Source organism: Henckelia pumila, chromosome 2 (genome assembly GCF_033568475.1).
Source record: "Henckelia pumila isolate YLH828 chromosome 2, ASM3356847v2, whole genome shotgun sequence".
In the NCBI taxonomy this organism is placed as follows: domain Eukaryota; kingdom Viridiplantae; phylum Streptophyta; class Magnoliopsida; order Lamiales; family Gesneriaceae; genus Henckelia; species Henckelia pumila.
In genome coordinates, this window is record NC_133121.1 from 163,565,443 (window position 1) to 163,707,960 (window position 142,518).

At 36.1% G+C, this 142,518-nt stretch overlaps 7 protein-coding genes and 1 non-coding gene across 10 annotated transcripts in view; 2 read left to right on the forward strand and 6 right to left on the reverse strand.

Moving 5' to 3' along the window:
• Window positions 1-695, reverse strand: part of LOC140881602 (uncharacterized membrane protein At4g09580-like) — a 2,815-nt gene extending 2,120 nt beyond the window's left edge. The window contains exon 1 of the mRNA XM_073287036.1: window positions 203-695. Within this exon, the coding sequence (XP_073143137.1) occupies window positions 203-459 (257 nt within the window). The 5' untranslated portion in view covers window positions 460-695. The remainder of the gene's footprint in view (window positions 1-202) is intronic.
• An 18,566-nt stretch (window positions 696-19,261) lies between these two features.
• On the reverse strand, window positions 19,262-20,088 carry LOC140878833 (probable LRR receptor-like serine/threonine-protein kinase At3g47570). The gene is made up of 2 exons (XM_073282461.1): window positions 19,725-20,088; window positions 19,262-19,623 (listed from the first exon to the last, which is right to left on the reverse strand). Exons 1-2 carry the CDS (start codon window positions 20,086-20,088, stop codon window positions 19,262-19,264), a joined length of 726 nt encoding a protein of 241 aa, XP_073138562.1.
• Window positions 20,089-28,302: 8,214 nt separating this feature from the next.
• LOC140878834 (uncharacterized) lies at window positions 28,303-28,839 on the reverse strand. Its single transcript, XM_073282462.1, has one exon. It carries the CDS (start codon window positions 28,837-28,839, stop codon window positions 28,303-28,305), a length of 537 nt encoding a protein of 178 aa, XP_073138563.1.
• Window positions 28,840-44,750: 15,911 nt separating this feature from the next.
• Window positions 44,751-53,031, reverse strand: LOC140878835 (uncharacterized). The gene is made up of 5 exons (XM_073282464.1): window positions 52,788-53,031; window positions 52,433-52,700; window positions 51,913-52,013; window positions 45,383-46,114; window positions 44,751-45,013 (listed from the first exon to the last, which is right to left on the reverse strand). The coding sequence occupies exons 1-5, from the start codon at window positions 53,029-53,031 to the stop codon at window positions 44,751-44,753; spliced, it is 1,608 nt and encodes a 535-aa protein (XP_073138565.1).
• Window positions 53,032-54,959: 1,928 nt separating this feature from the next.
• Window positions 54,960-55,065, reverse strand: LOC140885714 (small nucleolar RNA R71). The gene has a single exon (XR_012151132.1). It is a non-coding gene; the product is annotated as a small nucleolar RNA R71 (small nucleolar RNA).
• Window positions 55,066-55,654: 589 nt separating this feature from the next.
• On the forward strand, window positions 55,655-59,460 carry LOC140878836 (uncharacterized). The gene is made up of 9 exons (XM_073282465.1): window positions 55,655-55,954; window positions 56,072-56,253; window positions 56,308-56,558; window positions 56,667-56,833; window positions 57,181-57,221; window positions 57,370-57,811; window positions 57,949-58,768; window positions 58,824-59,009; window positions 59,072-59,460. Exons 1-9 carry the CDS (start codon window positions 55,655-55,657, stop codon window positions 59,458-59,460), a joined length of 2,778 nt encoding a protein of 925 aa, XP_073138566.1.
• Window positions 59,461-67,646: 8,186 nt separating this feature from the next.
• On the reverse strand, window positions 67,647-94,254 carry LOC140882629 (uncharacterized). Of its 3 annotated transcripts, XM_073288743.1 has the most exons (5): window positions 93,301-94,254; window positions 92,894-93,178; window positions 90,818-92,809; window positions 90,354-90,716; window positions 89,902-90,249 (listed from the first exon to the last, which is right to left on the reverse strand). In XM_073288743.1, the coding sequence occupies exons 1-4, from the start codon at window positions 94,241-94,243 to the stop codon at window positions 90,364-90,366; spliced, it is 3,573 nt and encodes a 1,190-aa protein (XP_073144844.1). In that variant the 5' UTR covers window positions 94,244-94,254; the 3' UTR covers window positions 89,902-90,249; window positions 90,354-90,363. The 3 variants fall into 3 exon arrangements, with proteins under 3 accessions (XP_073144845.1, XP_073144844.1, XP_073144843.1); XM_073288744.1 differs by lacking the exons at window positions 89,902-90,249; window positions 90,354-90,716 and adding an exon at window positions 67,647-68,220; XM_073288742.1 differs by having other exon boundaries at window positions 89,902-90,716.
• An 8,733-nt stretch (window positions 94,255-102,987) lies between these two features.
• Window positions 102,988-105,664, forward strand: LOC140878837 (uncharacterized). The gene is made up of 8 exons (XM_073282466.1): window positions 102,988-102,995; window positions 103,229-103,328; window positions 103,465-103,518; window positions 103,680-103,822; window positions 104,031-104,235; window positions 104,686-104,783; window positions 105,032-105,299; window positions 105,548-105,664. The coding sequence occupies exons 3-8, from the start codon at window positions 103,474-103,476 to the stop codon at window positions 105,662-105,664; spliced, it is 876 nt and encodes a 291-aa protein (XP_073138567.1). The 5' UTR covers window positions 102,988-102,995; window positions 103,229-103,328; window positions 103,465-103,473.
• The last annotated feature ends 36,854 nt before the right edge of the window (window positions 105,665-142,518 follow it).

The following is a 142,518-nucleotide window of genomic DNA, read 5'->3' on the forward strand; positions in this document are numbered from 1 at the left end:
CATGAAGCTATTTGAGCGAACTTCCAACTCAATAGTTCAGTGGCAAAAACGAGCATCTATCTCAATCACGTAAAACAATTAAATTTGTTTGGAGTACCATACAAATCATACTCGTACAGTGGTACGAGCTGGGTTAAAAACTAACGAAGAAAAATCAAATGAAAAATATGGAAATCTAATTAGAAAAAAAAAAGAACTTTACTTGAGCAAACGAAGATCAGCAAGGGTGCGAGGCAGCTTGAGCATCTCGTACTCCGCCGCAGGCATGGTAAGGTATATGCACATCAACCCGATTGAAAACAGCAAAAACATCCCCAAAGCCACCGCCGATTCCCATCGCGAAAGTGGGAATTTGTCTGCCTTGAAATTCTTCCCCGTCGGGGACTCTGGATTCTTCCCCTCATCCACATCCAATATGCGCACCCCGGTGTCCACCACCAGGCCCCTCTGCGCCGCCATTGAAAGCAAGATTATTGCAAGAAATGCTCGCGATGACCAAGCCTATATTTCAGCACTCATCCCGATAAACAAGAACAATAATTGTACGTCTCCGATACAAATGGTATTGGATTAACCGCGCCGGGGACGCAGATTAAGCATATTTGGGACCTAGATGACGTGAAATTCAGGAAGATGAATCGAAAATTAGGGATTAATTTTAGGGATTTGTGTGTGTGGCAACAGTATAATAGTCAACGTTGGGGATACAACAAAAGAGAGGCAATGTTCGTACACAAAACACGCGTTTTACAAGAAAATTAATTAATTCGCTTTTTTTTTTTTCCTTTTCTTTTTCCTTTTTTCAAATTATACTATTGAATTGTTTATACGTTTTACTTAAAATTATTGAACTATTCTAAATATAATTTTGAATTTTTTTTTCAAATAAAGTGCAAACACAATTTTATAATTTCAAAACGAATATGTAACCCAACATATAATAAAATGTATAAATATAGCATTTTCCTTGTATGATTATATTTTACATTAAAAATAGGGTAAATTATATTTAAAAATAATACCTAAAGACAACTTTCATTTATGGATAAGTCCCATGTAAGAAAGGTTTAGAATGCACACTCTAAATAACTTTGATTTTAGTTTTCACTTTTTAATTGACATAAAAAGACACCAATATCCTACTTTTTGCGCATGTTGTGCACATGATTTCTCTCTCTTCATGCATAAACCTTTCTTTTCCAAATTTCTTAAATAAAACTCAATAACAAAAAAAATTAGTTTTTTGGAATATCAATTAAATCTCATCATCGATTTTTTCTTATATTTTTTCGATTAATCCAAATTCAAATATCATCTTTTTATTTCATTATTGTCAAATAAATTCATTAAACATTGAGTTACGAATTTCTTTTTTGACAAAAAAATCGCATACGAGTATTTCGGGAGCCAAATCAAGTACTATTTGAATAATATTAGGTATTATTTGTACCGATTCAAGTCATCTTCTTATTTCATGAATTTCAAATAAATTAATTCAATATCGAGTCCCAAATTTATTTTTTGACATAAAATAATCGAATGAGTATTTCAGGAGCCAAATCAAATACTATTTGAATAATATTTTGTACTCTTTGTACCAATTCAAGTATCATATTTTTATTTCATGAATGTCAAATAAATTCAATTAGTATTGAGTCTCGAATTTAATTTTTGACAAAAAAATAATTGAATGTGAGTATTTTGGTGGCCAAATAAAGTACTATTTAAATAATATTAGGTAACTCTTTGTACCAATTCATGTATCAACTTCTTATGTCATGAATGCAAAATAAATTATTCAACATTGAGTCCCGAATTTATTATTTGACAAAAAAATAATCGAATATGAGTATTTTGGAAGTCAATCAAGTACTATTCGAATAATATTAGGTACTATTTGTATCAATTCAAGTATCCTCTTCTTATTTCATGAATTCCAAATAAATTCATTCAATATTGAGTCTCAAATTTATTTTTTAACAAAAAAACTACTCGAATGTGAGTATTTTAGATGTCAAATCAAGTAATATTTAAAAGTATCAAATATTTTTTGTATCAATTTAGATATTCTCTTATTATTTCAAAAATTCCAAATAAAGATTAAGTCTCGAGTTTATTTTTTGACAAAATAAATTGAATATGAGTATTTCGGATGCCAAATTAAGTACTATTTGAAATATTAGGTACTATTGTGTCAAATAAAGTCATTAAAGATACTTAAGTACTATTTGAAAAAAAATAATCAAATGTGAGTATTTACGGGACCCAATCAAGTACTATTTGAGAAATATCATGTATTATTTGAACCAATTAAGGTATTCTTCATGAAGGTCAAATAAAGTCATTCAAGTTTAAATTTCAAGTTTATTTTTTCGACAAAAAAGTAATCGAATATGAGTGCTTACAAGGCCAACGTGTGTACTGTTTGAAAAATATTAGATACTCTTTGTGTCAAATAAAATCATTAATGTTGTGAAAAAGTAAAAATTTACGGTAAAAAGTAAAAACTCCAAAACTCAAAATATATCAAACTCTACACTTCGCAAATTTTTCTCTCTCAATTCAATTGTGTTTTTTTCTACATAAATAGAGAGACCTATTTATAGATCTCATTTGAAGATTAGTCCAAATATTAATACATCATCATCTATATCATCACACACTAATTTTTCACATTTTACAACTTAATATTCAACATTCAACATTCAACTTTAAATAATAATAATAATAATATCATATTTTCAATGCTCCCCCTTGTGAAGATGATCGTGATATGATGACTGTCTTTATTACGTGTTTTATACTTTCTCGTTAAAAACCTTACTAGAAAAAACTCAGTGGGATAAATACCATAACAAGGAAAAAAGAGTGCAGCCACGTAAACTCCCCCCTCATGTTAACACGAGTGATTCTTCACATATTCCGTAGATTGTGCATCCCAATGTTATATATATGCTTTCTAAATATTGTCATAGGAAGTGCTTTTGTGAAGAGATCTGATGAGTTCTCACTTGATTGAATGTAACAGATATTAATATCTTTATTTTTCTCAAGTTCTTGAGTGTAAGCAAAGAACTTTGTGGGGATATGTTTGGTTCTGTCACTTTTTATGTATCATTCTTTAATTTGAACAATACATGCAGCATTATCTTCATACAAAGTCACAGGCTTCTTGTCTACTGATAATCCACAAGAAGTTTGGATATGTTGTATCATTGATTTTAGCCAAACACATTCATGACTTGCTTCATGTAGCGCAATAATCTCGGCGTGATTTGATGAAGTTATTACGAGTGTTTGTTTCTATGAACGCCAAGAAATTGCAGTGCCTCCATGAGTAAGTACATATCCGATTTGGGAACGTGTCTTAAGTGTATCAGATAAATATCCAGCATCAGCATAACCAATGATACTTTGATTGGTGTTGAGTACAAAAGTCCCAAATCTGTCGTTCCTCGTAGATAACGAAATATATGTTTAATTTCGTTTCAGTGCCTCTTTGTTGGATATGAGTTGAATCTTGCCAATAAATTTACAGCAAAAGATATATCAGGTCTAGTACAATTTGCAAGATACATAAGGGGACCAATGACACTTAGATATGGTACTTCTGGACCAAGAATAACTTCATCATCTTCACATGGACGGAATGGTTCCTTTTCTATATTTAATGATCTAACAACCATTGAACTACTTAATGGATTTGATTTATCCATATTAAAACGTTTAAGGACATTTTCTGTATAATTTTCCTGGTAAACAAAAATTCCACATTTTTTTTGTTTGATTTGCAAACCCAGACAGTACTTGGTTTTTTCAATATCCTTCATTTCGAATTCTTCCTTCAAGTATATCGTAACTTCTTGAATTTCCTTATTCGTTCCAATGATGTTTAAATCATCAACATATACAGCAATAATTACACATCCGGATGTTATTTTTTTGATGAAAACACAAGAGCATATTGAATCATTTACATATCTTTTTTTCATCAAGTGCTCACTTAGCCGATTATACCATATTCGGCCGGATTGCTTCAACCCATATAATGATTTTGCAATTTCACAGAATAAATTTCTCTGGGTTTTGAACTTTGTGCTTCAGGCATCTTAAATCTTTCAAAAAATTTCATGTATATATCACTATCAAGTGATCCGTATAAGTAAGCAGTAACAACATCCATAAGACACATTTCAAAATTTTCAGACACTGCCAAACTAATCAAATATCAAAACGTAATTGCATCCATAAGAGGAGAATACGTTTCTTCATAATCAATTCCAGGCCTTTGAGAAAAACCTTGTGCAACAAGTCTAGCTTTGTATATTACTATTTCATTTTTTTCATTTCGCTTTCGAATAAAAACTCATTTGTATCCAATAGGTTTTACACCTTCAGGTGTGAGGACTATAGGTCCAAAAACATTACGTTTATTTAGCGAATCCAATTCAACTTGGATGAAATCTTTCCATTTTGCCCAATCATGCCGAGTTTTACATTCACCAAAAGATTTTGGTTCATGATCCTCATTCTGATTTATGATGTCACATGCCACATTATAAGAAAATATCTCATCAATATCCTCTATATCTTTTCGGTTTCATATTTTTCCAGTATTAATATAATTGATAGAGATTTCACGATTCTCGTCAGTTTGTGGTTCTGACAGAACATTTTCATCATCAGGTGTTTCTCCTGGAACACCATTTTCTATTTTGTGATCATCGTGTTTCTCTATGACTTTTTTTTTTCGAGGATTTTATCCTTGGAACCGACTGGTCTTTCATGCTTCATGCGTTTTATGACATCATGAGTGTCTTCAATTTGTTTCTTTGTCATTTTAATTCGAGCAAGGGCATTTACATCAGGTATATATGATATTGTTATCCCTTTTGTGTCTGCAAATGCATCTGGCATTTGATTTGCTATTCTTTGCAAATGCACAATTTGTTGTACATTTTTTTCACATTGTTTGGTTCTTGGATCCAAATGTAACAATGATGGTACATACCATGTGATTTTTTTTTCGATGTGTTTCTTTTCTCCCCCTAACATTGGGAAGATTTTTTCATTAAAATGACAATCAGCAAAACGTGCTGTAAACACATCGCCTGTTTGAGGCTCAAGATATCGAATGATTGACGGGCTATCATAATCGATATAAATACCGATTTTTTTTTGAGGACCCATTTTTTATCTTTGAGGTGGTGCAATAGGCACATACACCATAAATCCAAAACTTCTCAGATAAGAAATATCTGGTTCTTTACCAAATGCAAGCTGCAATGGAGAGAATTTATGATATGCACTTGGTCTGATGCGAATTAATGCTGCAGCATGTAAAATTGCATGTCCCCATATAGAAATAGGGAGTTTTGTTCTCATAATCATTGGTCTAGCAATAATTTGTAGACATTTAATCAATGATTCAGATAATCCATTCTGTGTATGAACATGAGCAACAGGATGTTCAACAGTAATTCTCATTGACATACAATAGTCATTAAAATTCTGGGAAGTAACTTCTCCAGAATTATCAAGTCTTATTTTCTTGTATGTATAATCGGAAAATTGATTTTGCAATTTTATTATTTGAGTCATTAATCTTGCAAATACCAAATTCCGAGTTGACAATAAGCATACATGTGACCATCTACTAGAGGCATCGATCAATACCATAAAATATCGAAATGGTCTACATGGTGGAAGAATTGGCCCACAAATATCACCCTAAATACGTTCAAGAAATATGAGTGATTATGTTTGGATTTTAGCTGGTGATGGTCTTATAATAAGTTTTCCAAGAGAACATGCTTTACATTAAAACTTATTATTCTGAAAGATCTTCTGGTCTTTCAATGGATGACCATGTGTATTTTCTGTTGAAAAAATGTTGAATGAATTTTCGGAATAAAATGACATGAAATGGGCTTGAAATACTTGTCCAATAGGCTTGTCCCAATTGATGTAAAATTTGAATTTGGTGAAATAAATTGGAGGAAAATTTGTCCCACGTTGGAACAAATCCAATGTATTGTTCATCTTATATAATCCAACATTGGATTATGGGATTGGGCCCTTAGGGAACCATATATTTTGTAAAGGGGCAAGAAGCTAATCGATGCAAGAAACACGCGCGCGCGGCCGACCGGATCAGCTCGGCGCGGCGAGGCATGGCATGGCGAGGTGAGGTCTTATGATCAATTATTTTTTTTTGAATAAAATTTGGTTCAAAAATAATATTTTATTATTTTTGTTAGTCCGCCCGATCGGTAAGAAACTACCGACCGAGCGCATCCCTCGCCTTGCGAGACAGTGGCCTTGAGTTTTGTTGGCCGTCTGCTCGGTAAAAAACTACCAACCGAGCGCACCTTTATTTTTCCAAGGCAGAAATTTTGGCCAAAGAGGGGCGCCCGATCGGTTAAATTTGACCGATCGAGCGCGCCTTCTACAGTTCGAAAAGGTGCGTCTCTTTCTGGGCTTTTTCTGTCTAGGGTTGCATCCTTATGCCTTCAAACGTGTTGTTTCGTGTATAAGTCTATATATACGGTGGTTATAACACGGAAAATATATAGAAGAAATATCTGATAACGTGATATATCAGATTTCTCTGCAAATTCTTCTCTCTCTCTCACAAAAGTCAAGTTGACGCATATTTTCGTTCGACGAAGATTGAGATATTTGATGTGCTACTATATCTCGATTGTAAAGTCTTTGTATCTTAGAGACGATTGCCGCCAACGTTTAAGCACTGTTAACGGGAAAATTTCTCTTGCGAATAGAGAGTTTCTCTCGCCTCGACTTTGTTGATCTTTGTTGCTGTTGTTGTTGTTGTTGTTGCTGATGTACAAGTTTTTCAGAATTCGTAATACACCCATACAACAATCGCAAGACGAAATTTTGTATTTCTTGGATTTTGAAGATGTCTACCGTTTCATTCACTCCATTCGCTTCCGCCCCTGCACATGGAGAAAAGCCGCCAAAATTTTCTGGTGCCGACTTCAAACGTTGGCAGCAGAAAATGCTCTTCTACCTTACCACATTGAATCTGTCTAGATTTCTCAAGTAAGATCCCCCTGTCGTCGTTGATGGCGATTCTGACACCCAAAGAAGGACCGCGGTTGATGCATGGAACCACAATGATTTCTTGTTCAGAAACTAAATCTTAAATGGCCTTGATGACACTCTCTATAGTGTCTACTCCTCTGTCAAGACGGCCAAGGAACTCTGGGATTCCTTGGAGAAGAAATAAAAAACTAAAGATGTCGACATAAAGAAGTTCGTGGTTGGCAAATTTCTGGACTTCAAGATGATAGACTCAAAAACAGTGATGAGTCAAGTGCAAGAGATACAAATCATCTTGCATGACTTATTGGCCTAAGGAATGGAAATCAATGAACCATTCCAAGTCGCGTTTATCATTGAGAAGTTGCCTTCGATGTGGAAAGACTTCAAGAACTACCTTAAGCACAAACATAAGGAGTTGAAACTTGAAGATCTGATTGTGAGACTTTGCATCGAGGAGGACAACAGGAATACTGAGGCCAAGTCAAATAAAAAGATGATGGAAACCAAGGTCAAAGCAAATCTGGCGGAATCTAGTACGAGTCACAAGAGGAAGCGCCCCCATGAGGGAATTCAAAAGGGAAAAGCGAAGAAATTTCAAGGAAGTTGCTACAACTGTGGAAAATCGAATCATATGGCAAGCGAATGCCGTCTTCCAAAGAAAAACAACAAAAATCAAAAACCAAAGCAAGTCAACATGGTTGAATAAAGGTATGTACCTTTAGAAATTTTTGATATTGATTTAAGTTCCGTTATTTGTGAGACCAACATGGTGGATGATCCAAGAGGATGGTGGATCGATACCGGCTCTACGAGCCACATTTGTGCTGAAAAAGATATGTATTCCACATATGCCACCGTTGGTGATCAAAAGCTGTTAATGGGAAACTCCGCAACGTCTGAAGTTTTTGGAGTAGGAAATGTGCTGTTGAAAATGACCTCGGGCAAAGAGGTGACTCTCAAGAATGTGCTGCATGTGCCAGACATTCGGAAGAACTTAGTTTCTGGTTCTCTTTTGAGCAAGGCAGAATTTAGAATGGTTTTTGAATCTGATAAATTTGTATTAACCAAATCTGGTGTATTTGTTGGTAAAGGATACCAAGATAGTGGTCTCTTTAAATTGAATGTAATGAATGTTTCCCGCCTTGAGGCGAAGAATAAAATTATTGGTTCTGCTTACTTGACTGAAAGTTATTATATATGGCATGAACGATTAGGACATGTTAACTTCAACACGTTGCAAAGACTTTCAAATTTAAATATAATACCTATGTTTAAAAGAAATCCACAATATAAGTGTGAGATTTGTGTTGAAGCAAAAATGGTAAAAGCTTCATTTCATACTGTCACGAGAAATACTACGCCACTTGAATTAATACATACCGATGTATGTTATTTAAAAATGGTACAAACACGAGGTGGAAATAAGTACTTTATAACATTCATTGATGATTGCACCAGATTTTGTTATGTATTGAAAAGCAAAGATGAAGCAATCTAAGCTTTCAAGAAATATAAGACTGAGATTGAAAATCAACAAAGTTCAAAGATTAAAATGATTCAAAATGATCGAGGTGGAGAGTTTGTGACTCCTTTTGAAGAATTTTTCTCAACTTCGGGCATCATTCATCAAACAACAGCCCCTTACTCACCTCAATCCAATGGCGTTGCAGAACGCAAAAATCGAACATTAAAAGAAATGATGAACGCGTTGTTAATACATTCTGGCTTACCTCAAAATATGTGGGGTGAAGCGATTCTCTCAGCAACTCACATTCTAAACAAGATTCCAATAAAAAAAAAAGATGAAACACCGTATGAACAGTGGAAAGTTCGTAAATCTTCTTACCAATACCTCAAAGTGTGGGGGTGTTTGGCTAAAGTAGAAGTACCTAATCCGAAACAAATAAAAATTGGGCCTAAAACGGTTGACTGCATATTTATTGGTTATGCATACAATAGTAGTGCATATCGATTCTTAGTGCATAAGTCAACAATTTCTGATGTAAAGGAGGGCACAATCATGGAATCAAGGAATGCGGTGTTCTTTGAAAAGATCTTTCCATGTAAAGAAAGGAAATAAATAAGTTCGAACAAGCGATCTCATAAAAACACAACTGAAACTCCACAAAACAACGAGGAACCAAGACGCAACAAGCGTGTAAGAGTTGAAAAGTCGTTTGGTCCTGATTTTCTAACATACATGTTAGATAATGAACCAAAAACTCTTCAAGAGGCTTTATCAAATCCTGAGGCTCCTTTTTGGAAGGAAGCCATACAAAATGAAATAGATTCCATCATGCATAATCATACATGGGAGTTGGTTGATCTCCCTCCGGGATGTAAACCTTTGGGATCCAAGTGGATTCTTAAAAGGAAATACAAAGAAAATGGATCTATCGATAAATATAAAGCAAAGCTCGACTAGTGGTTCAAGGTTTTAGACAAAAGGAAGGATATGATTTCTTTGATACTTACTCTTCGGTTTCTAGAATAACCTCCATTCGTGTTCTCATAGCTATTGCAGCATTGCATGATCTTGAGATACATCAAATGGATGTTAAAACAACAAGAAGGGTTTGTTGTACCCGGAAAAGAACAAAAGGTGTGTAAACTTGTCAAGTCATTGTATGGACTTAAACAAGCACCTAAACAGTGGCATCAAAAGTTTGAAACTGCTATGTTGTCAAATGGTTTCACAATAAATGAATGTGATAAATGTGTCTACATTAAAGGTACTACAAATGCATATGTAATTGTTTGTCTTTATGTAGATGACATGTTAATCATGGGTAGCAACCATGAATTGATTGTGAAAACCAAGAAGATGTTGAGACAACATTTTGATATGAAGGATTTGGGATTGTGTGATATTATTCTAGGGATTAAAGTTTCTAGAACATCTGCTGGAATTATGTTATCCCAAACTCATTATGTAGAAAATGTTCTTTAACGATTTAATGCCACAAATCGTCCTACGGCTAGAACACCTATGGAATTGGGTACACATTTAGCCAAAAATAGAGGAGAACCTGTTTCACAAGTGGAATATGCAAGGGTGATAGGAAGTTTAATGTACTTAACTAACTGTACCCGTTCTGATCTTGCATATACTGTAAACAAACTGAGTCGGTTCACAAGTAATCCAAGGGAGGATCATTGGAAAGCATTAATGAGAGTGCTTGGATATTTGAAATACACTTCGAGTTATGGAATATTGTATACAAAATATCATGCGGTCCTAGAAGGATATTGTAATGCAAATTGGATTTCTGACATGAAAGACTCCAAGTCTACGAGTGGATATATGTTCACTATCGGTGGAGGAGCGGTGTCATGGAGATCCTCTAAACAAACTTGTATAGCTCGGTCAACTATGGAATCCGAGTTCATTGCTTTAGATAAAGATGGTGAAGAAGCCGAGTGACTTCGAAACTTTATAGAAGATATTTCATGTTGGAATAAACCGGTGTCTTCCATTACGATTCATTGTGAGAGTCAGTCAGCAATAGAAAGAGCACAAAGTAGTATGTACAATGGTAAATCTCGACATATTCATCGGAGACACAATACCATATGACAATTGATCTCGAATGGGGTTATTTCGGTTGACTATGTGAAGTCAAAGGAAAACCTTGCGGATCCGCTTACAAAAAGTATAAATAGAGATCAAATGTACAAACTACTTGGAGGAATGAGTTTAAAATCCACAAATTAAAATATTTATAGCGGTAACCCAACCTTGAGAATTGGAGATCCCAAAACCTTGGTTCAATGGGACAACTAAGTTATAAATATTAGTTTGAGTGCTTGGAATTGTTACTTGCTCATTCCTGAAATTTCCAAGTACAAATGACCTGCAAAATGTGGTGAGGTAAAGTTTTTTTTAATGATTTCTATACCTATGAGGTGGAGTAACGCAGGATACTCTTGATAGGAGATCACCTATATAAGTGCAAAGTATTGGCCGCTTTGATTGCTACACTTATGAATCTAAGATATGGTCCAGGACCGAAATGGACACAACGTGAGAACAAAATATGTTAGAGTATTGTTATGTAAGTACTATTGACTTGGTTTACACAAACGGTTGACTAGTTCAAGACATTGCGTCACTATGCAACTAGTAAATCCGATAGTATTTTACTAAGGTAGGTTCAAAGCCACAAACTACCTATCCTGATGTAACAATAACTCAAAACGACTTTCTAGTGAGAATGAAAATATACGTGAAATTCATTCATGTGGGGGATTGTTGGAAAAATGTTGAATGAATTGTTGGAATAAAATGACATGAAATGGGCTTGACATACTTGTCCAATAGGCTTGTCCCAATTGATGCAAAAATTTGAATTTGGTGAAATAAATTGGAGGAAAAGTTGTCCCACATTGGAACAACTCCAATGTATTGTTCACCTTTTATAATCCAACTTTGGATTATGGGATTGGGCCTTTAGGGCACCGAATGTTTTGTAAAGAGGCAAGACGCTAATCGATGCAACAAACACACGCGCGCGCGACAGGCCGGCGTGGCATGGCACGGCGAGGTCTTATGATCAATTATTCTTTTTTGGATAAAATTTGGTTCAAAAATAATATTTTATTATTTTTGTTAGTGCGCCCGATCGGTAAGAAACTACCGACCGAGCGCAGCCATCGCCTTGCGAGACAGTGGCCTTGAGTTTTGTTGGCCGCCCTCTCGGTAAAAAACTACCGATGCACCCTTATTTTTCCGAGGCAGAAAGTTTGGACAAAGAGGGGCGCCCGATCGGTTAAATTTGACCGATCGAGCGCGCTTTCTACAGTCCAAAAAAGTGCGTCTCTTTCTGGGCTTTTTCTGTCATGGGTTGCATCCTTAAGCCTTCAAACGTATTGTTTCGTGTATAAGTCTATATATACGGTGGTTATAACACGGAAAAGATATAGAAGAAACATCTGATAACGTTCAGATTTCTCTGCAAATTCTTCCATCTCTCACAAAAGTCAAGTTGACGCATATTTTCGTTCAACGAAGATCGAGATATTTGGTGTGCTACTATATCTCGATTATAAAGTCGTTGTATCTTAGAGACGATTGTCGCCAACGTTTAAGCACTGTTAACGGCCAATTTCGTCTTGCGGATAGAGAGTTTCTCTCGCCTCGACTTTGTTCATCTTTGTTGCTGCTGCTGTTGTTGTTGTTGTACAAGTTTTTCAGAATTCGGAATACACCCATATAACATTTTCAATAATTCTTTGCATCATTATTGAACCAGGATGTCCCAATCTATCATACCAATTGGTTAATATTGAAGAACTATTAACCACCATATTTGATTCGATTGGACTTATATGTGTATAATGCAATCCAGTAGGGAGCATTGCTAGTTTTTCAACTACATATTTCTTTCCTGATTTATATGTGGTAAAACACATATATTTCTGATTTCCATCACTTATCATCTCAGTATCATACCCATGAGAATATATGTCATTAAAACTCAACAAATATCTTTTTTATTGTGGTGAATATAAAGAATCATTTATCAAAAATTTTGTACCATTAGGTAACAAAAAATGTGCTTTACCACAACCTTCAATCAAGTCTATAGGATCTGATATTGTATTCACCATTGTTTTTGTTGGTTTTAATTCCAAGAAATATCTTTTATCTCGAAGAATAGTGTGCGTTGTACCACTATCGGGTATGCGAAATTCCATGGGTATATCTTTGCTCATAGCATTTTCCATATCTAGCTTTCAAAAAAATGCAATAAAGAAAAATCAAGGATAATATATATATAGATATATATGCAAAATATAACATGTTTCATAAGAATACATGAAAAATATAGCATGTTACATTCTAGTCCCACCAATATATTAATCAATGTTCTCGAAATCATTTGAAAAATCAGCAGCATTGAAATGAGTTGAACCACTTAAATTGTTGCTGTTTTTAACAAAATTGGTCTCTTTTCCTTTTTCCTTTATCAATTCTTTATAGAGCTTACATAGGTGCTCAGGGGTATATGACCAATGTCCTGGAGTGCCACATCTATAACAAGCACTCTCATATCTTTTTGAGTGATTTTTATTTTCACTCATATTTTCATGCTGCCTTTTTGGTGGGTGGTCCGTGACGTTCTTTTGAGATGAGTTATTGAAATAACTATCTCGATTATTTTCATATCCACGGCCGCGACCACGACCACGATCATTTTTACGTCCACGTTCATGCCCACGTCCTCGACCTCGACCAAAATCTAGTTTATGCCTTTGATTTTGGTTTTCATTTTCACTTACGACATTTGCTTCTGGAAATGCCGTAGATACAGTGGGTCGGGATTGATGATTTTTCATTAACAATTCATTGTTCTTTTCTAGTGATATTGAGAGCAACGAATTCAAACTTTGCCAAATTTGACATTGTGGTACTAGAAAAATAACAATGAATTTTATTAGTTAATTTTCATTAATATGACAATACAAAATAATGGATAAACGAAGATTACAAGTATGTTTAAAAATAGATAAAAGTATGCGGTGGATAATTGCCGATAAGTACAAGACTCGTGAGTATGATGATCATAATCGTTATGAAAAATAGCCTTAGAAATGCCATCATCTTCTTCTTCAAAAAAATCGAGGAGAAAATATTTTGAAAGAAAGAGTGAATTTGGTATGATTGAAAATGTGTTTGAGTGATCATATTTATAGGCAAAAAACTAGCCATTTTGTTACCGTTTGTGACCGTTGGAGGTAAGAAAATCGATTATGTGTTGAATAAAAATTTGTGATAATCATGTGATACATATAATGATAATAATAATTAAATAATTATGTATATCATATCACATTATTATAAGGTCGGTGTCATAGACATCCTTTTGTATAATATTGTGAAATTATACAAATATGGTTAGTATGCCCAATAAAAAAACATAAGCACTAATATATAGTATAATCATATCATGTTATTATAATGTCGGTGTCATAGATATCATTTTATATAATAAAATGAAATTATACGAATATGGTTAGTATATAAATACACAATAAAAATATATATCATATCACGTTATTACAAGGTCGATGTCATAGACATCCTTTTATATAATAATATGAATATATATTAATATATACACAGTAAAAATATATATCATATCACGTTATTATAAGGTTGGTGTCATAGACATCCTTTTATTTAATAACATGAAATTATATATTAATATATACACAGTAAAAATATATATCATATCACATTATTATAAGGTCGGTATCATAAACATCTTTTTATATAATAACATGAAATTATATATTAATATAGTTAGTATATATACAAGATAAATATATAAACAGTAAAATAAATATTCTTACTTGTTGAATATTTTTTTATTCTTCTTGTATTTTGGAACTTCGAAAATTATAGAAAATCTTCGAGCGATCGTGCTGATAACGTGTTGTGAAAAAGTAAAAATTTACGGTAAAAAGTACAAACTCCAAAACTCAAAATCTATCAAACTCTACACTTCACAAATTTTTTTCTCTCAATTCAATTGTGTTTTTCTACACAAATGGAGAGACCTATTTATAGATCTCATTTGGAGATTAGTCCAAATATTAATATATCATCATCTACATCATCACACACTAATTTTTCATATTTTATAACTCAATATTCAACATTCAACATTCAACTTTAAATAATAATAATTATATCATATTTTCTACAATTAAAGATTAAGTCTTAAGTATTATTTGACAAAAAAAAAAATCAAACGTGAGTATTTACGGGGCCCAACAAGTACTATTTGATAAATAATCAAATGTGAGTATTTACGGGACCCAATCAAGTACTATTTGAGAAATATAAGTTATTATTTGAACCAATTAAAGTATTTTTCATGAATGTCAAATAAAGTCATTCAATATTAAATTTCAAGTTTATTTTTTCGAAAAAAAAAAAATTGAATATGAATGCTTACAAGCCCAACGTGTGTATTGTTTGAAAAATATTAGATACTTTTTGTGTCAAATAAAGCCATTAAAGATTAAGTCTTAAGTATTATTTGGCAAAAAAATAATAATCAAATGTGAGTATTTACGGGACTGTACTATTTGATAAATATTATGTACTATTTTTACCAATTAATGTATTCTTCATGAATGTCAAATAAAATCATTCAAGATTAAGTTTCAAATTTATTTTTCGACATAAAGTAATCGAATATAAGTACTTACATGGCCAACATGCATCTATTTGAAAAATATTAGTTAATTTTTGTACTAATTCAGGTATGCTCTTCTTAAATCTTGAATCCCAAATAATTCGTTGACAATTAAGTCACAATAAGTATTATAAATGAATATTATTAAATATAATTGATTATTACCAATAAATATTATGAATGAATATTAATAAGTATAATATCAAATTAACTATCTCTTGTTGTTTCATTAATACCAGTAAGTGTTATGAATGAATACTATTAACTATAACGGATTACCCATTTGTATTATGAGTGAATAGTAACAAGTACAATATCAAATTAAGTATCCTCTTGTTATTTCATTAACACCAATAAATATTATGAATGTATACTATTAACTATAATGGATGATTGTCAATAAGTATTATGAATGAATACTAATAAGTGTAATATCAAATTATGTAACACCCCATTTTTATCTTAAATGAGTTTATTTGAGTTAATCGGAGATTACAGAGTTCACGAGCCGACTTGATTTTGATCAGGGTCCTTTTTGCAAAATTTGGATTTTTCAGGGACTAAAACGCAATTTTGGAGTTTAATATATTATCTACACATGAGACTAGTCTTCATTTCTCCTCATCTTCTCCATTGGGCGTGAACCACCATTGAAGACGCCTCCTTAGGCTTTCAAGCTTTCAAAATCCAGTCCGAGCTCGATCCGTCCGTTAGAAATTATTTCTGAAGGCAGATTATCGATCACTGCAGTGAGAGATCTGTTATATCATAAGTTTTTCTACGATCAGATACATTCTAGTTTTTGGATGTTGTTAGAATCATTCTAGATTCGAGTATATTGTTCTCGACAGAGTTCTGATCGTTAATTACCTATCGGTTTTGAAATAGAGAGACGTTCGGATTTGTTATGATTTTTGGAAGCCATTTTCGAAAATCATGGTTTTGAGATTTGTTGGGTTTGCCTTGTTATGGTTGTATTGGCTTTGATATGAGTTGATATCGCTATTGAACTGCTGTCTGCGTTGTCGGTTTGTTCAGTTATAGCCGTTATGCCGTCGGTTTGAGTTTTGGAGATTTGAACCGTTTTTTTTGAAGTTGTTGAACTTGTCTTGTAAGTCGATCATGGTAATTGATCTTTGATTTGTATCTGAACAGATTCGTTTGGAGTTTTTCAAACCCAGGGTTAACAGCATTTTGATCGTCAAGAGTTGGACGAAGATCGGTAAAGAGTTTTACCTTGAGCCTTGTTGTTGTTTAGTTTGGTTAGACTTTGATACAATCTTTTGTTGTAGCTTATCCGGAGTAGGATCTACGGCATTGAAAGGTAAAAGTAGTCATTGTAGCGGGATAGCATACTCGGGACTGTTGGTTCTCGAGTTTCCCTTTCAAATCACATATTGCATCAATACTTGTTCTAGCATGTGGAACTTGTATTTTGGTTGTTATTTGAGTTTTTTATGTGGCTTATGTTTATGTTTTGATATGCATTCATCTTGAGCCAATCTTGTTTCTAGCGGCAGAACCGCCCCTTTGTTTAGACGTTTGGAAACTATGATTGAGTGGCCTAGGTCGTAGTCGTTTCGCCTAGTGCTAGCATACTCATTATGGTTGCTCAAAGTCTAGTGGAGTGGGATACGTGGCACCACCTCGATTGGGAGAGTCGGTGAGTTGTTACGTGATCTCATCCTCGGGATCCCAAAAGCACAGCAGCAATCCCTTGTTTATCAGATTTGATAACCCATTTTAAAGACATGCATTCATTACGTTAACATTGATTACTTGTTACCCTGAAAGCATGTTTATAGAATTTATTACTTGCTATGTTGCTTTTACTGGGATTATCTTTCTCACCAGTTATCCGACTGTTGCTTTGTTTTGTATGTGTACTTGGCAACAGGTGGGGCAGGACCAAGTCAGCGTAGGCCTGACTAGCAGCAAGAGGGAGAGCTAGTAGTGAGACTCGGTTTAGAAAGTCGTGTCAGCATGTCTACCTAGTTGTAATGGAACATGTTTAGATATCGAACGTCGTTTTGTTGTTGTATTGATTATGCGAGCTGTGTTTAAAGATTGTCGTTACAATCCATTACGTTTGAGTGGTTGTGTAACCCTAAAACTTCATGTATTAGTTGGAGAACTTGTGATTGCAATGCATGATATTATTTTGTGGGTTTTGGACTCAAGTTTCTAGCATGAATTCTGCTGTTTTGGCTCTGTTTCTGTCGCTGCTCGATCGGCAATATGTTGCGGATCGAGCGAGGGCATTTTGATGCAGTTTCTGTTTTGGAATTTTTGTGGCTCGCTCAATCCGCAAGATCTTATGGATCGAGCGAGGGCTGGTTTTCTTGGGCAGAACCTTTGAGTTTTTGGCTCGCTCGATCGGTAAGATCTTACCGATCGAGCGAGGCACTATTTCAAAAAAAAAAAAAATCTTTATTGCTTTTAATCTTTGGTTATTGTATGCCTTATTGTTGTTTAATCCCGAGATTAGTTGTTTGGAACCGAGGTCTCACAAATTATGTATCGTCTTGTTGTGTCATTAATAACAATAAGTATTATGAATGAATACTATTAACTGTAATTGATGATTACCAATAAGTATTCTGAATGAATACTAATAAGTATAATATCAAATTAAGCATCGTTTTGTTGTGTCATATTCGATTATTTTAAGTCAAAAAATAAATTCGAAACTCAATATTGAATGAATTTGTTTGACATACAAACATAAGAAGATGATACTTGAATTGGTACAAAAAGTACCAAATATTATTCAAATAGTAGTTGATTTGGCTCTTGAAATAAATATATTCAATTATTTTTTTGTCAAACAATAAATTCGAGACTCAATATTGAATGTATTTATTTAGAAATAATGAAATAAAAAGAGAATACTTGAATTTGGATTATTCGAAAAACAATATAAGAAAAAATGGATGATGAGATTTAATTGATATTGCAAATTTTTTTGTTCTTCAATTTTTTTTTATTTAAGAAGTTTTGAAAAATATAAGGTTTATACATGAATAAAAAGAAGATCATGTGCACAATATGTACAAAAGTAAAAGTATTGATGTCATTTTATGTGCAAAAGTAAGGGTATTGATGTTATTTTATGCCATTAGGGAGTGAAAACTAAAATAAAAGTTATTTAGGGTGTGCATTCGTAGAATCTCTACATAGGGACTGATTTCTAAATTGAAGTAGTCTTTAGGTTTTTTTATTTTATAATTTATCCTTAAAAATATTACGCAATCGACCCATATAAAAAAACAATCTAGTCAATAAAATTTCTTGCTGGAAATTAATAAAATGTAATAACTATGGTCCATATAGGCACCTTTTAAAAAAAAGTGTATATATGCGTACAGACATGAACAAATTCAAAATAGTATGAAACATATATATTTAGAAATCATCAAGCACTATTGAGATCATCTCCAACCACAAATACCATTTTGGTGCAAGTTTTACACTAAAATAATGTAATTTCTGCATCAAATATAGCATCCATCTCTAACCCATTTATTTCAAGTCTTATACCAAAAAGAATATTCACGGAATATATTTTTATTTTAATTATTTTCATTTATATTACACAATTATATTATTTATAAATCATTACTTAATTATTATATCAATATAAATATATATTAAATAAAAGTAATAATTAAATATTTATTGATAAAATTAAATGAATAATAATAATAAATTTTTTTATTTGTACATTTAATTATTAATAAAAAAATAAAATAAATCTTAAATTATTATTTATACTTTATTTATAATTATAAAAAACAAAAAAATGTATTAAAAAAATAAATTCGTCCTGCGACAGATTTGGTGCAAAAAGGGTGGGAGAGTGATTTTCATGTGTTACACTATTTTGGCGCAACATTGGAGTTGCCCTGAATTTGAACATATCCAAGTAAGAATTTGTAGAAATGAAACTTTATTTTTTCAAACAATCCAAGATATTCTGTCATTTTCTACTTTCGTGGGCTTGCTATAGCTAGCTGAAACGAGGATTTTATATTTTTGAGCGTCACCACTATCTCAAGCATGTTGATTCTTTGCTGTGGTGAAATGGTCAAACATTTCATTGCCACGTCAAAAACAGACGAGACACACTGCTCCTTTTTCAAGAAATGTCGATCTTTTTGTTTGAGTAAGCCAGCGGCAATTTCAGCCACTATGTTTTCTTGTAATGCTTCACTCACCCAATCCTTCAAGCTGATTTCTTCTATAAACATGTCGTCTGTCGGCTTCTTACTCGTAAACAACTCAAGCAATGTGATTCCATAATTGTAAATATCACAACTTGTTGATACCTTCCTTTCTGATCCATACTCTGACATCAAGAATTCAAAAGAACTAATTAGATGATTGTTCCAATAGTCATATGAAAGGAGAAAATTATGGTGCTCAAAGAAATAAAAAAGTTATGTACACCTGGTGCCATATAACCGATGGTTGCCAATGTGATTGTTTGACGAAAAGCTTCCTCTTCTCCAAAGAGTTTGGAGATTCCAAAATCACCAACATGTGCTATCATATCTTCATCAATCATGATGTTACAAGGATTTAAATAGCAATGAATGATTGGTGACGGATTCCCATGATGGAGATATTCGATAGCTTGTGCAACATCAATCGTTATGTTCAATCTCTGTAGCAAATCCAAAGAATTAGTAGGGGAGTATAGCCACTTCTCAAGGCTACCGTTAGGTATGTACTCCAAAACCAATGCTTTGAAATCTGTGTTGCTGCAACAACTTATGACACGAACTAAATTCTTGTGACGAACAGTGCTCATCACTTCACATCGACATCAAAGATTTTGATTGCTTCCTCGAGTTTCCTGTTGAAAACCTTCCCGCAATGTTCAAGCCATCAGAGAGAGTTCCTTTGTATACGGAACCAAATCTCCCTCTTCCGATAATGTTGCCTTCACTAAAGTTTTCCGTTTCTTGTCGGAGTTCAAGGTAAGAAATCCGTCTCCAAGAAAGAATTGATGAGATCTCAACTTGATTTTGTTTGTTGTTGGCTTTACGTCTTTGTAGTAGCCAGATTGACAAGGACAATGCCAAGATAGCTAATACAGAAGGAGTTAAGATGTATTTAATGAACAAAACATGTTTTGAGCTTGACTTATCAACCCCTTCCACGTGACAAGGTGGGACTTGCAGTCGAACATCACCACAAAGTGCAAAGTTCATTGTAAACGATTGAGCTGTAAAGTTGGAGAAAGGTCCTCCATTTGGGATTTCTCCTTCTAGTCTATTGTAGGATATATCAAGATAACTTAGAAGCTCAAGAGACTCTAATGACTTAGGAATATATCCAGAGATATTATTCTGTGAAATATCCAAGGATACCAAGCCTCGCAAGTGTCCCGTAGACTGTGGAATACTTCCTTGGAGGTTATTGTGTGCGAAGGATAGGCTCTCCAAAGACTGTAAGTCACCAATAAAGCTTGGGATATCACCCGAAAATCGATTCCAAGACAAGTCGAGATTGGACAGTAACTTCAAATTCGAGATCTCTGATGATATGTTTCTACTTAAGAAGTTAGTGGACAAGTTTAGCTGGAAAAGACCTGCAATATTCCATAAATTTGGTACCACAGAAGTCAATATGTTGGAGTCTAAGAACAATCTGCTGAGGTATTCTAAATTCCCAAAGCATGATGATATTGTGCCATTGAGCATGTTGTCACTAAAGTACAAGTCTGTCAATGTGTTGAGTCGGCAGAGCTCTATGGGTATGTGCCCATGAAGTCTATTTTGTACGAGAAAAAATTGTTCAATTTGTGTCAGTTCCCCTACCGTTTTCGGGATCAATCCTGTTAACTCATTTTTGTATAAAGAAACAAATTTGAGGCCTGTCAAGTTTCCTATGATAGGAGGAATGGATCCCTTAATGTGGCAACCGAATGCGCTGAAATACCAGAAGGATTTGGATAAATTCCCAAGTGAAAGTGGAAGGATGCCGCTGAATTGGTTTGATGATATATCCAACATCTCAAAATGAGGACAATTGGCCAGCCAAGAGATACAAATAAATTCTTTATTAGGATTTTCACCAATCAGATTATTTCGTCCAAGAAATAGCCACTTAAGAAGCCTTAAATTGCCAAAATTTGGGACCCAACCTGTAAACGAGTTATTGTAGATGCTTATAATAGCAAGTTTAGAAGCATTTTTTAGAGTGTTTGGGATGGTTCCAATGAGGTTGTTGCTACTGAGGCCGAGTGCTTGTAAATTTTGAAGTGAAGTGCCCATATTTCTGGGAAGTTGACCCCTTAAGTGGTTGTCAAAAAGCTGTAGTTAATCTTTCAGCGTTGAGATGTTGAAAATGGAAACATCAATGTATCCGAAAAATCCATTTGAATTTAAGAAAAGCTCCTCATGTTTAAGATTACCAAGATAGCTCCCAAGGTATCTCTTCTGTAACAAGAATATATATCCATCGTGAATATTAATTACAAAGCTGCTAGCAATAACAAAAATAGTAATATTAAGAAATTAGGAAGACGTTATTACGAGTGATAAAATTCCATCATGAAATGAGACTTTGAATTTCTCAATGAATACAAAGCGAAGCTGTACTTTACATTTATATGAAAATGAATAAAATTGATAAAGCTAAGCTATAGTTAGTTAAGATAATGTAACTAACTAATAACCATCTAAGTATTAATCTAATAGCCCCCTCTCAAGATGTACTATATATGTTTATGATAGTGTTTGACCCATAAATTAATTTGTGCCATTAATTTATCATTTAATCAATTAAGAATTTTAATGATAGGTCTCGATGAATTAAAGCCCAATAAAGTTACAGGAACTGCAAAGAATTGGTCAACAACTTCTAAGACCCACAATGCAAGTAGTGGGATGGTGCAGTTGGGAACTCGGGGAACCAGATTGACTCTCGAGGAACCAAGCAGAGAAAGAGGAGAAGACCAAGTCAAAACAGTTACAAGTAGTCGAATAGTGAAGTTGGGCACTCGAGGAACCTTCGGCACTCGAGGAACGAAGCTGAGAAAGAGAGAGGGGAAGACCAAGTCAAAGCAGTTAAGAGTTAGTGGGGCTGTTAGTGCTGCAAGTAGTGGGCTAATGGAGGTGAGCAATTGAGGAACTGACTTAGAACCAACATATAAAAGGGGTATTCATGCAGAACACAAGAAAGAACCAACAATCCAACAATTCCAGGCTCCAAAAGCTCGAATTCTTCAGCATATTTCTGCACATTTTCAAAATTTCATCATTGTTCTTGTATTTTTCTAGATTTTCAGTCATATTTCGTAGTTCCTCGAGCTTTCCAGCAACATATTTTATTTTTTTTTTATGGCGAACACTTGTCATTTTCAAATTTTTAGTAGTAATGTTGAAGTTTCAATTGCTATTAATGATTTTTCTTCATTATTCCTTATGTTCTTTGGCGTTTAACCGGTGGAATTGAGACCGACGATGAAACCGGGGCTCACATTCGCTTGATTTTAGTAGATAGATCTTATTTTTCATTTTTATTTCATTTTGGCACTCACGTGCCTGGCACGCCTGCGCTACACACAATACTCGCCAATTTTTATGTGCAAACATAATTTTGGCATGCCCGGTGGGACCAATGACGTCGAAGACCAAATGAAGCATTAACGAAGGAGATGACGATTTTTCTGCACAGGAAGAAGAGTCCGAGGAACCTCCAGAACATTATGGATCAGAAAGTGTGAGGATCTGTTCAGTTCATCTTGATTCCATCAATACTAAGGAACTGGAGATGATGGAAATAATGTTGAACACCATGGAACGTATGGAGCAGGCACATAGGCTTGTGATTTTAGCCATGGGCTTCATGCGAGGTGAGATGAGCAAAATCAAATCTGGTGGAGAATCTGTTCCTAAAATCATCATCTCTCAAGAACAGACGGTGAACCCTAAGAAAACTGCTGAGGAAAGTCGTAACCCCAATGAAGGTGGAAAATCAAGTGGGAGTTCCCCAGCAGGCGATACCCGTCGCTTGGTAAATCTCAATCAAGAAAATGATGTTGATCGATGCACTCCACTTCACAAAAGAGAGGAAGAAGTGTGGAAAATAACTCCTCAAAATCTGAAGTATAACAGTAAGATTTCAGTTTTTCAACAATTTTTTGTCATTAACCAAAAGTGTTCTGCAGGCTTACATGGAACCATCAATCGAGAACGCAATTCTATGAATGCTCGGGGGGCACCATATCTCCCTCAACCTTTGGTTATCATACACTTTTTGTACAGGTACAAAAGTAAGTACAAAGTGTATCAAATAACCACTCAAGGACCGAGGAACCCATTACGTCCTGGAGGAACCAAAATCCAAAGGTCGAGGAACTACTCGCATACTAGAGGAACCATGGCCCACGGGCCAAGGAACATTTTCTATCATTGTGGAAATATGACATCAAAGAACTGCTCATATATACGAGTAGGAACCATGGCTCGAGGGCCACAAAGCGATACTTACCAGCAAAGGAACAATATTTCACAATCAAGGAACATGTTTTCTCCAGCATATTGGCCGGTTGGGCCAAAATCTTGCGGGAAACTCAGCTCAATGCGTGATATTATATCCAAGCATATTGGCCCGTTGGGCCAAAAGCTTGCGGGGGGCAATTGTTTGACCCATAAATTAATTTATGCCATTAATTTATCATTTAATCAATTAAGAATTTTAATGATAGGTCTCATTGAATTAAAGCCCAATAAAGTTACAGGAACTGCAAAGAATTGGTCAACAACTTCCAAGACCCACAATGCAAGTAGTGGGATGGTGCAGTTGGGAACTCGGGGAACCAGATTGACTCTCGAGGAACCAAGCAGAGAAAGAGGAGAAGACCAAGTCAAAACAGTTACAAGTAGTCGAATAGTGAAGTTGGGCACTCGAGGAACCTTCGGCACTCGAGGAACGAAGCTGAGAAAGAGAGAGGGGAAGACCAAGTCAAAGCAGTTAAGAGTTAGCGGGGCTGTTAGTGGGGCTGTTAGTGCTGCAAGTAGTGGGCTAATGGAGGTGAGCAGTTGAGAAACTGACTCAGGAACCAACATATAAAAGGGGTATTCATGTAGAATACAAGAAAGAACCAACAATCCAACAATTTCAGGCTCCAAAAGCTCGAATTCTTCAGCATATTTCTGCACATTTTCAAAATTTCATCATTGTTCTTGTATTTTTCTAGATTTTCAGTCATATTTCGTAGTTCCTCAAGCTTTCCAGCAACATCTTTTATTTTGTTTTATGGCGAACACTTGTTATTTTTAAATTTTTAGTAGTAATGTTGAAGTTTCAATTGCTATTAATGATTTTTCTTCATTATTCCTTATGTTATTTGGCGTTTAACTGGTGGAATTGAGACCGACGATGAAACCGAGCCTCACATTTGCTTGATTTTAGAAGATAGATTTTATTTTTCAATTTTATTTCATTTCGGCACTCAAGTGCCTGGCACGACTGCGCTACACACAATACTCACCAATTTTTATGTGCAAACAGATAGACATCTTGGACATTAAATGAGAAAGAGTAGCAAGAGGAAGAGGTTTGGTAAACATGTTCGCAAGTTGAAATTGCGATCGAATGGGAAGTAGCTTGATCGATCCATCATTAATTTTGCCACTAATGAAATGACAATCAATCTCTATGTGTTTCGTTCTTTCATGGAATATTGGATTGTGAGCCAAATGAATTGCTGACTTGTTGTCACAAAAAATGGAGATAGGAGCAGAAGCTTTGATCTGGAAATCCTTAAGAAGTTGAGTGAGCCAGAGAACCTCACTAGTTGTAGTAGTTTAGGCTCGATATTCAACCTCTGTCGAAGAAAGTGAGATTGTGGCCTGCTTCTTAGTCTTCCAGGAAACTATTGCATCTCCTAAAAATATGCAAAATCCAGTCACTGATTTTATTGTATCAGAACATGTAGCCCAATCAGCATCAGTGAATGCTCTAAGCTGAGTTGAAGATGATGCTGAAAAAAAATCCCTTCACCAGGATTGGATTTGAGATACCGAAGTAGATTGTGTGCAGCAGCTAGATGAGAATCACATGGTTTGGAAACAAATTGACTGATTTTGTGAACCGCAAACATCATGTATGGCCGTGATAACGTAAGATAGAGAAGCCTCCCAATAAGACGACGATATGAAGTAATGTCAGTAAGTGGTGCCCCATCAATAGCAATAAGACGAACCCTGGAATCCATTGGAATTTTGGCTGGTTTACTGGCAAGAAAACCAGTGTCCGCAAGTAATTGTAAAGTATAATTCCTTTGAGATAAAGTAATTCCCTTTGAAGATCATGCTATCTCAAGACCAAGGAAGTATTTGAGATCACCTAGATCTTTGAGTTTGAATTTTGTCTGGAGATCAAACTTCAAATCTTGAATGGACTGAGAAAAAGGACCTGCTATGATAATATCATCCACGTAGACTAACAAAGCAATAAAAGTAGAACCCGATCCTTTAGTGAATAATGTGTAATCAGACTGTGATTGTGTAAAACCAGAAGTGAGCAAGGCATTTGAGAATTTTGTGTACCATTGACGAGAGGCTTGACGCAAACCATAGATAGATTTGTGTAATTTGCAAACAAATGAAGCAGAGTCGATGCTTTTGATACCCGGAGGATGATATCCTAGAGGAAGATCCATGTAAACTTCTTCAAACAATTTCCCATTAAGAAATGCATTGTTGACATCTAATTGAGCAAGATGCCATTGTTGACTAGCAGCTAATGCAAGTAAGACTTTGACAGTGGCTAGCTTTGCTACTGGAGAAAAAGTTTCAAAAAAATCAATTCCTTCACATTGTGTATAACCCTTAGCAACTAACCGTGCTTTGTGTCTATACACCGAACCATCTGACTTATACTTGATCTTGTATGCCCAACGACAACCAATAGAGTGTTTGCCCAAAGGAAGAGGAACTACAGACCAAGTGTTGTTATGTTCCATGGCATCAAGTTCATCAAGCATGGCAGTTCTCCAAGAATCAACTTTGACAGCTTGATGATAAAATTGTGGCTCCAAATGAGATAAGACATTGAGAACAAGATTTTTATATGACTTGGAGAGTGAATCATACGAGATATATTTCTGTAAAGGATATAAGACTGTAGAAGACAATGCAGGAGAACCATTGATCAGATGACAATGATAATCCTAAAGATAAGAAGGCCTTCTAGATGATCTTGATGATGTACGAGTGGGAACTAATATTGATGGTGCTAGTGGTACAGAACCAGATCCAACATGTACATTAGAAGACACATGACTTTCATGAATTGGCATGAATGTATCTATGTTCAACTCAGTAGAAACATCAACAGACGCAGGGTGAGGTAGAACAACATGAGGAAAAAGATCAATAAGCTGTTCTGGATGGGAAATGGAATGAAAAGGAAATATAGATTCATGAAACACAACATCACGAGAAATAAAAATTTCTCTAGTCTTAATGTCCAGTAATTTATAACCTTTCATGCCTGAAGGATATCCCAAAAAAACACATAATCTAGCTCGTGGAAGAAATTTCTCACGATGAGCTAATAATGTTGATGCAAAGGCTAAACATCCAAATACTTGAGAGTAATCAAAAACTTTTTGATATAACAGTTCATAGGGAGACTTATGTTGAGTCCATGGAGATGGAATTCGATTAATCAAAAAAGCTGCTGGCAAAACACATTCATTCCAGAATTTAATGGGCACACAAGATTGAAAGAAAAGTGCACGAGCCACATTAAGTAAATGTTGATGTTTCATTTCAACCACTAAATTTTGTTGAGGAGTTTGGACACAAGAGAATTGATGTAAAATTCCTCTCTGTTGACATAACTTAGTGAAAGCTAATTCCTTGGCATTTTCTGTGCGGAAAGCCTTGATTTTCTGATTGAATTGTGTTTCAATGAGTATACAGAATCGAGAAACAACACTTAAAGCATCAAATTTGTGTTGAAGAAGAAAAAACCATGTAAACCTTGTATAGTCATCAACCAATGTCAAGAAATATATTTGATTATGATATGTAGGTACATGATAGGGACCCCAAACATCACAATGTATAAGGTCGAAAGAATTAGAAGACATATTATGATGAGAAACAAAAGGTAAACGTTTTTGTTTTGCTAATGGACAAATAGAACAAGGTGTTTTACAAGAAGAAATAGTAGCATCAAGATGTATGTGAGGTGTCAAACTTTGTAAAATCTTCAAAGATGGATGTCCAAGTCGATTGTGCCAAACTTGCAAGTCAATGTGATTAATAGAGATTTCTGGAGAATGAGCAGAAACATCCAGAACATATAAACCTTCGATCCTGTTACCCTTGCCAATCATTTTCTTGGTTTGGTCCTGTATTGTAAATGAATCATGATAGAAACTAATCACTATTGGAGACTGAGAAATAAGACAACTGACTGAGAGCAAGTTAAACTTGAAATCTGGGATGAGATAACATCCAAAAGAAGTATTGAAGATCCCAAACGAATATCACCACAAAACTTCACATCAACATGCTCATGATTAGGCAGAGTGACGCGCGAATTATCTACTCCCCTGAGTGAAATAAATGCATTCGCATCTGAACAAATATGTCGAGATGCCCCTGAATCAATTATCCAGCAGGATGATGAGTGCAAATGATTTAGAAACAAAGTGAAAAAGCAGGTACCTGCAACAGAATTGTTCCATCTGACTCTTGTCAATATTCTGAAAAATATTAGAACTAGCAGGAACTGCAGATGAAGACGAGTGCTCAGAAATCTGATTCATAGGAGCAGCAGGGCCCTTAGCCAAGTATTTGTTCTTATGTTTATACCCAGGTGGATAACCATGAATCTTGTAGCATGTATATATAATGTGTCCAGGACCATGACATGAAGTACAATAAGGCTTGACCTTTAGAAACTTTTGTTGGGAACGAGCAGAATCATTCTTAATTGCAAATGTCATGCCATTATTTGGAGAAGTTGTATAAGATTGACTACCAATAGTTCTTTGTCATTCTTCTTGTACAATTGATGCAAAAACTTTATTTATGGGTGGCATAGGATCAAGAAGCAGAACTTGACTCCTTACTTGAGCAAAAGAATCGTTAAGTCCCATAAGAAAAGCCATAGTATATTCCGATTGAACAAAAATATCCATGTTCTTGACACCATGACATTGACATTTTCCACAAGAACACATTGGACGAAACTGAGTTAATTCATCCCAAATAGCCTTGAGTTTTGTAAAATAGGTACTAACCAAGTCTTGATCTTGGCGAAGATTCATCAATTCCCTACGTAATTGAAAGATGTGAGGACCATTGCTTTGATGAAATCGGTCTTTGAGATCATTCCATATATCAGCAGAAGATTCAGCAAATAATATACTGGCAGAGATTTCCTTGGAGACCGAGTTCAAAAGCCAAGAAATAACAATGTTATTGTTTCTTGTCCAAGCATTCAACAAATGCTGATTAGTAATGACTGGTTTAGGAATTGATCCATCAATAAAGGCCAGCTTGTTCTTCACGGAGAGAGCAATCTTCATTGCACGACTCCATGAGACGAAATTGTCACCAGTGAGTTGTTGGGAGACAAGAAGATGCCCAGAACTATCAGAATGATGCAGATAGTAGGGGCTTGAAGGATCATCAATTACCGATCGACCGGTAGGCAAGTTCTAGGTAGAAGAATTCGGATTTGCCATGAATGTAGAGAAATAAACTCAAAAAAATGAGAACTCGATCAAATCTGAAATTCAGAAACTCCGATCAACGAAAACTTCCGATCGATGCAGCGATCGGAGAAGATGCGCGGAAGCGGTTATCTTCTCTAATACCATATTACGAGTGATAAAATTCCATCATGAAATGAGACTTTGAATTTCTCAATGAATAAAAAGCGAAGTTGTACTTTACATTTATATGAAAATGAATAAAACTGATAAAGCTAAGCTATAGTTAGTTAAGCTAATGTAACTAACTAATAACCATCTAAGTATTAATCTAATAGACGTAGAAAATTAACCCGTCATCTTGTTACGTCCTAAATCCAAGATCTTGAGTTGAGTCAGGCTCCCAACTTGCTTTGGTATAAAGCCTGTGAATTCATTTTCCCACAAAAGTAGAATCGAAAGCTTTCCGCAATTAAGCAAGTTGGGAAAGAATATTCGTCCTCTCAAGTGATTTGATTGAAGTCTCAGCTCCTCAATATTTGGGAGCTGAATGTTCAATGGGAGGCTTCCCTTCAGTCTGTTATAAGAAAGATCAAGCATCATCAGAGAAGATAAATTGAAGATAACAGATGGAATTTCCTACGATATCGAGCTATTCCTCACGTTGAGTATCTCTACTCCGGAGAGATTTCCTATCCCCATTGGAATACCTCCTACAAGGTAGCCAAAAAACACAAGAATTATTTCTAATATTTGGGACTTTAGTTTACTAAAGAGTCATTTGCATTCATCTTCCCTCCACGTTATGTATTTAACACCCGAAACATAAAGTGTAGGAGAGGTGAATGCAAATAACCGGTTTAACTAAAAAACTTTTGGTCTCATTTCCACCAAACACTTTTGGTTTCTAAACTTCAAACAATATGTTATATTTGGTGTTTACTGTTATCTTTAACCATAAACTAGATTACATAACTTGAAATTTACTATTGACTGCTCTTTACAATGTTAAAAAATTTATAAAATATTATAAAAAATTGTAGATATATTTTTATAATGAACCATATATGAAAAAAGAATTAAGATTTTGTACTTCCGATCGAGCCTAGGATACTAGGATTTTGTAATCATTAGATAGATTAGTTTAGTGTTTTACCTTCAAGATTGTTTTCTCCTAGGTATAATTCCTTGAGCATTGACAACTCTACAATCTCTTTTGGTATGTTTCCACTAAATTCATTAAATGACAAGGATAATATCTCCAACTATTTACACTAGTATATGTTTGAAGGAATCACCCCACAGAAACTGTTCAAAGATAACCCGAGTACGTTTAGTTTGGACAAATTGTCACACAAATTCATCGGGATAGGGCCTGAAAAGCTATTATTTTGGAGAGCAATCATTTGGAGGGATGAAATGTTGAATATCGGATATGGTATTGTTCCTGTCAAGTGGCTGAAGCTAATGGCTAACATTTGCAGACTGGAAAGATTGCCTATTTCTGGTGGAAGAGTTCCATGTAGAGAATTATAGTAAAAATATTAAATGTTAGTCCACCAAAACCAAATTTGACAACTCAATGGACTAAAACTCAAATTTGGACAAGTTAATGAATCAAAAAATCATTTCTCTGAAATGAATTAATATTTTTTTTACTTAAAATCAATATAAGTAAAATTATCATTTAACATAAATTATTCACGATGCTTGAGATTTTGTACGTATTGTTTAAAATATTAATTGAGTCGCATTGTTTCATCAACTATAAATTTTGTTAAAGAGAGAAGTGTTCGGTCGTAAAATTAATATCTGAGTCAAGGTCATGATTTCGATTCACATTGATTGAAAGCACAATAATGGATAAGATGATTGTTTGAGTACAATAATTGTCCTTCTCCTGGATTGAACAATTGAAACATGTGTTTGTTTGTAATGTTGTACGATTTAAAAGATTTGAGTTGCACAATTACCATCAACTATAGCTTTTAATAACATACATCACTTGATCCTACAGTTTGTAACAAATATATATATATATATATATATATATATAGACTTGATTCCTCGTACCTAAAAAAACTACGATTAACTTAAAATTTTCACAGTAGGATCGTCTCAAAAATACGAATCCAATGATATATCATATGACACAAATTTGTATCTCGGTGGCCGGAATCGTGAAGATGACTGAAAATTGAACAATTCACCCTCTTTCCGGTCATATTCACGATTTCGGCTACCAAGATTAAAATTTGTAACATATGATATATCGTTGGATTCGGGAGATCAGGTCTTATATATATATATATATATATATATATATATATAATATATATATATATATATATATATATCTTTTGTCAACTATTAATTTATACTCGGGGTTAAGATTGGTGTGGTGTTGGGTTTTAGTAACACAGTCATACAAAGGATCGATCACGAAAATTTTCAGGGATGGCTTAAATATTATACATTTTAAGCTTAGAAATACAATATTATAAGTTTCATTGGGTACTTCGAATGCAATTGGATCGTATTCCCAACCAACTCTGTTTATTTCTTAAGGAGAAAAAATGTAAACATAAACATCTCTCCACAGTGTATTAATTTAATGCTCGATCAAGCTAGAGACTGGCGTGATATCAGTGGTTTCAAGGTCATTTGAACAAAATTGACCGGTGCCTAAAATTTCAGAAGTCAAAGCACAGTTTCTAAATTCATTATTGGGACAAGTATGTTTTAAATCCTCAAACCCAAACATAATTTAGCTTTCAGTCCTGTCAAAAAAAAAATTGTTTGAGATCTCTGATTCACACAAATTTTTTTTTGCACTCATGCTGGAGGCCACATGTTTTTTTACGGGTGAAAATAGTACAAACTTTGAAAACATGATACTAATATATAATATTTGAGTATTATCTGGCTTAGATAAGATATAATAATTAAAATTTTGGGCACAAGATTTGAGTAACTTTATTTACATCAACACTTGTAACACATATTTGGATACTCAATAATCATATATTAGTACCAGATCTAAAATAATTGATATTTAAATATTATATATTAGTACCATATATTCAAGGTTTTATACCGTCGTTCAATTAAAAAATAAAAAATATGTAAATAATATCAATACTTGCTTGCATCTTTGAATACTCAAAAATCATATATATCACCAAATTTGAAATAATTTATGCTCAAATATAATGTATTAGTACTGTATTTTCAATGTTTTTTTACCTAATTTCTTCCGAGAAAAACATATGGATTCACGGAGTGCAGAAATATTTTGCTATGTATCATGGAGCTCAAACATATTTTTTTCTTCTGACAAAGACTGAATACAAATTTATGTTTAGGTTTCGGGATTTAAAGGAAATTTACTCTCATTATTAAGGTCATGAATTTATACATATATATGTGTACATAAATAATAACAATAAATTTATCTTAAGGATAATTGTAAAAAAAATTCATAAATTTTTTAAGAGTAAAAAAAAATTACACAAATTAAAAATACTATTCATTTAACTAATTGTTACTTTGATTAATATTAAATTATGATATATTTTCATTTTTGAATCAAGTGATATTCCAACCTTATTTTTTGTACATTATTCCGTATATCTTCTTACTTTTTATTTATTATTATTATTATTATTAATCTTTGAAAATAAGTTTAACTAATCTTACAAAACAAAATTCATAGTGGCTGTTAGGATCGGTTGCAAGTCTAGAGGGGGGATGAATATACTTTCAAACAGTTTAGTAGGAAATATTGAACTCGATCGGTTTAATGAATGAGTTCGAGGCTTATCTTAGTGTCAGATGCAGTTTGGCAAACAAAATATGTGCGGAAATATGTCAAGCTGCAGATTTAAAACACTGAGTGAATATCAGTTTAGGGTGTGTGGTAATGGTGAGTAAATTGAAATGACACAACTAGTTGTTTATGGATGTTCGGAGATTTCAAACACTCCTACGTCACCCCTTCTTCCACCTCGGAAGGATATCACTAGAAGACTTTTATTTATACAAGTAATTTTCATAAACCCAATCCAGTTTAGGACTTAGAAACTGCCTAAACAAGAACTCCTAGTACAAAACTTCAGTTTCAGTCCTAGACTGATAAGTGAATAGAATGAGTACAACTCAAAATTCTTAGCACAAAAATGATCCTACAATGATCAGAATAACACTTCAGCGTTTTTGCATCGAGTTCCTTGATCAAATCTTGAGCGTATAAAGCTTTTAGTATTCTCGCAAGAATGGCAGAGTTTTTAGAACATCAGTGGCTTCTGAGATTTATCAAGATCTCTATTTATACCCTTTGGATTGCCAACGGTCATAAATTCAAATTGTCCTTCAGATAGTATTTAAATTATTCCCGTTGTATTTGTCACCATCATCAACGATTTCTGGAGCCAACATTCCCTTAGTATTGCGGCACTACCTTCTGTAGAGATGTCAGAGTACGAATGATCTTATCCAGAAAAGGCACGGTAGTAAACTGTTGTGGATAAACTGATGCAGTCAGTTTGGCAAGGGTAAACGGATGGATTCAGTTTAGCGAGGTAAACTGATTTGCATCCCTTAGCCAGTTGAGCACTGTCGTTGATGCGATTCAGTTTATCGATTCAGTTTATTGATGTAAACTGCATCCCTTAGCCATGTGGTCGTTGATAGTGACATCATCATTTTTGAATATCAGTTTAGCTCTTTTTGGTTGCTCAATTATTTTGGCTTTCTTTTGTAAATACCAAAACTAAATTTCCCAACAATTTTCCCCTTTTTGGTGTTTATCAAAACTTTGAGACTTATCATGATAAACTGATATTCAATGTAAACTAGTTTTTGTCATACTTGTTTCAATGTTCTGGTTTCAATGTTCTTGTAAATCTTCCCCCTTTTTGATAAAATGAAAAATAAAGATCCAGAAAGAGAGATACAAGAGTAGATAACATAATAAGCTCGACGCAATAAAAGATAAACTATATTCGATTGGAGGAGGATCTGTGAAATGATGAGCTACGAGATGTTTGATGAGCGGCTGAGGTATGACGATGTAGAGCTTGATCTTCATGTTGAGTTCGCAAAATATTCTGAGATAGGCTTGTTAAGTTGATGAGTTGTCTGGAGATTCCTTGAAGATTTGATCGAACTGATGAGTGGAAGGTTTGAACAAATCCATTCAAGCTGTCAACTTTTGTTTCCAGGTATGATGTGAATGTTGCAGTTGAGATACGGAGCCATTCAACTGATCAACTTTTGTTCTCAGAGACTGATGAGAGTGTTGCATTAGAAGCAAAGAGCTGGACAGTTGACTTGACTCGACGCAGAATTTATCCAATAGGGAAAATTTCTCTTGAAGTTTACCAATTTCTGCACTCATTGACTGTTTCAGAAAGGAGATGTTGTTGTTGGTTGTTTGTTGATTCTCTTTGAGACTAGTGATAGTCTTGGATATGTCATAGACTGAGTTTTCAATCTGAGAGATTGTCTGATACCAATCATCATCACTCGTTGATGTGGGAGATGGGATTCCTTTACCAGTGAATGAGAGATTTTCCTTTACCAAAAAAGGGCGAAGTCCAGATTGTTCAAGGGCTGTGCAAACCTTGGTTATGCCTGGTTTATTCTAGTGACCCGCACCGTGATCACCTACTAATGAAAAGCTTAAGCATGCATTTAACTTAATTAAAAAAATCAGAAATTAAACAGCGGAAAACTTAAACAACAATAAAATATTGTTTACAACCATATCGAATAAACTAGTGTATTAACCCAAATACAACAGAAACAAAATCCTAGACAATAACCCTGCTGGTCCTCCATCGCCTAAGCTATCCTGGAACCACCCACATCGTCCACCCGTAGACCTGCCCCATGGAATAAGGTGTCCAGATAAAACAAAGTACGGGACGTGAGCATGATAAGCTCAGTACGAGAGTATGAGTATACGGTGTTATGTGTGCATGTATGAAAATGAACTGGGTACCAAGACTCTCAAGTCAAGAAACTAGCTCAAAGACTGGGCCCGGGATATATAGCACGCTGCGCCGTGGCCTCAGGAGGTGGCTCATATATCCAGTGGATAATGGTGACCTGATACTAGTACATGTGTCCAACCATAAAGATGACCTGACACAAGACTTACGTATCCAACCATCCACAAACTCGTAGGGTGAGCGCCCTACTGCAGGATACCTCTAAGTTAAGACTCAATATGCTCATGTATGCAACATACAGTCATGATATGCTGTATATATAAAGGCATATAAAACATGCAATCACATAATCCATGCAAACACATAATACATGCATACTCAATCTGGATATCTCGAATAGTACTTCCGTACCTCATAAACTAGGCAAGCTAGACCAGCACTATGTCCAAGCCTATAATCCGCACTACAATGCAAAATACTTATGCATTATAATCTTATTCTAAAAGCCTTAACTACTCTATAGAATACTCCCTATTTACTATAAGGAGCCAGAGCTATACCTGCGTCCGCTGTCAGCCCGCTGATGGCGACTGCCCCAGAACTTGGGCACCTCCCCGCAGCACTCCGGGAGCACCTCGCCAACCTCCGGACCAAGCCTAGGAAGGCTGCAAACCACCTAAAATGCCTAGACTACTCCTAAAACGAGAGGGAAAGAATGATTTGGGGTGCAAAATGAGGCCCTCAAAACTCCTATTTATAGAGCACAATCGGAAGCTCCGATAGTGCCAACGAAAGCTCCGTTCTGTGCATGGAATACACGTTGCAACTGGTTGAGATGGAAGCTCCAATGCTGCATCGGAAGCTCCGATCTCTTGCATGCATTTACGTGTACAATTCTCATCACCACATCTTCAGACAGCACATCAGAAGCTCCGTTGCTGCATCGGAACTTCCGTTCGTACCGACAGCTCCGATCTGCACAATGGTGGCTCCGAAGTGAACACCCATTTATTTACCATTTTTGGACTCCCGGGACCTACCTTACCATTTTCGGACGTTCCGGATCTGATTTTCCACTTGTTTTGACCAAATAAAGAATCCTTAAATATGTTTTGACACTTTTAAAATTATATGTCATTTTCTTAACATGTTTAAATCACTTAATCTTGTAAAATGGAACCGGGCTACTACATTTATCCATTCCATACAGAGATTCAAAGTCGACGGCGAGAGCATTGAGAATGTAAACTGCAGATGAAGTAGCCATTAATGTAGTTCTTGTAAGTTAATAGAGAAATTTTAATGAAGTTAGTTTAGGCTTTTAGGGTTTATGAGAAACTGATATGGTGTATGATGGGTGACTTGGTCAAGACGACATGAGAATGACGTGGCACACAGAATAATTTGAAATTAAATATAAATAGTACAGTAAAGCGGGAGATAGTACACATATTTCCTCCAAAAATGCTACATATTTCAACTATAAATAGTGAAATAAAGTGGGATAACTAATTTTATAACTTTAGTTGAGCAGAGAAATATGAGTGACAATGTTCCCTTGTTCGATTTTGGTCAAAGTCCATACGTGGCATGTGAAGCATGTCGAGAGAGTTACTTTGAGATTGAAAAGAAGAGGATCTAGGAAAGGGTGTATGAAAAAGTGATGAAAGTCTGGTTGAAGATAGAAGAACTCCACATGTATCATCATGCTCAGTTTCCTCCGAGGAAATTTGAGGATGCAAAGGAGATAGCTCAGAGAGCGATGTACTACATGATAGCACTGGACACATTTGAACCCAAAGACATTTTTAAGGAAAAAAATGTTCTCTATATGATGCTCATTAAAGAGTACATCACATTGGTTTGCATTGCGTCAGATGAGCTTATGGATCCTTCAGTTGCTCCTCTACGAGCATTGGTGATGAACTGGAGTTTTGAGATTTTTCTTAAGATGAGGGAAATTAAGAGTGTGTGATTGTATTTTTTGATTTCGAGTACCAATAAAGGAAATTTTACTAAACTGAATTTTGTGCATGAACTGTTTACCTAAACTGTATCAATGCAACTGCTAAGTAAATAAAGGTAAACTTTAATATATAATAATAAGCGCAAAAAACTATGTTATCAGATAATGATTACATGCAATCAAATTTCAGAGATATTTTGCCATAAACAGTGCCTTATTTCGTGAAAGTATGCGTAAGGGACTCTTTATATTCTCAGTATATTAAACGTAATAAATGCAAGAGAATCTTCGATATCTGAACTGTTAGTCTATAAAATGAGAAATTAAGATATTCACTCAAATATAAGATACGCATAAAGGATATGGATAATTGGAGAATTGCTCATGAAGATTTTGTTGAATAAAAACATGCTCGTCTTCGAGCAAAGCTTGTGTTTATGCAGTTTAGAGGATTGGAAGGCCATGGTCCTGACGAGGTTCGTCGCCTCGAAAAGTATAAACAAGTGCTTGAGATCAACGATCCTGCTTATGTCCTCGGTCGAGAGGGCATACAGCTACTGCTCCTGAAGAAGGAGTTGAGGGTGGTGACCCTTTTCCATGTCTTGGAGGAGGTGGAGAATGGCCCGCTGGAGGAACATCTTCTCCTTTGAAAAATGGCTGTAGAGAATGAAATAGATATTGTAAATGGTGTTTATTAATAAAATATGCTATTTTGTTGTATAAGGTGTTATTTTTTATATCTGTTATACGCCTAAAAGATAAACTGCAAAAGAGTTAACAATATTCCCCCTTAATATATGCTTATGCCAAGTTAAATAGATAAGGAGACTTTTAAAACATCGTAAACAAGTATAATGAAAAAAAATCAGTTTAATGATTTTGAGAAGAGTTCCGTTTAGGTCATGCTAAACTGTTTAGACAATTTGCAACGTATAAACTAATTTCAAGTCAATTCAATAAGTCCTAAAATATTTCTAAAGTAAGAAAACTTAGACTCTGGGAATGGTTTGGTGAAGATGTCAGCAGTTTGTTACTCCGTTGATATATGCTCCAGTCGGATATTCTTCTTGAGTGCATGATCACGGATAAAATAATGTCTGACCGGCTTAATCGGTGTGATAAATATCTACTGGCAAGCGCACCATGTCAAGTAATAGTAAAGTGGACAAAAAGTCCAAGTATCGATCCCACAGGGACTGTGTCAATTCTCAAGATTCAATAATTTTACTTAATCTAGAAAAAATCATAAAGAAGATTTTAAATTAAATAAAAATAAGAATTTAATTACTAAAACCAAAAATAAAATAAAATAAAATAAAATAAATTTAAATTTAAATAAAAGAGACAACCAAGACACACGCAGGTACAAGACAAATTATGTAACAAGCAGTAGATTCAAGACATCAGATTTAATTTTAATTTACGGGAATTCTCCTAATTTGTTCAAAGGACTATTTCTAGAACAATCAAACCTATTCAAATATTGACGGATTAATCTTTCATAATTCTAATCAAATTTGAATGCATTAAATATTTGTGAAAATTCAGTTTACACCCAAACCGCACACTGAAACCGAATTCTATTTCTAGTCGGTTTTACAATATGATAATTATCAAAGTGATCAAAATCGAAACCTCCTCTGTCGACTTGGAATCGATTAACATGCAAGTAAATAACTGATTAGGAAATTCACAAGACAAATATAAATTCGATAATCAATAAACTAGAATCAATTATGAAAATCTCAAATAAACAAACTAGTTTTTTACATAAATTGTCCGGCCCAATCACGCCGTCTTGGTTGAAAAGAATCTACTCAATAATTAAAACTATAAATAAAAAGAAAAATAAGAAAAGAGAAAAAATTATCCGGATGCCGTAGCCGTAGCCGCCTCTCTGCGTCTGGAAATCTTCTTTGAAAATTCGGAACTTTTCCAACCCTCTCAAGTAATTAAAGACTCCTATATATAGTAATTTTTTATTCCCTAAATTTAATTAAATTCCCACGCAAGAAGGAATTCTCGAGACACAAGGAATTCTCGGAATTAATTCTCGGACTTGAATTCTTAAAAAAAAAACTCGCGCGCAAGCCCATCTCCCTTCACGCATGCGCCCAGCTTTAAAGATTAGTGGCCAAATTTCCATTGCTCGCGCACACGCCCCATCTCCTTCTTGCTCGTGCGCAGTAATAAGAAACAGAGCATTCATCATCTCGAGCCTCTCGCGCGCACTCTTCATCATTCCTCGCGCATGCCGTGTTCTTGAATCAGTTCTCCATGCTGCTGTAAATTTATTCTTCTTCTTGTTAATTGCCGCGCGATGGCCATGGCTTCTCTTCTTCAATTTTCTGCATCGTGTAGCAGCAATTCTGTCCATAGCTCGTGTTCCATGTGCTTCATCGTGCTTGATTCCATTTCGAACTTCTTCATCAAACTTCTGGAATTTTATTTGAAGCTTGCGCGAGCCTTCTTCATTCTGCAGCAGCCATGGCATGTTCTTCTTTATCCTTTAAATCGATGCCGCTCCGATGCAACTCGAATCGATCTTCGTTTTAGTTCTTGCAACTGTTCAATCTTGCATCTCGAAGTTTATGTTTCTATTTTTCTTCTTCGAATCCATGCCGCTTCGAACTCTACTTCTTTGTACTGAAGCTTCATGCGCGGCTGTTGATTCATTGCACACAGCAGCTCCAGCTCTTCCATTCTTCATCGTGCAGCACCTGTTCTTGTTGTTTCTTCACCGTGCAGCAGCTTGGTTTCTCATTCCTTTCACGCAGCATCTCTCAAGCATAACGATGCATAAGTTCTTTCTTCAAGGCTTCCAAACTCAGCAGCAATCATCTCCTTGCTTGGATGCGCTCCTTGTTGTGCAAATGGTGTAGCTGCGCTTTGATTCCAAATGCAGCAGATTTGTAGTGTAGAAGCACAGCTCTTAGTTTCTTATTCGGCGCCACTTCTTTATTTCACCAAAAATAATCTATTTCCGTCTATCTCCTATAAATAAAACCAAGAGAATGTGGTGAAACAATATGCATGAAACGACACGAAATACGCTATAAAATAATACGAATAAATGCAAAATAAATATAAAAACAACACAACAATATGCATATAAAATGTACTTATCAACACCCCCATACTTAACTCTTGCTCGCCCTCGATCAAGACATGCAAAAACAAAATTCAAACACAACATAAGTGAGGACAAGTCATGAATGTGCACAGACTCCGATAAGTTCAATCCCAAAATAAAATCACCGACATGCTCTCAACTTTTCATAATACACTTTCGGTTTAACGTGAATGTGTGTGTGTGAAATGTCTTTCCAGTTTCATACAACTCAGATAGAATTCATCTCAAGACTGCTTAGTGACCTATAACAAATCAGTGCAAGTTTCACTCTTCAAGTGCCCATTCTTTCCAACGACCTCTAGACAAACCCACCTTCCTTGAGATTATGAATTACACACCTCCGGATTTTGCACCCGGTATTGCACTGCCCCAATAATTACCAGCTGACTTAGCTACAACTGGATAGGATATGAAAAATCATTCTACTTTTTCTTTCTAATCCCCTCGTCTATAGCCCGGATGGAGCATCAATCCCATTTAATCCGAAAGCTTAGCCTTAAATTTAATCTTTTAGGATTTTTAATCCTTTCAAGGCACGGATGGAATTGTATTAAATTTTTTTTTTTCTAGGTGCGCCCAAGATCATAAGTGTCTTACTAGAGCCTCATCAAAATTCATAGTACACAATAAAGATCCACAAACCACCTATTGCCGTGCCATGGTCAAACAGACAGAAACTTCATCAAATCTTTCGCTACAATCCACTGGTTTAACATGCGTGCTTAAAATATTCACGGTTCAACCTACAGTTTTTCATGTCCAGTCAAGAGCAAAATTTTTCAAAAAATCAATTTTTCCAACAAACTTCATCATCATAGGCTACCATGACTCATCTTACTTATAAAAACAATCAACAAAAATAAACTATATGCAAACAAATACGAAACATGAAAGAATGCAACACAAACTTAACCAAAAATATGCAATGAACTAGTCTACCCCCCCCCCCCCCCCCCCAATAATTATCCAAAGCATTGCCCTCAATGCTTCAGAACAATGAACAGAATGCAAAACGAACGAAAACAAAATGAAAACAAAAATAAAAATAACACTCCCTTGGTTCTCGATTCATCCTTTTCCTTCTTGACGGTATCAGCTGAGACAGTAGCATCATCTAGATATATCGGCAGGCATGACCAACTGGCATGGGAAAGAAAACAAAATCAAATAAAAACAAAACATAAAACATAAAAATCGAAAATCAAAATAAAAATCAAAAACAAAAACAAAAAAAAAACACTGGGTTGCCTCCCAGTCAGCGCTAAAATTATAGTCTATAGCCCGACTATGAAAAAGCCATCATCAAATAGTGGCTGCCGCCCATAGTAAGAATCATACGATTCTACGTATGGGTTTTGATTTTCTTCGCCCTCAAGCTTGGCGGGATATTGACTTTGTAAGCTCGTCGGTCCAACAATACTCTTCAAGAAATTTTTTTTTTGGAAGGAGACTCCGATTCTAGGCTGAAGCTCAAAGAGGATGTAATACTGTGAAGGTGGCATCAATGACAAGAAAAAATATTCTAACGGTGTACATGGAACGACCATTGACGAGGTCAAATCTGTAGCTTTCTATGTTTCTTCCTCCTCCAAGTTCACTCTTGGCTCTTCTTCACAAGAAGATTTCTCAAAAATTATTTCTTCATGCTGTGGCTCAGTTACTTCACTCTCTTGGCAGATCTCAAAAATTGGTTCTCTAAGAAGCGCATGTTCATCCAAAAGATTCCAAGACTTGATACGGCTTTCTAATAATTGATTTGTCTCTGTCTGTTGCCGCAAAATATTCTCCAACTGAGCCACATAATCTTCAGAACTCCCTATACACTCTTCTTGATGCTCAGGTGGTTGGTTCGCAAAATTTTGGGAGTTGATATCTGGAGGATATTTGTGACTCCAACCCTGCAGTGAAGGATCACAATGCCAGTGGTAGTCCAAATCTGCCATATCATTTAACAAGTGCATCGCACTGTCTTCATCTCTTCTAAACAATTGACTTCCAGTGGCCAAAGCTCCATAATCCACCCAACTTCTTGTAATCTCATCCAAACCACCATAAAAAATTTTAGTGAGGGTGTAAGTCAAAAATTGATGGCATTGAAATCTGTTCGCCAAATCATTGAATCTCCCCCAAGCAACATAGAATGGCTCCAAGTATTGCTGGCCAAATCTTGTGAACACCTGTCTATGAATCATCTCCAAGTACCTCACAAGTAAGAAACAATAAAATTAAAAATTAAACAAATGCAGGAAAAAAAATGTCTAGTCTCAAGCAAATAATCTATCCTAATATTAACTAAACAGTCCCCGGCAACGGCGCCAAAAACTTGACCGGCTTAATCGGTGTGATAAATATCTACTGGCAAGAGCACCAGGTCAAGTAATAGTAAAGTGGACAAAGAGTCCAAGTATCGATCCCACAGGGACTGTGTCAATTCTCAAGATTCAATAATTTTACTTAATCTAGACAAAATCATAAAGAGGATTTTAAATTAAATAAAAATAAGAATTTAATTACTAAAACCAAAAATAAAATAAATATAAATTTAAATAAAAGAGACAATCAAGACACACGCAGGTACCAGACAAATTATGTAACAAGCCGTAGATTCAAGACATCATATTTAATTTTAATTCACGGGAATTCTCCTAATTTGTTCAAAGGACTATTTCTGGGATAATCAAACCTATTCAAATATTGACGGATTAATCTTTCATAATTCTAATCAAATTTGAATGCATTAAATATTTGTGAAAATTCAGTTTACACCCAAACCGCACACTGAAACCAAATTCTATTTCTAGTCGGTTTTACAATATGATAATTAACGAAGTGATCAAAATCGAAACCTCCTCTGTCGACTTGGAATCGATTAACATGCAAGTAAATAACTGATCAGGAAATTCACAAGATAAATATAAATTCGATAATCAATAAACTAGAATCAATTCTGAAAATCTCAAATAAAAAAACTAGTTTTTTACATAAATTGTCCGGCCCAATCACGCCGTCTTGGTTGAAAAGAATCTACTCAATAATTAAAACTATAAATAAAAAGAAAAAGAAGAAAAGAGAAAAAATTATTCGGATGCCAAAGCCGTAGCCGCCTCTCTGCGTCTGGAAATCTCCTCTGAAAATTCGGAACTTTTCCAACCCTCTCAAGTAATTAAAGACTCCTATATATAGTAATTTTTTATTCCCTAAACTTAATTAAATTCCCACGCAAGAAGGAATTCTCGAGACACAAGGAATTCTCGGACTTGAATTCTTAAAAAAAACTCGCGCGCAAGCCCATCTCCCTTCACGCATGCGCCCAGCTTTAAAGATCAGTGGCCAAATTCCATTGCTCGTGTGCACGCCCCATCTCCTTCTTGCTCGTGCGCAGTAATAAGAAACAGAGCATCCATCATCTCGAGCCTCTCACGCGCACTCTTCATCATTCCTTGCGCATGCCCGTGTTCTTGAATCAGTTCTCCATGCTGCTGTAAATCTATTCTTCTTCTTGTTAATTGCTGCGCGATGGCCATGGCTTCTCTTCTTCAATTTTCTGCATTGTGTAGCAGCAATTCTGTCCATAGCTCGTGTTCCATGTGCTTCATCGTGCTCGATTCCACTTCGAACTTCTTCATCAAACTTCTGGAATTTTATTTGAAGCTTGCGCGAGCCTTCTTCATTCCGCAGCAGCCATGGCATGTTCTTCTTTATCCTTTAAATCGATGTCGTTCCGACGCAACTCGAATCGATCTTTGTTTCAGTTCTTGCAGCTGTTCAATCTTGCATCTCGAAGTTTATGTTTCTGTTTTTCTTCTTCGAATCCATGCCGCTTCGAACTCTTCTTCTTTGTTCTGAAGCTTCATGCGCGGCTGTTGATTCATTGCACACAGCAGCTTCAGCTCTTCCATTCTTCATCGTGCAGCACCTGTTCTTGTTGTTTCTTCACCATGCAGTAGCTTGGTTTCTCATTCCTTTCACGCAGCATCTCTCAAGCATAACGATGCATAAGTTCTTTCTTCAAGGCTTCCAAACTCAGCAGCAATCATCTCCTTGCTTGGATGCACTCCTTGTTGTGCAAATGGTGTAGCTGCGCATTGCTTCCAAATGCAGCAGATTTGTAGTGTAGAAGCACAGCTCTTAGTTTCTTATTCGGCGCCACTTCTTTATTTCACCAAAAATAATCTATTTCCGTCTATCTCCTATAAATAAAACCAAGAAAATGTGGTGAAACAATATGCATGAAACGACACAAAATACGCTATAAAATAATACAAATAAATGCAAAATAAATATAAAAACAACACAACAATATGCATATAAAATGTACTTATCAATGTCTAACTTCAATATTCTTTGTTCTTGAATGAAGAATGAGGTTGTAAGTGATTGAAATTGTGCTGGTGTTATCACAGAATATTGGTGAATCTTGTTCTTCAATTCCATAATCCCTCAACTGTTGTTGAATCCAAAGCAGTTGAGCACAGCAGCTCCCTGCAGCCAAGTACTCAGCTTCTATTATGGATGTTGCAATGGATGTTTGTTTCTTGCTAAACCATGAGATCTATCTATCCCCATGGAATTGACATGATCCACTTGTACTTTTTCTATCCAGTTTACATCCAGCATAATCAGTATCTGAGTATCCAATTAGACTGAAGGAGTTATTCTTAGCATACCACAGACCAACATTCTGAGTTCCTTTAAGATACCTTAGTATCCTCTTTCCAGCTATGAAGTGGGACTACTTAGGATTCGACTGAAATCTAGCACATAAACAAACTGCAAAGACAATGTCAGGTCTACTGGCTGTTAAATAAAGCAATGAACCTATTAGACCTTGATACATTGTTGCATCAACTGCTATTCCCCCTTCGTCTTTGTCAAGCTTAATTGATGCAGCCATGGGAGTTGTTGCAACTTTGTAGTTTTCCATACCAAATGTTTTGATCAGTTCTTTGGTATACTTAGTTTGGCTTATGAATGCTCCATTTTCCATTTGTCGAACTTGCAATCCAAGAAAGAAGTTTAGTTCACCCATCATGCTCATTTCGAACTTTTCCTGCATTAACTTAGAAAATCTTGTGCATAGTTTGGGGTTAGTTGACCCAAAAATGATATCATCAACATATATTTGAACTAGCAGTGTGTAATCACCTTTTGTGAATTTGAACAAAGTCTTATCAACTATGTCTATTGTAAAATCGTGTTCAAAAAAAAATTTAGTTAAAGTGTCATACCAAGCTCTAGGAGCCTGTTTCAGTCCATATAGGGCTTTGTTTAAATGGTATACATGGTCTGGAAATTGATGATTTGTGAATCCCGATGGTTGTTCAACAAATACTTCCTCTTGAAGTTTTTCATTTAAGAAAGAACTTTTGACGTCCATTTGATAAACTTTGAAATCTTTGAAGGAGGTATACGGAAGAAATATTCTTATGGCTTCCAGTCTAGCTACTGGTGCATAAGTTTCATCATAGTCAATTCCTTCTTCTTGCCTGTACCCTTGAGCTACTAATCTTGTCATATTCCTGACTATAGTTCCTTCTTCATTAAGTTTGTTTCTGAAGACCCATCGAGTGCCAATGACTGACTGATGTGTTGGTCTTGGAACAAGATCCCAGACTGCGTTTCTAGTAAAATGATTTAATTCTTCTTGCATAGCCTCTATCCAACAGCTGTCAGCCAGTGCATCTTCAATTTTATTTGGCTCTTCTTGTGATATAAAGGCTGCATGAAGAAGTTCTTTAATCATTTGTCCTCGAGTCCTTAGTGGTTCTATAGGATTACCTATCACCGAACTGAGTGGATGCTTTTTGGACCATTTGAGTCTAATATTAGGTTTATTTTCACTGTTCACTTGTGCCTCTAGATCTTGATTAGTCATGTTGTCTTGTTCAAGCTCTGTGTATTCAGAATGTGTGTGATGATCTTGAGTCTCATGATGCTGCTCTTCATTATTCTCAACTGTGTGAGTTTGGTGAATATCAACTAGTTGATCAATGTTATGATCCTCAACTACTGGGTTCACTAGTTCAGGTTCAGGAGATTGAAGTGTTCTGATAGGTGGTGAAACTTCGTCTTCACTTTCATCCTGACTATCATTGTCTAATTGTAGTTGAAATAGATCTGAGAGTTGTGAAAGAGTGGGTGCCCGGTGAGCCAACTTGTGGCTGAGGGCTTTGATGACTCTTTGTATAAACAATCTTTTGTTTAATATAATTTACACTTTTATTAATGGCAATGACTTTATCTTTCTTCATATTGTTATATTGTGATATACTATTGTTGTTTTGATAAAGACCTTGAATATACTATAGTGTATGTAAGATGTGGTAGTACATGGGGATGTCTATCATGAAACACATCTTATAGTCACTGTATATTCTAAACAGTTCCTAGTCGATTGAGCCGTCCGTTAATAAGGATAAGGATCGCTCGAGATTGAGACTAGAATTTGCGATGCCGAGTACCATGTTTCATTGGTATGGAACATAGAGATGTTCAAAGCATGCAAATGGATATTCATACGATGAATGATCGAACTACCTTATCCGGACTTTCCAAGTGGTTATCACTTATCGAGTGGATAAAGTCCGCGGTTTTGGTTGTACACCATTAGTCCTTACTACTTGAAACATCATTGAGACTCTATATGCTAGTACTGTACTTTGACTCGTTTACTGACTCTATTAGGGTCATCAGGTCATCACTGCAAGAAACCCGGTCATTGGAAACGTAACTGCAAGGAATATCTAGAGCAGTTGCGAACTGCGAAGGGTATGTTCTATATTGAAATAAATGTTTCACTTAATACTACTTCTTGGGTATTGGATACCGGATGTGGATCTCACATTTGCAATGATTTGCAGGTGATGACAAGAAGTCGCAAGCTTAGAATGGGTGAGACCCAGCTGAGGCTCGGAAATGGTTCTAGAGTTGAAGCTAAAGCTGTAGGAGACATTTATTTAACTTTGCAGAACGATTTTAAGTTACTTTTGAGAGATGTTTTATTTGTTCCAGATTTGATTAAAAACATTATTTCTGTTTCTATGCTTGATAGAGATGGTTATCTTGCAATTTTGTGAATGGGATTTGCAATATTTACAAGAATGAATGTTTGATTGGAAATGGACAACTTGAAAACGATCTATATAACTTAAAATTAAAAGACGTTCCAATAAAATATGTTGATAAACCGGTAACAACAAACAAAAGAAAAATCGATGGTGAAAACCCGGCAAACCTTTGGCATGCTAGGCTAGGTCATATTTCCTCAAGGAGGATGAACAAGCTAGTGGGAGAGGGCATGTTTGATATGTCTGATATTAACTCTCTACCTACTTGTGAATCCTGCCTGAAAGGAAAAATGACTAAATCTCCTTTTAAGGGGAAACCTGAGCGTAGTCAAAATCTGTTGGATTTGATCCATACAGATGTTTGTGGTTCATTTAGAATTGGTACTCAATATGGCCACACCTACTTCATTACCTTTACTGATGATTATTTTAGGTATGGGTATTTATATTTAATGAAATATAAGTCTGAAGCATTTGAAAAGTTTAAAGAATTCAAGGCTGAAGTAGAAAACAAGCTAGGTAAAAATATTAAAGCACTTCGATCGGATCGAGGTGGAGAATACTTGAGTACCGAGTTTTTGGACTATCTGAAAGAGAATGGGATTCTCTCTCAGTGGACTCCTCCTATGACACCACATCTGAATGGTGTATCGGAGCGTCGTAATCGAACTTTGTTGGACATGGTTCGATCCATGATGAGCTTCATTGAGCTTCCACCTTCGTTTTGGGGCTACGCGCTTGAAACGGCGGTGTTGTTGTTGAACAACGTCCACACCAAAGCAGTGGACAAAACACCATATGAGTTATGGAATGGCAAAGCTCCTAAGTATTCGTACTTGAGGATTTGGGGATGTCCTGCTTACGTGAAGCAGACAGTGGGAGATAAGTTGGATAGTCGATCCACCTTATGTTATTTTGTAGGGTATCCGAAGAATTCAATCGGATATTATTTCTATCATCCTGCTGAAACAAAGGTGTTTGTTTCAAGGAATGCCACCTTCTTGGAGAAGGAGTTCTTATTGGATAAGAAAGGCGAGATGATGGAACTCGAAGAAATTCGAGAAGAACCCGAAATACAAAATAACGATCCTACACCTCAGGAACCATTGATAGACACGCCTACACCTAGAAGATCCGAGAGGACTTCTAGACCTCCTATTCGATATGGTCTTCTTCTTGAAGGGGATCAAGATGAACCCGATGTTGGATGTGATCCAAGAAACTTCAAAGAAGCAATTTCTGATGCGGATTCAAATTTATGGCTTGAAGCTATGCAGTCGGAAATAGATTCGATGCATACAAACCAAGTTTGGTCTTTAGTAGATCCTCCCGATGGAATTGTTCCAATAGGGTGTAAATGGATCTACAAGAGAAATCTTGGGCCTGATGGTAAGGTATTGACCTACAAGGCGCGATTGGTGGCGAAAGGTTATACTCAAAGACAAGGAGTTGACTATGATGAAACCTTTTCACCAGTCGCAATGTTCAAGTCCATAAGAATCCTTATTGCCATAGCTGCTTGGTATGACTATGAGATATGGCAATGGATGTGAAGACTGCATTTCTTAATGGAAACATTAAGGAAGAAATCTATATGACGCAGCCTGAGGGATACACATCCATGGGAAGCGAGCATAAGGTATGCAAGCTTCAGAGATTGATCTATAGTCTCAAACAAGCATCAAGAAGTTGGAACCAGAAATTTGATGAAACAATAAAGGATTTTGGTTTCATCAAGAACCCGGAGGAACCATGCGTGTACAAAAAAGTAGTTAAGGATGCTGTGACATTCTTAGTACTTTATGTTGATGACATCCTACTCATTGGGAATGATGTAGGGATGTTGCAGTCAACAAAGATATGGTTATCAGGTAGATTCTCGATGAAGGATTTGGGTGAGGCATCCTATATTTTAGGGATACAGATCTATAGAGATAGATCTAAGAGAATGATAGGACTCACTCAAGCAACCTACATCGATACCATATTGAAACGGTTTTCAATGGATGGGTCCAAGAGAGGACATCTACCCATGTGTCATGGAGTTTTTCTATCCAAGTCTATGTGTACCAAGACTGATGAAGAGATAGAGAAAATGACACATGTACCATATGCGTCAGCCATAGGTAGTATCATGTATGGGATGATATCTACTAGACCGGATGTAGCATTTGCTCTGAGTGTCACGAGCAGATATCAAGCTAATCCCGGTCAAATGCATTGGAAAGCCGTGAAGGACATTCTTAAGTACTTACGAAGGACTAAGAATATGTTCATGGTATATGGAGGAAGAGAACTAAAATTGGAAGGCTATACCGACTCTAGCTTCCAAAGTGACGTGGATGACTCGAAGTCAACCTCTGGATTTGTGTCCATGCTCAATGGCGGTGCTGTCTCTTGGAAGAGTTCCAAGCAGGACACCACAACGGATTCCACCACTGAGGCAGAATACATTGCAGCATCAGCTGCTGCTAAAGAGGCCGTTTGGATGAGAAATTTCGTCCAAGAGTTGGGCGTCATTCCTGAAGTTGTTGGTCCAGTTCCGGTGTACTGTGACAACACGGGTGCCATTGCTCAGGCAAAGGAACCAAGGTCTCATCAAAGATCCAAACACGTACTGAGGAAATACCACATCATCCGGGAGATTGTGGAAAGAAGAGACTTCACTGTCGAAAGAGTGGCCTCTGCAGACAATATCGCTGATCCACTTACTAAGCCCTTGCCAGGACCATTATTTGACAAACATCGCGAAGCAATGGGTCTACGTAGTATGACTAGTTGACTTTAGGGCAAGTGGGAGATTGAAAGAGTGGGTGCCCGGTGAGCCAACTTGTGGCTGAGGGCTTTGATGACTCTTTGTATAAACAATCTTTTGTTTAATATAATTTACACTTTTATTAATGGCAATGACTTTATCTTTCTTCATATTGTTATATTGTGATATACTATTGTTGTTTTGATAAAGACCTTGAATATACTATAGTGTATGTAAGATGTGGTAGTACATGGGGATGTCTATCATGAAACACATCTTATAGTCACTGTATATTCTAAACAGTTCCTAGTCGATTGAGCCGTCCGTTAATAAGGATAAGGATCGCTCGAGATTGAGACTAGCATTTGCGATGCCGAGTACCACGTTTCATTGGTATGGAACATAGAGATGTTCAAAGCATGCAAATGGATATTCATACGATGAATGATCGAACTACCCTATCCGAACTTTCCAAGTGGTTATCACTTATCGAGTGGATAAAGTCCGCGGTTTTGGTTGTACACCATTAGTCCTTACTACTTGAAACATCATTAAGACTCTATATGCTAGTACTGTGCTTTGACTCGTTTACCGACTCTATTGGGGTCATCAGGTGTCGGGATTGGGTACAGTTACGACACATATAGGAGTCGATGCTTTGTTGTCAAGGATTCACCACATACTTGATAGTGTGGATATCCTATGCAATCTGAGGAGATATTAGTGTGACGAATCTCTGGCCAGAGTACATGATGTGTTTTAAGAAATGGTTTCTTAGTAGCACATGCGATGTCACTATTTGATCTTCAAGATGTATTGCATAGTTATCGAATCTCGAACGACTCTCGATTTACCAATGGTTGTTGATTCGATCGGGATATATGGATGAAGGGACCGTACTGTACGCTAACCAAAATCTATTGGTTCTTGCAGGCACTATCAGTGATACCTAGGGAATCATGGGGCGATGTTGCTAGGCGCTCTTACCATGATTCGATGGGCAAGTCGGAAATTGTTGTTCCGAGTCACAAGGAGTTGTGAGCCCACGGCTAGCTGTATATTTCCGAGTCACAAGGAGTTGTGAGCCCACGGCTAGCTGTATCCCTGAACCATTGAGGGTCACACAGAGTAATGGATTTTTAATCCCCGTTAAGATAGTTAAATTTAAAGAGTTAAATTTAATGAACAAAGAAGTGGGACTTCTTATTTAAGAGTAGAGGAGTAAGATTTTCTAAAATGACATAGGGATGGGCATTTTTGGAAACCACTGAATTCGGATTCAGAAAATTTATCTTGACTCTAAAAGATGCAGAAATGGTTTCTGTGAACATTGGTGAAATTGGTTTATCAATCTGAGTCACGATGAATTTTATATTAATTTCTGAACATGCGGGCTTTGCTTGTCAGGCTTGAACTTATGACTAATGGGCCCTAAGCTGTTAGCAGCCCATATTATAAATAAGTTATTGCAGTACAAAAATTACACAACAGAGGTCACAAAATATTTTCGAAAACCCTAGCCGTGTTTTCTCTAAGTGGCCGCCCCCTCCCTCTCTTTGTCGGGAAAATCCAGCCTGTGAATTTTGAATTTGCAGTCTGGTTTAACGGATCAAATTCGTTAATTCTCTTCGTAGAAACTTCTGATAGATTTTCTAGTGCAATCTATCAGAGGGATTAAATCTCTGTTCGTGGACCTAATTGAAGAACAGTTCGTCCATCAGTTCCAGGGATATACAACAAGAGCAGAGTAATCTGTTGGTGTCCATAATCTCGATTCGAGATTGGAGGTAAAAATTTATAATTGTTATTTAATTTTTACACACACAATTTAATCGTAAAGTTTTGATACCCATTATGGAATCGTTCCATATAAAATTTTTAAACTTCCGCTGCACCGGGTATCAATTCTGATTGATCTGATCGCCGTTCTCCAACAAGTTGAGGAGTATTAGTTGCAATATCAGTAGTTAAATCTTCATCAAATATAACATGAATTGATTCTTCAACATTTAAAGTTCTTTTGTTGAAAACTCTATATGCTTTGCTAATTGAGGAGTATCCCAGAAATATACCCTCATCTGACTTTGCATCAAATGCAGTCAGATGACTTTTACCATTGCTGTGGATGTAGCATTTACTCCCAAAAATCTTGAAGTATGATACATTAGGTTGTCTGCAATTCCAGATCTCATATGGGGTTTTAAAAAATTTCTTGCATATCATTGATCTGTTCTGAGTGTAGCAAGCAGTGTTCAAAGCTTCTGCCCAAAACGTTTGAGAGACTTTGGAGTCAGCTAACATGGTTCTCGCAGCTTCTTTAAGAGTACGATTTCTCCTTTCTGCAACACCATTTTGTTGTGGTCTTCTAGCTGCTGAGAATTCATGTTTGATTCCATAATGCTCTAAAAATGAAGATAAAGTTTGATTGACAAATTCAGTTCCTCTGTCACTTCTGATTTTGTCAATCTTACTTGATTTTTCGTTAAAAAGTCTTTTAAAATTTTTATCAGTTGAGAAGCAGTTTGGTCTTTTGATTTTAAGAAAATGACTCAGGTAAAATGTGAGTAATCATCAATGATGACAAGAGTATACCTCATTCCTTCTAAACTTGTTACTGGAATTGGACCAAATAAGTCCATGTGCAATAGTTTCAAGCATCGGGAAGATGAGTTATAACCCTTGTTTTTAAAAGATGACCTAACTTGCTTCTCAAATTGACAAGCTGGGCAAACTTTGTCTTTGGAAAAATCAATTTTAGGCAGGCCTATTACTAGCTTGAGCTTACTCAGACTGGCAATTAATTTGAAATTAAGGTGATTCAGTTGCTTGTGCCAGATCCAGTTGCGCTTGGAATTGGAAGCTACGAGGCAAAATGGTTTGCTAGACTGAATGTTCCAGCATACTTTATATGTGTTTCCACATCTGTTTCATGTCAAAATGATGTTACCAGAGTTATCTTTAACAATGCAATTTAGCTTTTGAAATTCAACAGAGTGCCCATAGTTACACATTTGACTAATGCTGATTAAGTTATATTTCAGAGTCTCAACCAATAGAACATCTTGAATTATAATGTTTTCGTGGATAATATTACCCTTACCCATGGTCTTACCCTTTGAGTTGTCACCAAATGTGATAGTGGGACCATGGTATTTTACGAGTTCAGACAGTAGTTTATCATTTCCAGTCATGTGTCTTGAACATTGATAAGTGCAATTTTTGCACATATATTTTATATGAATTAGCTTGGCTTTTGTTGTGTTTTGAGCGATATTATGCATATCTCTTGTTGTTTGTGTTATTTGCAGGAATTTGAGTGTTATTCATTTTAGTTGGTCAAAAGAAGTGAAAAAAAGGTGAAAAAGAGTTGAAGAAAAAAGAAATAAAAGTGCCCAGACTAGCGCCCCAGCGCTACATATGCAGCGCTCCAGCGCTGTTGGAAGAAAATGACGGGCGCTCCAGCGCCGAAGTATAGCGCTCCAACGCTGCGCAGTGTCCATAATTTTGGAAAGTCTTGATCGAGTTTAAAAAGGAATTTATGGCTTATTCTGAAGGGGGACGAGGGTTTAGAGAGTTTTCCAGATCATAAGACGACGATTGAGAGTTTTGGATTGCACAAGAGCTCGAGATTCCGGTACGAAGACTGAAGACGGCGGCATCCGGCGACGGAGAAGCTTCATTCTAATTTGTTCTAGTTTCTCTTTGAACTCTATTTTTCTTAGTTTATGGATTGTTGGAAAAACATGAGTTATTTGATTTTGAATTGCGTTATGAACTAATTTCTTAGTCTAGAGCTAGACGGATCTTGACTGGAAACCATGATTGACATATTTTGATTTATATATTTAAATTTCTTCGCACAGTTTATTTGTGTTTTCCTGATCTTAATGCTTTCAATTTACTGGCCATAGATTGAATGATATTTTATTTAGAATCTATCACTTGAGAGATGAGATTTTGAATACGACATAGGAAAATACATCTATGGTGTTTATACTGTTCGAGAGGCATATAACTCCATAGAAGTCATTAGAAGAATTCTTGTGCTATTTACCGGATTTAATAATTGAACTTTGATAGAGATATTGAGTTTGTTATTGAACACGAATTTCTGCTTGACACTCGAGAGAGGTAGTAGAAAATAATAGGGATTTTTGGCTAATAAACTAGAAGAATTGATAATTAAACAATCATTAGAAATAAATTGTGGTTGACAGTCAAGTGAAGTCGAACCTCTAGCATTCATCGTTTATTGAATTTTTCTCTCGTGAACTCGTGGTTATTTAGTTTTGTTTCTTGCAAATTTTAGTTTTATAAAAATCAAACCATTTTCGTAGCTCTACATAGGATTAGGATTTTATTAGTTGCAAATATTTGATATAATATTATTTATTCATTCTCCGTGGGAACGAATTGGACTTAATTCCTATATTATAACTTGACATCGTGCGCTTGCGAGCAAAAAAAAAACACGCAACAAGTTTTTGGCGCCGTTGCCGGGGAGTGAATTTTATTTGATTTATATTAAATTGTGCTAATTAGTCTTAATTTTGATTTAGAGCATTTTATTTTATTTTGTTGGTTCTAATTTTAAAATTTTTCCTGTCTATGCAGTTTATGCGAAAAAGCCAAAGTTACGACTCACTGCTCTTTGATCCGGAAATCGAGAAAACTGATAAAGCTTTGAGAAAAGCTAGAAGAGAAGAGTTGCAACAAATGGCTGAAGAAAGGGGAAGAGCTGTCAATAATGCTCCGGTGCCGATCAGAGATCACTTTCGACCGGTGATCAATACTCATTATTCTGGGATTGCTCGGCAGAACATCACGGCGAATAATTTTGAGTTGAAGCCAGCTCTTATTAATATGGTGCAGCAAAATCAGTTCAGGGGTGCAGCTACTGAAGATCCAAATTTGCACCTGCGTACTTTTCTGGAGATTGCTGACACAGTGAAGATTCATGGTGTTACTGAGGACACCATCGAACTACGATTGCTCCCGTTCTCTCTTAGGGACAATGCTCGTAGTTGGTTGCAATCACTACCTCTTGGGAGTATCACTACGTGGGATGATATGGCTTCCAAATTTCTGGCTAAGTATTTCCCGCCTGCTAAGTCGGCTCAGTTGAAAATAGAAATTACTACATTCAAACAGCAAGATTTTGAGCAGTTGTTTGAAGCCTGGGAGCGGTACAAGGAGTTGCTTAGAAAGTGTCCAAACCATAATTTTCCGGACTGGGAACAAATTGAGTTATTCTACAATGGTTTGAACAGGCCAACTCGTATTTCTGTGGATGCTACAGCTGGAGGTTCAATATTTTCTAAATTTCCTGAACAGGCTTATGAGATGCTTGAGCAAATGATCGTTAACAGTTATCAGTGGTCGAGTGAGAGATCTGCAATAAGGAAGCCTGCTGGAATTCATGATGTTGATGCATTCACTGCTTTGACTGCTCAGATGGCTACTATTTCTACACAGTTGGCTGCACTGACCAAAGGGAATCAAAGTTCTACTGAGACAGCATCACTGGCGACTACCGTAAATTCTGCTGATGGATTTGAGAGTGTGGAGCAAGCTCAATATGTGAACAACAGGAATTACAACAACTATCGAGGTAATCCTGTACCCAATCAGTATCATCCTAGTTTGCGTAATCATGAGAACTTTTCCTATGCAAACAATAAGAATGTGTTGAATCCTCCACCGGGGTTCAATACTCAGAATGGTAAAGGTAAGGCATCGTTGGAAGATTTGGTGAGTAATTTCATTGCAAAATCATCCACAAGATTTAAGAGGAATGAGAATAGGCTTGATAGTATGGAGACGCACTTGACCAATGTGAGCGCTTCTATGAAAAATCTTGAAACACAAATTGGTCAACTGGCGAATGCATTGAATAATCAGCAGAGAGGTGTGTTTCCTAGAAACACCGAGATTAATCCTAGGGAGCAATGCAAGGCTGTTATTCTTAGAAGTGGTAAAGAACTTGGGACTGATAACCAAAAGACAGTGGATGATGAGGAAATTGAAGAGATTGTGGTGGAGTCCGAAAATTCTGATAGCAAAAATTCTAGCAAGTCTGCAGTTGTTCCTGAGAAACCGCCTGTGCCAAAAGCTGTTCTGCCATATCCTCAGCGGTTCAAGAAAAAAGCGTTGGATGAGAAGTTTTCTAAGTTTCTTGACATCTTCAAGAAAATCCATATAAATATTCCATTCGCTGATGCTTTGGAGCAGATGCCACACTACGCGAAATTCATGAAGGATGTGATGGCAAGGAAGAGAAAACTTGAAGAGTTTGAAAAAGTGAAGTTGACAGAGGAGTGCAGCGCCATCCTACAAAAGAAACTGCCACAGAAATTGAAAGATCCAGGGAGTTTTACTATTCCTCGTATTATTGGTGGTGCGACTGTCAATAGGTCATTATGTGATTTAGGTGCAAGTATTAATTTAATGCCTTTGTCTATTTTCAGGTCTTTGGAGCTTGGTGAGGTGAAACCAACCACGATTACTCTGCAGTTGGCAGACCGTTCTCTGACATATCCTCGAGGAGTTGTGGAAGACGTCTTGGTAAAAGTAGATAAGTTTATTTTTCCTGCTGACTTTGTAGTGCTTGACATGGAAAAAGATCAAGATATCCCTCTAATTTTGGGAAGACCATTCTTGGCGACTGGCAGAGCGTTAATTGATGTGCAGGAGGGTGAACTAACTCTACGAGTTGATGGTGATGCTGTCACATTCAATATCTATAAAACCATGAAATACCAAGATAAGGTACATTCTTGTAATCGCATTGATTTATCTAATTCTTATGAGAATAATTTTTGTGCAGGATTGGAATTGGAGGATGCGTTGGCAAAGTGCTTAATTAATTCCATAACCCAATTTGAGGGGGATGATTGCGAAATTAGAGAGCAATTTCTTGCTCTTGAAAGTTTGCCAAAGGAAAAAGATGGCCAAGAAAAAATTGGAGCATTGCCTGAGGAGGTCAGCAAAGAGGTACCAGTTTCTTCTACTCCTGAATTGAAAGAACTGCCTGGTCATTTATGTTATGCATTTTTGGGAGAAAATTCGACTAACCCGGTAATTATTTCATCCTCTCTTACTCATGATGAAAAGGATAAATTATTAAGAGTTTTCAGAAAATTTAAATCTGCTTTGGGTTGGTCAATTTCTGATATCAAGGAAATTAGTCCCAATATTTGCATGCATAAGATTTTAATGGAGGAGTCATATAGTCCCTATGTTGATCATCAAAGGAGATTAAATTCTGCGATGAAAGAAGTGGTAAAAGCTGAGGTGTTGAAATTATTGAATCCTGGTATTATTTATGCCATATCTGACAGTTCTTGGGTGTCGCCAGTACAGGTAGTGCCAAAAAAGGGAGGTATGACTGTAGTTAAAAATGAGAAAAACGAGTTGATCTCGACTTGTATTGTTACTGGTTGGAGAGTTTGTATTGATTATAGAAGGTTGAATAAGGCTACTAGGAAAGATCATTTTCCTCTTCCTTTTATTGATCAAATGCTTGACAGGTTGGCAGGTTACAAACATTATTGTTTTTTAGATGGCTATTTTGGCTACAATCAAATTGCTATAGCGCCAGAGGATCAAGAGAAAACAACTTTCACATGTCCCTATGGTACTTATGCTTTTAGAAAAATGCCATTTAGTTTGTGTAATGCACCGGCTACTTTTCAGCAATGCATGATGGCCATTTTTTCTGACATGGTGGAAGAAGTTATGGAAATTTTTATGGATGATTTTTCAGTGTTTGGGTCTTCGTTTGATCATTGTTTGCACAATCTGACCCTTGTTTTGCAGCGTTGTCAAGAGAAAAATCTAGTGCTTAATTGGGAAAAATGTCACTTCATGGTGCAAGAAGGCATCGTACTTGGGCATAAAGTGTCATCTAATGGGCTTGAGGTGGATCGAGCAAAATTGGTTGCGATTGAAAAGCTTCCACCGCCAAATAATGTGAAAGCCATTAGAAGTTTTTGGGACACGCCAGGTTCTATCGTCGCTTTATTAGAGATTTTTCTAAAATTACTAAGCCTTTATGTAATTTATTAGAAAAAGATACATCATTTATTTTTTATGATGCGTGTTTGCAGGCGTTCACGAAAATCAAGGAGGCACTAATTTCTGCGCCTATTATGATTGTGCCTGACTGGAAGGAGCCGTTTGAAGTAATGTGTGATGCCAGCGATTATGCTGTAGGAGCAGTTTTGGGACAAAGAAAAGATAAGATGTTTCGGGCGATTTACTACGCCAGCCGCACTCTTGATGGAGCACAACAGAATTACACTATTACGGAAAAAGAGATGTTGGCTGTGGTTTTCTCCTTCGACAAATTCAGGTCCTATCTTATTGGCTCTAGAGTAATTGTTTATACTGACCATGCAGCAATTCGCTATCTCTTTGCCAAGAAGGATGTCAAACCAAGATTGATTCGGTGGATACTCTTACTACAAGAGTTTGATTTTGAAATTAGAGATAAGAAAGGGAGTGAGAATTTAGTGGCGGATCATCTGTCTCGCTTGGAGTTGGAAGGAAAAGTTGAACATGAACTCATCAAGGAACAATTTCCTGATGAGCATCTCTTTGAGGTAAATTCTAAACTTCCTTGGTTTGCTGACTTTGCTAATTTTCTTTCTTGTGGTGTTTTGCCTCCAGATCTTAATCATCACCAAAGGAAGAAATTTTTCCATGATGTCAAGTTTTATCTATGGGATGATCCGTTTGTGTACAAGAAGTGTTCGGACCAAGTGATAAGAAGATGTGTGGACGAAGCTGAAGCAAAAGAAATTCTGGAACAATGTCACTCTGCACCGTATGGCAGTCACTTTGGAGCCTCACGGAAAACCGCCAAGTTTGTGCAGAAAAATATTTTCACGAGGTTTGGAACACCAAGGGCCATTATCAGTGATGAAGGTACGCATTTTTGCAATAAAATCTTTAATTCATTACTTACAAAATATGGTGTTAGGCATAAAGTGGCATGTGCATACCATCCTCAAACAAATGGGCAAGCTGAAATATCCAACTGGGAAATTAAGTAAATTTTGGAAAAGACTGTCAACACGAACCGAAAGGATTGGGCAATCAAGTTGGATGATGCACTATGGGCATACCGGACCGCGTTCAAAACTCCTATTGGCATGTCGCCATACAGGTTGGTCTTTGGTAAAGCATGCCATCTGCCAGTGTAGTTAGAGCATCGTGCATATTGGGCAGTGAAAAAGTTGAATTTTGATATGAAAGATGCTGGCGAAGAGCGACTGTTGCAATTGCATGAGATCGAAGAGTTTCGTAATCATTCATACGAAAAAGCCAAGCTCTACAAAGAACAGACCAAAAAGTGGCATGACAAAATATTACTGAAGAGAGAATTTGAGCCGGGACAGCATGTATTATTGTTTAATTCTCGTCTCAGATTATTTCCAGGTAAGTTGAAATCTCGTTGGTCTGGTCCGTTCACCGTGGTTAAAGTGCATCCATATGGAGCCATTGAACTGAGCTGTCAAGATGGTCAGAAATTCCAAGTCAATGGGCAAAGATTGAAACATTACTTTGGTAATGAAATGCGGAACATGGAGAAAATTGCTTTGATCGAACCTGCGTAACAACACCAGGAGTGTCGGGCTGACGACGTTAAACCAAGCGCTCTTTCGGAGGCAACCCAAATTTTTAAATTTTTATTTATTTATTTATTTATTTATTTTTAGTTATATTTATTGAATTTCAGTTATTTTATTAATTTTGGTTCTAATTCAAAGTTTTATTGCAGGTTCTTTTCTTCACAAAAATCAAATTTTGGAGTATGAAGCGCTCCAGCGCTCTCCATACGGCGCTCCAGCGCTGTTTTTACGTTGGATTTTTTTAGAAAAGTCGAGGATTTAGCGCTCCAGCGCTAGTATATGAGTTCCAAAGTCGAATGTGTAGCGCTCCAGCGCCCTCCATATAGCGCTCCAGCGCTGTTCTGTATCATCAAGGTCGAAGGTTTAGCGCCCCAGCGCTTCAATTATAGCGCTCAAGCGCTCTCTCAAAAAATAATCGGGCGCTCCAACGCCACTAATATAGCGCTCCAGCGCTATCACGAAAATTCTGAAAAATAAAAAGGGATCTCAGATTTCATTCATCAAATCTTCATACTTCCCAGCCTTGTTCGACGCCACCACGCGACCCGCCCCTGCAAATCGAAAAAATTCCCACCTGAAAATCTCGGTTACACCATCAATCACACATATTCATCCTTTCATAGCACTTGTTTGAATTTTAGTCATCCGGGTTCCAATATTTTTGCAGCTAGGGTTCTTCAAGTTTGGGGGGGGGGGGGGTTTCAATCAATCCTCTATCGCATCGTTGGTTCGATTTCAAGGAAGGATCGCGAGTTTATCTTCTATAATTTCCGGAATTGTTGCTATCCAACCGAGGTATTGTAAAAATTTTTTTTACACTGGGGATTAGAGATTGATTGATCGATTATTGAATTGTATTGAAGTCATATCTTCTTGTTAATTCATTGGTGCTTATCAGACGTTTTTGTGGATGGTGTTGGAGATTTGTGAATCATACGGTTATTTGTGCTATCTCGGGTTTGTAGAAGTGTTATTGTTGGTTGTGCGGCATGGCAAACTTGTGTTGATTGGTTGAGGCTTGAACGCCATTGTTGGAAGTGGTGCGGTGCATTGCTGTTAATTATTGCTTGGTTGAATTGTGATTAGAATTTTGTAATGGCACCGAGAAAGAAACAAAATTAGGGGGCATCTTCGTCCGGTACTTTTGATGCTCATCGTTTTTGGGATGAAGAGGCCGCCAAGAATTATCCTCTCATGATGAGCAAGAGCATGGTTAGAGAACAAGGTTTTGATCCTAATTCTCCTCTACCATTGTGGGATGTGCGACATGCAGCTCATGAGCGAAGATGGACGGGTTTTGTCCAACCTCCAGGTGATGCCGTGGTTTCATTAGTCCGGGAATTTTATGCCAATCTCAAATGCAAGCATGAGCAGTATCATGTTCTAGTGCTGGGAAAGAGGGTGGCTTTTGATGGACATTCTATTAACACCCTCTTCCATATGCCATCTCTTGATATGGATGACTATTCAGAGTTCCAGGCCGGCGAGGTAGACTATGATGAGATTCTAGCGACCCTATGTGAGGAAGGGGCGCAGTGGAAGATGAAAGATGACAAGGTGGTGCATTTTCCATCTGGGAAAATGAAGCAAGACGCGATGTCTTGGTTTTTCTTGGTGGCTACTCGTGTTTTGCCCACAGGTCACACTTCTGAGGTGATGAAGAAACGGGCTGTCTTGACTTACTGTATCGTCACTGGGAAGACGATAAACTTGAGAAATATCATTCAGGAATCCATTCTTGCTGCAGTTAGGGGGGCTACTACTGGAGGATTTCCGCACCCATCATTGATCACTGCACTTTGTGCACATGCTGGAGTTACATGAGGTACAGATGAAGAGCTTTTTAAGGTCCAAGGACCTATTACTGGGACTACACGAGAGCATATACCACCCCCTCCGCGACCAGCAGCGCCTCGGGATCGCCCTGCGAGTAGCAGCCAGCCACCACCACTACCACTTACTGGAGTGTATGAGCATTTTGATGAGCGATTGACGCGAGTGGAGCAGCGGCTAGACCTTCATTGTCATCGGACTGATATTTTCATGGATTATATGGTGGATTTCACGACGACTCTAGCCCAGCGCTTTCCTGGCTCCAGTGAGGATCCGCAGTTTCCCCCACCTCCTACTTGGCTCCCTCGGGATGACGACATGGATGATGACCACTGATGGTCATTGTCATACGTATGTGTTTGTTCCTTGTTTTTATTGATATTGCACATTGAGGACAATGCACATATCTAAGTTTGGGGGGGTGTTGTTTGTTGTTTTAGCAGTTTTGTTAAGCTGTTTGTTAAATGGATGGTTGTTGAAGCTGAAGTGAAGTTGAGTTGCGAGTTTGATGGGTTATTGCATGCTAAATTAGTCACTAGTTCCTGCATTTGTGTTTTTTTTAGTTTTCTTGTTCGTTTTATGTTTTTGCTGGTGTTGTTTTTTTTGTTGTCAGTTTTATCATTTGTTTGTTCGTTTTGTTTTGCTCGGGACTAGCAAAAGTTCAAGTTTGAGGGGATTTGATAAGTGCAATTTTTTCACATATATTTTATATGAATTAGCTTGGCTTTTGTTGTGTTTTGAGCGATATTATGCATGTCTCTTGTTGTTTGTGTTATTTGCAGGAATTTGAGTGTTATTCATTTTAGTTGGTCAAAAGAAGTGAAAAAAAGGTGAAAAAGAGTTGAAGAAAAAAGAAATAAAAGTGCCCAGACTAGCGCCCCAGCGCTCCAGCGCTGTAGGAAGAAAATGACGGGCGCTCCAGCGCTGCGCAGTGTCCATAATTTTGGAAAGTCTTGATCGAGTTTAAAAAGGAATTTATGGCTTATTCTGAAGGGGGACGAGGGTTTAGAGAGTTTTCCAGAGCATAAGACGACGATTGAGAGTTTTGGATTGCACAAGAGCTCGAGATTCCGGTACGAAGACTAAAGACGGCGGCATCCGGCGACGGAGAAGCTTCATTCTAATTCGTTCTAGTTTCTCTTTGAACTCTATTTTTCTTAGTTTATGGATTGTTGGAAAAACATGAGTTATTTGATTTTGAATTGCGTTATGAACTAATTTCTTAGTCTAGAGGTAGACGGATCTTGACTGGAAACCATGATTGACATATTTTGATTTATATATTTAAATTTCTTCGCACAGTTTATTTGTGTTTTCCTGATCTTAATGCTTTCAATTTACTGGCCATAGATTGAATGATATTTTATTTAGAATCTATCACTCGAGAGAAGAGATTTTGAATACGACATAGGAAAATACATCTATGGTGTTTATACTGTTCGAGAGGCATATAACTCCATAGAATTCATTAGAAGAATTCTTGTGCTATTTACCGGATTTAATAATTAAACTTTGATAGAGATATTGAGTTTGTTATTGAACACGAATTTCTTCTTGACACTCGAGAGAGGTAGTAGAAAATAATAGGGATTTTTGGCTAATAAACTAGAAGAATTGATAATTAAACAATCATTAGAAATAAATTGTGGTGGACAGTCAAGTGAAGTCGAACCTCTAGCATTCATTGCTTATTGAATTTTTCTCTCGTGAACTTGTGGTTATTTAGTTTTGTTTCTTGCAAATTTTAGTTTTATAAAAATCAAACCATTTTCGTAGCTCTACATAGGATTAGGATTTTATTAGTTGCAAATATTTGATATAATATCATTTATTCATTCTCCGTGGGATCGACTTGGACTTAATTCCTATGTTATAACTTGACATCGTGCGCTTGCGAGAAAAAAAAAAACATGCAACAAACATCCACTGTCTAAGTATCATGATTCATCCTCCTTTTCCTTGGTACCTGCTACCTGCATTCACAAGGTTGAATAACTTTTGGTACCCACATTTATTTGGATCCACGAGGGATTAATATTTTAGGAACCCAAACCTGGAATACTTTAACCAGTTTACCAGTTTCTGTGTTCCTATAGGTGCGAACTAAGTTAGATGCTCTAGATGGTGGAGTGTGATGTGCTTGTGAGACCATATGTTGTTTGCTTTTTCCAGTATCCTTGAAGTTTCTATATCGCTTTTGAACTGGACGTTGATTATGATATTGAATTCGATTTCCTCTCATAGAATTAGGTTGATATGCATTAGTCCGTTCAGGACTTTTAGCAGTCTCTACCTTAGTTTCCTGAGGATTAAAGCTGATACCAAATCTTTTTCTGTTCATCTGCTCTATTTGCTGCCAAGTCATTAGGATAGGTTTTTCATTTTCATTTTCCCTAACTGCTCGTACAAAGTTTATGTATTTGACTTTGCACATGTTCAGTTTGGGTAGAGTACTTGATTCACCATTTTCTATCGTTTTACCATATCCAAGACCATTTTTGTCATGGAGAGGTCTTTGTAAATCATTCATTTCTGTCAACAGACTCGAAGATTTATTCCATGATCTTACTAATTCATCCATGTTATGTTTTTCTGTTGTAAGATTCATGATGTTGGTCTTAAGTTGTTCATTCTCAGTTCGGAGCACATCAATCTCTGTTACAAGACAGTTTATCTCAACTGATTGTTCCCATGAGGGTTCAGTTGAGGCATCTTGCAGATCCTTTTGCTTGGCTCTGACTTCATCGAATGCTAAGGACAGTTGATGATACTCATTTTCCATATCATGAAGAGCTTTGATCAGTTCCACTCTGGTAAATTCCTCGAAGCTGAAATCAAATACCTGTTTACTAGTGGAGGGAAGCTCTTGATCATTTGCCATGAGACATTTGACCTCTTCTTCATCATCACTGGAACTGGAGGAACAGTTGGATCCCTCTGAATCACTATCTGTTTCTGCCCACTTGGTTTTGCTATCCTTTGCAACCAATGCATCATGTTTGTGCCTCGAAGTGTGTCTATCATCCCTTGAACTTCCCATTTTGTCAAAGTTCTTCGGTTTGGGACAATCATCAATGAAATGTCCTATTTTCCCACAGTTGAAGCAACTTCTTGGTTCTTCGACTGTATCTTTCTTTTGGAAATTTTTTCAGTAGGATCCTTCTTGGTTTCTTCTGATGAATTTTCCGAACTTCTTCACAAACAAGGACATGACATCACTGCTCAGTTGTTCTGTTGATTTTTCTGATTTAGCTGGTGACTCTATTTTTACTTCAGTAAAGGCTTTGGTCAGTTGTGAGGTAGTATGATCTTCTTCTCGAGTTTGCAACTCGAATTCATAGGCCTTTAAATCTGCAAATAGACCATGCAGCTCTAGTTTGTTCAAGTCCTTCGATACTCTCATGGCCATTGTCTTCACATCTCATTCTTTGGGAAGGCCTCGAATTACCTTGAGAATAACTTCCCTGTTGGGATATGTTTTTCCCAATCCATTAAGCTCAATTACAATGCTGCTTACTCTCTCATCAAATTCTGTCATTGATTCACCCGGTTTTATCCTGATGTTGTCAAATTTTTTAGTGGCAACAGACAGTTTGTTTTCCTTTGTCTGTTCATTTCCTTCACAGAGTTGAATCAATTTCTCCCATATTTCTTTCCCGGTTTTGCATGTCTTGATTTTGCTAAATGTGTTCTTGTCAAGAGTTTTATGCAAGATGTCTTTAGCCACATTGTCAAGATTTGCCTTCTTTTTGTCTTCAGCAGTCCATTCGATTTTTGGTTTCCCAATGTACTGTGGACCACCTCCAGAAAGAGCTATAGCAATATTGATCTTGGTGATTGCAAGGGGTCCATCAGTGATGACAAACCACATGTCATCGTCTAGTGCTGATAGATGTGCTTGCATACGAATCTTCCAGTCATCAAAGTCTTCTTTTGAGAACATAAGAATTTTACTAAACGAAGTCATTTCGGTACAGTGTTTAAGAGTAAGATAATAACCTCTCTGATACCACTTGTTAGGATCGGTTGAAAGTCTTGAGGGGGGGTGAATATACTTTCAAACAGTTTAGTAGGAAATATTGAACTGGATCGGTTTAATGAATGAGTTCGAGGCTTATCTTAGTGTCAAATGCAGTTTGGCAAACAAAATATGTGCGGAAATATGTCAAGCTGCAGATTTAAAACACTGAGTGAATATCAGTTTAGGGTGTGTGGTAATGGTGAGTAAACTGAAATGACACAAGTAGTTGTTTATGGATGTTCGAAGATTTCAAACACTCCTACGTCACCCTTTCTTCCACCTCGGAAGGATATCACTAGAAGATTTTGATTTATACAAGTAATTTGCACAATTAGGACTTAGAAACTGCCTAAACAAGAACTCCTAGTACAACACTTCAGTTTCAGTCCTAGACTGATAAGTGAATAGAATGAGTATAACTCGAAATTCTTAGCACAAAAATGATCCTACAATGATCAGAATAACACTTCAGCGTTTGTGCTTCGAGTTCCTTGATCAAATCTTGAGCGTATAAAGCTTTTAGTATTCTTGCAAGAATGGTAGAGTTTTAGAACATCAGTGGCTTCTGAGATTGATCAAGATCTCTATTTATACCCTTTGGATTGCCAACGATCATAAATTCAAATTGTCCTTCAGATAGGATTTAAATTATTTCCGTTGGATTTGTCACCATCATCAACGATTTCTGGAGCCGACATTCCCTTAGTATCGCGACACTACCTTCTGCAGAGATGTCAGAGTACGAATGATCTTATCCAGAAAAGGCACGGTAGTAAACTATTGTGGATAAACTGATGCAGTCAGTTTGGCAAGGGTAAACTGATGGATTCAGTTTAGCGAGTTAACTGATTTGCATCCCTTAGCCGGTTGAGCGCCGTCGTTGATGTGATTCAGTTTATCGATTCAGTTTATCAAAGTAAACTGCATCCCTTAGCCATGTGGTCGTTGATAGTGACGTCATCATTTCCGAATATCAGTTTAGCTCTTTTTGGTTATTCAATTAGTTTGGCTTTCTTTTGTAAATACCAAAACTAAATTTCCCAACAGTGGCAAACTGTGTCTTTATTATGATATGATTTTGAACAAAGTTATCAATTCGGGAGAGTAGAGTTGGCATGATAAATTAATGAAATTTTTTTCAATTGAACCCGAAAATGGTCAACCCGAACCCGTCTAACCTGATCAATCCGAACCAACCCGATTTTTTAATTTTTAACAAAATAATTAAATAAAAATTCAAGTCACACAATAATAATAGTAGTAATATGTAATTTAAAAGCATAATAAGAAAATATAAGCATATATATAATTTAAATTTGATATTTTTGTTGTAGAAATTTTTTTTTTCAAACATAAAATTTATAAAAATTTCTCAAATATTTCTTAATTCTTTTATAAAAATTAAAATTAAAATAAAAATAAAATAATAATAATAAGTTTCGAGTCATCCTGGTCAACCCGGGTTCACCCGAACCCAACTCGAATCCGATTATTTTTTTCGGGTTAGCTTTGGAGTCAATCCGATTCAACCGAACCCAAAAATTTCCAGATTGCTAGCCCGATTGAATTTATTTTAAAGTGAGAATTTGTTGTGAGTGTTTATTCAACCCTCTTTATAAACCGATCCTATCATATATTGTAATAACAAAAAGAAAAGTGGAGAACGAGACCCCAAAAGTGAGGGGAAAAAAAAAAAAAAAAGAAGATATCAATGTCACCTGTGGAAGCATGAAATCAAAATTCTCAAAATAGTCCAAAACTATTTTGAAATCATCAATCAAATGTATTGTGGAAATTAGTGTCTGCTGACTTATTATTCTTTGACTTACGCAAGTGGTTGGTCATCAGGTACAAGTTGGGAATAACAGAACATATTTAGGCACCGTTCTGTTCACGATATTACTAATATATGTATAACTCATCACATCTCTTCCCATGTTTTTCTCATCATATTATATATCTATATATTAACTATTTATTTTACATCAATCAAATCATTAATTATTTATCTCACATCAATCAAATTATTGAATTCAAATTACTATATTACCCCTTATAAATAATATAATTTGTATTTTATTTATTGTTAAAAGGACAAAATAGTCATTTAACATTTTTATATAAAATTTAATCAATCAAATCAAATAAACCATAATCTATCAATCAAATCCAATACAATTTTTAACTATCATTTCTTATTTATTTTTTATTACATTATACTATTTATCTATATATTACTTATACCATACATCAAACCAAACGATGTCTTGATATATAGAGAATAGAGGAAATCAGAGAGTGTGTTTTCTTGAATCGTCTTCATTTTGTTTGATAAATTGCTTGAGAGACTTCTTAATTGTTCTTCCGAGTGCGTGCTGGAAGGAAGAACATCTCCAGAATTGACACCAAAGCATATATCACGCTGATAATTCAACATATATAATATACAAGCATCTTTGAACATATTTATGTAACGAAGGACAATTCCAACACTATATATATGAAGCTTTATTTTCCATATATTTTACCAGTTTCGATCTACCTCGTGCTTGCTAGAAATGAGGATTTGATCTTTTTGAGTGTCACCATTGTCTCAATCACGTTGATTCTCTGCTGTGGTGAAATGGACAAACATTTCATCGCCAAGTCGAAAACAGAGGAGACACACTGTTCCTTTTTCGAGAAATGTCGATCTTCTTGGTTGAGTAACCCAGCGGCGGCAATTTCAGACACTATGTTTTCTTGTAATGCTTCACTCACCCAATCCTTCAAGCTCATTTCTTCTGTAAACATGTCGTCTGTCGGCTTCTTACTCGTAAACAGCTCTAGCAATGTGATGCCATAACTGTAAATATCACAGCTTGTTGATACCTTCCCTTCTGATCCATACTCTGATACCAAGAATTCAAAAGAACTAATTAGATGACTGTTCAAATAGTCATATGAAAGGAACAAAATAATAGTGCTCAAACAAATAAAAGAGTTATGTTCATCTGGTGCCATATAAACGATGGTTGCCAATGTGATTGTTTGACGAAAAGCTTCCTCTTCTCCAAAGAGTTTGGAGATTCCAAAATCGCCAACATGTGCTATCATATCTTCATCAATCAGGATGTTACTAGGCTTTAAATCGCAATGAATGATTGGTGACAGATTCCCATGATGAAGATATTCGATAGCTAGTGCAACATCAATCGCTATGTTCAATCTCTGTAGCAAATCCAAAGAATTATTAAGGGAATATAGCCACTTCTCAAGGCTACCATTTGTTATGTACTCCAAAACCAATGCTTTGAAATCTGTGTTGCTGCAACAAGTTATGACACGGACTAAATTCTTGTGGCGAACAGTGCTCATCACTTCACACTCGGCATCAAAGCTTTTGATTGCTCCCTCGAGTTGCATGTTGAAAACCTTTGCCACAATGTTCAAGCCATCAGAGAGTGTTCCTTTGTATACTGAACCAAAGCTCCCTCTTCCGATAATGTTGCCTTCACTAAATTCTTCCGTTGCTTGTCGGAGTTCATGGTATGAAATCCGTCTCCAAGAAATAGCTGATGAAATCTCAATTTGATTTTGTTTGTTGTTGGCTTTCCGTCTTCGTATTAGCCAGATTGACAAGGACACTGCCAAGAAAGCTATTACACTAGGTGGTATGATGTATTTGACGAAGGAAACATGTTTTGAGCTAGACTTGTCAACACCTTTAACAGGACAAGGTGGGACTTGCAGTCGAACATCACCACAGAGTGCATAGTTATCTGTAAACGATTGAGCTGTAAAGTTTGAGAAATGTCCTCCACTTGGGATTTCTCCTTCTAATCTATTGTAGGATAGATCAAGATAACTTAGAAACACAAGGGACTCTAATGACTTGGGAATACTTCCAGAAATGTTATTGTGTGAAATATCCAAAGTTATCAAGCCTAGCAAATCTCCAGTAGACCGAGGAATACTTCCTTGAAGGTTATTGTGTGCCAAGGATAGGTTCTCCAAAGACTGCAAGTATCCAATATTGATTGGGATCTCACCTGTAAATTGATTCCAAGAGAAGTCGAGAATATGCAGTGACTTCAAATTTGGGATCTCTGATGGTAAGTTTCCACTCAATAAGTTAGTGGACAAGTTTAGTTCCAAAAGATTTGGAATATTCCATAAATTTGGTAGCACAGAAGTCAATTTGTTAAGAGTCTAAGTACACTCTACTAAGGGATTTTAAATCCCCAAAGCATGCTGGTATTGTGCCATTGAGTATGTTTCCATTCAGTTGCAAGTCTCTCAATCTTCTCAGTTGGCAGAGCTCTGCGGGTATGTACCCTTGCAGTTTGTTTTGTCCGAGATATATCTGTTCCATTTGTGTTAGTTCCCCTAAAATTTTCGGGATCAATCCATTTAACTCATTTCCAAATAAATTAAAAGATTTAAGGCCTGTTAAGTTTCCAATTGTGGGAGGAATAGATCCCGTAATGTAGCAACCAAATACGCTGAAATACCAAAGGGATTCGGATAAATTCCCAAGCGAAGTTGGAAGGATGCCGTCGAATTGGTTTGATGCTAGTTCCAACATCTTCAAATCAGGACAATAGGCCAATGAAGAGATGAATCTCAGTTCTTGACCAGGATATTCCCCATTCAGATGATTTCCTGCAAGAGAGAGCAACTGAAGAAGCCTTAAATTGCTTAAATCTGGTACCGTACCCGTAAATGAGTTATTGAGGATGTATGGAGTATTTGGGATCGTTCCAATGAGGTCATTGCTAGCTAGACCAAGGTACTCTAAATTTGGAAGTGAAGTCCCCATGTCTCTTGGAAGTTGACCTCTAAAATGGTTGTCAGAAAGCTCCAGTTCTTTTAGCGTTGAAATGTTGAAAATGGAAACAGGAATGGACCCAGAAAAGCCATTCATGCGTAAGTAAAGCCCCTCGAGTTTAAGATTAAGAAGCTCCCAAGGTATCTCTCCTGAGACACGAATAGTAATGTTAATATATATATATGCATACAAATTAAACAAGAAGCGTAAGAATGAATTAGTAGATAAGTACTCCTCATGTTGTTAAGTTCTAAATCCAAGATCTTGAGTTGAGTCAGGTTCCCAACTTGCTTTGGTATCACGCCCGTGAATTCGTTATTCGACAGAGATAGAATCGAAAGCTTTCTGCATTCAAGTAAGTTTGGAAAGATTGGTCCTCTCAAGTGATTTGAAAAAAGTTCCAGCAGCTCCACATTCGGGAGTTGAACGTCCCGAGGGAGATTTCCCCAAAGGTTGTTGGAAGAGAGATCAAGCACTATGAGAGAAGATGAGTTGAAGATAACAGATGGAATTTCACCTGTCCTTGATCTTCTATAAGTAGATAGAAGATTAAATAGTTAATTTAGTGTGCTTTTTAATTAATTACCTTGGAGATTGTTTGCTCGTAGGTATAATTCCTTGAGCTTTGACAACTCTCCAATCTCTTTTGGTATGATTCCACTAAATTCATTACCCGACAAAGACAATATCTTCAAGGATTTACACTTGTATATGTCCCAAGGAATCACTCCAAGAGATTGTTCCGAGATAATCTGAGTGTGTTTAGTTCAGGCAAATTGTCAAAGGAGTTCACCGGGAACGAGCCCGAAAGGCCATTACTCCAGAGATCGATCATTTGGAGGGACGAAACGTTGAATATCTCGAATGGTATCGATCCAGACAACATGTTGGACATGGTGATCAATACTTGTAGACTAGAAAGATTGCCTATTTCTGGTGGAAGAGTTCCATATAGATAGTTTTCCGACATATTGAATATCTCCAATTTCGAAAGGTTGGATAGACGAGGGATGACACTAGTAAAACTGTTGTCATACAGCAAGATTTGCTCAAGTTCTGTTAAGTCACTAAGAAATAATGGAACCATACCTGTTAAATTGTTGGCTCCTAAGTTGAACACTTTCAATCTACGCAAGCCCGATAATTCTTGGGGTATTCGGCCTGTGAAGCTGTTGAAACTGAGGTCCAAAGAGATCAAAAACGTCAAGTTTCCAATATGCGGGGCAATGGTGCCTTCAAGATTCCAACCATGGAGGTCCAGCTTTGTGATCCTGTTGTTGGCACCACATGAAACACCAATCCAGGAACAAAAAGGAGACTTGTCACTAGTGGACCAATTTCTTGCCAACATATTGAAAGGGTCCGAGGTGATTCTTGATTTGAATGCGAGGAGTGATTCTTCCTCTGTAGTCGAGTTCGGATTTGTTCCTGCAAATGCGATGGATTTAGAAGAGTTGAGTGTAGATATAAGTGAAAATGCGAAAAGAAATAATGAGAGTTTCTCCATCAAATATTTCAGGATGCTGGTGAGTTTGAATATTTCGTGAAGTGTTCAGATTCTCATGCTTGATTTGAAGACCATTTTTATTTGTAAAATCTCTTCACTAAATGTTCTGCCTAATCATGGTTGATATGTTTATCTTTGATTTTCGCTTTTGTCAAAGGTCCGAATTATAAGTATTAAAGCTTGGATATCCCATTTTATTTCGTGTGAAAGTCTCGTGAAGATATGTTAGATGTACCGTAAAAGATACGTAAGGTTACACCCGTTACTTTTTGAAATTGCAAAGTTATATCAAATGCATCAATGAAAAGATCTTTTCAGTGGAATAATTTTGATTAAATCAAAAACTTTCAAAATATTATTTACATTATTTATATATTCTTATGTTACACACATAATACATGTGTTCAATGACTCGATCGCTGTAGCTAGTATATGTATACATAGAGTTAGTGGTGATTTTCGAATAAAAGATTGTTGGTGAGGCACGTACTACATCAAAAAAATTTCTTCGTGACTAGGTTGAAGATTAAATTTGAGATTGAAACAAAAAATATATGTATATGCTTCAGCAACACGAGTGATTGAGTGATTCAAATCCTTTCATTCTCTGTTTGAGCCAAATAGATACAATTTGATTTATAATATGTGAATTTGAAATCCAATGACTAAAATTTTTCAATCCAAATACAACATTCGGTTTCAACGTTTACTCTTGGTTACTTGTGATTTCACCAGAAACAATATTTGATTCCTCTTTTTTTGAGAACTATTAATTATTTGATAATATAATATTTTGTGTGGAGTAATATATATATATTTTTTAAAATACATGGGTTGGAGTTTTTTCACTATCAAGTCTTACCTGTGTTCGAACCCAGACCTCTCCTTATCTCCAATCGAAAAAAGTTTATGCCAGTGCCTCAAAGAATTCTCTGATTATTTTTTTTATATAGCTTCTATTATTAAGCTAGGGACGACTTCTCCAAGTTTATTATTCAGGATATGACGCAAATATCTACTTCAATTATTAAGCTAGAATTGAATTTTTCAACCTTTCATTTAGGCTGCCCATAGAAGAACGTATACTGCCTGGCAGGGACGGAGCCAGTAAATCCAAGTAAGGGGAGCGAACAGGGGCGGAGCTAGGAATTTTTTTCAATGTAGGCGATGACATACTATAGTAGTTCGATATGATAAGAACTCATACAATAAAATTATACAAATTATAGGTCAATGGAAAAAAATAATTAAGAATAAAACCATCACAAAACAATTTACATTTGATCTACTAAAAACCAATAATTTTTCAACAAACAAACCCAATATTACGCATCAAAATTCAAAATAAAAAAAACAATTGTATCCAGAAAAAAAAAAAACAAGAATGCTAAAGTGTCAATGACCCTCACGTAATCTTCATTCATTTTCATTTCTTTATTCACATATTTTTGTAAGTTTAATATATAATTTACATATAATTAAAATGACAATTAAAAAATAAATAAGAAGTTCAATTTGATGAAACCTAAATACCTAATATCTCATCACAGACAAAATTATTAACCTATTTACATTTTTGCATACCTAAATAAGGAGACCAATGTAGAAAAAAAAAAGCAGAAAAGTGATGGGCATCACTAGCCAGATGACGATCTTTGAAGTTTGAAGGATGAGAGCAACTGCAGGCAGAAAGTTCCCAATTCCAGGGGCGAGCAAAAGAAGAATAGCGCAACTACGCAAGGAATTAAGAAAAATGGAATTTGGGCTAGACCTAATGTGTAGTGGGCTCAACAATGTATAAAAAAAAATTAATGGGCTTGTATTTAACTAATAATTAGACCTATATATCCCCCTTTTTTTTTGGCCCAGTGTGGGCACTATATATCCCTTTTTTTTTTTTGGCCCAGTGTAGGCAAGTGCCCACACTGGACCTGAACTAGCTTCGCCCCCAGGAGCGAAGGATGAGAGAAGACGGTGCGGGTAAATTATTTAGAAAGAAAAAAAAACTGTTATTGTAAATCTGGAGGATAACATATTATAGATGAGCCAAAATTGAAGGGAGCGGATACAACCATTGGCCCCCCTTTGATTCCATCTCTATTGCTTGGTGCGTTGATGAAACACTCATTGATCATTCAACACAGACTCAACCTATCTATATATCGAACATCAGTATACTAAACATTTTCTTTATGTTTTATCATATAGATTGACAAAACTTTTGATTTATGATTGGGCAAAAATATCAGTTATAGCTTTGTATGTATTGGGATCTGAAATTTGATCTGAAATTTTTAGTCATGTGTATTTTTTTTTTAAATCAGTTATGGTCCTATAACTATTTTTATATCAATTTAGTCATTTTCTTCGTAGTCACACAATTATAATAGTAATATCATCGTTAATTTGAGGCTCTTAGTTGGACTTTTTAATTGGTATTTATGGGTTTGTTAAGCAAAAATTATTTTTTTGGGCCGATATGTTTGTTTATTTGTTATTTTAATCCTCAATATTATCAGATTTCAATTTTAGTTAACTATTTTTTTGACAATTTTAGTTTTTTTCCAATGTGACGTTGATGTGGATATGTAGAATAAATAAAATATAATGTAGATTGTGTGAATATTTTATTATAGTTGTAGGATTTTTCAAGTATCTTAAACTTGGTAAGAGGATATTATCTTTCTTATTTTAGGAGATTAGATGCACTCCTTGTATTTTATTTAAATGTGTAAATTGTAGTCAATAATATACACGGAAATATTTTTTTCAATTCTCGTTTTCTACATGGTATCACGAGCCAGAGAATTCGAAATATCCTTCGTCATTTAACAGCCTTGTTTGCAGCCTCCTCTCTCGCAGTCTTCATATCCAAAAATGTCATCGGACACATCCAAGACTGATGAGAATTCTGGAAAATCTGAAAAGTCGTCAGCGACTATTGCTCCTCTTTCCGAGAGCGATATTTCCTCTCTTCAAATCACTGCCCACAAACTCAACGGCCACAATTACCTACAATGGGCACAATCTGTCAAAATTGTAATATGTGGCTGTGGAAAAATGGGATACCTCGCCGACGAACTCGAGTCACCTAAGACGTCGGATCCTTCATACAAAATTTGGGTGGCTGAAAATTCCATTGTTCTCGCATGGCTCATCAACTCCATGGAGAACAACATCAGCTTTGTGGTTACAAACTGCCAAAGAAATCTGGGACACTGCTCGTCGGGTGTATTCCGACCTTGGGAATGCCTCGCAAATCTTCGAGCTTCGATCAAAACTCAAGGCACTACAACAAGGTTCTAATTCCTTGACCCAATACTTCACGGATCTTCAAGACTTGTGGCAAGAGTTGGATTTTTTCTGGACAGCACTCCAACTTGTGCTGATTGCAACGTCAAAGTTCGTCAAAATCTAGAAAAAGAACGTGTCTTTGATTTTCTGGCAGGACTCTCGGGAACTCGATGATGTTTGAGGCAGTGTCATTGCACGGGAGCCGTTCTCATCTCCTGAGGATGCATTCGCGCTGAAGTTCGGCATGAAGAGATGCACCGTAAAGTCATGCTGCCCACCTCTTTTCCAGCTGCATCTTTTGCCCTGGAAGTCTCTATCTTGATCTCTAATAAATCCAACAGCCAGGGTCAGCGTCAAGGAAAATGCCCTTGGTGCAAACACTGCCAACATCCTGGACATACCAAGGACAAGTTCTGGGAAATATACGGCAAACCAGTGGACTGGCAGCCACGAAAACGACCCCAAGGTCATGGCTTCCAAACCCAAACAGCCCAAGAGCAGCTTGCAACCTTTGACATCACTGCACCATTCAAAAGGAATAGTTAGAGCAGATTGAACGGTATTGTCGTCTTCTCCGTTATTCCTCTCTCAATCCATCTCCAAGTCTACCTGTTGGCTCTTGCTCCATCACCCAATCTGGTAAAATCCAGTCTGCTCTAAATTCTTGTGTTGCTGAGTCTTGGATTGTCGATTTCGGAGCCTCCGATCATATGATGGAGACTCTAGTATTGTAGTGACCTAGCAATGAATCACCTACTAACTGACAACTATGACATGCATTAAACTTAAATAAAGCATAATTACTTAACAGAGTAAAACACGCGGAAACATAACTCATAATTTACATATCAGCTTAGTACAGAAGTTCAAAACTTAATACTGTAGTGATACAACCATTTTAAGCAACTCAAAAGTAAGCTGTTTAAAACATTTATACAGCTAAACAAATCCTGCTGTATAAACTAACTCCTCAAGGCTCCTGCTCCATAGTCCTGCCTCGAGCTACCGGCTCCGTCCATCCTGCGACCTGCTCCATGGAATAGGGTGTCCAAGATAACAACTACGACGTGAGCGCTAACGCCCAGTACATAAACATGAGTAAATATATGTATATGATGCATGTAACTGTGATGACTGGTAAATGATCATCTGATAAGTCATGCTTAGTACAGGCACCAGATGAGTGCTATAACCTCACGGATCAACCTCTGGGTACAACCACACTCGTCTAGAACACCAGATTAGTCAAACATACATGTCCCCGCCGTTGCAGTACTCTCAATGACAGACTATCAATTATAGAGCTGAGCGGCTCTATAATAAGGTATAACAAGGTATAGGCTCAACGTGTATATACACATGACATATGAATATGAAAAACGGTAAATCATATATCATGCCATATAATAATGCCAAATAAATGCAACACATAAAAATGTATACTCGCTGGCAATCTCAGTCAATGTGTACGTACCTCTAGGCTAGTTCAAGTCTAGTAGGATCCTAGGTTCCAAGCATATATTCAAAAGTTCACCGTATCACTACACAAGTTCTATAAGTCTTAACTAAGCTAATAAGTATTCCCAAAACTTAAATAGATTTTCGGACCATACCTTCGTCCGTATTAAGCCCTTTGGAGTCGCTATTCCCGGATGATTATAACCACGCCTTGGTTATTCCAGAACTTCTATAATAACAAATAGGGACCTCAAGTGTTATCTCATACTATATAACTGAAGAAAGAAACTCGTAATTCGTAATTCAAAATGAACTCCAGAGACCCCTATTTATAGGCCAAGATCCGGCCAAGGTTCGGATCCTCCGAACTCAGTTTCGGAGCGTTCGATCCAGCTCAATGCATGCATGAATACATGTCGGGTTCGGAGCCTCGGAACTCAAGTTCGGACCGTCCGAACTGCTCTACATCCGACACTTGTCAAAACTCAAGGCTTAGTCATCGTGCATTGTTTAATGAAGGAGTTCGGACCGTCCGATCTAGGGTTTGGATCGTCCGAACTTGACTTAACTCCGAAGTCTTCAAGACCACGTTCGGAGCTCCCGGACCACTGGGTTTGGATCATATGAAGTCCTCTTCAGACCGTCCGAACTGGCCCAAATCATGGAAGCCCAATTCTTAATTCTGAAGCCCGATTAAGCCCTGAAATTGGATAATTACTAACCCTTAATCATGTTTAACATATTATTATCTTAAAATGGAATCTGGGTTACTATATTCTCTCCACCTTTAGATATTTCGTCCGCGAAATAAAATCTAAAGAAAAATCAAGATAACAATATGAAACATCAAACCATGTTATATTAAAACAACTGTAATTACATCTTTACATGGTAATCAAAAGTACAAAGCAAACAACTCAGGATATTCCGCTCGTATATGGCTCTCTGTTTCCCAAGTTGCTTCTTCGACGCCTCGGCGCTGCCACTGTACCATCACAAGTAGTATAGTTTTGTCCCAAAGAACTTTCTCCTTCCTGTCTAGGATACGGAGTGGTCGTTCGACATACGACAGATCTGACTCTAGCTGAACGTCAGAAGGCTGGATAATGTGTGACTCATCAGTTATGCACTGTCAAAGCAACGACACGTGAAAAACATCATGTATACTGGAAATATATGGCGGTAAAGCCAAACGATATGCAACATCTCCGATCTTTTCCAATATCTGGAAAGGCCCAATATATCGAGGTGATAACTTGCTTTTCATCCCAAACCTCATCACCTTCCTAAAAGGTGACACTCACAAGAACACATATTCACCAGGCTCGAACTGAAGTGGTCTGCGGTGAATATTAGCATAACTGGCTTGTCTATCTTGAGCAGTTTTAATCCTCCTTTTGATCAAATCTACCTTGTATTCAATCTGTTGCACCAACTCGGGACCTTCAACTTGCCGTTCTCCTATCTCATCCCAGAATAACGGAGTACGACATCTTCGACCATACAATGCCTCGAAAGATGTCATATCAATACTACGATGATAACTGTTATTGTAGGCAAATTCGATCAAAGGTAACTGATCCTGCCAAGGCAAGCTCTTGAGTTGAGTCAGGTTCCCAACTTTCTTTGGTATAAATCCTGTGAATTCATTTCCCCACAAAACTAGAATCGAAAGTTTTCTGCATTCAAGCAAGTTTGAAAAGATTGGTCATCTTAAGTGATTTGAAAAAAGTTGCAGCACCTCCACATTCGGGAGTTGAATGTCCCAAGGGATATTTCCCCACAGGTTGTTGGAAGAGAGATCGAGCACCATCAGAGAAGATGAGTTGAAGATAACAGATGGAATTTCACCTGACATATATATATTGTTATCTTTGATTCTTTATGCCCAAGAAATGAATGAATTAATGAAGGAAAATATCATGTTTCTTAAAATTTGGGGGACTAGAAATGTTGAAATATTAGAAGCATTAATTACCTTGGAGATTGTTTACGCGTAGGTTTAATTCCTTGAGCTTTGGCAACTCTCCAATCTCTTTTGGTATGCTTCCACTAAATTCATTACCCAACAAAGACAATATCTCCAAGGATTTACACTTGTATATGTCCCAAGGAATCACCCCAGAGAGATTGTTCCGAGATAATCTGAGTGTGTTTAGTTCAGGCAAATTGTCAAATGAGTTCATGGGGAACGAGCCCGAAAGGCTGTTGCTCCGGAGATCGATGGTTTGGAGGGACGAAATGTTGAATATCTCATATGGTATCGATCCAGACAACATGTTGGATCTTCTTGTTATCTTCGTGTGATCTTCATGCAAAGACAAATCTCTTCAAGCCAAAAAAGATACTTCATTTGTTCTAATTATATAGACCTATTTTTTTCACACGGATTAAAAAAAATTATTGAGAAACAAATTTTGTACAAACTTTCTATTTTATTCCTATTTAATGTATTTAAAAAATTATTGCATAATTTTAAAGATGTAGTTAATAAGAGAATATTAGTTAAGGAGTGTAATAAATATTACTATACATTTGGGAAAAAAAAACGTGACCTATATAATTTGGACGGATAGAGTATTTTTTCCATTAAAGTAATACTAATCATAAATAAAACAAATAAAAATAAGGGTAATGCTACATGTACATGAAGTGTTACACGTTGCGTTACACATTACACTTAAAATTATATGATTATCTCTGCACTTTATTTGGAAAAAATCTTTCAAAAATGCATTATGGATAATTATGTAATTTTAAGTGTAATGTGTAACTCAACGTGTAACTGTTCGTGTACATGTAGTATTACCCTAAAAATAATGTAAGACCGAGTGTATGGCACTTACCAATAATTATAGCTGGTGGTGACAGTGCAACTTCAAATTTTTTAAACTGCACAACAACACAAGCTATATGTCTCGAAAAATTTTCTTAATTTAAAAAAATGATCATATTAATGTTAAAATAAAAACCCTAAAATTGTAATTAAATTCAATATCACTCGTGTTTGTGCAAAATTTTCAACCATTTAAAACATTTCTCTATTTTTTTAGAGTTACATAATATAAATATTTAATTTTATTTCACAATGATTCTTCTGTAAATTAATATTGATGAATATTAATTTCATGAGAAATAAAATTTCTCATGATATGAATTAAATAAATATGTGTAATAAAAACACATATTTTAAAGATGAAAAATACAATATGTGTTTTAAGGGGAAAAAATCAATCGTCATATGTAAATCTTTTTTTCCTATAATTAATATTTATTATAAATATTATATTATATATAGTTTACATTAAATTCAAAAGTATAAAGTAATTTCTATCATTTAAAACTTCTCATTAATTTCTTTTTCTATGAATAAAACTGAAAATAAACTAAAATAATAAAATTATAATGCAAAATAAATGTTAGAAAAATTTACAAAAGCACACTTAAAATCCACATGTTTTCAATACTCAATTTTATTGGAAAGAGACTCTAAAAAAATGACATATATTGACATATTTTAAAGGGCACTTGTGGATTTTTTTAAAGTGTTTTTAATATTTTAATCTCTTTATTCTACTTGTGGCTATTAGACAAAAATTATATGTAAAGAGTTAAAAAAAAAAACATCTGGAAGCCAAACAAAAAATGTAGATGTCTTTATATACTTAATATTGAAGTAAAAATCAAAGACAAGAAAATGACAGAAAAATTTATTCATATTTAGGAAGATGAGACAATAGCAAAAAAATACATTAATTTCACCAAAAAAAAAATGGATACTTGGTCATAATAATAACACACATTTACCGAAATAATTAAATGCAAACACACTCTTCCAATGCATCAATCAATAATCCTTCCATTATACATCAAATAAAAAAAATTAGCTCTTGTTTTTTTTTCTGGGAACAACATTTTCTACTAAGCACTCAAAATACAAGGTTATCAAATTTGGTGGAGTTAAGTATACTATTAATGACTATATTAAGTTAGTACAGAAAATGACATAAACAACCTTATGAACGACAAATAAATTATAGATAGAGAATAATATATATAAATAAAATAGAAAAAATTAATCAAACTAATCAAAAACGTTAGAAAAATTTACAAAAGTGCATTTATAATCTACCTGCTTTCAATACCTAGTTTCATTAGAATAAAACTCTAAAAAATGACATTTACTGACATATTATTAAAGGAACTTGTGGATTTTTTTTTTGAATTTATAATTTTTTTCTAATTTCTTTATTCTACTTGTGGCTATTAGAAAAAAATTATATGTAAAATTATTTTTTTAAAAAAAAATAATATGGAAGCCAAACCGAAAAAATTTAGACGTCTTTATACCCTTCATATTGAAATAAAATCAAAGACATGAAAATGAAATCAAAATTTATTTATATTTATGAAAAGGAAAAAAAATTAATTTCACAAAAATTAAAATGGGTGTCGGTTATAATAATTATCACACATTACCGAAATAATTAAATGAAAACACAAGGACCCCAATTACCATGCATCAATCAATAACTCTTCCACTATTCATCAAATAATAAAAGAATTAGCTTTTAAATTTTTCCTAGGAATATCATCTCCACTAAACATTCAAACTACAAGGTTGTGAAATTTGATGGAGTTAAGTATATTATTAATGAACCTATTAAGTTAGTGCAAAAAATGGCATAAACAACCTTATGAACCACAAATAAATAAGAGGATAAAATTGGTCACAAATCAAACTCATATATTTATAATTATATAGTATATATTATAGTATTAGATTAGATATTAGAGATATATAATACAAAAATTAAATCAAATAAGAAAAAAAACAAAAAAATAATAAATTGTAGATACGCGAAATTTTCATTTTTTATTGGAAAGAGTGCATGTCAAATAAGAACAGAACCAAATAATAAATAGTAGATGCACAAAATTTTAATTTTTTATTTGAAAGAGTACATGATATAATTTTTTTAAATAAATTACTTAATTGAAAAGTCACATAAATAAACAATTGAAAAAACACATTAATTATGTAGTATTAATAGAGAAGGTTAGTAGCGTAAATTCACAAATAAATTCACATATTTATTTAATAAAAATATGTTTAATGTAATAATAATAATAATAATAATAATAATAATAATAATAATAATAATAGATAAGAACAAAACCAAATAATAAATAATAGATGCACAAAATTTAAATTTTTTATTTGAAAGAGTGCATGATATACTTTTTTTAAAATAAATTACTTAATTAAAGAGTAACAAAATAAACAATTGGAAAAAAAACATTAATTATATAGTATTAATAGAGAAGGATAGTCACGTAAATACACAAATAAACTCACATATTTATATATGTAATGTAATGTAATAATAATATAATAATAATAGATAAGAACAAAAATAAATAATAAATGGTAGATGCACAAAATTTTAATTTTTTATTTGAAAGATTGCATGATATAGTTTTTTAAATAAATTACTTAATTGAAGAGTCACATAAATAAACAATTGAAAAAACACATTAATTATGTAGTATAGTCGGTTATAATAATTAACACACATTACCGAAATAATTAAATGAAACACACGGATCCAAATTACCATGCATCAATCAATAACCTTTCCACTATGCATCAAATAATAAAAAATTAGCTCTTATTTTTCCTAGGAATATCATTTTCCACTAAACATTCAAACTACAAGGTTATGAAATTTGGTGGAGTTAAATATACTATTAATGACCCTCTTAAGTTAGTGCAAAAAATGACATAAACAACCTTATGAACCACAAATGAATAGAGGGTAAAATTGGTCACAAATCAAACTCATTTATAGTTAATATAGATTATAGTATTAGATTAGATATTAAAGATATATAATAGAAAAATTAAATCAAATAATAAAAAACTAAATAATAAATAGTAGATGCACAAAATTTTCATTTTTTATTTGAATGAGTGCATGAATCATGATATACTTTTTTTAAATAAATTACTTATTTGAAGAGTCACATAAATAAACAATTGAAAAAAAAACACATTAATTATGTAGTATTAATGGAGAAGGGTAGTCACGTAAATTCACAAATAAACTCACATATTTATATATGTAATAGATAATAGATAATAGATATGTAATAGATAATAGATGTAATAAATAAACAATTGAAAAAAACACATTAATTATGTAGTATTAATAAAGAAGGGTAGTCACGTAAATTCACAAATAAACTCACATATAAGTAATAATAATAATAATAATAATAATAATAATAATAATAGATAGATAGATAATAGATAAACTTACATATTTATATATGTAATAGAATAGAGTAATAGATTAATTTAATTAGCACCTTGCCAAATTGATTGGTACTGATCGTTGACGTGAGTTTCGTCAAAAGGTCGACGATTTTGACTTTCACTCATTTTTTGGATGGTGTAATAAATAAAATAAAATAAAAGTACCTCTTGTAAAATATTAATTTTTCATATTATTTTGTTTTGTGTGTAAAATATATGAAGTTCCATAATCTATCCAGTACATCGAATGTAATTGGATCTAATTGATTCAAAAACTTAATTTGGCACAATGAACACCAGGTTGTCAGAAATATCGTAAAATTGCTTTTTTAGTTTTGTATGTTTGTAATTTTGTGATTTTGGTCTTCTATATTTTCAGATTTCAGTTTTAGTCTGCTATCTATTTTTTGGCAATTTCAGTCTTTTTTCTGATGTAGCGCTGATGTGGCACCAATGCAGTGCTGATGTGGAGATGACGTGTATAGTGCCACATAAGCATTTTCGAATAAAAAAGGACTGAATTTGTCAAAAATTGAAACATATAGGACTAAAACTGAAATATGAAAATATAAAAGATCGAAATCGCAAAGTGACAAACATAAAAGACCAAAATTGCAGTTTTCTATCAAAAATAGCATAATCCATGAGTTCGAATTTCACGTCAACGTGGAAGATAAGATAATCACCAATATCATATGAATTCTTTTAAAATTATTATTATTATTAAAATTCAAAAATGATTATGAGATTTTAAAATTTTAAATTTAAGTAGTACCGGAGATTAGAGTATCAACTCATGGCATTTCTAATTAAGTTAGGATTAATGAACATAAGCAGAATACACTTGATAAAATGATTTCAATATATTAAATAACCCTTATTTATTTATTCTCTTATAAGTATTATATTATATATACCAAAACACATAATGTTTTCAAGTATTTATTGTGTTATATACAGGGGGCTCCAAAGGAAAATGAGGTCCGAGCAAAGATTAAAGTAAGAGTTTCTTACATTAATTTAAAAAAAGAAGTTGATATTTACACTGTATTTTTTGTTATTTGCACTTCATTTTTAAATAAATTTACACTGCATTCTACACATGAATTGGATTGTAAATAACATAAAATAGAGTGTAAATATCAAATCTTATTTAAAAAATATAGAATCAAGCTATACAAAATTATCTTCATATTTTGTGAATATAATTATGAAATTATAAAAAAAAATCACATTGAACCATCAAAACTTGAAATTTACGTGTTAATTTAATTTAAAAGCAGTTAATTTAGTCATTAAAGATAAATTAAATAAAAGTCCCAATTTTCAAATAAGTTTCGAAATCCGTACACTCAATCCATTATTTTCAACCACGACATGAAATTAACTATAAATATTAAAATATAACATTAAATCAAAAAAAAATTGAACGAGTTATAAGTCAAATTTTAACACACAGAGGTTAAAAAGAAATTGGTCGAATATCAAGCTATAAAACTCAATGCCAAGAATGTCGATGATTAAGGAGAGACAATGAAAAGTGATGGTCGACCACAAACAACGCCAAATTGAGAGGTGACGAACGAAACAAAAATTGAACATATTAATTTGGGTGATAGCTTTGTTGTTGTAGATGTATAAATATTTTTTGATTTTTTTAATAATTACTATAATATAATAATAATTAATTGAACTACATTAATACATAATATTTATAATATATATCTATAATAAATTCTTTTAATAAATTTGGGGCCCCACCTTGGGCATGAGCCCTGCCCGCCCTGGGGCAGGGACGGGCAGGGCCGCCCCTGGTTATATATTTCTATACACCAAATCAAGATTCTCACTTTAAACGGTTGATAAAAATGAGCGAACATTTAAATGGTACAAAAAATTTAATATTATGATATAATTCATATATAAAAATCAAAGTATCCACTTTAAATAATTGGTAATATCAAAATAACATTTAAATTGTATCCATATTTTGGTGTAGCTTATATCAATATTAAATCAAAATTCTCACTTATAAGTAAGGTATAATAATACTTAAATAAAATAAATCAACATAATAAATAAATAAATAAATTTTCACGCCCCGATTCGGGGTCCGGTGACATCAGCGTTGCTTTCAAATAAAATTTGAAAACAACGAGCCTCTTAGTAAATAATTTAACTAAAACTAGTCTATTTCATTAATAAATTCCAAAACAAAATATTATGTATAACTCAAAATTCTCAAAAACGGAATAAACTTGCGGAAGCGTTTAGTAACCAAAATATTAATGGTAAAAGTTCAACAAATATATAACAAAATTAATATAACATGTTCTTCTTTTCACCATGCCCAAAACTGGTCTTGTTCCTGATCCTCTAATTCTTCTTCTGTATCATCTGTGAGGTAAAAGGTAAGGGGTCAGCGTTTTGAAAAACACTTAGCAAGTGAGGGTCGATCGATCATACCAAAAATACATATATATTCATTTGGAAAACTCATACTTGGATTACAAGCATGTCATATTTCAAAACATATCATCTCATAGCATGTCTCATATATCATAGCATGTCTTCCATAGCATAGCATAAACATCATAACAAAATCGACATGACTTAACATGATTTGACCAGACACTGAAATTCATCTCCTTATTCGTGGCTAACTGATCAGTCCCCTATATGTAATCCGTCTAAGGAGTGAGGTCATGAAACATTAGTTTATTCTTACCCACCGCATCAGGGCCATAACATAACATGGTTCGGAAATTTCATTTTTACTTCTAATTCGAGTCATAACAGTGCCAAAACGTACTTTTAACAAAGTTTCATGAAGAATAATAATTACATAACAAGATTCCAACGATTAACATGAACGATCGAGATTTTTCAAACATACATAATGTTTTAAAACAAAAGCCCACTTACATAATTCACACAAAAAGAAAGGGATTCAATTGACTGTTCTTTGGTCGAAACTTTGTTTGAAATCGGGCAGCACTTCCTTGGTCGATTCTTGGGCAGACCTTGGCTCTAGGATTCGACGAAATTTTCAGCACCCTAACCCTTATTTGCTCGGATCTCTAGAGAAAGAAGTCTTGTGTTAGGTGCGCTCATGCCTTCACCTTGGTGTGGTATTTATAGGGAGGGGGAAAAGGGTAGATGGAATGTTCCCACTTAATTGGCCTTGATGGTCACATATTAAGGTCCTTAAAAGGGGTAATTAACCTTGATTTATGGTCTCTTAATAGACTCATAATTGTTGATTATAATGATGAATATGGCGGGTTACAAATGGTTTCCATTCATATTCAAAATCAGCCTTAAAAATCGAATTGAATTGATTTTTTGGTGCCATCAATGTCTCTTAATATTGGGGAGAGTGGTGGTTACGATCTTAAAGAATGAAAATAACGTGGCTAATTAATCATGATTTGTTACCTTGCCAAAATTCTGATTTCTTTGGGATGCAAGTTTCGAAAATAGGATTGCAACAAAATTAAGTCTACATGGGTCGAATTTGTCCCAATTCTTGGGTTGCATTATCCCAATTTCTATGGGTTTTTCCTAAAAAATCGGGTTATCTCATCCTTCCTTTCTTATTGAAAGTTTCGTCCTTGAAACTTGATTTGTCTCTAAAATCAGCTAGTTGTCATTCAACTATTGCTCCAATAATTTGTAAGGTCATCGAGTCACTATACCAGCTAACTAGCACCACAATTATTTGTACCCTAAGAAGCATAGTTACTATACTTACTGACATCATGTTATAATTTCTCAATATCAGTCTAGGTTCTTTAATACTAATCACAAAATCAATCTAACTTATTCAAAATATCAATATTAAACTTTGACATAAACACAAGTTATCAAGTGGTTCTTTCTCATTATCAATCTTTCTTACTAGTACTCAAGTGATTCATTCTCGTTCTAAATCTTAATTACTAGTCCCCAAATGATTTATTCTCATTTTAGATCTTAATTTCCCATCAAGATCATGAACCTGGTTTTTCTCTGATACCATTTCTGTAACTCCCTGCTCCGATGTCTGGTAACATCGGCGTTACATTCAAATAAAATTAAAAAATAACCAGCCTCTTAGTACATAATTTAACTAAAACCAGTCTATTTCATTAATAAGTTCCAAAATAAAATATTCTGTACAACTCAAAATTCCCAAAAACGGAATAAACTTGCGGAGGCGTTTAGTAACCAAGTTATTAATGGTAAAAGTTCAACAAAAATATAAAAAAAAAAATTAATTGAACATGTTCTTATTTTCACCATGCCAAAAACTGATCTTGTTCCTGATCCTCTAATTCTTCTTCTGTATCATCTGGGAGGGAAAAGGTAAGGGATGAGCGTTTTGGAAAACACTTAGCAAGTGGGGGCCGATCGTTCATACCAAAATACATATATATATTCATTTAGAAAACTCATACTTGGATTACAAGCATGTCATATTTCAAAACATATCATCTTAATCATGCCTCACATATCATAGCATGTTTCACATAACATGGCATGTCTCGCATAGCATAGCATAAACATCATAACAAAATCGACATGACTTAACATTATTTGGTCAGACACTGAAATTCATGTCCTTATTCGTGACTAACTGATCAATCCCCTATATGTAATTCTTCTAAGGGGTGAGGTCATGGAACGATTATTCTTACCCACCGCATCAGGGCCATAACATAACATGGTTCGGAAATTTCCTTTTCACTCCTAATTCGAGTCGTAACAGTGCCAAAACGTACTTTTAAAAAATTTTCATGAAGAATAATAATTACATAACAAGATTCCAACGATTAACATGAATGATCGAGATTTTTCAAACATACATAAAGTTTTAAAACAAAAGCCTCCTCACATGATTCACACGAAAAGAAGGGGATTAATTGACTGTTCTTTGGCTGAAACCTTGTTTGAAATCAGGCAGCACTTCCTTGCTCGATTCTTGGGCAGACCTTGGCTCTAGGACTAGACGGAATTTCCAGCACCCTAACCCTTATTTGCTCGGATCTCTAGAGGAAGAAGTCTTGTGTTAGGTGCGCTCATGCCTTCACCTTGGTGTGGTATTTATAGGGAGGGGGAAAAGGGTAGATGTAAGGTTTCCACTTAATTGGCCTTGAAGGTCACATATTAAGGTCCTTAAAATGGGTAATTAACCTTGTTTTATGGTCGCTTAATAGACTCATAATGGCTGATCATAATGATTAATATGAGGGTTACAAATGGTTTTCATTCATATTCAAAATCAGCCTTAAAAATCGAATTGAATTGACTTGATTTGTGCCATCAATGTCTCTTAATTTTAGGGAGAGTGTGGTTACAATTCTAAAGAATGAAAATAACGTGGCTAATTAATCATGATTATTGGTTACCTTGCCAAAATTTTGATTTTCTTGGGACACAAGTTTTGAAAATAGGGCTGCAACAATTAATTAGTCTACATGGGCCAAATTTGTCCCAATTCTTGGGTTGCATTATCCCAATTTCTATGGGCTTTTTCTAAAAAATCTGGTTCTCACATAAATATTAAACAATATTAAGCATATATTATTATCTTAATTTTAATAATTTTATTATCATACCAAAGCTTGAAATTGTCGTTTCGAATTTCGCAAATTAACTACTCATGATGAAAGTGTAGCATTTTGAATATGTAATTAACGGGAAATTCTATGCCACCCCAAGGGCACTGCTCTGGGGGTGGCGTGTAAACCCATGATTGGTTAAAATCAGTAGGCCCCACGTGAGGCCACTGATTTTAATCAATCATGCTCTGCTACGCCACCCCAAGGCAGTGCCCTTTGGGATGACATAAAACTTCCCGTAATTAACATGATTGTTATATTCGAGTGAAGAACTAAAGAAATAATAAAAAGAAAAGAATTATGAACACAAATTTTATTTTATTGAAAAGTTAATTGAACGAGGAATATCTTCATATATCCCAACTCCCAACTTATTGTCAAATTTGGGGGAGACAAAAATAAATAAAACATTATTTTTGTACAAATAATTAGGGTTGGGGAAAAATACCGAAATGCCATCATACCGCCTATAATGTATCGAAAAAAAATCGTATATATCAAAAATTTCGGTATCGGTATCGGTATAGGATTTGCGAAATTTTGATATTTCAGTATATCGAAAAAAATATAAAAAAAGCCGGTATACACGGTATCAGTATGATACCGCGTATAGGTATACGCGGTATCATATCGATACCGTACCGAATTTTGGTATACCGAAATTTTTCGGTAAGAACGATATGGATTTATGTCATACCGACATTTCGGTATATCGAAATTTTCGATACGGTATCAATTCGGGAGAGTAGTGTTGACATGATAAATTAATGAAAATTTCTCAATCGAACCCGAAAATGGTCAAACCGAACCCGTCTAACCTGATCAATTCGAACCAACCCGATTTTTTAATTTTTAACAAAATAATTAAATAAAAATTCAAGTCACATTTAAATTTGATATTTTTGTTGTCGAAAATTTAAAGTATGCTTACAACAAAAAATAAAAAATTATTTTAAAAAATCAAAATTATATATTTAAATGATCAAAATCTATTATATCAAGATAATTTTTTTTCCAAACATACAATTTATAAAAAGTGAAAATTGCTCAAAAATCCCCAATGCAAACATGTTTTGCTCTGCACTCCCTAGCCACTTTTTTGTACCACATTTTTTGTTAATTTGTACCACATCTTGTATGGTTTTGTACCATATCTTGTATTATTTTGTACCACATTTTATAACTAGGGATCTCAAAGCAAAACATGTTTGCATTTGGCGATTTTTGAGCAAATTGCCCTTATAAAAATTTCTCATATCTTTTTTAATTTTTTATAAAAATTAAAATAAAAATAAAACAATAATAATAAGTTTCGAGTCATCCTGGTCAACCCGGGTTTACCCAAACCCAATCCGAACCCGATTATTTTTTTCGGGTTAGCTTTTGAATCCAATCCGATTCAACCGAACCCAAAAATCTCTAGATTGCTAGCCCGATTAAATTTATTTTAAAATGGAATTTGTTGTGAGTGTTTATTCAACCAACTTTATAAACCAATCCTATCAAATATTGTAAAAACAAGAAGAAAAATGAAGAACGAGACCCCAAAAGAGAGAGAAAAAAAAAGACGAAGAGAGAGTATTATTAATGTCACCTGTGAAAGCATGAAATCAATCAAAATTCTCAAAATAGTCCAAAACTATTTTGAAATCATAAATCAAATGTATTGTGGAAATAAGTGTCTGCTGACTTATTATTCTTCGACTTACGCAAGTGGTTGGTCATCAGGTACATGTTAGGAATAAAAGAACGCAGGAGAAAAAAAAAAAACAACGATAGATTGAAAGCAAAAGAGAGGAAATCAGAGAGTGTGAGAAGTTCTTGAATCAATAAAGAAGATCACTGCTCTCCCGTGTGTTATCTTGAATCGTCTTCATTTTGTTTGATAAATTGCTTGAGAGACTTCTTAATTGTTCTTCTGAGTGAGTGCTGGAAGGAAGAACATCTCCAGAATTGACACCAAAGCATATATCACGCTGATAATTCAACATATATAATATACCTATTTTGAACATATTTTCCATATATTTTACCAGTTTCGATCTACCTCGTGCTTGATAGAAATGAGGATTTGATCTTTTTGAGTGTCACCATTGTCTCAATCATGTTGATTCTCTGCTGTGGTGAAATGGACAAACATTTCATCGCCAAGTCGAAAACAGAGGAGACACACTGTTCCTTTTTCGAGAAATGTCGATCTTCTTGGTTGAGTAAGCCAGCGGCGGCAATTTCAGTCACTATGTTTTCTTGTAATGCTTCACTCACCCAATCGTTCAAGCTCATTTCTTCTGTAAACATGTCGTCTGTTGGCTTCTTACTCGTAAACAGCTCTAGCAATGTGATGCCGTAACTGTAAATATCACAGCTTGTTGATACCTTCCCTTCTGATCCATACTCTGATACCAAGAATTCAAAAGAACTAATTAGATGACTGTTCAAATAGTCATATGAAAGGAGAAAATTATAGTGCTCAAACAAATATAAGACTTATGTTCACCTGGTGCCATATAACCGATGGTTGCCAATGTGATTGTTTGACGAAAAGCTTCCTTTTCTCCAAAGAGTTTGGATATTCCAAAATCGCCAACATGTGCTATCATATCTTCATCAATCAGGATGTTACTAGGCTTTAAATCGCAATGAATGATTGGTGACGGATTCCCATGATGAAGATATTCTATAGCTAGTGCAACATCAATCGCTATGTTCAATCTCTGTAGCAAATCAAAAGAATTATTAGGGGAATATAGCCACTTCTCAAGGCTACCATTAGGTATGTACTCCAAAACCAATGCTTTGAAATCTGTGTTGCTGCAACAACTTATGACACGGACTAAATTCTTGTGACGAACAGTGCTCATCACTTCACACTCGACATCAAAGCTTTTGATTGCTCCCTCGAGTTGCATGTTGAAAACCTTTGCCGCAATGTTCAAGCCATCAGAGAGTGTTCCTTTGTATACTGAACCAAAGCTCCCTCTTCCGATAATGTTGCCTTCACTAAAGTCTTCCGTTGCTTGTCGGAGTTCATGGTAAGAAATCCGTCTCCAAGAAATAGCTGATGAGATCTCGATTTGATTTTGTTTGTTGTTGGTTTTCCATCTTCGTAATAGCCAGATTGACAAGGCCACTGCCAAGAAAGCTATTACACTAGAAGGTATGATGTATTTGACGAAGGAAACATGTTTTGAGCTAGACTTGTCAACACCTTTGACAGGACAAGGTGGGACTTGCAGTCGAACATCACCACAGAGTGCATAGTTCTCCGTAAACGATTGAGCTGTAAAGTTCGAGAAGTTTCCTCCACTTGGGATTTCTCCTTCTAGTCTATTGTAGGATAGATCAAGATAGCTTAGAAACACAAGGGACTCTAATGACTTAGGAATATTTCCAGAGATATTATTGTGTGAAAGATCCAAAGCTATCAAGCCTCGCAAATCTTCAGTAGACCGAGGAATACTTCCTTGAAGGTTATTGTGTGCCAAGGATAGGTTCTCCAAAGACTGCAAGTATCCAATATTGATTGGGATCTCACCTGTAAATTGATTCCAAGACAAGTCGAGATTCTGCAGTGACTTCAAATTTGGGAACTCTGATGGTATGTTTCCACTCAATAAGTTAGTGGACAAGTTTAGTTCCCAAAGATTTGGAATATTCCATAAATTTGGTACCACAGAAGTCAATCTGTTAGAGTCTAAGTACACTCTACTAAGGGATTTTAAATCTCCAAAGCATGCTGGAATTGTACCATTGAGCATGTTTCCATTCAGTTGCAAGTCTCTCAATCTTCTCAGTCGGCAAAGCTCTGTGGGTATGTGTCCTTGCAGTCTATTTTGTCCGAGATATATCTGTTCCATTTGTGTTAGTTCACCTAAAGTTTTCGGGATCAATCCAGTTAACTCATTGCCAAATAAATTAACAGATTTAAGGCCTGTCAAGTTTCCAATTGTAGGAGGAATAGATCCTGTAATGTGGCAACCAAATATGCTGAAATACCAAAGGGATTCGGATAAATTCCCAAGCGAAGTTGGAAGGATGCCGTCGAATTGGTTTGATGCTAGTTCCAACATCTTCAAATCAGGACAATAGGCCAATGAAGAAATGAATCTCAGTTCTTGACCAGGATATTCCCCATTCAGATTGTTTCCTGCAAGAGATAGCAACTTAAGAAGCCTTAAATTGCTTAAATCTGGAACGGTACCCGTAAATGAGTTATTGAGGATGCCTATAACAACAAGCTTAGAAGCATTGTTTAGGGTATTTGGGATCGTTCCATTGAGTTTGTTGCCACTCAGACCAATGTATCTTAAATTTGGAAGTGAAGTCCCCATGTCTCTCGGAAGTTGACCTCTAAAATGGTTGTCAGAAAGTTCAAGTTCTGTAAGCGTTGAAATGTTGAAAATGGAAACAGGAATGGACCCAGAAAAGCCATTCATACGCAAGTAAAGCCCCTCGAGCTTAAGATTAAGAAGCTCCCTAGGTATCTCTCCTGAAACAAGAATATTAATGTTGATATTATATATGCATGCAAATTAAACAAGAAGCGTAAGAATGAATTGGTCGAAATTAAAACCCGTCATCTTGTTAAGTGTTAAATCCAACATCTTGAGTTGAGTCAGGTTCCCAACTTGCTTTGGTATGACGCCCGTGAATTCGTTTTTCGACAGAGATAGAATCGAAAGCTTTCTGCATTCAAGTAAGTTTGGAAAGATTGGTCCTCTCAAGTGATTTGAAGAAAGTTCCAGCCGCTGCACATTCGGGAGTTGAATGTCCATAGGGAGATTTCCCCACAGGTTGTTGGAAGAGAGATCGAGCACTATCAGAGAAGATAAGTTGAAGATATCTGATGGAATTTCACCTGTCATATATATATATATATATATACTGTTATCTTTGAAACGAATGAATGAAGGAAAATATAATCATATTTCTTAAAATTTGGGGGACTAGAAATGTTGAAATATTAGAAGCATTAATGACCTTGGAGATTGTTTACGCGTAGGTATAATTCCTTGAGCTTTGGCAACTCTCCAATCTCTTTTGGTATGCTCCCACTAAATTCATTACCCGACAAAGACAATATCTCCAAGGATTTACACTTGTATATGTCCCAAGGAATCACCCCAGAGAGATTGTTCCGAGATAATCTGAGTGTGTTTAGTTCAGGCAAATTGTCAAATGAGTTCATGGGGAACGAGCCCGAAAGGCTGTTACTCCGGAGATCGATCGTTTGGAGGGACGAAACGTTGAATATCTCGAATGGTATCGATCCAGACAACATGTTGGACATGGTGATCAATACTTGTAGACTAGAAAGATTGCCTATTTCTGGTGGAAGAGTTCCATATAGATAGTTTTCCGACATATTGAATATCTCCAATTTCGAAAGGTTGGATAGACGAGGGATGACACTAGTAAAACTGTTGTCATACAGCAAGATTTGCTCAAGTTCTGTTAAGTCACTAAGAAATAATGGAACCATACCTGTTAAATTGTTGGCTCCTAAGTTGAACACTTTCAATCTACGCAAGCCCGATAATTCTTGGGGTATTCGGCCTGTGAAGCTGTTGAAACCGAGGTCCAAAGAGATCAAAAACGTCAAGTTTCCAATATGTGGGGCAATGGTGCCTTCAAGATTCCAACCATGGAGGTCCAGCTTTGTGATCCTGTTGTTGGCACCACATGAAACACCATTCCAGAAACAAAATGAATCAGCTCCATTGTTGGTGGACCAATTTCTTGCCAGCATATTAAAAGGGTCTGAAGTGATTCTTGATTTGAATTCAACAAGTGATTCTTCTTCATCTGTAGTCGTGTTCAGATTCGTTCTCGCAAAGGTAACAGAGCCGAGTACAAGAAAAAGTGAGAAAACCATGAGAAATAAGAATTTCTCCATGATAATTAATTGTTGTTCATAAATCATAATGCAGGAAGAATAATGTTTTACTATGTATTAATTTCTTAGGTTTGTTTTGAAGAAATTTTATTTTTTGCAATCATGTTTTACTATGTATTAATTTTAATCAGCACTTTGCCAAATTGACTGGTGATCGTTGATGGGTTTCGTCCAAGGTCGACGATTTTGACTACTTTTACACATTTTTGGGATGGTGTAATAAATAAAATATTATCATATGAATGAATGATGTTTTATCTTCAAAAATAAATAAATAAATAAAATAAAATAAAAGTATCTCTTGTAAAATATTAATTTCCATATTATTTTATATGTGTAAAATATATGAAATTCCATAATCCATCCGGTACTTCGAATGTAATTGGATCTAATTGCTTCAACTTATTGGCACAATGAACAGCAGGTTGTCAGAAATAGTATAATCCGTGAGTTCAAATTTCACGTCCACGTCGAAGATACGAGAATCACAAATATTATATAAATTTTTTTTAAAATTTATTATTATTAAAATTCGAAGATGATTATAAGGTTTTAAATTTTTAAATTTAAATAGTCGGGATGAGTAGAGATGTCAATTTGGGTTAGACCCGTCAGGTTGATCCGTACCGCCATATAAAAAAGGTGGATTGGATTTAATGCGCATTCAGCTATAGAATGCTGACCCAAATGAATCTGCTCAAGTTCTTGAAAGCACACGAGTCTGAGCTTAAAGGTATTATGGGTCGACCCGTGAAACAACTCGGAGCCGTGAGTGATATTGTTTTCGGGGTTACCGACCAAACCAAAGTGATCGACGCTATTAAGTGCATGAATATGGCATCACTTAATGTTGTGCCCATCATTGAAGCTACGATGGATATCGAGGAGGATCGTAGCCAGCTTATTAATGTAAGCCATCTACAATTTGACAACTGATCATTTCTTTTTTTTTCCTATATTTACAGTGCCTAATTTTGACTTGCTCTGTTTGGCTCTATTTCAGGGGAAAGATAGGAAACTTGTGGGAACATTCTCATCAACTGATCTCCGAGTATGCCCATTATCGCAGCTGGAATCCTGCCTGCATTTGAACATAATCGACTTCATCGAGAAACTGTCGGAGACTCCACTGCACAGTTTTAAACCTTGTGGTCTGGGCAAATTATTATTATTATTATTATTTGCCAGAAAGATAGGCTTCTGATGTGTAATTCTGGTCGATGAAAGATAGGTAAAGCAGTGTTAATCTGTTAATAACACTGCATAGGCCTATCTCTTTAGAACAACTTTGACTCGGGTCTTTTTCCACGATAGTGTTGTTAATGGCTCTGATTTTCAATATACGGTGGAATAGTAAAGGTTTTTAGTTCTTACGTCTATTAGTTGTTTGTGATTGCTATATATAAAACAAAACAATCCTAACCAATGATCTGAAGAGGAGACTGACTACCACTCCGATTATTTCTATTTCATCAGGTACTGGAGGTTTTACCGTTTATTGCGATGCTTCTAACTGAGGCTTGGAATGTGTTCTTATGCAGCATAAGCATGTGATAGCGTATGCATCGAGGCAGCTGAAGCCGCACGAGACTCGTTATCCGGTTCATGATCTTGAACTCGCTGCGATCGTCTTTGGTCTGAAGATCTAGCGTCAATATAATTATGGTGAGTCTTTTGAGATCTTTTCTGACCATAAAAGCCTTAAGTTTTTGTTTTCACAAGCAGAGAAGAATATGAGACAGAGAAGATGGTTAGATCTATTGAAGGATTTCAATTGTGAAATCAAGTATTACCCGAGAAAGTCGAATGCAGTTGCAAATGTCTTGAGCCGAAAGCTTTGTTCTTTGTCTCTTTCTACTATCGATGTTTCTCAGTTGATCGATGATTGTTGCACTTTTGGTTGAGAGTTTGAAACAGATAGGAGTACTATCAGAGTGTTTGCTATTCAAGCCGATCCGGAGTTATTTATTTTGATCAAAGAAGCACAGAAGTCTGATCCGAGCACTCAGATTTCTGTAGAGAAAGTCAGATCTGGGCATCAGTCTGAATTCCAGGTTAGAGATGACGTTTTGTTTGTGAATAACCGTATTGTTTTGCCTGATATTTCGGAGTTGAGATAGCGTATTCTCCGAGAGGCTCATTGCAGTCGGTTCAGTATTCATCCTGGAGGCCGTAAGATGTATAACGATCTAAAGAATCAGTTTTGGTGGAAGAGAATGAAGAACGATGTTGCGAGGTTTGTATCTCGATGTTTGAACTATCAGCAAGTGAAAGCAGAAAGGAAGCGACCGGGTGGTCTGTTGCACAGTCTATCTGTTCCTGAATGGAAATGAGATCACATTTTAATGGATTTCATCACGAAGTACCGCGATCTGTTCGAGGATGCGATGCTATTTGGGTAGTGATCGACAGATTGACGATGTCTGCTTTCTTTATTCCGTACAGGATGACGTATCGTCACGATCAGATGACTGAGTTATATTTTAGAAATGTTGTGACATTGCATGGTGTGCCGAAGTCGATCGTTTCAGACCGAGATCCTAGATTCACTTCTCACTTTTGGCACAGTCTTCAAGAGGTACTTGGTACTCGATTGCATTTGAGTACAGCTTATCATCCTCAGACCGACGGACAGTCAGAGCGGACTATCCAGACGTTAGAGGATATGCTTCGAGCAGTAATGCTAGACTTTGGCACTAGTTGGCAGGATTCTTTGCCTCTTGTCGTGTTTTCTTATAACAATAGTTACCAAACGAGTATCGTTATGGCGCCTTTTGAGGCTTTTTACGTAAGAAGTGCCGATCTCCTTTGTTTTGGGAAGATGAGTCCGAGTCACTTGATTTGGGACCGGATATGCTTAGAGATATGGCAGAGCAAGTGAAGATCATTCAGTTGAGAATAAAGTCAGCTCAGGATAGATAGACAAAGTATGCGAATATCAGACGCAGACCTCTGAGTTTCGATCAGGGAGACCGAGTATTCTTGAAGATTTCTCCTTTCAGAGGCACTGTTAGATTTGGAAAGAGAAGGAAGTTATCTCCGAGATTCATCAGACCGTATGAGATTCTCGAGAATTTAGGCGATCTTGCCTACAGACTTGCACTTCCTCCGTATTTATCTGGTATTCACGACGTTTTTCACGTCTCTATGTTGCGGAATACCATCCAGATCCTTCTCATATTCTTCAGCCTGACAAAGCCGAGTTAGATGAGACTCTGAGCTACTTTGAGCGACCGATTCAGATCCTTGATCGAAAAGAGAAGCAACTCAAAACCAAGTCGATTCTTTGGTGAAAGTTCAGTGGAGCCGTCACGGAGTCGAGGAAGAAACTTGGGAGACAATCTAACATGATACAACGTTTTCCTGAGTTATTCGGATGACGTGAGTTCTTCTTACTGTCTTTTGTTCTTTATTTTATCTTATGTGATTGATTCTTATTGATTTCGAGGACGAAATATTTTCTTAAAGGTAGAGAATTGTAACGCCCCAAATTTATCTTAATTGACTTTATTTCATAAAATCGGAGATTACAGAGTTCAAGAGCCGACTTGATTTTGATCAGAGTCTATTTTGCAATTTTTGGATTTTTCAGGGACTAAAACGCAAATATGGAGTTTATATATTATCTACCACTTGATTGACTTGGAATTAGTCTCCCTTCATCCCTTCCAACGTGCTCTCCACCATTGTTGCGCCCCAAACCATTCTCCAAGCTTTGTGATTTCAGTTTCCAGTCGATCCGTCCGTTAGAATTTATTTCTGAAGGCAGATTAGCGATCACAGCAGCGAGAGCTCCATTATATAGTAATTTATTTTTCGATCAGTTAGAATTCTATTTTCGGATGTTGTTAGAATCGATTGAGTTTCGGTTATGTTGTTCTTGAACGAGTTCTTATCGTTTATTCTCAGTCGGTTTTGAAATAGAGCGTCGTTCGGAATTGTTATGATTTTTGGAAGAATTTTCAAAAAAGTGGATTTTGAGATGTGTTGGTTTTGAGTTGTTAATGTTTTTTTAGCATTGATTTGAGTTGTTTGCAATGTTGTACTGCTGTCTGTGTTTTCGGTTTGATCAGTTATAACCGTTATGCCGCCGGTTTGAGTTTTGGGATTTTGAACCGTTTTTGAGTTGTAGAACTTTTGCATTGGGTTTGTTCGTCGTTGTTGATCATCTTTTGCATCCGTACAGATTCGTTTGAAGTTTTTCGAGCCCAGAGTTAGCAGCAATCGATCGTCGAAGAGTTGGACGAAGAGCGGTAAAGAGTTTACCTTGAGCCTTGTTGTTTTAGGTTGTATAGATTTTGATATAACCTCTTTTGTGGCGTATCCAGAGTTGGAGCTATTTTGCATCGAAAGTTACAAGCAGTCATCATTTAGCAGGATATCACGCTCAAGACAGTTGGTTCTTGAGTTTTCCCTTAAATCACATACTTGCATCAATACTTGTTCTAGAATGTGGGACTTGTATTTTGTTGTTTGAGCTTTTATTATATGGTTTAAATACGTTATGTTTTCTTATGCATTCATCTTGAGCCAAACCCTTGATTTCAGCGGGCAGAACGACCCTTTTTGTTTAGACGTTTTGGGGGCTATACTGCGAGTGACCTGGGTTGTAGAAGTTCACCTTGTGTCAGCATACTCCTTATAGTCGCACCAAAGTCTAGGAGATTGGGATACGTGGCACCACCTCGATTGGAAGAGGTGGTGAGTCGTTACGTGATCTCAATCTCGGGATTCCAAAAGCATAGCGGCAACCTCTTGTTTATCGAAATTGATATCCCGATTTAAAAGACATGCATATCATTCTTCTTGACTTGATTATGTTGTCTTGAAAGCATGTGGTTGATATATTACTTGTATTGCTTGTTATGTTGCTTTTACTGATAATATCATTCTCATCGGAGTTATCCGGCTGTTGCTTTGTTTTGTATGTGTACTTGACAACAGGTGGGGCAGGATCGAGTCAGCAAAGACCTGGTTAGCATCAAGAGTGAGAGATAGAAGTGGGACTCGGTTTAAAAGTCGAATCAGCATGTCAATCTAGTTTATGTTGGAACATGTTTAGAACTCGAACTTCTTATTATCTGTTGTATCGTTTATGTGAGTATTGAGGTTTGTATGGTATTGTTGCATGTATTTTATACTCCTTGCGATGTATTGTATGAATTTTGGAGTTGATTTGGTATGCTTAACTTCTGGAGATTCTTGTTCAGAGCTGACCGCTCGATCGGTAAAGTTTAACCGATCGACGAGTGAGCTGCAGCCCATTCTCTATTTTTGCAAAAAGATTGCCCTCTCGATCGGTTGAACTTTACTGATCGATCGGTGATGGATTTTATCTCGGGCAGAAAGTGTTGGATTTCTTGCTCGCTTGATCAGTTGAGTTCTACCGATCGAGCGAGGCCCTGTTTATTTAAAAAATAAAAAATAATTTTTTTTTTGCTTTAGTCTTGGATCTTGTATGCTTAATTATTGTTTATATCCGAGATTAGATGTTTAGAACCGAGGTCTCACATCTAATTAGGAGTTGGTTCATGATTTGTTAAGTTAGTTAGCAGTTGTTAGCTGCTTAATCGGGTATTAAGTCTTGACAGATCTCGAGAACAAAGATAGAAAGATTTAACGGAAAGAGAGTATCACATCCTCTGGGAAATTCGAGAGCATCTCTATTGAATCAAGCTTGAAGTTTCTTCTCTAAAGCTCGGACGCCGAAGATCACTCGATTCCAGTTTTCATTGGAGAAGTGTTTTCCTTGATCTGTTCTTTGTCAATATTGTTTTAGTGCTCGTGTGAGGGTTGTAACGATTCAAACTCTTCGTTTATAGTGAATTCATATGGGATTTATATCAGATCCTTGGATGTAGGATTGATATCAATCCGAACCAAGTAATTGTCTTGTTTTTGCGTTTTGTTCTGCTCATCTATTACTTTCAGTTTATTTGTTTGTTTGTTTCTGTGATTAGTGGGTGGTTCTTGTCTGGAAGTTTAAATCTTGAGTTTAGAATCACAACAGTTTCGATGGTGGACAAGATTATATATTGTGACACTTAGGTTCAAATATCTCCTAACCTAAAGCCGAAATTATAAATCCGGTCCTATTACCATCTCATATTAATTTCACTATTTGAAACCTTTTTTTTTTTACACTCAGATTCGAATCTCTTCGGTCCCAATATCTTATATATCTTTTATAAGTTTGATTCTTAAGTGAAATCATAAATCCATTCCTATTACAATCTCATATTAATTTTTTTATTTGAGACGCCAGAAAATTATATCAAGACAAGAATTTCATTGAGTCCACATTGTATTTATTTTATATATAAATAAATTATATAAATCATTTGTAAAGATTGAGAAATCATTCATTCTAGCGAATCGACTATTATATAATTTTGTTTTATATATGTGGCAACGATATAGATTGTATCCTTTTAATGTGCATAAAAATATTTTAGATTCTCAATAATTAATAATAAATGTGAACAAAAAGCCCCACACATCCACCATACACTTGTCAAAAATATCTAAAACATCTGTGTAAAAAAAAATCCAAAAACACCATATTCTTTTGGTGTTTTCACATTTGTCTCGCAAAGTTCTCGTACATCTATAAATAGGATTCTTTATGTAAAGAAAATACACCAAGAGAAGAAACAAATACAACAATATATATATATATATATATATATATATATATATATTACACACACAAATATATCATGCCAAAGAAATCGTTACTCTGAAACATAATGGGTCGAAAAATCGATATGAAGAAGATACATAACGTGACAAAATGTCAAGTAACGTTCTCGAAACGTCGGAGCAGCCTCATAAAAAAAGCTAACGAGATCGCAGTATGCTGCGACGTGGACATCGCGTTTGTTGCATTTTCTCCCTCGGGCCGCATTAGCAAGTTTTGCAGCCAAAAGAGGTTGCACTTTTTATATTTAATAAAATGACTGCAGATCTATGCAAGAAATCAATCAACTAATAATACATACACTAATATCAAGATCTTTCAAAATCTCTCACAGGATTGAAGATGTTCTTCGTCGCTATATCGATCTACCAACAGAAAGGAGATTGACGTATTAATATTTCGATCACTTTATAAAATTTATCCAAGAGTTTCTATCAGTTTCGTCGTAATACTGAATGTTACATTTTGTTTTTGCATATGATGATTATCTGATCCTTACTTATTGTGATGGGGTTGGTAAGTTTAGGCACGTAACTTATGTTCAGGTATATGTTTTCATCATTTTTTATTTTTATTTTTATTTTTTATTTTTATTTTTATTTTTATTTTTATTTTTGTTTTTGTTTTTGTTTTTGTTTTTGCACTCTGCATTTATATTCAATGATATTTGATGAAATAAACTTACTTTTTATTTACATTGCATGAAGAAAAAATTAGAGAAATTGCGTCAACTGGACCATATTAAGGGCGATGCCAGCAAGTTACAGTATCTGGAAAAGCAGTAAAGCATCTCTCTCTTCTTTATGTTTGTGCAAGTGTGGATCAAATCATTTTTAGTACATGTTCTCAACTTTCATTTAATGTAAAGGTATTTTTTTTTAAAAAAATATAGAATTCAATCTAAAATATGCAAAGAAATCAACAAAGTTTTTGGAATTTTTATACCATCCAGTTTTTTTTTTGTTTTCTACATATACTGGTGGGTGCGAATTCAAAGATAAGATTCAGTGTTCTTGCATCATCCCGTATTAGCTTCAAATTTTATAACAGTTTGAGTTTAAAAAAAATAACTATTATCATTAATTTTCAGTTCATCATCACATCAATATTCATCGTCTCATCCCACAAACTAAAAATTATATATAATCTATTTATCGTGATCCTTTCATCATATCCATGCCTCCACATTTACATTTTACATCATATGAAGAAAAATGTTTGTCTCAATCAATCAAATATCAATTTTCAGATTTCACAATATATACGTGTTTATGATTTTAATAAATGCGCAACATCCGTTTGGAGTTTGTTATGGACGAATAGATATTGTTCTTTAATGTCGTTTTATGAATTTAATAGACAGTCTGTACGAAGTGATTGTAATTTTATGGCAAAACAACAAACCATAGATTCGGATATCTCAAAATATCGTCTTTTTTAAAATGTTATCCGGTATAATTAAATTTGTTAATGTTTCTATTTTTTAACCCAACTTTTTACAATAATTTTCTATTGTTATTGTTTTATACGATGAAAATAGTTAATTTAATTTCAAAAATTGTCATGTTTTGGATTTTCATTCTCTAAATGCGCAATCGTTTTATTTAATTTGCCTTTTCTTTCAGTCATATTTTGTCGGATTGTTGATATAACGTCAAACATGTCAACAACGTTCAATTTTTGGTACCATATCTGCTTTTCGACAAAATATGACTAAAAAACCAAACTCGCATAACTAATTGGATCAAACCTCGGAATTGACCAACTTGCAACAAAACTAGTTCCCCCAACTTTTTATATGTTATTATAATTCGAGAACCATATCTAACCACATAAAATTTTTCCATGCATCTCAAATTCGACCGCGACATTTGGCACACATCAGAATTGAGGTACGCGATCTAATCCAATCTTTTTAAAATTTTTCTTACGTGTTATATATCTAAATTTTTTTTATTAAAATAAATTCTCGATTTTAATTTTTCTAAAATTAATGTAATATCGTTGATCCTCACAGAATCTTGAACTACAAATTACTAAGAGTGGACTAGAGTTGCAGATTTTGGAAGCTGATCTTCGGTAAATTAAAGTTCTTTCCTAATATATATATATATATATATATATATTAAGTAAAGCTTTAATTTTCATAAGAATTTAATTATATCAATACTAAAATTTAGTTAATTAATTTTAAGGGACAATTAATATCATTTGACGAAAAACATATATATGCACAAATGAAAAGATCAAAATTTTGTTACATTATTTATTTATTATTGCGACTAATTCATTAATTATCTGCACGCATGAAGGGATTATGAATTGGGTTCAGAACAGGAGCCATCTTTGCATCAATTATGCTGGTCTGAGAGAAACCTTACTCGATCCTTAGAAAGAGTTACAGCTTGGAAAGTAAGTCCACAAATATTTTATTAATCCAGAATCAATTTTTTCTTAATTAAAATGGAATTAATTCATTGATTGCTTAAAAAATTTCATATGTACATGTTTAATAACTAATATTAATCCTAGCTACTTTGTTGTTTAGAATTCATTAATGTCTTGTAATGGATCTACATCTTACAGTCAACCCACTATTCAGGTGAGATTAAGATATACATGCATCACAATTACTTTTATTTTGATCACATGAATATATCTATATATATTAATATTTTAAAAAAATTAACTTTATCAAAATTTTAAAATTAAATTATTGTTTCTATATTTGTTCTGATTAGTGTGATTAAATTAATTAAATAGATGGAACAACAGGAGCTACGGAGCCAATTCGGAGTCCCATTTTCGTATAATTTCAATGAAAATGAATTGGTTTCAACCCAAGAAAACCCTAATCCCACCGGACAGATTCTGATGCATCTTGATCCTTGGATAAGTCCATTTAGGTAAATATAATTAATTTCGATCTCTTCCTTATAAATTCTCACTTTCACAAGAAGATTATATATATTTGAAATTTTTTATATATGAAAATAAAACGTTACACTGTATATTGTATTGATTAATTTGTTAATTTCTCATGACCTATCAGTAGTAATATATATATATATATTTCTTTATCTAAATTTGAAGTGGTAAATTAATTTCCCACAGTGCAAGAGTACGGGAGAGCATATTCAAGCTGGACCTATTGCATGATCAAGTACCAAACCCCACACCAAATCATATGATCAATGTTGATCAGCAAAATAATATTGTATCGACGCTTCCAATCCATGATTCTCTGTCTGTCTTTGAATCCCATTCTGGGATTTTTTCCAACGCTCCATTAATCCCATCACCCGGGATTCCACATCAGGTATTTTACATAGCAAAAAGATTATCCGATCCTTCTGAAATACATTTACAAACTTTATTTTGGTTAATTTATTGAAATAGCTGCAGTAAAAAAAGATGAAAAAATTGCAAATTTAGTCCTGTGTGTTTGTTACTTTGCAATTTTGGTCCTCTATGTTTTCACATTTCAGTTTTAGTCCTGCATGTTCTGATTTTTTGCAATTTCGGTTTTTTTATTTGAAAATTCTTACGTGGTACTGTACACGTCAGCTCCACATCAGCACTGAATTGGTGCAACGTCAGTGCCACATCGGAAAAAGGACTAAAATTGCCAAAAAAAAATAAAGATAGCGGACTAAAACTGAAATCTAAAAATATAAAGGACTAAAATCACAAAGTAACAAACATACAGGACCAAAAAAGCAATTTTCCTAAAAAAATATTGAATGAACCTTAATCATGTTGCATGCAGCAACCAGTTGTGATGGATCAAGCGCTGCTCAACTTTCCTAATCAAATGTATAATGCTAACTCAGATGCATTGGCCTACACTCAGCAACCAGCTCCAAGGTACGTAAATTTTTATTAAAAATTATTTGGGATGTAATTCCCTTCTTCAGATCAAGAAAATTTCATATTTTCAAAACACATGATCATGGGGATTGCATAAAAAAATTATTTTGATAAACAAATATCCTCCTAGAGTAAAAAATATAACATCAGATTTATGTCTCAAAACACATATTCTGATTTTTTTCCCAAATGAAATAATTATTTTTTAATTTTTCAACTTGAATTAAATTTTTTTTTCTCAATAGATTTATGTCTAGCACCACGGTGCCCAACGGTAACATTGAGGAAACCCCACAAATTATATGCCATGGAATTGATCAAAATGACTTGCCATATGAAAATCTCAAGTGGAGTGAATTGGCCAACATGCAAGGAGAAGATTACACAATCCATTTGGCGAATAACAATCTTAGCGTGATTGGTGGCGATGCGAACTACTCCAAAAACTGTGTTGGCGTCCACAAAGACACTGATCAATCCGTAGAACCATTTAAAGACGTTCATCCAAATGAGGTAAAACAATGCTAGCTGATAATCTGATGATCCTTTACAAATCGGCATAGTGTACGTTCAGTTTTATTTCGTCGCATTGGGTGGCTCTGAAAATTAATAGCAAAACCATAAAGTGAATTGTGAAGTCGACACAAGATCAAAATAATTGTGAAGTTTTTAGATCATGAAGTGCTTAATTGTGAATATATTAATTTGCATGTGTAATATTTTTCATTGCAATATTCTTCCTCTACGTGTCATACTTATAGGATAATTTCGTGGAGAGTTTGTTGGGGATGTCGAAAAACTTGACGAGTGGACAATGGGAGTGGGAGGACTTCCTTCTGGATGACAACATTAACATGGGAGATTTTACTAAGTTATAGCATGTCACAATTGATCAGATATGATCATTCTTGCTTCTTCTAGTTTGATAAACTACAACAAATTTTAAGTACTGATATTTAGTTACATTTTATACAGTTACATTAAATGATCATAGTCGTTGAGAATATTGCTACATACCTTTTATTTTATCTATAAACTCACATTTATAGAAGACCTTTTATGATGTATGCATGTTGAGTATTTACATATTGTCTTTTATTTTGTCATTTTTAATGCTGCCTAGTTCTCATGATAGTCATAAACGACACGTGCGGCGTATTATGGGCGCTAGCTTGATGTTCACGCGAACATCAAGGCTGGTGCCGAGATTTTTTTTTGAAAAAAATATATTTTTTTATATGTTTGTGTCGACATCTTGTGAAATATATATATATATTATTATTATGGGCGCCACATTTTTCATTTTTTTAAATTTTAAAACCACCAACTCCTCACCTTACACTACCGCCATCACCTTCATTACCCCACCATGCACCACTGCCACTACCGCCTTGTGGCGTAAAACCTCAAAGCCACTTCCAACCATCACCTCCATCATCGCGACCAACCATCGCCGCTATCCCCGCTACCGTTCATCACCCACCACGCGAAAAGATTTACAACGCTTCCCATTGTCCTCCATGTCCGACACACCACCACTCATCGGAGACCCTTTGACCAAGGCACAGGCGGTGGCAGAAGACAACGATGAGATTAGATCTGGCATGGAACGGCGTTGTCGACAGTGAATGCTTGCAGATATGGGTGACGGAGAGGAGAGCGGAGGCGGAGAGAATATTCTTTTCTGAATTGTAGACTGTGAGAGCGAGATGAGTGTGAGGTGGTCGGAGTGTGTGGTTGGGCAATTGGGGTGGCTGGCGATGGCCATAGAAACTGTGGGATGGGGCGGTTGAGCGTGGGTTAGCCGATGACAGTATTGATAGTGTCTACAACATGGGTTGGAAGGTGATGGGATGGTGTCATGTGAAGGCAAGGGGTAGAAAATATTGAGTGGATTTTTAATTTTTTTAAAAGACTAGCATCCAAATCCACGTTGTGTATGTGATATAATATACAAATCTTATATATTTATTTAATTTTAAATAATTGATTTAAAAAAACAAAAATAGTGGAAGAAGATGATGGAAGATGAAGATAGTGTGGTTGAATCGTTTGATTTGAAAAAAATTCAAAAATAGTGAGAGATGAAGATAGTGGGGTTGAATCGTTTTTTGTTCATTTTACCCAACAATAATGAAAAGACAAAGTGTTAGAACCTAATGGGGGGATTTAGGTTCTATTGGCAACTTTAGCAATTTAAAGCGGTTATGCAAATACGCAAGCGGAAGACTTAAAGCAATCAAAATAAATGCGGTAAATAAAGCAGTAAAAGGGATAAGAGATGTTTATGGAAATTCAACGATAAATCGTCTACGTCTTCCCTTCTTGGTTAAGGTCGATTAACCAAGGATCCACTAGCATTTCAACTCTTGGCATTGATGGCTCCAAGGATAGCCGTACAAAAAAAACACGCTCACCGCGCCGATACAACTCGATAAACTTGGCCTTAAGGGCTCCAAGGATAGCCTCAACAATAGCACAACACACTCGGCTTCACACTCGAGTGAATACAACAATTTTCAAGCACTTGTTACAACTCGATATCAATATATATTGTGGGACTCGAAATAGGCTTGAATGCTTGAAGAATTGCTATGAATATTGCTTAGAGAGTATGAGAGACTCAAATGGAATGGAATGCTCCAAATGGCCTCGGAATGCCTCTATTTATAGTTGCAATTTGGTTGCGATCGGAGCTTCTAGTATGCTATCGGAGCTTCCTTTATTCAGCAAATTCAAATTCAAAAAATCTTGGCGCCAGGTGCGATCGGAACTTCCGGTAGTGCATCGGAGCTTCTGTTCGGCTGCTTCATTAAACTTTTCAGCCAACAGATCTTGAACACATGATCCCTTAATTTTTGGAGGCCATCGGAACTTTCGTTACCGCATCGTAGCTTCCGTTCTGCGTGCTTCCGTTGTGCTTACGTTCTGTAGTACAGCGGAGCTTCCGTTTCCACAACGGAGCTTCTGTTATGCTGCAGAAAGCCAACTTCCGTTTCTTCATTTATCTTGAAAATAAAAATCCAATGACTTGCATAATATATCTTCAAATTAATTTTAATTCCTGCAAGTTTCTCACTTGAAATCGTTAGAAATATTTAACCTAGTTTTTTAATCAACAAAACAAAAATGAATGGTACATGTTAATGCATTAAAAACATTAATCTCAAAACACGAGATTTATATGTGTTTAAGGCGTAACATTCTCCCCATTTTGATGATCACTAAACTTGGTTAAATGAGATAAATAAATATGCATTAAAAAATAAAAATGGGATAAAAATAAACTCCGGCCCCCTTAATTAATCAATTAAGAGTTTTTAATGTATTTATCCAATTTTTATTATTTAACCAATACCCCCTTTTTGTGATAATAAAAAAGACAATTAAATAAAGAGAGAACACAAGACAATAATGATTTCATTAAATAATTGAAAATTATATTACAAATAAAATAAAAACTACAATTTAAATGCAAAGATATAAAAATCTAAGAGTCGGCATTCGGCGGGGGCGGAGGATAATGAGACATGAAATAGTCAAAACGAGTCTCCAAAGACCCAACGCGAGAAGTCAAGGCATCTATAGATGAGGTGTTTGCAGCAATGTTGCCCTCGATGCGATGCAGAACCTCGAAGAGACGATCGGTTGGAAATTGGTTTTGAGGTGTTTGCAGAACCTCAGGAGCAATGAAAGGTATATCTGACATGTCAAATGTAGAAGAGGAAGGAATATCTTGATGAGAAGAGGAAGGAACGTCCTGATGAGGAGGTCCATTAGGAAATCCTCGACTGGACATCAACATGAAGGTCATCAAAACGAAGAGAGGGCTCACGGACAGGTGTTGCAGTGATCCGCACCGTGATCACCTACTAATCAAAAGCTAAAGAATGCATTTAACTTAATCAAATAAATCATCAGAAATAACAGCGAAAATCTTAAACAACAATTAAGATATTGTTTACAACCATATCGAATAAACCAGTGTATTAACCCAAATACATCAGAAACAAAAGCCTAGACAATAACCCTGTTGGTACTCCATCGCCTAAGCTCTCCTGGAACCACCCGCCTCATCCAGGAGCAGACCTGCCCCATGGAATAGAGTGTCCAGATACAACAAAGTACGGGACGTGAGCATGAAAAGCTCAGTACGAGAGTACGAGTATACGATGTTATGTGTGCATGTATGCAAATGAACTCGGTACCAAGACTCTCAGGTCAAGAAACAAGCTCAAGGACCGGGCCCAGGGTATATAGCACGTTGCGCTGTCGCCTCAGGAGGTGGCTCATATACCCAGTGGATAATGGTGACCTGATACTAGTACATGTGTCAAACCATAAAGGTGACCTGACACAAGACTTAAGTATCCAACCATCCACAACTTGTAGGGTGAGCGCCCTACTACAGGATATCTCTAAGGTAAAAGCTCAATATACTCATGTATGCAACATACAGTCGTGACATGTTGTATATATAAAGGCATATAAAACATGAAATCACATAATCCATGCAAAACACATAATACATGCATACTCATCTGGATATCTCGAATAAATACTTTCGTACCTTATACACTAGGCAAGCTAGACCAGCACTATGTCCAAGCCTATAATCCGCACTACAATGCAAAGTACTTATGCATTATAATCTTATTCTAAAAGCCTTAACTATGCTATAACATACTCCCTATTTACTATAAGGAGTCAAAGCTATACCTGCATCTGCCGTCAGCCCGCTGATGACGACTGCCCCAAAATTTGGGCACCTCTTCGCAGCAACCCCGGAGTGCCTTGAAAACCTCCGGACCAAGCCTAGAAAGGTTGGAATCACCCATATACCCCTAAAACCAAGCTGGAACCGAGAGAGAAAGAGTGAAAGGTGTGAAGATATGAGGCCCTCGGATGGCCTATTTATAGAGCACAATCGGAAGCTCCAATTCATCCATCGGAAGCTCCTATTTGTGCATGGAATCCACGTTGCAACTGGTTGAGATCGGAAGCTCCGATGCACCAACGGAAGCTCCGATCTCTTGCATGCAGCTACGTGTACAATTCTCATCGCCGCGTCTTCAGACAGCACATCGGAATCTCCGTTCTTGCATTGGAACTTCCGTTTGTACCGGCAACTCCGATCTGCACAGCGGTGACTCCGAAGTGAACACTCTTTTCTTTACTATTTTTGGACTCTCGGGACCTATCCTACCATTTTCGAACGTTTCGAATCTGATTTTCTACTTATTTTTAGCAAATAAGGACTCCTTGATCATGTTCTGACACTTTTAAAATTACATGTCATTTTCTAACATGTTTAAATCACTTAATCTTGTAAAATGAAACCGGGCTACTACATTCTCCCCCTACATAAGATATTTCGTCCTCGAAACAAATCTTAAGTACTGAATGCAGTAAAAATACTGAATAAAAATCTTTTATTCAAACTTTAACATTTTACAAGATACGACTGAAAATACAACATTCTCAAAACAACTCTGGATAATCCGTACGCATATGACTCTCAAGTTCCCAAGTGGCCTCCTCAGTGCCTCAGCGCTGCCACTGAACTAAAACAAGAGGAACGGTTTTATTGCGTAACACCTTATCCTTATGACCTATGACACGCAAAGGTCTCTCTACATATGTAAAATCCGTATCTAACTGTACATCAGACGGCTGTAAAATATGAGAATCATCTGCCACATATCGTCGTAACAGTGAAACATGAAACACGTCATGGATACTTGACAAATACGGAGGTAATGCCAACCTGTAAGCCAGATCTCCAACACTTTCCAGTATTTCAAATGGAGCAATGAACTTAGGAGATAGCTTACCTTTGAGACCGAATCTCAAAATCCTGCAAAATGGTGAGACTTTCAGTAATACTTTCCCACCCACCTCAAACTGCAAGGGTCTGCGCTTGACATTCGCATAGCTAGCCTGTCAATCTTGCGCAATCTTAATTCTCTTCTTGATCTGTCCAAAAATATCAACAGCCTGCTGGACTAACTCTGGTCCCTCAACCTGTCGCTCCCCCACTTTCTCTCAGAACAGTGGAGTACGACATCGTTGCCAGTACAACGCCTCAAACGGAGCCATCCCAATACTGCGATGGTAACTGTTGTTGTACGCAAACTCAATCAATGGCAACTGATCTTGCCAAGCTGGACCAAAATCCATAGAGCATGCTCGCAACATGTCTTCAAGAGTACGAATAGTGCGCTCTGACTGTTCGCCAGTCTCCGGGTGATAAGATGTACTCAAACTGAGAGTAGTACCAATAGCGCGCTGAAGACTTCCCCAAAACCTGAAAGTAAACCTGGGGTCTCGATCACTGACAATGCTCACAGGCACTCCGTGCAATCGAACAATCTCCTGGATGTAAAAACGTGCCATCCTGTCAAAACTGTAGTCCGGGTTATAAGGAATGAAATGCGCTGACTTGGTGAGTCGGTCCACCACAACCCAGATAGTATCACAATTCCTCGAGCTCACCGATAAATGGGTCACGAAGTCCATCACGATCAATTTCCATTTCCACTCACGAATAGGTAAACTGTAAAGCAACCCTCCAAGTCGTTGGTATTCTGCCTTGACCTGCTGACACACCAAACATCTTGAAACATATTGATACACACTCCTCTTCATTCCTTTCCACCAGAACCTACTACGCAAATCCTTGTACATCTTGTTACTTCCTGGATGAATACTCAACTTAGAACGATGAGTCTGGGATAAAATTTCCTCCCTCAGAGTATCATCCTCTGGAATAACAATACGGCCTGATAAACAAAGAAAACCATCTGACTGATAATGAAATCCAGACGAACTATCATCCTTGGCTAAACGAGCCAAACACTGGGTCTTCGGATCAGCCATCTGAGCATCTCTAATCTGAGAATACAAAGCTGGCTCAGATAAGATTGCAAACATCTGGATACTCTGCATACCTTTCTTATGCTTGAAGGTATACCCTGAAGAACAACAATCTTCAATTGCACTTGCCACAGAACAAGTCTGTAGTGCAGATACTCGCACCTTGCGACTTAAAGCATCAGTAGTGAGATTAGCATATCCTGGGTGGTACTTAATTTCACAGTCATAATCCTTAAGCAAATCCATCCTACGTCTCTGTATCATGTTCAACTCTACCTGAGTGAGCAAATATTTGAGACTCTTATGGTCAGTGAATATCTCAAATCTCTCACCATAGAGATAATGACGCCAAATCTTCAACGCAAAAACAATAGCTGCTAACTCAAGATCATGCACTGGGTAGTTATTCTCGTGAACTTTCAACTGTTTAGAGGCGTATGCAATCACATGCCCATTTTGAGTCAAGACACAACCCAATCCTTGAAGAAAAGCATCAGTGTATACTACATACCCTCCAGATCCAGACGGTAATGAAACAACCATACTTCTACTTTAAATTAAACTAAATAAAATACGGATTTTCAAAAATAGTCAAAATATTAAAAAAAAATTATAAATTTTTTTTTTTGGCATGACCTCCCTGCTTATAATACAACCAACATGTCTCAGACAGTAACCAAAATAAAATAAAATAAATAGACGACTGACGACACAAGTAACTAGACCGAGACAAGAACGAGACCCAAGAAAGAGGTTCGACATATCAAATATCCACAAGATTAGAAATCTAATGTTTACATGCCCAAAAACAATTCTATCAACACATTACATATGCATTTGTTAAATAAGCAAAATAAATGCTTCTTAACATAAAAATTCGAGTAACTATGCGAAAGACGAGCATAGGTCGGAGGGATGTGCCCTGCTTGCATCCTTGTCCACTCGATAGTCATGCCCCTCGATCTCAATGAAATACACCTCATCTGAAAACAATATGTATAGTGAGTCTAAAAGACTCAGCAAGAATATGGGGGGATAACGAGTACTAAATATACATGCACACACAAGTTTAAAAATAGCTTGAAGTAAAAATAATTTTGTGCCCTTAACTTAAATGAATGATTTCTAAATGAAAGGAGTGAACATGAATGAAACATATGCATGGCTAAGTCGAATATAATCAACATAAATGACTAAATGTACTGAAACATAAACATATAAGTTTCTGGTGAACTTAGATCCTTGAAGTGTGACTCTGTGATTTCGATCATGATCATGGCTGCAGTGCACTATGCCGCAAGGAAGTCAGGATATCTCCTAACCCGTCTTGCCTTATGGGTGATAAGGGAAGCCAAGATTTCTCTCAGCCCCACACATTACACATGAATAGTTGGTAAGGGAAGTTAAACGTCTCCAGCCCCACACATTACACATGAATATTTGGTAAGGAAAGCTAAACGTCTCCAGCCCCACACATTACACATGAATAAATATAGTCACAATCATCTCACTTCGTTCAAAATATTTTCTTTTCTTCTTGAATATGGGACATAGCATGCATATGTAAATATGACGTACATATAAATGTTAATCAATAATCATGCATATGACTCACACATGGATGATCGGATGGTGATTTAGGAGACAAACCAAAATGTGGGAAACTAAACCATAATTTAGCGCTTAAAACAAATTGGAGCGGTTTACCCGAAAAATTTGTAACTTGCTTGATTCTTAATCAAAAGGGATTCCGCTTGAAACCACGACTCCATAACACTTAGAATTAAGTAGAGAAATCATTCTCGGGATTTATTTCCTAAGCGATCATTTTTCAAAAAAACGAATTCTGGGCAGCAGCCCTTTAGCTTAAAAATTAATTCTGCACCTTATAAATTAAAAATCTAAAACTCGACCCAAACTTAACCGAATTGCTTCCCGCTTGAACCGACATAATCCTAACATCTTAGACTAATTTCAGACTCGAGCCCTTAACCAAAACCCGAGTTTAACCCCTGTTTTAAAACTAGTTTCCGTACAGCAAGCACGTCATTTCTAAAATTCTGCACATGTCTTAGTTCTATATTCAATCAAAACTTTAGCTATTTGACTCCCTTCTTCCAAACCAAAAAGCAGGGACCATGACCAAATGCTTAGACTCACTCCCACCCCTAGACCGGCCCCTTCTCATGCCTTAAACAGCTCAACAACAGCCCCCAATCAATCATCAAAACCGAGCCCATTTCCTTTCCAATTAGAACGTCCCTCAAACCCAACCTTCACGCCAACTTCAAGCAATACTAACCCTACCATGTGAACTACATATCACCCATGGTAGGTCCATAATTCACCATCCAAATCAACACAATGAAACAACAAGTTTTCGAACCAATTTATGCATAAAATCTGAAAATTTGAACACACGAGCCAAGGTAATAAATTCTGGAAATTTCGAACCAAATGCTATAACCAAAATTCTGAAAAATTAGAACACCACAAGGCACACAAAAATCTGAAATTTTCGGATATATAAATGGCATCATTGAACAGACTAATGCCATGTAAATTTCTGAAGTGATTTTGAAGAACACAAAGAACACCATAATCTCGAACCAAATGTTAGGAACACCAAAACTGAAATTTTCGAATTCTCATCAGACCTATCATGACAACATCTTATAAATGCAAAACATCATTCATTCCTCACAATCAAAGACTAAAATCTCGAAACCACAAGCATGAATGCACCAAAAATTCTGCACAAAAATTTTGAACAAAACAGGGCACATTTATGTATATACATTTTCGAAATTTCAAGAAATGCAAAGACAAGATGTTCTAATCTACATGGTGAAAAGAAAAGAAGGGATCATATCCTTGCCTAAGCTACAACAAAGAAATCAAAGGGAACAAGGCTTAGTGAGCTGCGGCCGAAGTGAGCTGGAATGGGGCTGCACGAGCTGGAGTGGCTGAAACCAAGCTCAAGGAAGAGGAAATCTCGATCAGCTCGCTGTGGTGTAGCTTTGCCGGAGAAGAGAGGTGGCTGGCGGCGTGAGCTATAGAAGAAAAAGATGGAATCCGATGGGTGGTGTATTGGAGAGAAATGGAAAATCGTGTAGTTGTGTGTGTGGTAGGCGTGAGTGTTTAGTGTGTGGTGTGATTTTTTTTTTGGCTAAAATTAAATCTTGAGTCCAAGTGCTAGATTAGATAACCCTAGAAAAAGAATGTAAATGTTGGAAATTTCATGAAAAAGTGATACACACCTTCAAAAAGTGCTAAATCAAAACTAGCAATTAGGACTACAATTTAATCGCACTCAATAAAAGTACAAGCTTGAAAATCCAGGAATTAAACACTTTAAATATTCTGATGTCATGACAACAAGTAAAATATTTAAATACCGAACAGAGAGATTTAAAATAATTTAAACAAACTAGACAAACGTTTAAAAACAAATTAAATAAATACCCAAGCGGAAATAAAAACCTTTAAAATTATTTGGACAAATGAAAAGGATTTAAATAAATAAGCTAGACATTTAAAATAATTTAAAATAATTAATCGCTAAACTTAAGTTATTTAAAAATACACAAGTTGGACACTCAAAATAGTTAAACAATTAAAATCATTTAAATATGAAGGCTTAAACTTTTAAAATATTAAATCAATTAAGTTGCACAATAAAAATCATTTTGACAAATACACTTAAATAATTAAAACATTAATTAAATAGTTAGTACAATAAAAATTATTTGCATAAATAATAAAAATATTTTATTAACACGTAATTCACATAAAGAATTTAAATTAATTAAACCTAAAAATAATAATCCTAATATTTATTTAATTTAATGCATACGATTTAGTAGATTGAATTTTTAGGCGTCAAAATTCCTTCCCCCCCCCTCCCTCTTAAATGGAATTTCGTGCACGAAATTAAAACTTACTAACTAGGCCCAGATACATCAGATCAGATCGGCACTAACTACTCTCACCTAGTACCTCCACGAGTCGACGCTAATAAGCTTTCGCTGCGCACTCTGATGCTTACCAACACCTACAAAGCAAGGAGCTAACTAACTCCCACTGCAAAATAAATTTGCAAATTTCTATTTATCCCCAAATAATTGTAGCCTAAGAGAAATTTTTAATCACTGTTCCCATGTGACTTTAAGAGTTTTAATTCGTCACTTAAACTCTTATAATATCAGATTCTTTTTTTTTTTTTAGTTTAATAACCTTAAATCCTAAATCGCAATTTCAAGCAATAAATATCCGTTAATCCAAATAAATAATTTATGTCGACCTTACTCATAACTTAAAAGCTTTCTAACAACGAAACTACGCTTAATGTCTAATCACCAGCTAAACTTAACTCATATAATATACAACTCGAGCTCTAAAGAAATTTACAAGTTCACAAAATACCTAGCAACTAAACACTAAACTTTTCTAAGTAGGATAACTAAGGAAACTATACAATTCTATCTCGTTAGGCCTCAAGATACAAGATGGATCTGACCCATACTTCTACAACCAAACTCCGTGGCATACCTAAACGATAAAAACAATTTACCAATCTCCTCAACAAATCGCACAAGGATCGACAAAACGAGTCAATTTCCTTATATTCCCAAATCGATAATATTACGGAACAATGATACCCTTGAGAACAACTTAATATCCATTTTGAAATTGTAAAGGTCCATGCCACGTATTAGTAGTGCTATGCATAATGATCCTGGACTATGCCCAATCCCAGACGCAACGACTAAGAAATCCATAGTTACACTTCAAGTCAAAATATACTACGAGCTATTATCCTCTTATTGGATTAGACGGTCTCTAAGTACCAAACAATTCCTACATTTTGCCTGAAAACATAACTCAAATCCCTAGTTCAACTTGACAGCAAGTCTGAAAATCCAAAAATTCCCAAATTATTATATGTACAACCTGAATTCATATTTCAAGAACTTAGTATACATTTGGACACCTCGAAGAGTTTGTAACCCGATCGTATATGCTTCCTCATTGTTCCTCAAGTACCTTAGCATTTCACTGGTAAATAAATCTACAGCTTATCCGAAAAATCTTCATAATTATCTATTCATCATTCTATGCCCATAGTTGGTGTAGCAGTCTTACCAGTCGACAATCACAAAATCTTGGAATGAAAATGTAAAGTATCCAAAAGTTTTTAGGGACAACTCCATTTTCTTATCTCGTGACTAATCACTCATTCAGCTAATCAAAGTCGTCTGTTTACTCTTAACGATCCTATTTAAAATAGGACAACCCATTCAGCTAATTCAATGACTAGCAATCTTCTCGCTAGAACTAGTTATAACCAGTAGTCGCCACTCCTCGGAGCACAACAATAACTTAGGATTTTATCTAGCACTAATACTAAATTCCAACATTCTAAACACTTACTATGCGGTTACGAGCAAATTATTTACACAAGAAGTCAAAATGACAATTGAAACCATAATCCAACCAAATCCTCATCATGATGGATCATGAAAGGAAACAAACATACAATTAATGCTTGCTTAATATGAAATGAAATAACGCAAGCATTACAAACAAACAAGCTGGGAATAAAAATCTAGATTAGTGAAAGTAACTCACGCATAATTAAATTCTAGAGGTGAGCGAATATTAATGGAAGCTCCAAGAACATTGAGTATGAGCCAACAAAATAACAACTTTGGTGATCACTCATCCAAAGGTAATGACATCATGCTTAAATAATCAAGCACAATTAAAACAATCGGTGTGACTTCAGTCAAGAGAAGTCCACACTAGTCAATAATCAGGGAAAATAACGGTCCTAAGACATTTTCAGATGTCAACCATAACATAAGTAGATCACAAAAGAAAATCGAGGTAAATCTTACTCACATCAACATGTGGCTCTCGAACCGAAGAAAAATTTCAAGAAGTATAAATCATGAACAAGATTTTATTAAGAAGTTCGACTAATGCCAAAGTAGCTGAATACAACATTGACTGGTGTCATATGAATTCATAAATGAACAAAGGATGTGCAAAGAATTTTCGGATACTCAAAAGTATACGTTGCAATGGATTTGAGCACAAAAGGAAAAGGAAATAACGATCGGAATAATAGTTCACAAAATTGAAAGGCTCACAGTAACCGACTCACAAATTCCAAAATCATATTGCCCAAATAACAAAAGAAAACTCTAACTATCCATAATAATATAAAACCAAGTTCTTATCTCAAGTCTTCACACGAGTTCGATTCATAAACTTAACTGACTAAACACACGCCTAGAAATTTCTAAGCAACCTATACACTTAGTTTTATCCGACTAAATTCCATCCATAAGAGAATAAATTACCACAAGGACACAACGACTAATACCTCCTAATTCACAAGTTTAATATTTTCCATCAAGATCCTACAATCTCATAAAATTATTAACACTACCTAATAACTCAAACAACAACCACATACTATCCAAAACTGGAAGGAATATTTTTATACCAACTCCGATTAACATGGAACCGCATGCTACAAAAATAAACAGTCGAATAATACACTTTAAATTATAAAAGAAGTTTTAAACAAAATAAACACTAAACTACACACTTAATTAAATTAAACATCTAGTTTTGAAAATATTTTAAAATGAAGGTGACATCAAAACATTTAAAGTAATAAATCAATTACGACTATCATATATAAATTCATTAAAACTTACAAACTTTGAGGCGAAACTTCTCGAGTTTCTTGCAATCGGCAGTAGGCACAACCCAAACCAGAATCATGCTCTGATACCAACTGAAACGACCATACTTCTACTTTAAATTAAACTAAATAAAATACGGATTTTCAAAAATAGTCAAAATATTAAAAAAAATTATATATATAAAAAAATTTTGGCATGACCTCTCTGCTTATAATACAACCAACCTGTCTCAGACAACAACCAAAATAAAATAAAAGAAATAGACGACTGAAGACACAAGTAACTAGACCGAGACAAGAACGAGACCCAAGAAAGAGGTTCTACATATCAAATATCCACAAGATTAGAAATCTAATGTTTACATGCCCAAAAACAATTCTATCAACACATTACATATGCATTTTTCAAATAAGCAAAATAAATGCTTCTTAACATAAAAATTCGAGTAATTATGCGGAAGACGAGCATAGGTCGGAGGGATGTGCCGTGCTTGCATCGCTGTCCACTCGATAGTCATGTCCCTCGATCTCAATGAAATACACCTCACCTGAAAACAATAAGTGTAGTGAGTCTAAAAGACTCAGCAAGAATATGGGGGGATAACGAGTACTAAATATACATGCACACACAAGTTTAAAAATATCTTGTAGTGAAAATACTTTTGTGTCCTTAACTTAAATGAATGATTTCTAAATGAAAGGAGTGAACATGAATGGAACATATGCATGGCTAAGTCAAATATAATCAACATAAATGAATAAATGTACTAAAACATAAACAAATATGTTTTTGGTGAACTTAGATCCTTGAATTGTGACTCTCTGATTTCGATCATGATCATAGCTGCAGTGCACTATGCCGCAAGGAAGTCAGGATATCTCCCAACCCGTCTTGCCCTATGAGTGGTAAGGGAAGCCAAAATTTCTCCCAGCCCCACACATTACACATGAATAGTTGGTAAGCGAAGCTAAACGTCTCCAGCCCCACACATTACACATGAATAGTTGGTAATGGAAGCTAAACGTCTCCAGCCCCACACATTACACATGAATAAATGTAGTCACACTCATCTCACTTCGTTCAAAATATTTTCTTTCCTTCTTGAATATGGGACTTAGCATGCATATGTAAATATGACGTACATGTAAATGTTAATCAATAATCATGCATATGACTCACACATGGATGATTGGATGGTGATTTAGGAGACAAACCAAAATATGGGAAACTAAACCATAATTTAGCGCTTAAGACAAATTGGAGCGGTTTACTCGAAAAATTTGTAACTTGCTCGATTCTTAATCAAAAGGGATTCCGCTTGAAACCACGACTCCATGACACTTAGAACTAAGTAGAGAAATCATCCTCGGGATTTATTTCCTAAGCGATCATTTTACAAAAAAAATGAATTCCGGGCAGCATCCCTTTAGCTTAAAAATTAATTCTGCGCCTTATAAATTAAAAATCTAAAACTCAACCCAAACTTAACCGAATTGCTTTCCGCTTGAACCGACATAATCCTAACATCTTAGACTAATTCCAGACCGAGCCCTTAACCAAAACCAGAGTTTAACCCATGTTTTAAAACTAGTTTCCGGACAGCAAGCACGTCATTGCTAAAATTCTGCACATGTCTTAGTTCTATATTCAATCAAATATTTAGCTATTTGAGTCCCTTCTTCCAAACCAAAAGCTAGGACCATGACCAAATGCTTAGACTCACTCCCACCCCTAGGCCGGGCCCTTCTCATGCCTTCAACAGCTCAACAACAGCCCCCAATTAATCATCAAAATCGAGCCCATTTCCTTTCCAATTCGAACGTCCCTCAAACCCAACCTTCACGCCAAATTCAAGCAATCCTAACCCTACCATGTGAACTACATATCACCCATGGTAGGTCCCTAATTCACCAGCCAAATCAACACAATGAAACACCAAGTTTTCGAACCAATTTATGCATAAAATCTAAAAATTTAAACACACGAGCCAAGGTAACAAATTCTGGAAATTTCGAACCAAATGCTATAATCAAACTTCTGAAAAATTCGAACACCACAAGGCACACAAAAATCTAAAATTTTTGGATATATAAATGGCATCATTGAACAGACCAATGCCATGTAAATTTCTGAAGTGATTTTGAAGAACACGAAGAACACCATAATCTTGAACCAAATGTTAGGAACACCAAAACTGAAATTTCCGAATTCTCATCGGACCTATCATGACAACATCTTATAAATGCAAAACATCATTCATTCCTCACAATCAAAGACTAAAATCTCGAAACCACAAGCATGAATGCACCAAAAATTCTGCACAGAAATTTTGAACAAAATAGGGCACATTTGTGTATATACATTTTCAAAATTTCAAGAAATGCAAGCACAAGATGTTATAATCTACATAGTGAAAAGAAAAGAAGGGATCATATCCTTGCCTAAGCTACAACAAAGAAATCGAAGGGAACAAGGCTTAGTGAGCTGCGGTCGAAGTGAGCTTGAATGGGGCTGCACGAGCTGGAGTTGCTGAAACCAAGCTCAAGGAAGAGGAAATCTCGATCAGCTCGCTGTGGTGTAGCTTTGCTGGAGAATAGAGGTGGCTGGCGGCGTGAGCTATGGAGAAGAAGGAAAAGATGGAAGCCGACGGGTGGTGTATTGGAAAGAAATGGAAAATTGTGTAGTTGTGTGTGAGACCCCGTTTCTAATCATCTAAACTCGTTTAATTAAACACAAACGAACACGAGGAGCCGCGAAAAAGAAATCAATTTTTTTTTTTAAAAAAAAATCGAACTACAGGCGCGGGCTCGCCGGAATTTCGCACAATGCAAAATTCCAAGCCCCGGGGAGGCGCGGGCATGCCGCCCAGGGGAGGTGCTGGCGCTCCTCGAGTCGCGCGGGCGCGCTGCCCCTTCGACCTGCACTGAAAAACACTCCCAAAAAGCAAAGCTAAAGCTTGGGAAAGTGCAAAACCATAAACCAACTTAATCATAAACATGCATTGATATATCCGACTGTCAAAATACAATACATGAAGTTCTAGAGTTGTACAATAATCAATCTAGTAGAACATGCATCACTTCTAAGTTCTACAATCAAAATACATCAAGTACAACTGAGTTCGAAAACCAAATCGACTCCTACAATAACGAGGCCTCACTCTATCAACTCAACCACCTAGCCATGCGATCTCTGACTCGATCCTGTCCCACCTGCCGTCAAGTACACATACAAACAAAACGACAGCCGGATAATCCGGTGAGAATACAATTCCCAGTAAAAGAGACAAAACATGCATATCAAATAATATATCAAACGCGATATATGAAATAACCAAACAAGAGTTCCAATAGCATGTCAATAACTCCAAATCAATTGCATAAAGTGCAATGCATCTCTTTAAAACAAGGATTATCAAGTCTGAATAATCACAAGCTAAAAGTTCTCTTTTCTCAATTGGGATCCCGAGGACAAAATATCACCAACACACGGACTCTCCCGATCGAGGTGGACGGTGCATATTTTTCTCCTCTAGACTCTGGGCACATATAGAGAGTGTTTCTCGACAATTGGTAAAACTCTGCTAACCAATGTCACTCAACTATAGTCCACAGAACATCTAACTCTTTTGGGCCTCTCTTGCCCACAAAACAAAGGTAATTGGCTCAATATGAATGCAATGCAAATCAAAACTCATTCAACTGATTCCAGTAAAACAAATAACATATAATTCAAGAATCATGCAAGTATGTGATTTTCCCTAGGACACTCGAATCATTCCGGATTTGAGTTAATCGTCCTATTCCATTCCAAAGTCGTCTTTTAACTCTTCTTTGATTGACGTAGCTGAAATCCGGACAAGCTAGGAGCACAAAAGGCTCAATCAAACATCATTCGATTCAAGTCAAATAATAAAGTAACCTCGATATCAAACCTCGATCAATTCGTCAACGATTCGAATTCTGTAATTTTTGGACTCCAAAATCTGCAACTGAATCTGAAAGGAGATATAAAAGAATTCCAATGTCAATCCATCCAAATCAACCATTCAAACTCAATTCCAACTCCTAAATCCAAAATCTCATCAATATAAACGATTGATATTCCAAAACTCAAACTGGCGGCATAACGTCTATAACTGATCAAACCGGAAATACAGACAGTATAATATCAATCCAATAAACTCAAATCAACCATCAAACCCAAAAATGGCTCAAACCCAACAAATCTCCAAAACCCAAATTTCGAATAATCTTCCAAAAATCAAAACAATTCCGAACGACGCTCAAATTAAAAACTGACTGAGAATAAACGACCAGAACTCTGCCAAGAGCAACATACTCGGAAATCATCTGATTCTAACAACATCCGAAAAATAGAACGAATCTAATCGGAGAAATACTTACTCTATAACGAAGCTCTCGTTGCCGTGATCGCTAATCTGCCTTCAGAATTAAATTCTAACGGACGGATCGAGCTTGGGGAGAATTCTGGAAGCTCAAAGGGACGTCCATGGCGGTCTGGAGAGGGAGGAGGCGTGAGGGAGATGTAATGAGGAAGAATGAAGGAGAAGACAAGTCAAACATGCTATAAATATCTAACAATCTCCATTTTTGCATTTTAGTCCTTGAAAAATCCAAAATTTGCAAAAAGGATCCTGATCAAAATCAAGTCGGCTCGTGAACTCTGAAATCTCTAATTAACTCAACTAAGCTCAATTAAGATAAATTCGGGGCGTTACAATTCTCCCCCTCTAAAAAAAGATTTCGTCCTCGAAATCAAAACGGTTCAATCTCATAAGAACTAGATAGAGTCAAGACTGCAATAAAGATTCTTCTCTCAGGACTAACCCTGAATTTGCTGCTCCAAACAAACTCTGTTCTTCTAACTGCTTCTTCAAATCCGTAGCAACTTCACTGCACTAATACAAACTGAAACGGTTTGTCTCAAAACTGTTCTGATTCAGGTCGAAACTCTGAATTAGTCATCTCAAGCAATTTGTCATCTCAACAAATCCGGTCTCATCAGTTAAAGAGCAAAAGAAATTCTGATCTGGTAACCCAACAACAAGGATTCGGTGATAATCCGCATCAAAAGACGGAAAACACTACGTGAAAACCAGAAAGAGACGGAATAAAACAAGTATGTAGGAAAGATCGCCCATCATCTCCGGACTCTAATGATATTCAAACAATCTCAGAGACGATTTATCTCTCTTATCATCTCTGACAAATCTTTCTGAAACTCGGAGTCTTTTGAAATATTCGATCTTTCCGACCAAAATACAAAATTCTGCATCTAAAATCTGAATACTTCGACCGCTTAGTCCAAGTCATCTTCATTCTTGACACAAAATCATCAACTGATCAAAACCTCGAAACAATTCTGGTCCCAAAACAGGTGATTCAAAAGAAGAACCATCCCAATACAATGGAGGTTTTCAATTCTTCTCGCACAACTCGTCAAAAGATTCCATCTAGATAATCATCTGATAGTTTTTGTTGTACAAGAACTTCATAAAAGTTAGCGACACTCGTCAGCTAGCGCAAGGGTCAAGCACCATGCTTCAGATTTTCCCCTCCCGGGATCAGGGAGTTTCATATCTTCCTCTCATTAGAACCATGGACCTTCAGGATCGGTACCTTGATTTACCAGGTTTGGTTAAGGTTGAGCTTAAGAGAAGGCATAGACTGCTCATACAAAAACTTTTTCTAAACAAGAGGCAAACCTCTAATCCATATCATCTGTTTTGGCTGTCCGTCGTTCTGAGGATAATCACTGAACTCAGGTGTACTAGAATAACAAAAGTCTCTTCGAAGACTATACCAAAAGAAAGGCCATAACCAAGATCTCTATCTAAAATGACCAAATTCGACATTCAATCAATCTGACAAAAGTTCTGACAGAAACACTAACATCTGATCATGTCTGAGAACCATTCTGTAGGGAATACAATAGCAGATTCATCAATCGGTCAATCAAACTCGGATGGCAATTCAAACTCAGACTGACCGGTAGCTCTGTAACAACACCTGTCGAAAGTTCCCAATTCTATTCTGAAATAATAAACTGCACCACCGAAATCAGATCTCTCTCTCAGCTACCAGCTGTGGACAGTCCAGATTATCAGTAGTTATTCTTTAAACTTCCTTCTGCATCTGTTCTGAAAAGATCAATCCCTCAATTATCTGAACATCCGTCTGTCATCTGAAAGAATACTGAATAACTCAAAAGTGCCGATCTCTAGATACTCTGCTTTCTCGAAACATCTGACGTAACAAAACAATTACTCCCAACATACGATCTCGGCACTGAACTGAAACTCAAACTGTAACCCAATCGGAATTTCTTCAATGAATTCTCATACCTGCTTCAAACTCAAAATCGAAACTGTATCAATCGTCACTCAACGAGAATTACCGATAGTAGATAAAATAAAAACATATCTTTCGGCTTAGAGCAACAGCTGCTGCATTCGATATCCCCGGAATGAAAAGATTCCAATCAGAAATTCCTCAGTACTTCTAATCATCTTCTCTTTCTTATACTCAATCTGTACGGAAAATTATTACTACAGCTACCAACATCAGGGAAGATTACGGAAATTTCCTCATAAGAAAAGAGATACAGATCTTCTAATCAATAAGATCGCGACGAGATCAAAGTCCAGATTCAGACATTGAGTCTCGAGCGTCTTCAGCTGTCTCGATGCTCAGGCTAATAATTGATTCTTCCAAACAAGAATAAACCTCAAATCTCAATAAGAATAAGTGCAAAGCACCGTAAGGTATGCAATACAGAAGAATAAAGAATTCTGAAGCGCTGGTCAATCTCTTATTCAAATCTATAAGAACTGGTCTCATGAGATTAAGTCCAGACATAAGAATATATCCTGCTGAGTAATCGGCTTTACGAACGATAAGAATTTCTCACAGAATCTGCGATAGGACTCAAACATCTTCAAATTCTAGGTAAAGACGTCGATACAGATCAATTCATTTTGTGCCGGTCGTGAGGTGATCAACAGAAATTCCACCTCCAGATAACATGGTTGATAAGAACACCTCAAACCAATCAAAATTCCATCGGTAAAATAGCGTATCACTGCTCGGCATGCAATCAGCGATCATCAACCAAGAATCTAAAAGATCAGTACAACTCTTCAAACGGATGAGAAATCCACAGATCGAATACTTACGAATTCATCTAACATCTCTGATAGGTTCAGTTCAAAGGGTCTATAAAACTGAAGATGAGTTTACAATTCAAACGGTACTACAACATAATCAAAGCGGCCATACCTCATTCCGAATCCACTCTTTCATACCTCTTTCTTACTACTCTCAAATGATGATGTCTGATCTCAAGTCGTTGCTGAAATTAACTTCATAAATCAGAGGCAATCCCGGAATCTCATCTGGCAATACTAGCAAACTCTCTAACCACTGATTTATCAACCAATTCGGGCTAGATTCTAAGACATCAACTGTATACAAAGAGAATTACTCCGTACAATTCTGAAATCAAGCGATCATACAACAGACAAAAGCAACTATGGAATGCAAAAGCTCAAAAGGCAGAGGATGCATCATAGTAATATCCTCAGTTAAGAATAAGGAGCGTAACAGAACTATCAGAATAAGAGCATAAAATCATACTCAAAAATTACCTGTTGTGTCATCATCGGGTGCAACACAAGTCTGCGGATCCTCACGGAGAGAAAGATTCAACGTCTGTTGAATCGAAGGTTGATTCATGATCGAAGAGCCTCTAGGCCGATTCTCGTGCGGCGGTTGATATGAGTGAACTACATGAGCTTGTCCCTCCTGTTGAACCATCGGTCTAAAAGAACTCCCCGACTGAGACCCACTGGTATAACGCTGAGGACATCTCCTAGCAAAGTGTCCTGGCAGATGGCAGATATTGCAGCATCCAGAAATCCCAAGGCAATGCTCACTGAGGTGTTGACCTCCATAGTTATTGCAAGATACACCGGAAGATCCTGAACTATGTTCGGAACCAGACTGTTTCGATCCGCTGGAGCTGGAAGAACTACTCCCATACTTCTTGAATGACCGTCCTCTCGGTTGCAAACGATCTCTAGTGGTACTCCCTCTGTACACGGTCGGTTTTTGGAATGGAATCTGCCTAAGAAATTCAGCTTTGAACAAACTCCACAAAACAACCAAACCTTGATTCTCTAATGCCTTCTTCCTAGAAATCCACCAAATTTTGGCAGTCTCTTGCAGTTGGTACATAACTAACCGAATTCTACGATCATCGTTGTATTCCAGAGAATCAAATAACTGGTCGATTTCTTCTAACCAATTCACACATTCCACTGCACTCTCGGAACTTCTCAGGGTTGGGGGTTGAAAGGTCTGGAACCTCATCAACAAGGCTTCCATCGGCGTTGGAGTAACGTCCATTCTCCGGTCGTAGAACAACCTCGTTCAATCGAATTCCGATACGGAATGCTTCCTGTTCAAAATTCATCGAGGAATACATATCTCAATTTCAAGAGCATTAGGACACAAACATCTCAATCTCAATCTCAATCATCTCGTGTCCATAATCTCTATTCAACAATTTTCTTCTATCTCAGAAATATTCAATTTCAATTGAGAAACAATTATAGTTTATATTCCAGATAATTCATGCTTTACAATTAACATCACAAATCATGTAGTTCAATTAATTTTCACATAATAAAGCATGCTCGCATGGTATTTAAACAAACAATTAAATAACTCAATCACATGCGAGAATTCAATTCATGCGAACTCGATCTACCCTGCTCACTCTAATTCAGTCCAATAAACTTATCGCTATGATACCACTTAATGTGAGACCCCGTTTCTAATCATCTAAACTCGTTTAATTAAACACAAACGAACACGAGGAGCTGCGGAAAAGAAATCAATTTTTTTTTTAAAAAAAATCAAACTACAGGCGCGGGCGCGCCTCCTGGTGGCGCGGGCGCACCGGAATTTCGCACAATGCAAAATTCCAAGCCCCGGGGAGGCGCGGGCGTGCCGGAATTTCGCAAAATGCAAAATTCCAAGCCCAGGGGAGGCGCGGGCGCTCCTCAAGTCGTGCGGGCACGCTGCCCCTTTGACCTGCACTGAAAAACACTCCCAAAAAGCAAAGCTAAAGCTTGGGAAAGTGCAAAACCATAAACCAACTTAATCATAAACATGCATTGATATATCCGACTGTCAAAATACAACACATGAAGTTCTAGAGTTGTACAATAATCAATCTAGTAGAACATGCATCACTTCTAAGTTCTACAATCAAAATACAACAAGTACAACCCAGTTCGAAAACCAAATCGACTCCTACAATAACGAGGCCTCACTCTATCAACTCGACCACCTAGCCATGCGATCTCTGACTCGATCCTGTCCCACCTGCCATCAAGTACACATACAAACAAAACGACAGCCGGATAATCCGGTGAGAATACAGTTTCCAGTAAAAGAGACAAAGCATGCATATCAAATAATATATCGAACGCGATATATGAAATAACCAAACAAGAGTTCCAATAGCATGTCAATAACTCCAAATCAATTGCATAAAGTGCAATGCATATCTTTAAAACAAGGATTATCAAGTCTGTATAATCACAAGGTAAAAGTTCTCTTTTCTCAATTGGGATCCCAAGGACAAAATATCACCAACACACCGACTCTCCCGATCGAGGTGGACGGTGCATATTTTTCTCCTCTAGACTCTGGGCACATATAGAGAGTGTTTCTCGACAATTGGTAAAAATCTGCTAACCAATGTCACTCAACTATAGTCCACAGAACATCTAACTCTTCTGGGCCTCTCTTGCCCGCAAAACAAAGGTAATTGGCTCAATATGAATGCAATGCAAATCAAAACTCATTCAACTGATTCCAGTAAAACAAATAACATATAATTCAAGAAGCATGCAAGTATGTGATTTTCCCTAGGACACTCGAATCATTCCGGATTCGAGTTAATCGTCCTATTCCATTCCAAAGTCGTCTTTTACCTCTTCTTTGATTGACGTAGCTGAAATCCGGACAAGCTACAAGCAAAAAAGGCTCAATCAAACACCATTCGATTCAAGTCAAATAATAAAGTAACCTCGATATCAAACCTCGATCAATTCGTCAACGATTCGAATTCTGTAATTTCTGGACTCCAAAATCTGCAACTGAATCTGAAAGGAGATATAAAAGAATTCCAATGTCAATCCATCCAAATCAACCATTCAAACTCAATTCCAACTCCTAAATCCAAAATCTCATCATTATAAACGATTGATATTCCAAAACTCAAACTGGCGGCATAACGGCTATAACTGATCAAACCGGAAATACAGACAGTATAATATCAATCCAATAAACTCAAATCAACCATCAAACCCAAAAATGGCTCAAACCCAACAAATCTCCAAAACCCAAATTTCGAATAGTCTTCCAAAAATCAAAACAATTCCGAACGACGCTCAAATTCAAAACTGACTGAGAATAAACGACCAGAACTCTGCCAAGAGCAACATACTCGGAAATCATCTGATTCTAACAACATCCAAAAAATAGAACGAATCTGATCGGAGAAATACTTACTCTATAACGAAGCTCTCGTTGCCGTGATCGCTAATCTGCCTTCAGAATTAAATTCTAACGGACGGATCGAGCTCGGGGAGAATTCTGGAAGCTCAAAGGGACGTCCATGGCGGTCTGGAGAGGGAGGAGGCGTGAGGGAGATGTAATGAGGAAGAATGAAGGAGAAGACAAGTCAAACATGCTATAAATATCTAACAATCTCCATTTTTGCATTTTAGTCCCTGAAAAATCCGAAATTTGCAAAAAAGATCCTGATCTAAATCAAGTCGGCTCGTGAACTCTGAAATCTCTAATTAACTCAACTAAGCTCAATTAAGATAAATTCGGGGCGTTACATTGTGTGTGTGGTAGGCGTGAGTGTTTAGTGTGTGGTGTGAGTCTTTTGTGAATAAGATTAAATCTTGAGTCCAAGGGCTAGATTAGGTAACCCTAGAAAAAGAATGTAAATGTTGGAAATTTCATGAAAAAGTGAAACACACCTTCAAAAAGTGCTAAATCAAAACTAGCAATTAGGACTACAATTTAATCGCACTCAATAAAAGTACAAGCTTGAAAATCCAGAAATTAAACACTTTAAATATTCTGATGTCACGACAACAAGTAAAATATTTAAATACCGAACAGAGCTATTTAAAATAATTTAAACAAACTAGACAAATGTTTAAAAACAAATTAAATAAATACCCAAGCGGAAATAAAAACCTTTAAAATTATTTGGACAAATAAAAAGGATTTAAATAAATAAGCTAGACATTTAAAATGATTTAAAATAACTAATCGCTAAACTTAAGTTATTTAAAAATAAAAAAGTTGGACACTCAAAATAGTTAAACAATTAAAATCATTTAAATATGCAAGTCTAAACTTTTAAAATATTGAATCAATTAAGTTGCACAATAAAAATCATTTTGACAAATAAACTTAAACAATTAAAACATTAATTAAATAGTTAGTACAATATAAATTATTTGCATAAATAACAAAAATATTTTATTAACACGTAATTCACATAAAGAATTTAAATTAATTAAATCTAAAAATAATAATCATAATATTTATTTAATTTAATGCATACGATTTAGTAGATTGGAATTTTAGGCGTCACAGGTAAAGCCAACATAGGCGCAGAAGTCAACCATCTACGAAGTTCACAGAAATTCTCCTCACATTCTGAGGACCACTCAAAATTCACGCCCTTTCGAGTAAGTTGTGTCAAAGGTCGAGCTAGCTGCGAGAAATTCGCGATAAGACGACGATAATATCCTGCTAGACTCAGAAAACTACGGATCTCAGCTACTGTCGTCGGATGCGACCAGTTCATTACAACCTCAATCTTGCTCGGATCCACAAAAACTCCATCCCTGGATATAATGTGGCCAAGAAACACCACCTGATCCAGCCAAAACTCACACTTACTTAATTTGGCGTATAAGTGTCTATCCCTCAGAGTTTACAACACCAGCCTCAAATGGTAAGCGTGCTCATTCATATCATGTAAATACACCAAGATATCATCAATAAATACAATGACAAACTTGTCCAGAAATTCCCGGAATACTCGATTCATCAGATCCATGAATACAACCGGCGCATTAGTCAACCCAAATGGCATTACTAAGAACTCATAATGCCCGTACCTGGTTTTAAATGCAATCTTGGCTATATCTTGATCTCAGACTTGCATCTGATGATATCTCGGTCTCAAATAAATCTTCGAGTAGACCAAAGTACCCTGCAACTGATCAAACAGATCATCTATACGAGGCAAAGGATACTTATTCTTGATTGTTACCTTGTTCAACTGGCGATAGTCAATGCACAGACGCATAGACCCATCTTTCTTTTTCACAAACAGAATAGGTGCTCCCTAGGGAGAAAAACTGGGACAAATATAACCTTTGTCCAATAGATCCTGAAGCTTCTGTTTCAACTCTCACATCTCTGATGGAGCCAGACGATAAGGTGCTCGAGAAATAAGAGAAGTCCCTGGCATTAACTCTATGCCGAACTCGACTTCACACACTGGAGGAAATCCTGGAATCTCATCTGGGAATTCATTCACAATTGGAATAGATTCTATAACAACACTTTCAGCGGATGTATCAATTGCATAGATGAGGTAACCTTCCGCGCCAGATTCCAAAGCTCTACAAGCTTTCATAGATGATACCAAAGGCATCTGAGGTCGCGCTCCCTCACCATAGAAGAACCAACTCTCTCCACCAACGGGATGAAATCTTACCAATCTCTGGTAACAATCCACTGAAGCTCGATATGTAGTCAACACATCAATTCCCAGAATGCAATCGAAATCCTCCATTTCTAATATCATAAGATTCACCATCAAGACATTCCCTTCAAACTCTAAAGGGCATCCCAACACTAGACGCTTAGCCGACGAAGACTGACCCGTCGGAGTAGAAACAACGACCACTGTGTCTAGTGAAATTTATGTCAACTTATATCTCTTAAAAAAACGTGCAGAAATGAAAGAATGAGATGCACCAGTATCAATGAGTGCAAAATCAGGTATATCAAATAACAAGAACGTACCCGCTATAACTTTCTCATTCTCATCCACCGCCTGATCATGCCTCAATGCGAACAATTGACTAGAAACACGAGGTTTCAGATTATAACCCCTTGTCGACTATCCTTGTGATCTCTGCTGCACTGAAGCCTGAGAACCAGAACCTGAGCCAGAACCAGCTCCCCCGATCTGTGGACAATCCTTCTTCAGGTGGCCAATCTTTTTGCATCGAAAACATGCCCCGAAAACCTTTCGACACCTGTTGGCAGGATGATTCCCACCACAATGTCTGCAAGGACCCTAATTCTTTCTGCCAAAATGCATCACATCACCGGATCCTGAGGAAAAAGAAGTAGAACCAGACTTCTTGAAAGACTGAGCACGGGGACCCAAAGAACTCGCGGGTCTAGAGGAAATAAAGGATCTGTTATGTTGTCCTCTGCCTGGTGACATCGACTCACTAATTCCTCATAAGTCATGTCATCTCCCACGGAAACTCGGTCATGAATCTCCGGATTAAGGCCCTGAAGGAACAGATTATACTTTGCTTTCGAGCTATCAGAAATCTGGGGGCAAGGCAGCAACTCAAAGAACTTCAATTGGTACTCTTCGATCGACATCGATCCTTGACGCAAACCCATCAACTCGCTTGCCTTCGCCTGTCGAAGAGCAGGAGAAAAATACAACTTATGGAAAGCCGTGCGGAACTCATCCCAGGTAGAAACTCCTCGGGCTGCAATAAAAGGTGCAGAAGCAGAATCCCACCACTTGCGAGCTCGTCCTTCAACCAGAAAATCAAGAGTCTCCATCCGCTGCTCTTCAGTGCATCGGAATTCCCGGAAACAGACCTCTATACGCCGAAGCCAGTTCTCTGCATCCTCCGGTGACTCACCTCCGACCAAGGGTTTCGGACCCATCTGCATAAACCTATGCATGCTGAAATGCCTATGATAATCATGGCGATGGTGATGACGGCCCCGACGATGCTCTCGATCGTCCCGATCACCCCAGCGTCCACCTAAGCTGCCGTGGCTACTCTCGTCACCATGACCTGCCATCTACATGATGATTAAAAGTTAATCCCAATTCCAACAATCTAGATCTAAAGATTACTATGCATGCTCTGATACCATAAATGTAGTGACCCGCACCGTGATCACCTACTAATCAGAAGCTTAAGAATGCATTTAACTTAATCAAATAAATCATCAAAAATAACAGTGGAAATCTTAAACAACAACTAAGATATTGTTTACAACCATATCGAATAAACCAGTGTATTAACCCAAATGCATCAGAAACAAAAGCCTAGACAATAACCCTGCTGGTCCTCCATCGCCTAAGCTCTCCTGGAACCACCCGCCTCATCCACCCGCAGACATGCCCCATGGAATAGGGTGTCCAGATACAACAAAGTACGGGATGTGAGCATGAAAATCTCAGTACGAGAGTACCAGTATACTGTGGGGACCACGGGTTGCTAATCTTTTCTTAGGGTAAATTAACAATTAATCATAATTGAATCAAACTAGAAACAATAAAATCAAAAACTGAATTTTTTTTACAATTTTCCTCGCGCGCGTGCGAGATAGGAACTCGCCCGCGCGCGAGCCACCATTTCAGCGGCCACGCTGAGCGCTCGCGCGCGCGGGGGATGAGGCCTCGCGTGCGCGCGAGTTCCTGTTCCAGCAAACTGCAATAAACCTCACTCGGGCAGAAAATACACTCGCTTGAGCGTGGTTAAATATTCCATCAGCAGCATAATTTGCTTGTTCTATTGCTGTCGAATGCCATTATTCTATGTAGCACATATCTAATTCTTTCAGGCACACTTTATCAAGTATCTAAACAAACATATGTATTCATACATTAATACATTAATACATATGTATGTTGGAACACGGTTTCAGATCAGTCAGATCTGATACCCGGAGCAGCGGAAGTTTAAAAATTTTTATTTTCTGAAATGGAACGATTCCATATCATGGGTATCAAATCCTAACGATTAAAATATACAAGTAAAATAATAATAACAATTAATATTTTACCTCTTCAAGCTATGGCTTGATTAATGGACTCCAACAGATTAAATCTGCTCTTGTTGTAAATCCCAGGAACTGATGACTTGCTCGATCAACTCCTGAATTAGGTCCACGAATAGAAAACATAAACCCTCTGATTGATTGCACTAGAAACCAATCAGATGTTTATCGAAGAGATTTACAGATTTGATCTGTCAATTTAGAATGTAATTTTTCAGAAAAATAACAAACTGAATTCTCTCAAAAGGAAGACAGAATTCAAAAATCTCCTTAGAACTGTTCTAGGATTTTTCCGAAAACTATAGATGTGTGTGGAGTAGTATTTTAGAAAATTCCAACTTGGAATGAATTGTGTCTTTCGAAATCCCCTACATCTAATATATATAATTTCTATACTGGATTAAATTATATGCCTAATAGGACACTAACTCCTTAGGGCTCATTACTCATAATTTAAGCCCAACAAGCCAAGCCTGTTATTATTGAAATTAATATAAAATTTATCTTGACTCCGATTGATAAACCGATTTCACCAATGTGCACAGAAACCATTTCTGCACCTTTTAAAGTCAAGATAATTTTTCTGAATCCGAATTCAGTGATTTCCAAAAATGCCCATCCCTATGTCATTTTAGGAAATTCCACTCCCTTTACTTAAGAAGTCCAACTTCTCTTTCACTAAATTTAACTCTTTAAATTTAACTATCTCAACGGAGATTAGTAATCCATTACTTGTGTAACCCTCAATGGTTCAGGGATACAGCTAGCCGTGGGCTCACAACTCCTTGTGACTCGGAACAAAAATTTCCGACTTACCCATCGAATCATGGTAAGAGCGCCTAGCAACATCGCCCCATGATTCCCTAGGTATCACTGATAGTGCCTGCAAGAACCAGTAGGTTTTGGTTAGCGTACAGTACTGTCCCTTCAACCATATATCCCGATCGAATCAACAACCATTGGTACATCGAGAGTCGTTCAAGATTCGATAACTATGCAATACATCTTGAAGATCAAATAGTGACATCGCATGTGCTACTAGGAAACCAAGTAACCTAAAGCACATCATGTACTCTGGCCAGAGATTTGTCACACTAATATCTCCTCAGATCGCATAGGATATCCACATTCGCAAGCGTGTGGTAAATCCTTGACAACAAAGCATCGACTCCTATATATGTCGTAATTGTACCCAATCTCAACATCTGATGACCCTCATAGAGTCGGTAAACGAGTCAAAGTACAGTACTAGCTTATAGAGTCTCCATGATGCTTCAAGTAGTAAGGACTAATGGTGTACAACCAAAACCGCGGACTTATCCACTCAATTAATGATAACCACTTGGAAAGTCCGAATAGGGTAGTTCGATCATCCATCATATGAATATCCATTTGCATGCTTCGAACATCTCTATGTTTTATACCAATGAAACGTGGTACTAGGCATCGCAAATGCTAGTCTCAATCTCGAGCGATCCTTATCCTTATTAGCGGACGGCTCAATTGACTAGGAACTGTTTAGAATATACAGTGATTATAAGATGTGTTTCATGATAGTCATTCAATTCTACTATCACATCTTACATGCACTCTAGTATATTCAAGGTTTTTATCTAAACATCGTATAGTACGTCACAACATAATAATATGAAAAAAGATAAAGTAAATGCCAATATAAAAGTGTAAATTATATTAAACAAAGATTGTTTACACATAGAGTCACAAAAGCCCTTAGCCACAAGTTGGCTAACCGGGCACCCACTCTTTCAATCTCCCACTTGCCTTAAAGCCAACTAGTCATACAACGTAGTCCCATTGCTTCGCGATGTTTGTCAAATAATGGTCCTGGCAAGGGCTTAGTAAGTGGATCAGCGATATTGTCTGCAGAGGCCACTCTTTCGACAGTGATGTCTCCTCTTTCCACGATCTCCCAGATTATGTGGTATTTCCTCAGTATGTGTTTGGATCTTTGATGAGACCTTGGTTCTTTTTCCTGAGCAACGGCACTAGTGTTGTCACAGTACATCGGGACTTGACCAACAGCTTCAGGAATGACCCCCAACTCTTGGACGAAATTCCTCATCCAAACGGCCTCTTTAACAGCAGCTGATGCTGCAATGTATTCTGCCTCAGTGGTGGAATCCGCTGTGGTGTCCTGCTTGGAACTTTTCCAAGAGACAATACCGCCATTGAGCATGAATACAAATCCAGAGGTTGATTTCGAGTCATCCACGTAACTATGGAAGCTAGAGTCGGTATAGCCTTCCAATTTCAATTCTCTTCCCCCATAAACCATGAATACATTCTTAGTCCTTCTTAAGTACTTAAGAATATCCTTCACAGCTTTCCAATGCATTTGACCGGGATTGGCTTGATATTTTCTCGTGACACTCAGAGCTTAGGCCACATCCGGTCTGGTAGATATCATCCCATACATGATACTCCCTATGGCTGACGCATATGGTATGTGTGTCATTTTCTCTATTTCTTCGTCAGTCTTGGGAGACATAGACTTGGATAGAGATACTCCATGACACATAGGTAGATGTCCTCTCTTGGACTCATCCATAGAAAACCTTTTCAATATGGTGTCGATGTAGGTTGCTTGAGTGAGTCCTATTATTCTCTTAGACCTATCTCTATAGATCTGTATTCCTAGAATATAGGACGCCTCACCCAAGTCTTTCATCGAGAATCTACCTGATAACCATATCTTTGTTGACTGCAATATCCCTACATCATTCCCAATGAGTAGGATGTCATCAACGTAAAGCACTAAGAATGTCACAGCGTCCTTAACTACTTTCTTTTATACGCATGGTTCCTCCAGGTTCTTGATAAAACCAAAGTCCTTTATTGTTTCATCAAATTTTTGGTTCCAACTTCTTGATGCCTGTTTGAGACCATAAATTGATCTCTGAAGCTTGCATACCTTATGCTCGCTTCCCATGGATGTGAATCCCTCGGGCTGCATCATATAGATCTCTTCCTCAATGTTTCCATTAAGAAATGCAGTCTTCACATCCATTTGCCATATCTCATAGTCATACCAAGCTGCTATGACAATAAGGATTCTTATGGACTTGAACATTGCGACTGGTGAAAAAGTTTCATCATAGTCAACACCTTGTCTTTGAGTATAACCTTTTGCGACCAATCGTGCCTTGTAGGTCAGCACCTTACCATCAGGCCCAAGTTTTCTCTTGTAGATCCATTTACACCCTATTGGAACAATTCCATCGGAAGGATCTACTAAAGACCAAACTTGTTTTGTATGCATCGAGTCTATTTCTGACTGCATAGCTTCAAGCCATAAGTTTGAATCAGCATCAGAAATTGCTTCCTTGAAGTTTCTTGGATCACATCCAATGTCGGGTTCACTTTGATCCCCTTCAACAAGAAGACCATGTCGAATAGGAGGTCTAGAAGTCCTCTCGGATCTTCTAGGAAGAGGCGTGTCAAGTATTGGTTCCAGAGGTGTGGGATCGTTATTTTGTATCTCGATTTCTTCTCGTATTTCTTCGAGTTCCAGCATCTTGCCTTTCTTATCAAGTAAGAACTCCTTCTCCATGAAGGTGGCATTCCTCGAAACAAACACTTTTGTTTCAGTAGGATGATAGAAATAATATCCGATTTAATTCTTCGGATACCCTACAAAATAACATAAGGTGCATCGACTATCCAACTTATCTCCCACTGTCTGCTTCACGTAAGAAGGACATCCTCAAATTCTCATGTACGAATATTTAGGAGGTTTGCCATTCCATAATTCATATGGAGTTTTGTTCACTACTTTAGTGTGGACATTGTTTAACAACAATACCGCTGTTTCAAGTGCATAGCCCCAAAACGAAGGTGGGAGCTCAGTGAAGCTCATCATAGATCGAACCATGTCCAACAAAGTTCGATTGCGATGCTCCGAAATGCCATTTAGCTGAGGTGTCATAGGAGGAGTCCACTGAGAGAGAATCCCATTTTTTTTTAGATAGCCCAAAAACTCGGTACTTAAGTATTCTCCACCTCGATCTGATCAAAGTACTTTAATACTCCTACCTAGTTTGTTTTCTACTTCAGCCTTGAATTCTTTGAACTTTTCAAATGATTCAAACTTATATTTCATCAAATATAAATACCCGTACCTAGAATAATCATCAGTAAAGGTAATGAAGTAGGTGTGACCATATTTAGTACCAATACTAAATGGTTCTGTATGGATCAAATCCAACAGATTTTGACTACGCTTAGGTTTTCCTTTGAAATGAGTTTTAGTCATTTTTTCCTTTTAGGCAGGACTCACAAGTTGGTAGAGAGTTAATATCAGACATATTAAACATGCCCTCTCCCACTAGCTTGTTCATCCTCCTTGAGAAAATATGACCTAGCCTAGCATGCCAAAGGTTTGCCGGGTTTTGACTATCATTTTTTCTTTTAATTGTTGTTGTCGGTTTATCAACATAATTAATTGGTACGTCTTTTAATTTTAAGTTATATAGATCATTTTCAAGTTGTTCACATCCAATCAAACATTCATTCTTGTAAATATTGCAAATCTCATTCACAAAATTGCAAGAAAAACCATCTTTATCAAGCATAGAAACAGAAATAATGTTTTTAACCAAATCTGGCACAAATAAAACATCTCTAAAAAATAACTTAAAATCGTTCTGCAAAACTAAATAAACATCTCCCACAGCTTTGGCTTCAACTCTAGAACCATTTCCGAGCCTCAACTGGGTCTCACCCATCCTAAGCTTACGACTTCTTGTCATCACCTGCAAATCATTGCAAATGTGAGATCCACATCCGGTATCCAATACCCATGAATTAGTATTAAGTGAAACATTTATTTCAATATAAAACATACCCTTTGCAGTTCGCAACTGCTCGAGATATTCTTTGCAGTTACGTTTCCAATGACCGGGTTTCTTGCAGTGATGGCAAACATCTTCATATTTGATCACGTTTGAAGCCTTTGTCTTGTTCTTCTTCTTGGGTCCAGTTTTCTTGGGTGGGGCAGAACGTTTTTACCCTTTGCACTTGATCCCTTCTTAGAGTTAGAAGAGGAGCCTACCAAGAGTACCGGTTTATCCTTCTTTAATGTGGCCTCATATGTGACAAGCATATTGACCATCTCTTCAAGGGTGGCCTATATCTTGTTCATATTGAAGTTCATCACAAAACCGTCAAATGACAAGGGAAGAGATAGAAGTAATAAGTCTGCATTCAGTTCGTGCTCCAATGTCAGATCGAGTGTTACCAACTTTTCAATGAGCCCAATCATGTGTACCCCATGCTCACGGACCGAAGTCCCATCTCGCATGTGGCATGTCATGAGCTCTTTGACAGTTGCATACCTCTCGGATCTCGACTGAGCTCCAAAAAGTTCCTTGAGGGCCTTGTGAATGTCAGCAGCATTCACTGCATCCTCAAATCACCTCTGAAGTTCATCAGACATCGAAGCCTGCATGTAGCTTTTCGCCTTGATATCATGGTCCCACCATTTATCAAGTTTAGCCAACTCTTTCGGACTCACATCAGCCAGGGCTTCCTTCGGAGGAGACTTTTCTAACACGTATAAAGCCTTTTCCAAACTTAGAACAATCTTTAACTTACAGAACCATTACGTATAGTTTGCGCCAGTCAATTTGTTTTGTTCGAGAATAGAGTATAGTGGATTGCGCGAATTCATCATAATGAAATACTGAAAAGAAACAGACAATAATCAGTAATTGCTTAATTAATTTACTAAGACATAAAATAAGGCGATATTAATTTTATGAATCACACTCCCACTATTTTAACGATTTCACCACCCTCTAGTGAAAACGAGAAACTAGTTTCCTTAGTGGGAACATGGAGTCCAATTGACAAATCATAGTCCCGAATAATATCAGCCAACCATAATTTTCAAAAGGTAGAGCCCAATTGCTTCCAAAGCAACCCCCATGTTTTTACCTCACGTCCAATAAGAGCCCAATAATATGACGCCGTTTATTGTGACATGTCAAGATGACCCATCAATATTAAGTTGTGATGGACGGTCGCCATGTGGATCCCCAATAATATGAGCCAATCCCATGGGAGTTCCACCCAACTTACAACATGTGTCGATCCAATGTACAGCTTTCCGACGAACGGGCCCCCCAATAATATGAGCCGGACCATGCCCGCGGGTAGCATCTCATACATTGATCATTGATGGAAGGTAGGAACATTTAAACAATATTTAAATTTCCTTTTGTTAATCTTGATATCAATTTTAAATCATATTTAAAATAAGGGATTTTAATTTTGAAAAATTGTCTCATCATTTAATAATTTGTATGCTTGCGGGATTCATGCAACATATCAAATATTATATAAAGGATGATCGATGCTTAGATCTTATCGACCCGTGGTTGCCAATCACGAGTCTAAGTCCAATCCTAGGTGATATGCAAGTATGCAATGCAATCCTATTACATTGAGCTTCCAATTTATATTTCTTCGATCTCTATTGTCTGTTGGGCCCACCATTGTCTTCAAATCTTTATCTCCCACTAAGTCTAATAAATTTACAATAAATTTTGATGACAAGTAGGGGATACATATTTAAGAGTGGGAACGGGCCATAAACCAGACCCACTTTTATTACAAATGATAAATCAAATTTGGGCCATAAACCAAGCGCATTAATAAAACTCAACAACAATAATAAAAACCAAATGTAAACAACCTAACATACACCTACAAAATTGGTCATGGCAATCGATCATCCTCTTATCCAATAATTAATTCAATAATTAAATCATTGGATAACATGCAATGACAACATAATTAAAAAGATAAAATCAAATTTTATCTTATATCTCCATAAGATCATATCTTATTATCAATTGTACCAAAATAATTAATTTTATAAAATCTAATTTAACGGATAAAACTTATAAATTTTCCAAAAATTCAAATTTATCCAAAAATCAATTTTAAAAATTTTGGACTCAAACAATTTGACCCGATGCCTCGTGGACTAATCAAAACAATTTTCGATCGAACCAAAAAACTAAAATTTCAAAAATTTGAAATTCTTAAAAAAACAATTTTTAATTTTCCGGGCTGCAAGGGACGTTCCCGGGCAGCCCCGCCTCCACGTGGGACAGGGCAGCCCACGTGGGGCCTGGGCAGCGCCCAGCGCTGCCGATCGCTGCCCGTGCCCGTGTTTCCCTTCAAATTTATTTTTAAAAAAAATTTTGTTTTGTTTTCTAAAAACCGAGGCCAAAATTTTGTACAATCGATAAATTTTAATCGTTTGATCTGAGAACAACCTGTCTCTGACGCCACTGTTGGAACACGGTTTCAGATCAGTCAGATCTGATACCCGGAGCAGCGGAAGTTTAAAAAATTTTATTTTCTGATATGGAACGATTCCATATCATGGGTATCAAATCCTAACGATTAAAATATACAAGAAAAATAATAATAACAATTAATATTTTACCTCTTCAAGCTATGGCTTGATTAATGGACTCCAACAGATTAAATATGCTCTTGTTGTAAATCTCAGGAACTGATGACTTGCTCGATCAACTCCTGAATTAGGTCCACAAATAGAAAACAGAAACCCTCTGATTGATTGCACTAGAAATCAATCAGATGTTTATAGAAGAGATTTACAGATTTGATCTGTCAATTCAGAATGTAATTTTTCAGAAAAATCATAGACTGAATTCTCTCAAAAGGAAGACAGAATTCAAAAATCTCCTTAGAGCTGTTCTAGGATTTTTCCGAAAACTGTAGATGTGTGTGTAGTAGTATTTTCGAAAATTCCAACATAGAATGAATTGTGTCTTTCGAAATCCCCTACATCTACTATATATAATTTTTGTACTGGATTAAATTATATGTCTAATAGGACAATAACTCCTTAGGGCCCATTAGTCATAACTTAAGCCCAACAAGCCAAGCCTGTTATTATAGAAATTAATATAAAATTCATCTTGACTCCGATTGATAAACCGATTTCACCAATGTGCACAGAAACCATTTCTGCACCTTTTAAAGTCAAGATAATATTTCTGAATCCGAATTCAGTGATTTCCAAAAATGTCCATCCTTATGTCATTTTAGGAAATTCCACTCCCTTTACTTAAAAAGTCCAACTTCTCTTTCGCTAAATTTAACTCTTTAAATTTAACTATCTCAACGGGGATTAGTAATCCATTACTTGTGTAACCCTCAATGGTTCAGGGATACAGCTAGCCGTGGGCTCACAACTCCTTGTGATTCGGAACAACAATTTCCGACTTACCCATCGAATCATGGTAAGAGCGCCTAGCAACATTGCCCCATGATTCCCTAGGTATCACTGATAGTGCCTGCAAGAACCAGTAGGTTTTGGTTAGCGTACAGTGCGGGCCCTTCAACCATATATCCCGATCGAATCAACAACCATTGATACATCGAGAGTCGTTCGAGATTCGATAACTATGCAATACATCTTGAAGATCAAATAGTGACATCGCATGTGCTACTAGAAAACCAAGTAACCTAAAGCACATCATGTACTCTGGCCAGAGATTTGTCACACTAATATCTCCTCAGATCGCATAGAATATCCACACTCGCAAGCGTGTGGTGAATCCTTGACAACAAAGCATCGACTCCTATATGTGTCGTAACTGTACCCAATCTCGATACCTGTTGACCCTCATAGAGTCGGTAAACGAGTCAAAGTACAGTAATAGCATATAGAGTCTCCATGATGTTTCAAGTAGTAAGGACTAATGGTGTACAACCAAAACCGCGGACTTATCCACTCAATTAATGATAACCACTTGGAAAGTCCGAATAGGGTAGTTCGATCATCCATCATATGAATATCCATTTGCATTCTTCGAACATCTCTATGTTCTATACCAATGAAACGTGGTACTAGGCATCGCAAATGCTAGTCTCAATCTCGAGCGATCCTTATCCTTA

Coding starts and splice junctions, on each gene's coding strand:
- LOC140878833 (XM_073282461.1), bottom strand. CDS start 20,088: ATGAGCACTGTTCGTCACAAGAATTTAGTTCGTGTCATAAGTTGTTGC. Junction 19,624..19,724: donor CATCGGTTATATGGCACCAG/GTGTACATAACT, acceptor TCTTGATGTCAG/AGTATGGATCAGAAAGGAAG.
- LOC140878834 (XM_073282462.1), bottom strand. CDS start 28,839: ATGAAGATTGCTCTCTCCGTGAAGAACAAGCTGGCCTTTATTGATGGA.
- LOC140878835 (XM_073282464.1), bottom strand. CDS start 53,031: ATGACTGGAAATGATAAACTACTGTCTGAACTCGTAAAATACCATGGT. Junction 46,115..51,912: donor TGATGCAAAGTCAGATGAGG/GTATATTTCTGG, acceptor AACTACAATTAG/ACAATGATAGTCAGGATGAA. Junction 45,014..45,382: donor TTATCAAATGGACGTCAAAA/GTTCTTTCTTAA, acceptor TTGGATTGCAAG/TTCGACAAATGGAAAATGGA.
- LOC140878836 (XM_073282465.1), top strand. CDS start 55,655: ATGGAGACGCACTTGACCAATGTGAGCGCTTCTATGAAAAATCTTGAA. Junction 56,254..56,307: donor GGTGGTGCGACTGTCAATAG/GTCATTATGTGA, acceptor GTCTATTTTCAG/GTCTTTGGAGCTTGGTGAGG. Junction 57,812..57,948: donor AGCTTCCACCGCCAAATAAT/GTGAAAGCCATT, acceptor GCGTGTTTGCAG/GCGTTCACGAAAATCAAGGA.
- LOC140882629 (XM_073288744.1), bottom strand. CDS start 94,243: ATGATTTATGAACAACAATTAATTATCATGGAGAAATTCTTATTTCTC. Junction 92,810..92,893: donor AACACTTAACAAGATGACGG/GTTTTAATTTCG, acceptor TTCTTGTTTCAG/GAGAGATACCTAGGGAGCTT. Junction 68,221..90,817: donor CATCGGTTATATGGCACCAG/GTGAACATAAGT, acceptor TCTTGGTATCAG/AGTATGGATCAGAAGGGAAG.
- LOC140878837 (XM_073282466.1), top strand. CDS start 103,474: ATGTCTTGTAATGGATCTACATCTTACAGTCAACCCACTATTCAG. Junction 103,519..103,679: donor ACAGTCAACCCACTATTCAG/GTGAGATTAAGA, acceptor TTAATTAAATAG/ATGGAACAACAGGAGCTACG. Junction 105,300..105,547: donor AAGACGTTCATCCAAATGAG/GTAAAACAATGC, acceptor TCATACTTATAG/GATAATTTCGTGGAGAGTTT.